Genomic DNA, 140,546 nt, shown 5'->3' with positions numbered 1-140,546 from the left:
TGCCTCGACCAGCACATTGATACGATCTGCATACAACACTGTGTGGTTCAGTGGTTGCACCCGACGGTGGCTGTGCAGAATCTATGCATCTTATGGCTTCCATTTCGACATTTGCCGGAAGCTACTGAGGGCTGTTTGCTTTGAGGGAGGACTAAAGTTTGATTCCTATCACATCAATTTTATACTAATAAGAAGTATTAAATATAGATTAATTACAAAACTAATTGTGTAAATAAAGGCTAATTCGCAAGATAAATCTATTAAACCTAATTAGTCTATGATTTGACATGTGACGCAATTAGATTAATTAAACTTAATAGATTCGTCTTGTGAATTAATCTTTATTTATGCAATTAGTTTTTTTATCTAAACATTCGATGTGATGAGAACCTGATAGCACCGCTCGCTGGCAGCCACATTTGCAAGCTTAGCGCCAGCCCCGCCTTCCTTTCTGAAACAGAAGCTGGTAGATTAGGGTTAACAAGTTCTCAAGGCTCGGAGACCTGAGCTCTGCTGCAATGTGGAGAGCAGTAAACGCGACAGGCGATGGAAATATTCTTTTCCCCGGTGAACAGGGCCACGCGGCGCGAACTGGCCCGTCAATCAATCCCGGGGGCGGCGAGCGTGACGTGCCCTCTGGCGTCGCAAGCCCCTCGCTCCTCTCCTTCTCTCTCCAATCCAATCGCCCTATCGCCGATCCTTTGCCTCGCGTGTCGTTGTCGCCCCCATCCTCGTCGTCCGGCATCCGCCCCCCCTCACCCGCACTCTCCTACCACGCGACGTCCTTTTACGCACTACGGCTACAGAGTCTGCTACGTTGTCATGCTCCGCAGCCTCCGCGGCGTATCCTCTCGCCGTTCCCTCGGACTCACGGAGGCAGGTCGTGTCGTGGCACGTAGGGCAGCAGGTGACGGCGTGGGGCCTGCTAGCGGCGTGGTGCGGGGATGAGGATGACTGGCGAGGCCGGCGGTGCATGTGTTCCCCCCTTGCCGGTGTTGCTACAGTGCGCAATTTCATTGTCCGTACTAGTGTTATGGGATGAAACTACTCTCTCAGGGCACGTTCAACAGTTTAGACGGCTGCCGTCTCTAAGTCATGTATAAACAGTGAAACCGACAGCTTGTACAATGATTTGTCTTTTAAATTATGTGTAAGTTATTTAATTCATTCAAATCAAGGTGATTAGGTATAAATATGATCTATGCATGCCATTTTGTTGCTTGTTCACTCCATGCAATGCATGGTGCCTCATATTATGGACACATGAATTTGACATAGAAGCATCAATATAATATATATTTATAATAATTGATCTTTACAATATATAATATGATAATATAATAAAGACTCAATATATTAGTTATAAAGACTCAATAGATTACTCATGTAGGTCTAGTTTTCCTTGCGGTCATAACGCTGCCAAATATGCTCAACCAAATCGTTCTTGAGCTGCTTATAGTAGAGCGAGCACGAATAACCTTGTTTCTTCGAAGTACCTCTACGAAGCATGGGTTAGGATCATCACTTGTCCTCACTTCCGGTGGTAGCACAATTGTTGCACTCGGATTGTTGTTCAAATCTAATGGCATTTTGACCAACTTCTTCTCATCTTCGACTATCATATTATGGAGGATAATACAAGCTTGCATGATATTAACAACATCATCCCGTTTCCATAACCGTGCCAGACGTTTAATAATATCAAAACAAGACTGTAAGACACCAAATGCGCACTCAACATCCTTCCTTGCCGCTTTTTGATGTTGTGCATATAATTTGTGCTTCTCTGTTTGAGGTTTTGATATTGTCTTCACGAAAGCAGCCTACTCTGAATAAATCCCGTCAGCAAGATAGTATCATGTGTCATATTGCATTCCATTTACAATATATTGTACTCTAGGGGCTTCTCCTTTTATCGCCTCAATGAATAGCGGTGACTTATTTAGCACATTGATATCATTATAGGCCCCAACAGTACCAAAAAAATGCATGCCATATGTGAAGATCTCGTGATGCAACAGCTTCAAGGATCATAGTAGGAACACGTTTGTCACCACGAGTAAACATGCCGACCCAACCTTTAGGGCAATTCTTCCACGTCCAATGCATACATTCAATGCTTATTATCATACCCGGAAAACCATGGGACTCATTATCTTGTAGATTTTTTTCTAGTTCATCACTTCTCAGAGGCCGCATATACTCCGCACCAAAGCACTCTATCACTCCTTGGGCAAATTTTCCTAAGCATAGTAAAGATGTGCTCGCTGCAATCTTTAATACCTCATCAAGTTGGTCAGCCGGGGAGCCATATGCTAGCATTCGAATAGTTGCAGTACACTTTTGAAGGGGTGAGTGTCCATCTCTACCGGTTGCATCCACTCTTCGGGTGAAAAGAGGATCCCAATTACTGAGCGTTGACACAATTCGGAGGAATAAAGGTTTCGACATCTGGAATCTCCTACAGAACATTTCATCGGTGTAGATAGGATTTGCAGAGAAATAATTTACAACAAGATCATCGTGACCAGCTTCTCGATTACGTGGTATGTACCTTCTTGGCCCACTTTGACGACGGCGACGGCGAGGTGGTTCAGATGATTCCCCTTGACACTTAGCCTTAATCTTGTCGCCGATTTTCCTCCGAAATTCTTCTAATCTTGCATCCTCAACAATGAAATCTTCAAGTGTGTATACCTCCGCTGGATCAAAATCTTCATGTTCAGCGGACAGGCCCTCATCATCTTCTTTGATGGCTGCATCAGGTGCTTCATCACCGGATAGGGCTTTAGGTACCAGTTCTTCATCAGTGGATTCAGTCGACATTGACAGGAATGTGGAGAAAACAAGCATCTATGCACAGTGCCACCGATGGCCATGTATTTATACTGGAATATGTCACAATAAGCACATGTTCACACCTCAAGCACAAGTTCACACCTCAAGCACAGGTTCACATCTAACGTTACAAATTTCACACAGCAAAGCACAACCTAGGCAGCCCGGTGGCCTCTGTCTTTGGTGCATATCGCCATAGGCAGGTAATGCAGATGACATGATCACAATCGTCAGGTTTCCATGATGCTTCCAGCGATGGGATCACCAATTTGCAAATAGCGCAGAACCTTTCTAGGTGAGTTGAGAACTGGAGAACCTCTTCAGCCTGCGGATGCTCGACCAGGACCAAATCGTGATGCCTAAATCAGAGAACAAACAATGCAATTAGGCGTGGGAAGACAACAGAAAGAGGGGACTGAAAACTCTTTGTAGGCATATCATCAAGCACCTGGTGTGCGCTGCATCAGCGCACCTACGTATTCGCAACAAGAATGTGTTTACATTCAGCAACAACCAGGGAAGACGAGGTTCCTTGAACCGAATTTCCATCAGAACCACGCCATAGAGCCAGTAGAGAGGGGAAGCCAGAAGATCATAGAGCGAGCGCACTAGCTCCTTGCGCGATGTGCGGCGGCAGTGCCTCGTGCCCGATCAACAGCCTGCAGCCCCAGCTTGGCCATGGCGCACGAGAGGGGGCCGATTCGGCAGCGGCAGAGGTCAATTTAATGCCTGCGGAGGTCGATTCGGCGCTTGTGGAGCTCGAATCGACAGCGGCGGAGGTCGATTCGGCGGCTGCGAAGCTTGATTCAGCACATACAGAGGTCGAATTGGCGGCGGCGGAGCTCCTCTTGGTGGCCCGCGTGAGCATGCGAGGAGCTTGCTCGACGCAGGAAAGTAGCCTGGCGGCTAGCTGGGCAAGCTTGGCGAGCAAAGAGGCGAGGCGAGCAGTACCAAGCGCGCGCCCAAATCAGTTGTTGTCCGCGCGGGATCCGAGTGTGCGGTCGATGGAGACGAGGGCCTTACAACGGTGCTGCGGCGTCTATTCCCGCCTCGGAGCATGGGACGTCGCCGTCGTCTCGCGAGGTGACGGCGCACCCGTCGCCTGGGAGAGAGGAGGTCGTTTTTGTAAAAGTGACAGCTCGTAGTTGCCCTTTGTACGTGCCCTCATACGATGAAATTCTCTCTATTAATTAGCGTGCCAAGTCAACAATTTTCTGATGTGGCATTGAATTTAATGCCATAAAACTCTTCTGAAACTTCCCGGTGAGACCGGCCTAACCCTGATCATCATCTACTCGTGACAGCGGGCTTACTCGTCACTCATGAGGCCGGCTGAGGAGACATCTAATCAGGCTGGGTTTTTTGCCTGTTCGTGTCGGAAGGAGCAAGCGTCCTAAAGGCCTTTAGGGGGTGTTTGGATACACCCTCCAAAACTTTAGTACCGGTCACATCGGATGTTTGATACTAATTATGAGTATTAAATATAGTCTAATTACAAAACTAGTTGCACAGATGGAGTCTAATTCGTGAGACAAATCTATTAAACCTAATTAATCTATGATTTGATAGTGTGGTGCTACAGTAACCATTTGCTAATGATGGATTAATTAATCTTAATAGATTCGTCTCGCGAATTAGTATAGGGGTTCTGCAGTTAATTTTATAATTAGCTTATATTTAATCCTCCTAATTAGCGTCCAAATATCCGATGCGACCCTTCTAAAGTTTACGAGCTCCTATCAAACACCCCCTAATCCCCTGATACGGGTACAGGAGCTGAGCTCCGACAATGAAAAACTAAAAAAAGGCGGGGATATTATAATGAGCTGCCCGCCCGTATTATGATTCGCCCTGATAGTGACGCAGCCTTTTCTCCAGGGGGCCATTATTAGCAATTTAGCATGTGGATCGCGAGGAAAGCGAGCTAGCTAACCTAGCCGGCGGGAGCAAATCCGTCACGCGACGGAGTTTTAAAAGACTCGCCGGCCGGGGGATCGCATCCCGCGAGCTAATCATGCCGCTTTCGCATGCAAAGCCTAGCCTAGCCGCGAGGGTGTTTGATACCCGTGCTAAACTTTAGTATCTGTGACATAGGATGCTTATACTAATTAGAAATATTAAATATAGTCTAATTATAAAAATAATTGCACAGTTTGAGTATAATTCGTGAGATGAATCTATTAAGTCTAATTAGTCCGTGATTTGATAATGTGGTGCTACAGTAACCATTTGCTAATGATGAATTAATTAACTTTAATAGATTCTTCTCACGAATTAGACTCCATTTGTGCAATTAAATTTATAATTAGTTTATATTTAATTCTTTTAATTAGCATCCGAATATCTCGTACGAAAGTTTAACGTGTTTGTATCCCAACACCCGTGCTCGGATCGATTGGACGCCACCGGCGCCTGCAGCAGGCAGGGGGAGCTCAGGAGATTCGGTCCCCCGTATTTGGCCGCGCAAATCCGCCGGTCACTGCTCGATTTCGCTCGGACCTCGAACTCTTCGTGTGTGTTTTCTTTCGCGAGCCCAAAGCCAAAAGGCAGGTGCGCTTTGGGGCGACGGAGACGTGTCATGTACTGTAGCTGCTACCACGGGCGCGGCCGCGGGAGTATATCGCAGTAGAAAAGGTCGCGTCCAGATAGATGCTCGGCAGACGACGACTCGTACTGTCACTCACTCGCGGCGCTCGGGCATCCGGCCAGGCAGGCACGCGCCCGGCCGAGGTGTGAGCAGTGATCTCCTCTCAACTGTCCATCCGTTTCCACTCCAGTTCGGCGCGGTTCCTCGCTCTCTCGCCTCGCCTTGGTACTTGCAATCCATGGTGGCACTGCTGGCGCATGCATGCACGAGCAGGGAAGCCTGAAAACCCTGCGCTGCTAGCGCAGGGAGGAGTCAACTCACAGCTTCAGCTGCTCCACTTTGCGCGCGCGCGCCCGTCCGCAGATTCGCAGTCCAGCACTCCAGCAGCGTAGGTGTAGTGCCAACTGCCATAGCGCCCTGCCGTGCAGCGTGCAGTGGCCGGATGGCGCTGCTTGGTCCGTGCGTCACATCAGAGACTGAAGGCGAGAAGCGCGCTACAGATTACAGACTAGTAGGTGCTGGGTGTACCGGTGCGGTAGAGAGCGGGAGTATTTCTCATCATTTCCATGCCTTAGGAAACGTAAAATACAAGGAAACACCATGCATTTTGTCGGTACAAGCCAGCCACTCAATAATACGTCGGCTCCATCAGTCCAGAGTGGACAGTGGTGTCGGTACCGCACTACCGCTACCAAGCGTCCAAGCCCAAGCTAGCATACGGTCGTGTCCCGGGAAGAAGGACGACTGGGCGCATAGGCTGTACTACGCCTGTACATAGAGGCACGTAGGAGAACCGGCAAACAATGTACCGCAATAACGCCGCATGATTAGGTTTTTTTCGCACATGCACGCCCTGCCCGTGACAAGATTCCGGTCAAGATCCGCGACCAAAAATTACTATCGCCACGTACACAGAGGTACTGAGGTACCCTAGAGTCCACAACGCCCGCTCGCCGTAGTAGAACAGGACGCGAGAGATGCGAATGCGAGGCCGGGGTCTGTAGCCGAAACGAAGCCCCGGCCCATACGGCTGGTGGAGCAATGCATGGCTCTCAGCCTCAGAGGCTTCTCGTGCCGCCGTGAATTATTGGGGGCGGAGGGTCGGAGGAGCACAAATGGCACGTCTCATAAATGCGCTGCCCAGTAGCGTACGTACTGTGCGCCTTTCTTTCATTTTTTTTTTGCAATCCGTTCGGGCAAAAAGGGGAAGACACTACCGGTCGCGGCAGTTAATGGTAGCAGTGGTAGGGGTGCGCGGGAGAGCGGTTAAACTTTAGTCTCTATCGTATCGGATGTTTGATACTAATTAGAAGTATTAAATATAAGTTAATTACAAAACTAATTGCATAACTCCTAGACTAAATCGCGATACGAATCTATTAAGCCTAATTAGTCTATGATTTGACAACGTGGTGCTACAGTAGCCATTCGCTAATAATGGATTAATTAGGTTTAATAGATTCGTCTCGCGATTTAGCTTAGGGGTTTTGCTATTAGTTTTATAATTAGCTCATATTTAGTTCTTTTAATTAACATCCGAATATCTAATGCAAACAAGACCGTAGTCTAGTAGAGCTAGCCTACCACAGTGAGGAGCCAGTCAGCCATGCGAGGGCTTTACTCCGATCCTCTACGTATACAGAGTACGTACGTATAGCCTGTGGCTGTGGCGATGCACAGGTACAGTGGAACGGACTGTTCGTACGCTCTAGCAGACCAGCACTGCTCGATTGATCAGCGTAGGGTAGAAGTGTATGTAGAGAGCGGGCCGCAGTAGTGTACGTACACCCGATCGAGCCCAGGCAGCCGCATTTGCTCCGCCCTCCTCGGCCACGCGCCCATGCCGGCCTTCACCGCTCCACCCCCGGCTCGCGTTGCAGCTGCACGGTTACGATCGGGGCAGTAATGTAGCGCCTGGCACGGCGCAGGCACCCCGGTTCCGGCTCGGAAGCAGTGTCGCACTAGCCAGCCACTGTGCGTCCCGTGCTCGGCGGCAGGCATGGGCTCCAGGTGGGCGAGCTGCGCCTCCCACAACAACAGTTGGGTTCCGTGACGGCAGACAGCGGGCCGGGGCGGAGGGTGGTTCCGAGCGTGCGAATTGCGAGAGGGTGCCGTGCGTTTTGTGGTCGGATCTCGTGGCGCCGCGCACCTGCACGGGGGCACGAACGAACGGTGGTCACTGGCCAGTCCGGGTCGCCCCAGGAGCTGGAGGCTTCTTCTCCGGCGTACTACCCCGCGAGGCTTCTTCTCCGGCGTACTACCCCGCGAAAATTAAGGGAAAGGAGAAACGGCAATGAACCAGGGACCGACGATCGACAACAGTACCGCACGTACCACAGCACCAGGCCGTCGAACGGTTTTTTTAGCAAGCTCTGCTGCGCAACCGCAGCCGCGGTAACTATCGTGGCAGTAAAGCCCCCAGTAAAAAAATAAAAAGACGAGCCGTTGAGCGTCCCCTGGCCGGCGGCCGGTTTGTAATTGTCAACGTCTCCCGCCTCCCGCAGCAGCAAGTGGCCGGGGCCCGGGCCCGGTGCCGGCAACGAGACGCCGGGCGCCAAAAGGCGTCGCACCAGCGCCACGGCCTGGCCCCGTGCCGCGGGTCCCGCGCGTCGGTGGCGGCACACGCAAAGCCCTGCCACTGCCACCCCCCATCCATCTCTCACTCACCCGTCGCTCTCACATCTTTTGGCCCCTCCCCTCCTCCCCTCCCCGTCGGCAAAAGACACGAGCCGAGCCGGCCGGTGGCGGCCGGCCGTACGCGCGCCACGGACCCGAGGGCTTTTGCTCGCGTGCGACACGGTAACTTTGCGCCGGGGCCTCTCTCTCTCTCTCTCTCTCTCTCTCTCTCTCTCTCTCTCTCTCTCTCTCTCTCTCCCCTGTGCGCGCGCACAGAGACACCGACGACATGCCGCGCGCCGTGAGCGCTGCTCGGGCCCCGCCGGCGACGACACGTCGTGGCCTCTTTACCGTTTGCGGCGAGCTGAAAGGGAGTAGGGGGAGGCGAGGGCTTTTTTCTGATGATGAGGCTCGATGGGCAGCGAGGGGCAGCAGCCAGCAGGGTCACCACTCGCCGGCCTCGGGAAGGCCCGCCCGTGCCCACCCAGATCTGTGGCTGCCACAAACGGACGCCCGTAGCCTTTGTGGCAAAGGAACCCCATTTCTGGTAGCCACTGCCCGACGTGCTCCCCGAAGCTGTACCATTCATTCATGCATTAGCGCGCTACATGTTTGGCCTGGAATAATGCGAGCTCAATACATCCGAAGAAAACCCTGATTTTCCCTCTTTTTTTTCACGATATTGCACGTGGTATGGAACATCAAAGGTTTCCGGAGGATTTGTGCTGATGGCGGCGGAGCATGATTTTATGGAATCGTGCATGGATCCTGGATGGGGACGCATTGGAAGCTTGCATCATTTCGCGCTGCCAAGATGATCGGCGTACGAACAAGGACACGCCTTATATCAGAAAAACAAGTACACGGCGGTATGGGGTGTTGCGCCTTTTACGCAAGGAGGGGATGAGGAACTCGTGTAGTCCTACTGCTAATTTCCTTATTTCCAAAGGCAGCGCCGCACCTGTCGTCCACGACGACTCCACACTCCACTACTAGTCTGCTAGTACTACCCCTCGCCGGAGTGCTCCCTGATCCACCGGCCCCCTGCGCATCCAGAAAGCGCCGCATCATTGCTGCCGCGGATACGCCGCCATCGAGCGCGTCCGTCCTTCCAAGCCCTCTCCTTTTTGCGAGCCAAACCCATCGCTGTTTCCGTTTCACCGCGAATCATTTGGTTCGTGCCTGGTTGGTATGGGCGCGCGGGAAGCCGACGCGACGCCGGGGCGGAGGAGGGGCCGGGCCGGCGTGCGGCTCCGGGAGAAGCCGCCGACGTCGCTTTTTGTCACGGTCACTCTTTTCCTGGTGGTCGAGCATCCGCATCGCCGTTGAGATTTATCATGTCTCGCTGTTGTTTTTGTGCTTTTCGAATGCGAAGGGAATTGGTTGAGGGCCCTTTTGAAATGGAGGAATTCCAAATGTAGGAATAGGAAAAACATAGGAATAGAATTGCATGGCATTTGCAATCCTATAGGAATTGAGAATTGAGAATGTAGAAAAGTTTGTAATAGAGTGTTTGGATACAACATAGGAAAAAAGATAGTCACAAAGGAAAATTTTTAAGAGGTTGGACCTCATGTCAGATTTTCTTCAAAATTCCTATGGATTGAGCCATTCCATAGGAATTTTGAAGGATCGAAGGATAGCCAATCCTTTGTTCCAAAGGGCTGTATAAAAAAAATTCCTATAGGATTCAAACCCTACAAAATTTCTATACGAATCTTATGTTCCAAAGGAGACCTGAAAACTTGAAGCCTCCTTTGGTTTGTAGGAAAAATGGAGGAAAAACGTAGGATTGGGAATCCTATAGGAATTGCTACTGTTTATGCATTTGGCTCACAGGAATGGAGCATAGGAATGGTATAGGAAATTTTCCTTTGCTTACCATTTTAGAGGAAAAGTACAGGAAACTTAACATCCACTCACACCTCTTTTTTCTCGTTCACACGCGTAGGATCGAGGTAAAGCACTTCGTCAATTATTTCCTGTGCCATTGCTACCCCACCATCCAAGAGTAATTTAGAGCAATTAAAGCTAATGTAATCAACACTCATGAATTTCCTATGCCATTCCTGCAACTCATCCGAAGGGTTGTGTATACAACTTTCCTACATTTTGCAATCCTCTGTTTTTCATATGCATTCCTATCCTATTATTTTCCTATTCCTACGTTTTCCAATCCTACATCCCAAAGGGGGAAATGTGCTCCGTATCGCTAAGCTGGTAAACTCCACTAAATATCTGGCCATCTTTTTTACAGAGGCCAGATGACAGGCCGCTAAGAGCCCGTGAGGCGAGTGGGAGATACCCAGCGAAAACTTAAACCGGAACCCAAGCCCGGCCGTTTTGTTTCTTCCTCGAAGTAACGGCCCACACTACCGAAAAGAGGCCGTCGACTGCTAATCAGAAAAGCCGGGAGATGCCTTGGGCCGCAGGCTTTGGCATACTCCCTGCCATCCATCACGACGAAGCTAAAGGAACAGTCAGAAACAGTCAAACAGTAGTAGCAGATGGGCAACCATGCTTTAAGCACAGATAAACTGAGAAAAACCGAAGCCAATCGCCTGCTACTATCAATTTCTCCAAGCATGATTTTAATTTTCCAACACTATTTGCGTCCCTTCGTCATATCTTCTAAGGGCCCTCTTACTACCATACATCCATAACCCCATAATGTACATTACAGTGTCACTGTCAAATGACCAAGATAACTACGCATTGCAATCCCTATATTTCTCAGAACAACCAGCAGGTGATTGTGGCATTTCCAGGGGCACACTTCCAGCGTTCATGGTGATGAATTGTTGCTACGTACTAGCATTTGTTAACTAATATATCCAGAACGCAAGAAATTCAAGCCTCCTTCCTCGTTATCCTGTCAGCAGGGAAAAGAAGTGGTTAAGAGTTAAGCACAACAGTTTTCTGAATAGTAGGGTAAAACATAGGTTTCCATACCTGAAGCAATAGATTCCAAGAGCATCCTTGATTTCATGCACAACCGAAACGGCGAGGTGTAGGTAAAGGCCCACTGTCAGAAAAATGAAACACTGATATGTAAATGATGATTGTGACCAGATAAGCAGGCAGAAGGATCGAAATAAAAGGTGACCATAACTGCAGAAGGTAGAACCTAACATACTGCATAGGATGTGTTTCCAAACTTTGCAAACTTTGTGAGATGCACAATTACATGATATGAACATGAGAATGCCACATGCATGCATGTGGATCCCTGGCCATACCCAGTATAACAGGGATAACAGAAAAGGTAGGACAGTTTTATCATGTCTGTGACCAATCGTTAGGAAATGAAGCAAGATTTGACTAAACATTAGCCACTATCTCGGTATAAGTCAATCAGAAAACAAAATCTGGACACACTTGTATTGTATATTTCTATTGCATATTTCTATCTGAAACAGTACCTTATAAATCTACCCATGCCCTTTCTGTCCCACAAGGTGTGATACTATTGAATGGAATGGACAAACAGAATACTAGTGCCTACTCCCTAGGAAGACATTGGGTTCCTTCAAAATGACCACGCAGTGTAATTGTGAAACTGAAAATGCTCAAGTTCACCTGTATATGCACAATACAGAACAAGCAGCACAAGCTCATCAACTAAAGGTGTCCTGCAAGTAAGAAAAATGAAACGTTTACTGTAGTTATAATAAAAGAGTTGACTTCGGATGTTATGGGTACTAGGTGGAATAAATGTAGAGAGTTTACCCATCATTGATCTTTGCAATAAGAGCATTTGCAATCGGAAAACAGAGAAACACCAAAGACTGCAATAAAAGATTTTTAGTTAGTGCTTAAAGTGACCTGCACTTGGCATGTGAAGATGAGAAGACTTGACTTAAATAGAGTCATATACCATGAACATCCCAGATTTTAGACCTTTGGGCTCGTCACACAAATGGGCAAGTATCATTCTTCCCTGTCCATGCATGATTATTCACATTATGAGATGGTGAACAGTAATTCGAGAGAGAAATAAAAAGAGTTGACCATGGCTTAATATTTTGTGCTGGTTTTGCCCCTCAATGAAACCACACAATGACACAATAATAAAGAACATCATGCAACTGCTGAAAATTACATCCGATTATGATCCATAGTTCATTCAGTCATCAGTTGCTTTGCTGGACTTACATTCCATATCCAGAAGAGCAGTCTAATGGTAGCATGGGATTATCAAGTAAGACTAAAGTACTAATCAAACTGAGATAACAGATAACACGTAACATGGATAGTGGTTTCGCAGGCTGCTATGTCGAATCAAACCCACTTTATAATAGTTGGTCACAAGGAACTTTTGCAAATAAAGTTGGAAATTTAAATTAGATATAAATCTCTGTTGCATTGAACGATTTACAGGGTCTAACAACAAAAGCAAAGCAATGAAACTTACCACCAAATATCCAAAATTAAAGCCAGTTCCAATTACAAGCAAATGTGGCTGGTTCCTCATAATACTCGAAGGAGAAAGATAACACCTGCATAACACATAACAGGGACCTGATTATATCATCCAGATTTCAGAAGAAGCTGGATCCTATGCAATAAACAAGAATAAGTTATCTGATAGCCATACCAGATAGAAACTCCAGCTAACAGCGCAATAAAAGGAAGGATCTGCAGCCAAGTACACAAACATAGAAATAATGAACACTAATGGCGTGTGGTATCTGTAGTGATAAGTTTGTTCCTAGTTCTCATAATATGACTTGAATACGTTATATAAACTAAAAGAACACTAACAACTAAGCTTGACAAAATTTAGACGCTCTAAGGAGCTAAATGCACCAGAGGGAACTAGATGTTCCTAGTTCTCATAATATTGTGTCTATTGCTTTTTCAGCACTTGCAGTGTGAACATATATGAACGTAATGAAATAAAAAGTTATACTACTCAATACTAAAAAATACATGTTTCCTAAAAAGGCAAACAATTCCATGCTTACTTGCTTAGGGCTTAAAATTTTCAGGTGGATGATTGCTTACTATATCCAAAAGCAATGTAGAAAACCCAATGTAAAATTTCAAACATTAACAAAATATATTCGTCTACTTATGAGAAATGTCAAAAGTTTACCATCGCTAATGCCAGTGCCATGCTTCCTTTGCGCGCCTCAACTACCTCTTGGACATTACTGACACTGGACAACAGGAGAAACACTTATAAGCAAAGGTTAATTAAGACGTTCAACACATTTATGTTTATTTACTATTACTCTTCCTTCATCTTGTGGAAAATGTCACACAAATCACTTGCAGAAGGTAATGGAAGTGGACAAATCAATATTTGCAAGCAGTTTTTGGTACTGAATACAAAGGACAGTATCACAGTAACATATTTGTATAATCAATCATCTATACCAAATATGAGACACATAGCACTGTTATGTTATCAATTATCATTATTGCTATGTCCTGTGGCTAATATCCCAAAGTCACTTGCAAAGAGTGCATGATTCATGAAAATAGAAGGATCAATATTTGCATGCAGTTCCAAATTGGGAGGGATTGGGTGGGGTAACATAATAGGAGAATCAATCATTTGCAACAATAAGATCATAGACACAATGTTAGCAGATCCCACTTCATGTTATGGAACTATCACAAAGTCACCTGGGGAAAAAAGAGAGGAAGGAATACAGGCTTACTTGGATCTAACAGTAGGTATAACAGCACCCATGATCATAAGAATCAGCACAATAACATATAAGGGGATTTCGATTTCTGAAACAAACAAAAGAAAGAAGTTTAGAGACAATTACAGTAATTGTTACTTGAGCGCTTGCACTTGCTGGCAAACAGATCCAGTTGATTAAAAGAAACAGATATCATACTGCAGCAAAGAGTATAACAATACCTATATGCTTGCAGTCAAACAACATAGGAATAAGGCATAAAGGAAAATGTAATGCTGTGTTCACAGGAAACAGTGAAGACATCTGATAGTTCCTACAGTACATACCAGAAAGAAATGGAAGTGGAATCCAACCAAAAATGGGTAGCGATTTCCGAAAATCCTGTGCCCACCATTCAGCGCCTAGATTGAGAGAACAAACATAAGTTAAGTGCAAGTTCTTATTCGAGAACAATATATAATAGAATTTTCAAGAAGAAAATTAATTGCTCAATGAGATTTGGGGGTTGGGGGGTTACCAGTAAGAAATGTAAACAAATGGGACACATAGATCAACATCAGGCCCTCAGTTGGTCCATTTATTGTAGGAAGTATGAGTGTATTTGTAAAGAAGCTGTTGACACAAGTGCAAGTATTTATAAACAACATTCCAGACCTTAGGTTATAATATACTAATATCAATGGGTAGCAGAAGCTATGAAAAATTAAACATTAACAACCTCAGTCCAACAATACATTAAGCACTGATTGGAACAAGTAGATTTTCTTAATGTTGCCAATATAGAAAAATGATTTTTTTCCTCAAAAATACCAGATTCCATAGAGTACAATGACATGCAAAAGAAATTCAGTGACATGCACACTAGATAACGCTAAAGATAACTTAATACCACAGTAGGTACAAAGCTTATAAGCCTAGTAATGAACATTGCAAATATAATCATTTGATCGAACAATCAGAAAGCATAGTAAGATTTTTGGGGAAAAAAGAGAGCAAATCTTACTCAAATATAGAGTATGTACACACTAATTGAGTAGCAAGGATCTTACTGTTCCCAGGTTGCAAGATAGAACGGGACAGCAGCAACCACCCAGAAACAGAATGTCCATCCTCCACACATCAAGGTGCTTCCAAGAGCCAAGGCTTCAAACTAACAACAAATCAGAGAAATATATCAAAAGTCAAAGGAGGAGGGCAAGGTGAAAGAGCTTAGAAAATCCTTACAGCACAGGCAAGTGCATCACATCCTGTAAAATAACAATCCAGAGATATTAAGGTGCCATACTAATAGAGAGAGAAGAAAGAGAATGAGGGCTAGAAAAAGGTACCATGATCAAAAAGTTCTCCAAGAGGACTTGATGAGCTAGTACGCCTTGCTTGTTTACCATCAACAGCATCAAAAGTCTAGCATGGAGGCAATATTATACCATTAAAGCAGATGCTGTAAGGCAAAATATTATACCATACCACTCTCTAAAAATTGAAGAAGCTCATATTCTTCACTTTATTTAGACAACTTGTGAACTGCTGTGCATACCAGCAGACAAGAAAGCAAGTTCTGAACTTCTTTTTAATGTCCATAAGGAAATACATGTAAAATACATTCAACAAATAATATGAATATGAATGGGCTAGAATTTGCCAAGTAAAACTGTCCATATCTCAAGAACATAAGATATTACGCCACAATTGTTTATTAAGGGATTTGGATGTTGTGAGCATGATAGTATGAGCCCAACAAACCAGTTTAGCAATCACGTCTTAAAAGTTCAGAAAATCTTATGTTTATATCAGACACCTTCATAGCAATACAAAACCACCAGAAAGGGCACAGGTTAAGTGCTAATCAGTATCAAGCCAAAAAGAGTAGTTTGCTCTCATTTCACTACATGAAACACATTTTGTTTCCTTTTCTGTAAATGACTACTAATTTTGACTGCTCTAAAGCATGTTTAAATTGGAATTGGACCTGCAACAAAGCTACAAAAATTGTTCTGTGAAAGCTGACATGGAAATCAAAATTCAACCACAAACAATCACATTTCTATCCCTAGGCAGCTATGCTATTTACTCATTAGTCACCCACTAATACTAAACTCACATTAACACTGACACAATACCCTTGGCTTCCCAGGCCCTTGTCCCTCTTGGTAGGAAATTAAATCCTAATATAGGAAAAGCAGGGTCATTGCAAAGCTTTCAAATTAAATACTTTTGCATAAGCAGTGCATTAATATTTGGTAATCAAATGAGGGGGAAAAAAGAATCAGAACGAAGACTTGATTGCCCATTTAGACTTATGATTGGTCACAAACCTGGTACAAGAAGAGAAGTAATCCATGGGCAAGATGGACCCACCTAGGGGGAGCAGTGTCAAGACGAGGTGAATATATCTGCAGATTTGATTACCATTAAAACGAGTAAGAAAATGAAGGGCACTATCATGAAATATTGAACGCTTCAAAAGCTGCACAGGTTGGGATCTTAGTAGCTTTGTTAACAGCAAAACAAGACAGACTAGTTCAAGCAGGGAAGACACTTACATAACCAAGCAGCGCTGATAGAACCAGAAATGTAAATCCTGTAAGTGTGATCTGAAATGTCGGAAAGCATAACCATTTGCTGCACCAGGTGAGATGAATCCAACGAAGAATTGACAATGTGGTCATCAATCTCTTACCATGTTTGGTCTATTTGTGAATCCATGCATACAAATTTAGAAAATTATAAGTTAGTGCACAACTTTTGGTGAGGAAAGAACAAAGTGCAATATGAAAATTAATGTTTGCACAGGGCTAAAGCTTAATTTACTAATAATTAGATGTCTGCAACATGGGGCTTAAGAGCCCTTTGCTGTCCAGGCTACAATTGCTTGGTTGCACAAGAAAATCGTGCAGTCAAAACATACAGCTCATATATGGAAGCAGTAAAAACTCAAAACATAGTGCTCAAATATGGAAGTATGCTTACACCAGGAAGGCGAACATTTTGGAAAGTTATTACTTCCATCGGCCCCACAAGGGAGTGACCAAACAAAATGTAGTTTACAGGTAAAGATGTGTCTACACTAGGCAGGTAGGCGAGAACTTGCTGATCATTGCCCAGATATATGAAGGAAAATTTGTGCATCAGCTCACCCCCATATATTTCATCTATGAACAACAGTAGTTACACCACATGTGCATAACTCTCAGAGGCTGTTCAGCGCATGCAATTTATTCTTGCTCTGTTTAGAGCAATTAGCATAGAATCCACTGGCAACTGAAAAATGGCAACAGTATGCCACCTGGACATGACACACATACACAAAAAAACTTACTTGTCTCAGCTATACAATTTTAGATAGCAAGCAGAAGTCAGTCACATCAGTCCCCTACTGCTTGTGTATGCTTAACTTCTGAACATTCCCTCTCAAAAGTGATTCTGTGTGGAACACCGCATACGGCGTCCTGTGCATTTCCAAATTCGCAAGTTCCACAACAACACTAAACACAAACATCTCCTATTCGGCATACCGTACTAACCAGCACTCGTTCCAAGTTACAAGCTAGGGAGACGCAGCAATCCAGCAGCAACTACTGGACCAGTAACAACCCACGCAGCAGGGAACACCTTCCGAACAGCGGAATCGTAACTATGAACGCAATGAACAGCCTATCCCCGCGGATCGCAGGCGCGCGCGGTTTTAACCATTCAACCAATTGGTCGCGCGTTGGCGCGCACGCGGCGCGCCAGGGAGCGAGGAGGAGGGGGGAAGGGGAGCGGCTACTCACGGCATCCAGAGCGGGAAGAGGGTGACGCATCGGCTCCAGAAGGGCTGGAGCACGTACTTGGCCACCACCGAGCGGTCCTCTCCGCTGTACTTGTACCGCTTCAGCGTCTCCACGCCGTGCGCGCCGATGAAACCCATCCCTGCTCGGTCGGGCTCGCGGCCGGCCGGTCGGCGGCGGGAGCGGGGGTGGTCGGAGGTGGAGGGGGCGCCTGGGGGCCTGGAAGCTCCTGGAAGGGCCGAGAAGGGGGCGCGGTTGCGGCGGTGCTGGACTGGAGTGGTGGGGTGGCGGCGCTGGTTCCGCAAGATCGCGAGGAGGCGGGGTGCGGATCGAAGGCGTGGGTATATTCGGCGTCACGCGTCCGTGAGGGTGTGGGGACCGCATCTGTTGAGTACGGGATTCGGCAATTTTTTGGTTCGCGGGGGCTCGACACCTGTCCGGCTGTCCATGTAGTCTTCAAACTAGAATCAACCAAGCTTTGTTTTTTCCTGCCTAACCTGAGCAAAATGAGGCCGGCCCGGCCCGGCTATGCAAAGATTATGGTCCTGCCCGGCACAGCAGCTGCAGCTGCAGCAGCCACAACAGAAGCCAGCATTCCCTACAGCACAGCAGCAGCTTCTTCAACAACTGCTCCCAGCCAGCTAGCCGGACTGCAAGCAGCTGTGCTGCTATTTTGGCATGCAGTCGAATGGCTAGGCTGCACAGGTAGCATAGCTACAGCAGTAGCCGCTCAAATGAGATGCAACGAGCAGGAAAAAAAGTTAGTAGCTAGAGATTTTTTAAAAATAAAGTAAAACGAAATTAGCGTATCAAGGTCACGAGGAAATGAGGATGAACTCACCTTAAGCTAAAACGACTCTTTACCGTGGCTTAATATCATAGTTCAGCCGGTGCAATGCAGATATATGCTTTCTTTTCTACTGATGAGTAGAACTACAACTTGAAGCATGATAATACCGTAGATTTTTTAAATCTCCCACCAAAGTGGTAACCGGTGAGAATGAGACCATGACTATCCATCGCGTAAACTTTAGTACTTTATTACTAAGGTTGCAATTTTAAACAATTGATGAATCCAAATATCTTTTCTATCCGTGATAAGGAATAGCTTTTGTGGATCTCGCGGTATACCTACCACTAACATTATTAATACCACACTTCAACAAGCACACCTTAAAGTATCTTCAAGAGTCTCTAATATTTTCACTCCCAACAATCAAAGATTGGGCACTTCCAAACAAAGATTTGGGAAAAAAAACACCCATTACTCCAATAGTTGCCCTATTTTTGTTCAAAAAGGTTTGAAATATGTTATGTATCCCAGGTATTACTTTTGCAATATCGCATCTAATAATTGAATCAATTGATCATAAAATAATATCCAAAAATGTTTAATTTGTGGCAAAAGCATGTAATTTCAGCATTACAAAAATGTTGGGCATCGACATCACTCTACTAGAAAAATAATCTTCAGAGAACAGCTTTGCACACAGAAACAACATTACACAGGGAATTGACAAGGTTTTTAGTTACTTATTAAAAATTATCATGTCACTCGCACACAGGTCAGAGCACCCAAACATATAGAGAAAGAATCAACAAATATATTTTACTTAGTTTCTATTATTTAATCCATGCCACGATAGGCTACCAAAGAGCATCAACAAGTACCAATCATACTTGGGCAAAACCTTCTGATCAACCACATAGAGTTTTATTATGTAATATCGAAGAAGCTTAAATTGTTGCTTTCATTTGAGGTAAAGATTAAATGCTAGTAGATGTTTTGGACCATCTGACTCCAAAGTAGTAGAAAACATATGATGAACCTTTATAAGACTTGAGTAGCTGAAGTGATTGAACATGTCCATAGACTTGGAGTAGCTGAAGTGATTCAACATGTCTATTTGTTGACTACAAAGATAGCACAATAAAAGTTGAGAAAAACTAATTGTTAAGGATATGGATCGAATCAAAAGAAAAATACATGCAGTTGCTTGAGGTTCAATTGGACACCATCAGAACTTATATCTCTTCTAGTCAAGAGCAATTGCATGTATTATTTACCCGTCAACAACAATCACAACTTGAACATTTAAAATTAGGATAGAAATTTAAGAATGCTGAACAACATGGATCTCAAACTAACAAGAACAAAGCCATATCACCATTGGAGAGTTTATGCATGAAAGAGCCCTCACTAGAAAGTTATGTATCCTTAAACTAACATTGAATGAAAATTATTGTTATTTACTTTCATTATTTGTTTAGTACTTGTTCCCTCAAAGGATATGATGTTATACAACCCTTTTTTTAATTGTTTGTATGGATGATTTATGTTTAACTTTTGTTTTGCAAATCAAATTGTGCTCATGGTTGAATAGAGTTTTGCGGCAGTTTTCTATTAATAGTTAAGTAGAATAAATCCATAATCCATATTGATATATTCAATCAATATGTTAAAGTAAATGGATGTTAGTTGGTATTGATTGGACATATATATTATCATAAAAATGCTTACACGACGTGATCTATCGAATTAACCATCTCAAACACAAGTAAGATATAAACACACAAAAACCACTTATTAATACAAGAAGAAAAACCTCTCTCTCTCTAAACCAAAAAACAATCTAGAGAAGCAAAACTATCCGCCCATCAATTCCGTCCTTGTGTAACTAAATAAAGACATACGTTTTTTGATGTCCCTACTTATATAATTACATCCATTGTTCTCCCCATCTCACCTAATTGAAAAATTCTAGAAGAAAAAAATATCTAGCCATTAGTTTTATCCTCATATAATTGAAGAATACACTTGCCTTTGATATCCCTCCTCAATAAAAATCCGATATAAGATGGCACGATGGCTTTGGTAAAGAACTATATTTTGTAAAACAACTCATAGTTGTTGCATTATGCCATAATAGAAATGGCGCACTAATTATTGTAGGACAAGATTTCATACTTTTCATTTGCAGGAGGAGGCGGTAGTAGGCCGTTAGCTATATTCTACCTATTTCAATCCTAAATTTTGGTTGTTATAGTTTTATAGTTTTTAATATTCAAATATTTAGACTTTTACATTAATACATAAAGTGTTATTTATATTGACAATGTAAGCCCATGTTTACTTGGCAAAATTGGGAGGTGACAAATTACTGTTACAGCACTGTAGCACACTGTAGGGTTTCGTTTGTATTTGTGAATTATTATCCAAATATTGACTAATTAGGCTCAAAAGATTCGTCTCACAAAGTACAACAAAACTGTGCAATTAGTTTTTAATTTCGTCTACATTTAGTACTCCATGCATGTACCGCAAGTTTGATGTGATGGGGAATCTTCTTTTTGCATAGTGTCAAAGTTGGGAGTTGGGGGTGAAGTAAACAAGGGGAGATTGAAATTTGTATATTGATTTATTATGAAAATAAATTTCATAAGATTTAGTCATTTCACTTTAGTATTGATACATTCCATAGAAGTTGCTAGTAGAAGTTACATTATACCAATTTATCCCTTCTTTGAGTTTAAGAGTTCATTTATTTTGATATTTGATCATCCTTATAGCGAGAAATAAACAAAATGCTAAGTTGCACATTTGCAAGGTGGATGGGAGGAATTCCCTCAAAATAAGCAAAATTGGATTAAATTTGAAGTGAAATTGGTCTGTTTTTCCACGAAGGGTATGGTAGGGTTGGATAACTAATAATTGCGAACCAGTTCGTTCTGGACTCCGCACTCGTCACCAGTCATCATCGCGATATATTCAACCCGACTCTACAATCTCTCATCCGTTTTTTTATTGAACCGATCTCTCGTCCGTTTTCGGTTCCCCTAAGGCAGCCGGTTAGCCGCCATCCGACCACCGCCCTCGTGCGCGGCGAACCAAGAGCGATCGAATCCGTGGCCATGCAGGCGAGGCTGCGCACCATGTCGGCGGTGGCGCACGGGACCGAGGCTAACATGCGCCGCCGCCGCTACGAAGACGCCGCCGCCGCGGATCGCGTCATCGTTTACAGCTACGATCTGCCCGGCCCCGGCGTCGCCGGCGGCCTGCTGCGCCTCGGCTACGGGGTGGAGCGCGTCGGTAGCGCGCTGAGGCGCATCAAGGAAGCTCGCGAGGGCCTGGGCGAGGATGAGTCGATGCCTCTGGGCGACAAGGTCGTCATCGCCACCGACACCGTGGTCGGCGTCACCCACATCGTGGTCGGCGTCACCCACATCGTGGTCGGCGCCTGCGACTTCGCCCAGTACGCTCGCGGCGCCCTAGCCCGCTTCCGCAGCAAATCTTCGAGCGGAGGCTCCGGTCGCACTACAACTAGGTATATATACCTTTGAACCAAATCATCCACACGTATGCTTTGATTGAGTGTTTAAATGTCTGCATTGCCACTAGATTGGGATAATGTGATGTGTAACAAAAGATGCCTCGACTTTCGTACGATACTCCCGTGATTTTCCAACTAGCATCTAGTGTTAACTTATGATCAGGATTTTGGGTGTTTAGAATATACAAAAGTGCAACAGCATTTAGGGTACGTTCATCAAAGAAGTTGAAATTGAACTAAAGGGAAACAATGAATGCATGCTATGGTGTTCAACAACTGTCGTCCACACATTGTTAGGGAAACTTGACAGTTGGCAATGTCTAATGTAGCACCGGAACAAAAGAACAATGTAGCAAGGGGCAGTCTAATGGGTATACCAGGTGGGCCATGGCTTACCCTTAGTTTTGTCAGCTCATGTAACCCCACAAAGTGCAGCCTAATAGGCCTGTGCAAATGCAATAGCTGGAACATCATTTAGGGTACGTTCATCAAAGAATTTCCTCACGCCAAGAATTGCAGGTAACCAGTTTGCTGAACCACCATATACTCTTCTAAATATGCAGGCATTACCTAGTAGCAATTCTTAAATGTCGCTACTATTGGATTAACCATATCTTCTTCACTATTAGGTATTGGCTCGCCGAACTCTGGGAACCAACCAACTTGTATAATCTTCTATCAGTGGGTTCAGATTTTGGATAGTGTCAGCATCCTTAGTTTTTGCTGTTGCACGCTTGCATTAAGTAGAACCATGCTGTTCAAACTGATTATCAAAGGATTTGTACCAGTGATTGGTCTAATTGTGACTTGCAAAAAAACTATCCAGAATGGAAGAATTTATCCTCTTTCTACACCTGCATTATGCCACGCTCAGGTGATCACTGATCAGGTCCCTCAACTATCAGCGCCTGCAACAAAAAAAAAATGATCCACTCAGTGGAAATTAAACTAAAGGGAAACAATGCACATTGTAGGGAAACTTGACAGTTAGCAATGTCTAATGTAGCATCGGAACAAAGAACAATGTAAGGGGCAGTCTAATGGGTATAGCAGGTGGGCCCTGGCTTTCCCTAAGTTTTTGTCAGCTCATGTAACCCCACAAAGTGCAGCCTAATAGGCCTGTGCATATGCAATAGCTGGCCAATGTACAAAGCTTCTGTTAAGGCAAATTTTAAATTATCCGTATTGTGCTTTTAGTAAATTATATACTTGTATGTTGGCATGTTATTTTTGTGGTATTTTTTTTAAATTGGACCACCCTAACCCAAAATCCTGGCAGAGGAAAGAGATCATATCTTTGGTTCCGCAAACGAATCTGCGAAAAGGGAAAATATGATGTTCAGTTTGAAGACCTTCCAGAGGTGTGTCCAATTTCTCCTTTTCAGACTGGTGTTTGAGTATAAGATTAAATTTGCAAACATGATAATTTGCTTTACTTTGCTGCAGGATGTGCAGTGCATTATATTTTCAAAATTGGAGCTCAAAGAGGCTGTAAGGTCTAGCGTTCTTTCAAGCAAATGGGCAAACAAAGGGATGATTCACTCAAAACTAAGGTTTGATGGCAGTAAAATGTATGGAAAATACATGTCAGGGAAGTATCGTACTCTGAAGTTCATTGACAATGTAAATCGAGTCTTAAAACTGCACCATGGCAAGGTGGTTGAAACCCTCGAGATCAAAGTCGAGTTCGACAGAATTCTACCTGTTCATCTGGACAATTGGGTCAGTTTTGCAGCAGCATCGTGGACAAAGAATCTAGCTCTTGATTTAGTGCCAGAAAATTATTTGGAGCACACTGAACGATATATATTCCCCTTTGAACTTCTTGATGGGGAAACCATGTCCCGTCTGCAGCAAATTCAACTAAGCTTTGTATCTTTCAAGTTACCATCCCAGTTCAGTGGTTTTCCAAAGCTCAAAAGGCTTGACCTGTACTTGCTGCATGTCAATAGAAAGGACCTTCAAGATATGCTGTCAGGTTGTTCTAACCTCGAGTGGCTGAGTATAGCTAGATGTGATTTGGAAGATGAGTTAATAGTTGATCGTCCGTTGTCCCACCTACTATACTTGCGTGTTGCACACTGCAAGATGACGAAGATCGAACTACATGCCGCAAAGCTCAGGACTTTTATCCACAATGGAACGCAGCTTCCTGTTCATACCATTCAAGCACAGGAACTGAAAGATGCTGAAATTGCTGTTACTAATTTTACAACTTTTGAGCATGCTCTCAATGTTCTTCCCAAAATGCTTGCAAGGGTACAAAATCTAACTCTGCAAGTTCCTCTTCGACTAAAGGTTTGTTCTAGCAATGCTTTGTAAGCCATGACCTCGGTCATTATACAAACAATTTTTGTTGAAGCCATTATACTCACATTTTTCTGTTGGCACGACTTGTGGTTTCTTATATTTCAGTCATCTTTTTGAAATTTATATTTCAGTCATCTTCGTTGCTGGAAAAATCATCCAAGTTCCCTCAGCTGAGGCATTTAAAGTTGCTGTTGCGTCACTCCCCTGAAGATTTGGACAATATTCTCTCTTTGGCCTCTTTCCTGAGGGCTGCTCCGCTAATCGAAGAGCTGGAGATCCATGTAAGTACTCTTCTAGTTTTGGCTTTCTCCATTAGAGATGCTAAGGTGTCTGTACCTTTGATTGTCTGCATATGCATCGCCACTGCCTTTGTTCCCTTTCATTGTCTGCATATCCATCGCCACTGCCATTGTTGCATGTGATTGTTGTTATGGTGACCTGCTATCCACCTTCTTTGTTTATTATCAGGGATATTTTACACATGTATTAGTTTTTTTTCCATCACGGAGTGCAAGCATTGATCACACCATCCTTTTATTGCAACCTTTGCAGTTCGACATTACGGGCCGCGGGAATGCAGAAGTAGGGCGTCTTAGGAACCTCCCGAAGTGTCCATACAAGCACCTGAGGAATATTTGCATCTCTGGTTTCATAGGGACACAAGGGCAAGCTGAGCTCCTAGTCCATGCGGTGGAGAATGCCCCTGCTCTAGAGGTCGTAACCATAGACACAGCTAACAAAAGCGGTAACAGTTTGTTCCAAGATGTTGACCGTCGAGGTGCCTATATCGCTAGAAGCTGCCTTGAAGGGAAAATCTCTCCCAAGACCAAGCTTCATATCAACAATTGCAGCTGCGAAGGTCTTCATCAGGAATGGGTACTGATTTAATCATGGAATATATGTCTAGGCCTATTGTCAGTTCTTTTGTGAACTGCTTTAGTTTGTCAAGAGCATTGTAACCTATTTTGATCTCTGGCTTCCATTCCTTTTTAATTATAGACCTGCCATCTTCAATGTTCAATCTTGAAATCAAATGAACTGTATGCCCTTAGCAACAGACTAAGCACTCATTGATCCTTGCTGAAACTCTGTCCCTCTTGGGGGCTATGGCCTACAGGAAGAGGAAAGCGTGCTCAAATGGGAAAAGAGGGTCAAAGCCCCTCAACTCATGTAACAGTCTCCGCGACAGGTGACTGTTGGTGAACACGGCGTGCCAAGGTAGCCGCGAGGGAGCAAAGCGTTAGGTGTTTGGGAGGAGGGGGTTAAATTTTAGACCCCGTCACATCGAATGTTTGGATACTAATTACGAGTATTAAATCTAGACTAATTACAAAACTAATTACATAACCTCTAGGCTAAATCGCGAGACGAATCTATTAAACCTATACAGTAACCATTCGCTAATGATGGATTAATTAGGCTTAATAGACTTAATAGATTCGTCTCGCAATTTAACCTAGGATTCTGCAATTAGTTTTGTAATTAGCTTATGTTTAGTCCTCCTGTGACATGGCTAAATCCCTCCTATCCAAACACCCCCGTACGCCTACGAGCTAGCCCAGGCGGCCCAGGCACAGCTCGCCGCCGTCCGCCGAATCCTCACCCTTTGCCAGCCGAGCCAAGCCATCCGCCACCTCGTCACGCTGACCGACCAGCCCAAGGTCACTGTTGTGCGCTTGGAGACCGGTCTCCTCTCCTCCCCCTCCGTTTCAAAGGCTCGAGCAGACGAGTACAGTCCTCCCGGCCCGGGGTGCGCAGCGCACTGTGCGCCCTGGCGCAGCAGGCCGAGCCCACCGGAGCGCGGAGCGCCTCCCTCCGCACTCACCCACGCGCGCAGCGGCAGGTGCCAGCCGGCCTGACCCTGCCCCGAGCGCCTGCGCAGCTGCTGCCTGCTGCTCCCGCTGCTGGCGATGCCGCTGCAGGGCGCGGCAGCGGCTGCCGAGCCCTGCAGCGCACGCAGATTCTGCAGCGCGCACTCTGCCCTGCCCTGTCCTGCGCCGCGCCTGACGCGAACACTGGCCGAAGTGACCCATCCTCTGCGCCACCACCTCAGCAGCAGGGCGGCAGGCGGCAGCAGCTCACCTTGAATCCCAGCCAAATCGCACGCCTGCCCCCCCTCTGCCAGCCTGCGCTGACACCCGCCATATGCATCATGGCGGATGATGATACGGGCACGTCTTCCCGTTCCCGAGCCCGCACCCGGCTCCCCCTCGCCCTTGACTGACACCACACCACAAACCTGGAGGAGACTAGTATTAAACTCCCTCCGTTTCGTCTCCATCGTCGCTGAGTGAGCTCCCTCCCGGCGCCGCTGTCCTCTGTCCTCAGCAGCGCTGCTCGGTTCCGTTGCGAGCTACGCCTCGTACGTGTTTGAGGGAGATGATGCTGAGCGGGCACGGCGGCGGCGGGAGGCGGCTGTTCACGGCGTCGCAGTGGCAGGAGCTGGAGCACCAGGCGCTCATCTACAAGTACATGGCGTCCGGCGCGCCCGTGCCGCACGACCTCGTCCTGCCGCTCCGCCTCGCCACGGGCGTCGACACGGCGCCGTCCCTCGCCTTCCCGCCCCAGACCTCGCCTACCCGTATGTCTCTTCTCTTGTCGAGTTCTCGTTCCACGTTTCGCTTTGCGCTAATGCGCGCGTTCATACGCAGTGGGGTACTGGGGCTGCTACGGCGCCGGGGCGCCGTTCGGGCGGAAGGCGGAGGACCCGGAGCCCGGGCGGTGCCGGCGGACGGACGGCAAGAAGTGGCGCTGCTCCAGGGAGGCCCACGGCGAGTCCAAGTACTGCGAGAAGCACATCCACCGCGGCAAGAGCCGTTCAAGAAAGCCTGTGGAAGCAGTCGCCTCCTCCGCCGCTACCTCCCCCGCCGCCGGCGCCTACCGCCCCTCCGCGCTCTCCATCTCGCCGCCCCGCGCGCCCGACGCCGCGCCAACCACCTTCGGCCACCAGCAGCAGCATCATCTTCATTACGGCGCCTCCTCCGGCCGCGCCCCCGCCGGCCCTCTCCAGCTCCACCTCGACGCCGCCAGCCTCCACGCGGCGTCGCCGCCGCCGTCCTACCACAGGTACTCCCACGCCCACGCGCACGCCCACTACGCGACGCCTCCGTCACTCTTCCCGGGCAGCTACAGCCATGGGCAGTCCAAGGAGCTCCAGGACGCGGAGCTCAGGCGGCGGCACTACCTTGCGCTCGGCGCCGACCTGAGCCTCGACAAGCCGCCGGCCGCCGCCGCCGCCACGGAGGAGAAACCGCTGCGGCGCTTCTTCGACGAGTGGCCGCGGGAGGGCGGCGACGCGAGGCCGTGGGCGATGGGGGCGGAGGACGCGACGCAGCTCTCCATCTCCATCCCCGCGGCCTCCCCCTCGGACCTCGCCGCCGCCGCCGCCGCTCGATACCACAACGGTGAGAGCAAAAGACTCGGCCTTTAATCCCTTCCGTACAATGATCATCTGCTGATTGGCTTTGCCATCGTCGCGGCTTGATCCTGTCACGCAGGGGAGTGATCGGTGCCTTTCGAAGCTGCAATCCTGCCCCAACAACGGCGAGGAGTGATCGCTTGATCGGTGCATTTCGTAGCATGGAGGGCATGCTGTGCAGCATGGTCTGAATCTGAAGTCTGAACCAAGTCGAGTAGTAGACTAGTGGTACTAGGAATCTAGCTAGCCCTATGTTTTGATCTTCCTTGTTCTTTCACGTGTTTAGTTGTTTGTATTTGTATTCTTGTAGTGTCAAATGCTAGTGCTTGTTGTATGTGTAACGTTTTCGTTAAGGACCAAAGCAATCTGAGACTGAGAGAGCTGAGGTGACGTGGGAGAGGCTGCTCCTATTTCTAAACCTTTGTGTGTGCTTTTTTCCCCCTCTCCGGCCGGTCTGTGATGCAAGCCTTGTCAGCACTTGCTTTTCTGCGAGCCCACGCCTTTGATTCCTTTGCCTGGTTCCTCTGCGGGCTCTGCCTTTGATCGTTTGTCACATCCGTGGGTTCTTATCAAACCTCCTGACTCCCCGTACCATGCTTCACGTCCCCATTCATTCACCTCTCAAGTCTCACCCGGTGATCTCCGCCTGAAGGCCCAGGGCTCAGCAAAACACGCCCGCTTCAGCGCCTAATCTCGCAGCTCGAGCTGATCCTAGCAGCAAAGCTTCTCATCAGCTTGCCGCGAGCAGCGAGCTCGCATCGCACGTGAGGAGTGACCGAGTGAGGACGGAGGGGGTGAACTGGTGAAGTCACGGCGGGCTGGCGCTTGTCGGGGCGCGGTTCGGTGGCGTCTGCGCCGGGGAAAGCAAGCGGACGAGACGAGTAGCTAGCGGTGCCCTGTCCTCCTCCCTGCCTCGCGCAGGTGAGGCATTATTCTACTGACAGGTGCGATGCAGGCGGTCGGTCAGGGGGCTCAGGGTCAGGGGTGACCCCGCCGCGCTGCTCCCTGCCCGTGTTGACTGTACTCGCCGCGGCAAAATGCAGTACTGGGCCTGTGGCCATCGGCCATCTGCCAGTCGTTGCTGCACAACCGCAGCGGGGGTGTGAAAGTGAATGACTGAATCCAGGATTCCAGGTAGCGTTTGAGGCTACGAAAGATGTGAGGCGCGCGTCAGGAGTTCAGGACTTCGTACGTAAAACAGACAGGCTCATGTCTCGCTCATTTGGAAATTTATCTATTGGGGGGTTCATCAGTTCATGTCACTGGAGCTCTGACGCCGTTTAGTCAAACCCTTTGACTTTGCTGAATGGCCACGGATGCCGAGTCACGACGCGCAGCGGGGCCAGGGAAAAGGCCAACGCGCTCAACTCACGCACGTACTATCAAGGATGAGGTAGCAAAAATGACACTCAAGAGGATTGAAATGGAAGAAACCAAATTTCTTTAGGTAGGATTCTCTGAAAGTTACTAGCATTAAAAATGTTGGGAGTGTCTACCCGTCGCAAGGGTGTTTTAGACCTCCCCTCACCTGATTTTTCTGCCCTCTCTGCCGTGCTTCTTCTGCCCGCCATCCCCGCGTGCCTCCACCCGTCCGATGCGAAGCTCTGGTGGGACCCTAGCTCGTCCATGCCGGATGCCTTCCTACCCCTCCTGCCACCGCCGTCGTTCCCCCCACCCTAGCACTGGCCAACCGCCGTCCACCACCGCCTGGCCGGTGGCGCCCCTGCCGCCGCGCCTCATCGCCCCCGCGCCCACCACCTCCGCCAAGTTGGCTTACCACCATCGGCCTTCCCTCTAGCGCCGCCGGCGAGCACCCACCTCGGAAACTCCGAATCCCTATCCTCGGAAATCCCAAACCCTTAACCCCGACGCCCTAATCTCGCCGGAATTTAGTCGGAATTGGAGAAGAGCGTGTAGATGGGGAGGAAGAGAAATTCGGATGATGAGGGGCTCTAAAACACCCGAGTGACGGTGAGCTTTTTCCCAAAATTTTATATCATTTTATCATCGTGATTTTTCTTTCTCTTTGGTTCATGTGAACTCTATTAGATTTCATAATTAACCATCTCCGTAATTTTATTGGCTTTTATTTGCTACTATGCTTCTCCATGCTCCCAAGCTCCCTGGGGCATGTGAATCGAATGATTGGACTTTTTTTGTACATTAGAATAATTTGTTCATCCACTGGAAAATGTTTGGTTTATTTTAGAACACTTTTTTTTCAGGGCTGGATTTCCGTGGACGAGCTCACCAATGTTAAAAATGGCACAAAAGAGCGGTCAATAGAATTCGTAGGGTTTTCGAAAAAAAAGAATTCGTAGGGATGAATGAAGGGTGCGTGAGTGTACGTGAGTATCTGTGCTTCTTTTATGATTTATAAAAAAATATATAATGCATTGCCCACAAGGGGAAAGCTCAGTAGGCCACGCGCGAAAGATGGGAGAGTTGTGTTTTCTTGGCCCGCGAGTGGAAGTAAACGCCGCCGCGGAACCCACAACCAGACCCTTTATCAGAAAAAAAAAACCCACAGCAAGACCGAGAGAAGTTCGAATATTTTGCGTCTTCTTTTACTTCTCGTCCACTCCGCACCGACTGCTCTTCCTCTCTCGACCATCTTGGCATGGTTGCAAAATCGCTGTCGTCGTCTTAAATCCGGCCGGCCGGCCAGGCCAATAAGTTCAAGGTGCGGGCTTTCTTGTCCTCTTTTCTCGTCACTGCTCCCTGTAAAAGATTCATCTGCACCCGATTATTTTCCATTCATTCTCGCGAAAAGACACACGTTTTTTTCCTGCTCGAAGTGTGAGTGGCTGGATTCGGTAGATCAATGGATCCGCAGGCTGGCCCGCAACGACGAAACTTGCAGCCGCGTGCAGCCACAAATTGAAGGACCAATAATTTTAGGAAGATAACTCTAGGGTGCTGTTTGCTTCAAGAAGTGGTAGCGGTAATGGAAATAGAATCAATTTACAGGGAATCAAGAAAGGGATGGGTGATTGCAAGCTTTGTTTGGTTGCACAATGTAGTTACCGGTTCCAATTAAAAATTGCAGTGATAAGCAAGGTTTGTGTAGAGTCCCTGCTCCAAGAGAGAGATGGTAGTTTGATCTCGTCCAACTCGGTCCAACGACCGAGTCGGAGTCCTTGATCGCGCCCTGATCGGGGTGCCCAACCGTACATGATAGGCGTGTTCCCGTCACGCAGCGCTATAAAAGAAGAGGTGGGGGCTGGGGGCATGCACGCCAAGGATCGCCATGCCCACTAGACCCAACGACAGACCCTAGAACCCGATCTAAACCTAGCGCTGAAGTGGCGGGAAGCACTGCCGCCACCTCACCACCGCCGTCTCCGCCCTCGCCGTCAACACCGTTGTCACCGCCATGGCGAGCTCGTCGTCCAAGCCCGATGGTGGTGCCCCTACTACTTCTCTCTCTCTCTCCCCCTCGATCTCTCTGGTTTAGATCTAAGGTAATGTTGTTTTACTCTGAGAATCAAGTCTATCAATGGTACCAAGATCCTAACTAGCGTATAGATCTAGTCGGGGAAGTGTTTTTCACACGAATCAGAAGTTACGAAGCAATTAGGAAGGGATTTTCAATCTCAAGTTAAAAACCGAAAGAAAACATTGCAGAATCTTGTTTTCTAAAGCGGCGGCCGCCGGATCCACCAACAACCGCCGACGGCGCTCCGTCGCAAGACCGAAAAGATGACGGCCGCCGGATCTTGAACCAACGGCCGCGGTAGTGAAACCCTAACCCTAAGAAGGGGAAGAACCAGAAGAGAAAGAGAAAGGGGTCCGTGACTTACCTTGAGTCCATCCCTCACCGGATCTGCTCCGGGAAGAAGCCATCGGGGGGCCGCGCGCGCGCCGCCGCCTCGACCGCTTCACTCGGCGCCGCTGCAGTGCGTGTGGGTGCCTAGGGCACCACCACTAGACCGCTTGACGGCGACGCGCTCACCCTAGGGCACACGCACACGCCGGTGATAAGCAAGGTTTGTGTAGAGTCCCTGCTCCAAGAGAGAGATGGTAGTTTGATCTCGTCCAACTCGGTCCAACGACCGAGTCGGAGTCCTTGATCGCGCCCTGATCGGGGCGCCCAACCGTACATGATAGGCGTGTTCCCGTCACGCAGCGCTATAAAAGAAGAGGTAGGGGCTGGGGGCACGCACGCCAAGGATCGCCATGCCCACTAGACCCAACGACAGACCCTAGAACCCGATCTAAACCTAGCGTTGAAGTGGCGGGAAGCACCGCCGCCACCTCACCGCCACCGTCTCCGCCCTCGCCGTCAACACCGTTGTCACCGCCATGGCGAGCTCGTCGTCCAAGCCCGATGGTGTGCCCTACTACTTCTCTCTCTCTCTCTCCCCCTCGATCTCTCTGGTTTAGATCTAAGGTAATGTTGTTTTACTCTGAGAATCAAGTCTATCAATGGTACCAAGATCCTAACTAGCATATAGATCTAGTCGGGGAAGTGTTTTTCACACGAATCAGAAGTTACGAAGCAATTAGGAAGGGATTTTCAATCTCAAGTTAAAAACCGAAAGAAAACATTGCAAAATCTTGTTTTCTAAAGCGGCGGCCGCCGGATCCACCAACAACCGCCGACGGCGCTCCGTCGCAAGACCAAAAAGACGAATAACCGCTGACGGCGCTCCGTCGCAAGACCGAAAAGACGACGGCCGCCGGATCTTGAACCAACGGCCGCGGTAGTGAAACCCTAACCCTAAGAAGGGGAAGAACCAGAAGAGAAAGAGAAAGGGGTCCGTGACTTACCTTGAGTCCGTCCCTCACCGGATCTGCTCCGGGAAGAAGCCATCGGGGGGCCGCGCGCGCGCCGCCGCCTCGACCGCTTCACTCGGCGCCGCTGCAGTGCGTGTGGGTGCCTAGGGCACCACCACTAGACCGCTTGACGGCGACGCGCTCACCCTAGGGCACACGCGCACGCCGGCGAGGGGACCGGCGGCGCCGCCGCCACATCTTTCTGCCAGCCACGGGCGGCCACTGCTCCTTCGTTCGCTCGGACAGCGCTGAGAGAGAGAGAAGGGGAAGGAGAAGAATGACGCTAGGGTTTCGAGGAGATGGTGCAGAGCGCATTTTTGATCGCGTGAAATCGCCGGACAACCGTTGGATCAAGATTGACGGCGGACAAATGCCGGGCTAGCTTTCAGCCCAGGCGTGTAACACCCGTAAAATGTACCAACTCAAATCACCCGCTAAAAATTGTGTTCAAAATCTTTTTACCGTTGAGCTCCCGAAAATCTAATCTTCCTGGCGATATCGCCGTCCCAGCTCCTAAAGCCGACAACCATCCTTTTATCCTCTTCGTAAATTCCACCACGTGCCGGTCGACAAACCGCCGTGCGTGCTCCGATTTTATTCCGCAATTACCGCCGACTCTCCCTTTCTCTTTCTCTCTTTCTCCTATTTTTCTCTCTCTCTCTCTCTCTCTCCTTTTTTCTTCTCTCTCTTTCCTTCTTTCTTCTTCTTCTTCCTTCCTCCTCCTTCTTTCTTCCTCCTCCTTCCAGGTTGGCCGCACGCTAGGCCCCCCTTCCCTCTGGCGCCCGGCCACCCCGGCCCCTCTCCCTCTAGCGCTCGGCCACCCCGGCCCCTCTTCCTCTGGCGCGCCCCGGGCCCCCCTTCTACCACGCCTGCCGCCCCCTGCCGCTCCTGCGCCGGCCCCAGCCCCGGCTCCCGCGCCGCATCGGTGAGCCGCGCTGCACGCACCGGTCCCGCCCCCGCGCTGCACGCCGGCGCTGTCTGGCGCACTACCGCGCCTGCCCAATCCCTCCCACGCCGCATGCCGCCGGCCCCTCCCCCCGCGTCGCACCTCGGCCCCTACCGTGCCGGATGCTGGTGCCTCACCAACACCGCCTGTGCGCCGGTTGGAGCCCCACCGCCACTGTTTCCTCCACTCCTCCCGCTGCCTATAAAAGGGGAGGCGACGCCCGGCCTCCTTCACCACCCAGCTCATCGCCCCTGCCTCCCGTGCGCCGCCCCTCGCCAAACACCGCCACCACCAGAGCATCGTGCGCCACCGCCAAAAGCCACCGCCGGCCGCCCCTTCCCATCACCAAGTGCCCAAGGTAAGGGGCAAAACGGGACCCCCTCACCTTCCTCTACCTCTCCCGCCCCTCAGCTCGCCGCCGGCGAGGCTCGGCCGGCCGGTCGCTGCCGGCTATCTCCTCCTCCCCAGCCCTCTGTCTCGGTACAGAGAAAGAAGAAGAGGAAAACACCCCCAATTTTTATCTAACCCCCTACTTCTCTCTATTCACGAAATAACCCTCCCACCTCTCTCATACTCTTCTCACAGATATGCCCTTCCACCTCCTAGAAGTATTTACAAATAGGTCCCTGGTTTCTCACAGATTAGTCCAAAGCCTTGTTTAAACCCCTAAATACACGGTTATCTTGTCATTTCATGTGCCAAACTTCCTCCAATTAATCCCAAATTCGACCACGTCATCCTCCAATATACTTCTGCTAAATCATATCCAAATTTCATGAAAATACTCCTTCCTTCTATTTTTCGTTCGCGTTCTCTGTTCGAAGCTCAACGGGTAAAATCTTATTTTCTCTTATTTATCGTGTGCTTGATTGTGTGTGCCGTAGGTCACGGAGTACCCAAGGAGGAGCCCGAGGAAGAGTTTGACCGTGAGCCTAAGCCAGAGAACCAGCACCGCAAGCAGGAACTCCCGGAAGGTTTTGAAGATGGCAAGTCCAATCTTATCCTTTGATGTATATTCATTCCTAGTTTTTCAAACACCACCTATTGGCCTGTTTTATAAAAATTTGCATATTGTTGTACTGCTGAAACATGGTTGGATAGCCACCCCTTGATTGTTATGAACATTCCTTGGTTGTCCTATAATTATCTCTAAATATGATTTGCTCTGTTTGGATGATAATTACTGCTATAATGCTTAGGACCTTGTACTCAATTCAATCATGACTATAATGGTTTATTTAAAGGATAAATGTGTGAGTAGTTTTCAAATGAGAAAATGGGTTTTCGGAAATAGAGGAAAGAAATGCTTAGATGAGATGGATGGGTGTTTCTTGTGTGAAATGCCAATGAGTTGGGCTCGTACCTTTGTGGTTGAGCAAAGTTGGGAGATATCCATCTTGTCATGGTTAAGGATCGAGTTGATGTGTCATCTTGCCTAACCCAACCATCGTGCAACCACTCGACCATTGTATGCGGCAACAGCTTAGCATAAATCCCACTGGTTAGTCTGATAGTCATCAGGTGAGCTGGTGAGCAATGGGAGACCATGGAGAAAGAGTAAGATCTTTGTGACTTAGGTCCTGGTTAAGACCTCGTTGGTAGGTCGTTAACCCCTTGATTGCTCCCGTGTTGGCTAGTCAGTCTTAGCTAAGGTGGGTAATAGCTTTGTTAGGATCTGCACCGACACTAAGGTGTTCGGGCTGTGGTACCCTACTTGTGGGAAAAGTGTACAACCTCTGCAGAGTTAAAACCTATCCGGGTAGCCGTGTCCATGGCATTGGATGAATTATGGCTTGGTCACATAACTAGTTCTTGGAGTTGGGTAATTTTCATGGCGTGTGTTGGATTTTGGAAGTGTCCGACTGTTGTGCCGTGAGCTACTGCGGACAGGGAGTCCGGTAGCATTAAAACTTAGATCCTTTGTGTAGGATCAACCCCACTTAATGAACCCTTGCATGTGTTGAAAAACCTAGCTTTATGGCAAATAAACCTTAACCTTATCCTTGCTATATCCTGTGCATATTCTTGTTTGTATCCCCCTCCGTGGATGGGGTTGGACTTGTTGAGTACTTTTGTACTCATCCTTATTTTGTTGCTACAGAGGACGTCCCGGACTTCGCCACCGAGGATTTTGAGTAGGAGGTCGCTTCCACACCCAACGTTGCATGTGGTATTGACCTTTGCAGAATGCTTCCGCTGCCGTGTAGTCCCGAGTGCTGTCTCTTGATAGTAGCTTGGCTCGTTGCGGTTATTTATTTGCTTATCATTTCGGCATGGCTTTCACGCCCACTCCCTCGGGAGTTGTACAGTATTTGAACTATCTGTTGAATAAATGTGTGATCAGCCTTCTGGGACTGATATTTGTATCACATTTAGTCTCCGTTGATGTAGGGACGCTTCAAGGCAGGAGGCGACTTTCCTGGCCCAGGCCCAGGTTGTGCCCTGCTAAGCCACGCGGGGTGAGCACGCGTGGTAGGTCGGGCCGCATTCACACGTGGGCCCGCAACATAGTGGACTTTAGGTCCAGGTGGGAGAAAGGGCCAGCTGGTTCGTGGATTTGCGCCTATGCGCGCTAGGCCGCCTTCCAGACATGGGCCAAGATGAGCCGCCACTGTGCGAGTTGAGCCAGGGAAAGTAGAAGATTGAGCCTTTTTCGTTTTCCAACGGTTTTCGCAATTTTCTGGAAATTGATAAATGGCTCAAATAAAATTAGTTTTGAGGAGTTTTTCCTGTGGGTAAAATCAATAAATTAAGTTTAAGGCTCAGTAAGCTTCCACTATGTTAAGTTGAATTTTTGGCTTTATTTTGCCAACTTATGCATTAATTTTAAAATTTTTAGTTTATTTTTCTAATTGAATTGGAACCAACGGGAAAATTTAATTAGAAGATAAGTAATTTTTCTGAGTATGATAATTTTATCTACTGACCAATTATTATGCTGATAAGTTTTCTTTTATCATTATTAATTTTATTTCTACTCAACAGTGATATAGAATTAATATTGAGAAGTTTTATGTTTTAATTTGACCAACGTTGAATTAACTCAAAATTTTTCTAATTTTTTTATTTTCAGGCAATCCTTTGAGTTATATCTCATCCATAGAGCCCCTCAATGGAGGGAATTATAGCTCATGGTGAGAGAAGATTGAGATAGCGCTTGCGCTGTCAGATATTGATCTAGCACTGACTGATCCTTATCCCATTGCTCCTGAGGACCCCGTGAGGGGTGAGGATGAGAGCGAAGAAGATTTCAATGCTCGAGTGTGTAATCATGCGCTAATTAGAATGAAGTACGATCTTGATCGTGCGCAGTGGGATCAGTCGAACTGAAAGTGCATGATGGTGATTAAGAGCTCCATTGTGGAGGTAACAAGGGGAGCAATAACAGAATGTAGCACCGCTAGGGAGTACCTAAGGAAGGTGGAGAGTCAATTTACTGGCTCTTCAAAGGCTTATGCAAGCACCCTTCTTAAGAGGCTTGTTACTGAGAAGTATACTGGTGGTGGAATAAGGGAGCACATATTGAGGATGGGTAACATGGCATCCAAGCTCAACCCTGTGGACATGGAGCTCAAAGATGAGTTTGTGGTCCATTTGATCTTTGCCTCCCTACCCAAGGAGTTTGAGGCTTTTGTTGTTAATTACAACTCACAGCTAGATAAGTGGGGTATTGAAAAGCTAATTGCCATGTGTGTGCAAGAAGAGGAAAGAATTAAGGGCTCACGTGGTGATTCTATCAACTACGTGAGGCAAAATAAGAAGAGAAATTATCATAACAATAATTCTAAGCCACAAGAGAAACCTCAGTGGGACAATACCTCTTCTTCTAAGGCACATAGAAAGGCTCCACTAAATGATCACCATCAGAGATCAAACCATGAAGAGGTGGTTGACAAGGACACTTGCAAGTGGTGCAAGGAGAAAAGACACTACCAGACGGATTGTGTGGAGTTCCTGAAACATCTGTGTAAGAAAGGTGAGGACCTTATTACATTCGTAGATGAGTTCTTGTATTTAAGTTATGCAAAAGCTACTTAGTGGATTGATTCAGGTGCAACTGTTAATGTTGCAAATTCATTATAGGGATTCCATACGTGGAGGACCCTGCAAAGTGGATAAAGAAGCATTAAAGTAGCCAATGGCGTCAAAACTAAAGTTGAAGCCATTGAAGAACTCCAATTAGAATTAGTTGATGGTTTTGTACTTTATCTAAGAGATGTTATCTATGTATCCTCTTTGCGTAGAAATTTAATAAGTGTATCATGTGTAGACAGTGATGGTTTTGCTTGTCACTTTGGTGATGGACAATGTAAGACTAAGTTTAATAACAAGTGTGTTGGTCTTGCCTTCAGACAAAACGAGCTTTATTTGCTATCACTTTGTGAGAATGTGAATGTTGTAAGCGCTGAGAATGTGAATGCCTCCTCGTCTATGAATGTGAGAAACAAGCGGAAAAGAATTGATGACGTATCTTCGAAATTATGGCAGTGTCATTTATACCATATTTCGAGGGGGGAGGGGATTGAACGGTTAATTAATAAATCAATTCTTCCGCCTTTAGAATTTTCAGATTTAGAGCAATGCATCCATTGCATTAAGGGAAAGTATGTTAAGGAAATTAAGAAAGATGCCAAACGAAGCACATGAATTTTAGAAATAATTTACACAGACATCTGTGGTTCGTTTCCTGTGACTTTTGTGGATGATTATGATTCATTTATAACATTAACAGATGATTATTCACGTTATGGCTATATTTATCCAATTAAGGAACAATCAGAAGCGTTGGATAAATTTAAGATATTTAAGGCTGAAGTAGAAAATTAGCATAATTTAAAGTTAAGATAGTAAGATCCGACCATGGGGGGAGTACTACGGTCGACATACCCCATATGGCCAAGTTCTTGGACCTTTTGCAAGGTTTCTACAGGAAAATGACATAGTTGCCCGGTACTCCACACAAGGTGAGCCTGAGCAGAATGGAGTAGCTGAAAGACGCAACCGTACCTTAATGGATACGGTGAGAAGTATGATAAGTTACTCCACTTTACCGATTAATTTGTGGATGCAGTTGGAGATGGACGCGGTTGAGGAGAACCGCACCTGGGAGCTTGCTGATGTCCCTCGAGGTCACCGCGCGATCACCCTTAAGTGGGTGTTCAAGCTGAAGAGGGATGAAGCCAGTGCCATCGTCAAGCACAAGGCTTGCTTGGTGGCACGCGGGTTTGTGCAGCAGGAGGGGATCGACTTCGACAATGCCTTTGCCCCCGCGGCACGGATGGAGTCCGTGCGACTCCTCCTTGCGCTGGCCGCCCAGGAAGGCTGGCACGTTCATCACATGGACGTCAAGTCGGCGTTTCTTAATGGTGACTTGAAAGAGGAGGTCTACGTGCACCAGCCGCCAGGTTTTGCGATCCCCAGCAAGGAAGGCAAGGTGTTGCGCTTGCGCAAGTCCCTCTATGGCTTGCGGCAGGCACCCAGGGCATGGAATGTCAAGTTGGATTCCACACTCAAAGGGATGGGCTTCGAGCAAAGCCCGCACAAGGTGGCCATCTACCAGCGGGGCAATGGAGGAAATGCCCTGCTGGTGGGTGTCTACGTCGACGACTTGGTGATCACCGGCACCAAGGATGCGGAGGTGGCGGTGTTCAAGGAAGAGATGAAGGCCACCTTCCAGATGAGTGACCTGGGGCCTCTCTCCTTCTACCTGGGGATCAAGGTGCACCAGGACGACTTCGGGATCACGCTTCGACTGATCGCCTACGCTAAGCGCGTCGTAGAGCTAGCCGGGCTCACTGACTGCAACCCAGCTCTCACTCCGATGGAGGAGAGGCTGAAGCTGAGCCGCGACAGCTCGACAGAGGAGGTAGACGCTATGCAGTATCAGCGTCTTGTGTGGAGCCTTCACTACCTCGCCCACACACGGCCGGACTTGGCATTCTCCGTCGGCTACGTCAGTCGGTTCATGCAGCGACCGACGACAGAGCACCAGCAGGCCATGAAGAGGATCATCCGCTACGTTGCGGGGACTCTTGACCACGGTCTCTTCTACCCGAGGTGTCCCGGGACGGCACGCTTCGTCGGGTATAGCGACAGTAACCACGCCGGCGACATCGACACCAGCAAGGGCACGAGCGGGATTCTCTTCTTCCTCGGCAAGTGCCTCGTTAGCTAGCAGTCGGTCAAGCAGCAGGTGGTGGCCTTGTCCAGCTGCGAGGCTGAGTACATAGCGGCTTCCACCACTTCAACTCAGGCGCTCTGGCTCGCTCGGCTGCTTAGTGATCTCCTTAGCAGAGACGCTGAAGCAGTGGAGCTCAGGGTGGATAGCAAGTTCGCTCTGGCCCTGGCAAAGAATCCCATTTTCCATGAATGGAGCAAGCACATCCGGGTGAGGTACCACTTCATCCGAGGCTGCTTGGAGGAAGGGAGCATCAAGGCGAGCTACATCAACACCAAGGATCAGCTTGCGGACCTACTCACCAAGCCCCTTGGGAGGATCAAGTTCCTTGAGCTCTGCTCCAGGATTGAAATGATCCAACTTTCCCACAAGACGACGCACAAGACTTAGGGGAGAATGATGGATAAGTCTTGTTTGGTCTTTGTGGGGCTGCAGCTTGTGGGGCTGCAGCACTTGGTTTGTACTTTGTACTGTTTGGTCTTGGTCTTTGTGGGGCTGCAGCATATGCTTTGTTGCAGCACTAGGATAACATCTAGGCATCTAGGACAACATCTAGGACAACACTGGGACAACATCTTAGACTAGCTTTTAGAATAGCATCTTAGACTAGCATCTAGCATATGCTTGGCTGCCCACCAGCCTATATATATGTATCCCCAACCCCTTGGTTGGTCATGGCATTGTGTGAGAAGAAAACCAGAAAATTGCCCCAACTCCTAGTGTCATCCTCTTGATGAGAGTAACAGTTCAGCTACTAACATATTCACAGTTCATGTCATTCTTTTATTTACAATCATGATAGGGCTCCAAGCAAGTAAATTAGATGAACTTTGAATAAGCTTCCATGTACATTTGTCCAAATAGTGAAGTAGAACACAAAAGGCATGCAGGTGGGAATGTGGGATGCATGCTGAAGCTTCGGGAGACGGAGGCTTTGAGCTCAAAGGGTGTTTGAAGAAATGCCAGCGGTTTCTGTGGTGAGGGCACTGGTGCTTGATGATTATACATACATATAAGTATGGCTAACAAGGTGAGACCAGTCTGTTGGTTTTTCTTGAACTTATTAGGCCATAATGATGCTGTAGTTTTTGCCTATTTGGTAAATTTATCATGAATGTGAGAACTAAACAAGTCTTTTTCTGTTTGGATATTTCAGCTGCCTGCTCAGCTATCAGATATGATAACAAACCGAATTTTTTTTATAAAGGGTAACAAACCGAATTGAAGATGGTTTCTCATGGCGCTTTAGTCTGTTAGTAAAGAAAAAACCATTGCATTAGTTTAGTAGAAAACAGAAGTACGAGATCAGCTCAAACAGTTCCTAACTGTTGTTTCAATTATTTAAGCAGAAAATCGTAATACGAATCGGCTCTGAGATTTTGGGTAATTGAGTGGTTGGCTTGAATTATATTGACATATCAATGTGAAACTAATTCCTAAGCAAATTGTTCTCAAAGTTATATTTTTTAAGGTGAGAATGGTAACTGCTTCCTGTAATGTTGTTTCGTGTGGAGGCTATGTGATTCAATACAGATTGATGCCTATGGAGGGAATTTAATTTGCCTGTAGCAACGCACGGGCATGATCCTAGTGTTTAACAGAAGAGATTACTATTTTGATTGCTAGTTGTAGCATCATCATATTGCACTGTGACAGGTGGACACACTAACCATGTGTTTGGTTCTGGGGTCAAAGTGGGTTGGGTTGGAGCCAACCCACTTTGACCCATGTTTGGTTGGAGAGGGTGGGGGTTGGGTCCAACCCAGTAGAGGAATATTCCTCATAGATCCGGGTTGAGATGGTCCCTCCAAATCGAGCGGACCATCCCAACCCAGTTGAACGGCGTCGGTCTCCATCATGTCGCGCGTCTGGACGTCGCCGCTCGAGCTCTGGACGCCACCGGTCGAGCTCGGTGGGGGAGGAGGAGGCCAGTGCGGGGAGGAGCCGGCATCGCGAGGGTAGCCGTGGAGGAGCTGGGGACGGGGGCATGCGGGGCTTACCGGCGGCCGGTCCGGGAAGGAGGTGGCGTGGGGGCAGCCGGGTCGGGGAGGTGGGGGCCGGCGGCGCGGGGCTCGTTTGTGGCCGTGGAGGAGCAAGGGGCGGTGAGCGTGTGGGGCTTGCCTGCGGCCGGGGAGGAATCGGGGGTGAGGGCCGCCGGGGAGGAACTGGGGACGGGGGCAGCGGGGAGGAGCCGGTGGCGGTCGGAGAGGAGCGTCGTCAGGCCGGGGAGGAGCGCTGCCAGGCGGGAGGAGGTGGCCAGCGGCGTCGGGGAGAGAGGGGGCGTGTGGGAGGAGCCAGCGGCGCCGGGTAGAAGAGGGGAAGGGGGAAAAAATAGAGGATGACAGTTGGGTCCCGCAGCTAATAGTGGGGCTCACAACTAATGGTGTTAAAAGGACATCCATCATAACCCTCTCAACCTCCTCAACCAAACACAGAACTGGGTCCAACCCATCCCTCTCCACCCCTTCCATCCAAACACAAGATGGATCGGCTCCAACCCACAAAAGTAGGTCGGCTCCAACCCAACCCACATCGTTCCAAAACCAAACACATGCTAACATACCCTTTGGGGAAGTTGAGAGTGCACTACATATCTTCTCTATCTCTTCTCTACAGCTAAAAAAACCAAAACCAAGATGAAAACGTTGTACGTCGAGCGCCCCCGACCCATCATCCCGCGCTCCGTGCGATTACAGCCGTGCAATCCTTCCTCTGCCCTCCGCGTCGTCCTCGGCCATCCGCTCCCTCCTCCGCAACCCTCCGCTCCCTCCCCAAAGCTGCACGACGCACCCAGCTCACCACCGTCCTGGCGCCTCCTCCCCATCCTCACCATCCTGCGCCGCCTCCCCTGGTCCCCCATCCTCTAGGCACCGGCCCTTCCCCTCCTCCCCTTGCTAACCTCCCATTCCCATCTCGCACACCTTCGTCTCCCCACCAAGCGAGATCACCCGCCGCTGCCCTCACACACCGCGGGCCGAGCACCCGCAAGGCTAGGGGTCGAGGGAGGCCTCAGAGACCACGCCAGATCGGATCCGGGCAGTGTGACGTGGATCCAGCAAATGCACGGGTGTGGGGGCGGCCATGGCGTCCTCACTGGTCAAGTTCTTCTCAGTTTTCCTCACCGTCTCCGTCGTCGTATGGATCATTTTTAGGTAAGCCCCTCTGCCCCCTCCCTCTCTGCCGGCGCGGCCTGGAGCTGGAGGATGGGTTTGGCCATTGCCCTCGCCATCCGCTAGTCGGCCCAGCCGTCACCGCACTCCTCCGCTCCGGGCGCTGGGCGCCGTCTGTAGTGGAGGACCACCCCACCGCCCGATGTCCACGAAGGAGATGACATCGAGATCCACTGGCCATCCCGGGCTAGGAGAAAATGCAGCCGTGCTTCTTGCGGGGGCTCCATCATAGCAGTGGTGGCGGGATCTCTCTCGATGATTCTCCCCACCGAGGACGTGTTCTTCTCCTCCAAGTACAACAACCATCCCCGCCGGACTCGATCTGGTGAGCTAAGATTCTGGTCGATTCATTGGTCTTAGGTTGCCATCAATCTCCTAGCAATCCACCATTTGTCATACAACCTTGATTCCAATGCTTAGCTGATGATTCAGATCGCAAGATGAGCAGGTGTGTGTAGCGGCAGTTGCATATGATTAACTAGCTCCTGACGTACCCCACTTGTGACACATGCTAGGCGCTCGATTAAATTACCACTATACATATGTTGTCTGAATGCTTGTGTCTATATGTTTTTCGCTAGCCTTTTTGATTAACAACATGCTGAATCGGCAAGAATCATATCTCCTTTAGTGTTGATATTATCTTGTTTATAAAATTGATTTAATAAATTGGCTGGACACCAAACAGTATAAAAGGGTGCTGCAATGGAAGGGGGCACACGGTCGAGGATAAAGTATATGGAATAGATTCACCCACCAGCGTGCAGGAATGTACATGCAACACAACTAGATCCATTCTAGATAGTGTAATGGGTATTGCAATGAGCCCTGATCCACATTGGTGCTATCAAGCTTTTACTACTTCCCCATCGATGTATATCTAGTTTTGGTTTAAGATGATACTTATAGATATGCAAGACCAGTTCTGATGTAACTCCAAATGAAGGTTAGTCTACACCATTTGATCTTCCTGGTTTTTGAAAAAATGTTGTTTAAGAGAAAATGAAAGAGAAGTCATTTGTTCATCAATGCTTGTAAAGTATCCATAGTAGAATACCTTATGCTGATTTTCAGGCTTTATGATGATTTGATGTTCACGATAACATGCTAATGTCGTCATGTTCGGTCTGTCGTAAAGCTTTCATAGGAATTATAGAGCTGAAGTGTGAACTTTAGAGAGGTGGAGCGAATGTGCCAGCATCATAGAATTTACTTATTATATTTGAGAACTGGTGGTGTAGAGCTTCTTGAATCTGTTTGACATAGCAGCTACCTTTTTGTAAATACACCTGTTCTTGTTAGGCAGGGTAGTGAAATCGCTAAATGAATGCCTTGCCAAATGTGTTGAGTGATCACAATGGTGATAAAAAAGCTATTGAAACTTAAAAGTACCAAGTTTTTCTGATACAGAAGCATGTATCTAGCTTAATGGTGCCTACATGAATAACTGCTATAATTTGTTACTTATACTAATGGAGTGGTACGCCAAATCTTTTTCTTTATTAATTGACTATTTTCAATTCTCAAGTTGCTACAACAGGATATTAGGTGTCGAGGTGTTGTTTGTTGTGCTACGAGGAGTGCACTTCAATTAGTTTCGCCAGTCAACTTAAGATGATGAATCTGTACTTATCTAACACTCACTCACTATGAGGTGATGTTCTGACATTATGCTTGTTGCTGTTATTTTTTACCTTATGTTCTCAAGTGGTACCACTAGTAGAAATGTTTTCATCAATGACGATTAGGTAGTGACGGTTGCAAATTTCATCACAGAATGGTAGCATTCTATGACGAAAGTTGTAGGATCGTCACTAGTCAGTGGTGACGGAGCTTTGCCGCGAAGAATAATGACGAAACTGGAATAATCGTCATATAATAACAAAAGTAAATCGTCATTGATTTGTTGGGTCGTGTACCACCCGAAGGACATGGCTCAATGGAGCCAGCAGCGAGTTCCACCTGGAGGACGTGGCGAAGCAGACCCACTAGTGGGTCCCAACTTTGAGGATGTGGCATTGTGGTCCCACCAGCGGGTCCCACATGGAGGAGTGGCCATGTGGTCCCACCAGCGGGCCGTGGCGGTGTACACGTGGCGCCGTAGGCCCACGCCCTTGGTCCACTAGCAGTCTGCCCCCTCCCTTGCAAAAAAATGACTCAAGGGGCCAAGGGGGATCGAACCCGAGACCTGATGCTAGAAAGGGAGGAGCCTTACCGCTGGAGCTCTCGACACTTTGTGTCCCTGATGTACACGTTTTTCCTTTTGTAGGTATAAAAAGTTATTTTGGAATATTTTTTATCGATGGGCCTGATGGGCCCTGTACACGATCGTGTATACGTCCGTGGCTACTGGGCGATCATACGTCCGTGACGTCTGATCGCGACGACGTCCGTAGGGCGCAGCAGCGGCGGTGCCCGTGGGATAGAGCAGCGGCGACGCCGGCGATTGTTGGTTGGGTGGAGGAGCACCTAGTAGCTGCTGCGCCTGTTGGACAGAGCAGGTCTGGCCGGCGACTTTGTGCGAGCAGAGGAGCTCCGATCAGCGGCGCCACGCCTGGAACAGAGCTGCGGCGGCGTGAGTGCCACGAGTACAGTACAAGGTTTGATTTTTTTTTAGTTTTTTTTACATGTATGTATGTCTTTGATGTGTTTTAGAATTTCATTGAATATATTATTGGGATTTAAGGACTTTGCACAATGTTTATTGTATTGTCACAACAGATGGATAGAAGCTGGATTTTTGGGGCACCGTTCACACCTGCATATGTGAAAGGAGTCGAAGAGTTCATGCAATTTGTTAGTGAAAGATACCCCAAAGACAGCCAGATACTTTGCCCGTGCAGCAGATGTCTAAATCAAAAAATGCAGTCTCAGCATGAGGCAAGTGACCATATACACATTTATGGAATGTCAGCTACTTACACGAGGTGGATTCATCATGGGGAGTCGGCGGATACTGAAGTGGTTGAGAATTTGGAGCAGCATGTCGAAGGAAGGGATCATGACTTTGGGACACATGCGGATGTGGCCGATGATGACTATGATGAGGATCACGGAGTACCAGAGATGATTGGTGAGTTGTATGCTGCAGCAGAGGCAGAGGGAGAACAACCAATGTTTGCAAGAGTCCTTGAAGATGCGAAGAAGTCACTTAGCCCAGGATCTAGGCACTCAAAATTCTCTTTTTTGGTGAGGATGTTGTATATCAAGTCTCATTATCGAATTGGCAATACAGCATTTTCTGCGATGATCAAGTTGATGTCAGAAGGATACCCTCAGAGTGAGTTGCCAAAATCATATGATGAGGCCAAGAAATATCTTAGAGAATTGGGTCTTGGCTATGAAAACATCCATGTGTGCCCGAACAATTGTGTGTTGTTTCGGAAGAGGTATGATGAATACAATGTGTGTCCAGTATGCAAGGCATCTAGATGGCAAGATGAAACTGGGACCAAGAAGGTTCCACAGAAAGTGTTGAGGCATTTTCCACTTGTGGCAAGGTTGAAAAGAATTTTTGCTTCAAAGCGAACTTCTGAAGAAACACAATGGCACCAGAAAAAGAGGACGCCAGTCAACAATGTAATGAGCCATCCAGCTGATGGGGAAGCATGGAAGGACTTTGACAGGAAATTTCCAGATTTTGCACGAGACCCGAGGAACTTGAGGCTTGCCTTAGCTACCGATGGATTCAATCCATTTGGCAACATGAGTACCCAGTACAGTATGTGGCCAGTGCTTCTAACACCGCTGAATCTCCCACCATGGGAATGTGTGAATCCAGCAAACTGCTTTATGGCATTACTCATCCCAGGTCCAAAATCTCCAGGAAAGGATTTTGACGTGTTCCTTGAGCCCCTAATTGAAGACCTGATTGATCTATGGAAAGGTGTCAACACTTTTGATGCTTGTACTGGTAAGAAGTTTGACCTTCGTGCTGTCGTGCTATGGTGTATACATGATTATCCAGCGCTGAGCACGTTATCCGGGCGAACAACAAAAGGGTATTATGCATGTATTCATTGCGACAAGGATCCGTTGTCTCTGGCAATAAGGAATAAGATATGTTACATTGGACACCGTCGTTACCTATTTCGGGGACATGCATGGCGGAGAAGTTTGGCTTCAATGGTAAGCGTGAAAACAAAGATGAGCCAGGCAAGTTCACTTTGGAGGAGGTCCTAGAGGAGCTAGAGAAGGTGAAAGATGTCAGGCCAGGGAAGCATCCTAACATTACTGGAAATAAAAGGAAGCGCAATGAGGGTCCAAGGATTTATAGCCGCAAAGTTGGGTTGTGGAGATTGCCATACTGGCAACATCTAAAGCTTCCACATAATCTTGATGTGATGCACATAGAGAAAAACATATGTGAAAACATTCTTGGCACATTACTCAATGTACAGGGCAAGACCAAGGACACAACCAATGCTAGGCTAGATTTGTATGATATGGGCATAAGACCTGAATTTCACTTGCAGCAGCATGGCAACTCAGTCATTGCTCCACCTGCTCCGTATGTCTTGGGGAAGGATCAAAAAATTGCATTCTGCAAGTTTCTCAAAGGTATCAAGTTTCCTGATGGATATGCGGCCAACCTAGGAAGATACATAAGTGAAGATGGTTCGAAGGTCCAGGGAAAGCTGAAAACACATTCTTGCCACATACTCCTGCAAAGAATCATACCTGCTGGCCTAAGAGGACTGGTGAGGAAGGATGTATATGAAGCAGTTGCAGAGCTCGGGACCTTCTTCAGGGAACTATGCAGTAGAAATCTAAGGATTGATGTTGTGAAACGGCTGAAACAAGAGATTCCATTGATCCTATGCAAGCTTGAGAAAATATTTCCACCTGCCTTCTTTGATGTCATGGTGCACTTGGCCGTCCATCTTCCTGATGAGGCACTGCTTAGAGGACCTGTTCAGTACGGATGGATGTATCCTATAGAAAGGCGGCTAGGCACTTTGAAGAATTTTGTAAGCAACAGGGGTAGACCGGAAGGATCAATTGCTAACGCATATATGGCAAGTGACACCTTGACTTTTTGTTCTAGGTATATGGAGGATATTGACACTAGATTTAACCGTGATGATGGTAGTGATAGACAGGTGCCATTGCCTAATGACATATCTGTTTTTAAGCATGGTGTTACTCTTGTTGGATCTAATAGGAGGCAGTACATTGATGATGTTGTCCTAAATAAGTTAGTTTGGTATGTGCTAAATAATTGTGCCGAAGTTGAGGAATATGTGGAGTAAGTATCATTTAGGTGTTTGAGTTTTTGTTTTTTTTAATTTTAAAATTATTCTTATGACTAAACTTTTCCCTGCAGCTTGTACAGAGACGATCTAAAAAAGCAAGGTGCACGTGATGTTGAGAGAATGGTTGAAAAAGGATTTGCAAAGTGGTTTAAGTGCCATGTAAGTCAGTACATATTGTGTTTGTAGGTTCATTATATGAACTAGTATCCAACCTTGACTGATAAACTGTTTACTTTTGTTGTAACAGATTGCAAAGAAAAGCAAGGACAATCCAGAATCGGTTAGCGAAGGACTGTGGGCACTCTCATGTGGCCCAGATCTGTGAGTTAAGACTTGTGCAGCTTGCAAGGTCAATGGGGTGCGGTATAGCACTGTGGATCGTGAGAAGTTCCTTCTGACACAAAATAGTGGTGTAATGACTGAAGGTTCACATAATGGGAAAGACGTTGATTTTTATGGAGTCCTTAAAGAGGTAATTGAGTTGGAATATAACTCTAATCTGCAAGTCCGTCGGACGGTGGTTCTATTTCGATGCGATTGGTTCAATCTAGAAGGCAAGACGAGAGGCCTTCGAGATGACGAACATTTCAAATCCATCAATGTACAGTCATTATGGTACAAGAATGATCCTTTCATCTTAGCGATTCAAGCGAAAAAGATATTTTACATGCAAGACACATCTTTAGGTAAGGATTGGCGAGTTGTGCAGAAATTTGAACATAGAAATATTTATGATGTGTCTGAAAAAAATGAGGCCAGTCATGATGTGCATCAGGATGACTATGGTTCTGATACTGAACATGTAGTGCAAACAGGTGGTGAAAATGAGGTCTTGCAGAATATTGAAGGTGGAGAAGCCATTATAATTGAAGGAAATTTAGAATGCCTTATAAAAAGCAAGAAGCAACCTAGTATTCCTTTAGATAGTGAGGATGAGGAGGAAGATGAGACAGCAGAGCAGTACTGTAGTGATGGTGGCGATGAGAACAATGGTTACATGTCCCTAGACGATGAAGATTCTGATTGAAGATAATGATTTCTACTGTTTTGGTTTTCCCAACATTTTTGTATTTATTCTTTTTTTGGTATCTCTATTTTCATTTGCAAGACAACATACTCACTGAAATCTGCTTCCAGAAATGCATTGAATTGTGTGCCTGCATATTTCATTTATCATAAGTTATTCAACTGTGCTTGAACTCAGAGACATCTTTCCAAGTGACTGAACTATAGTTCATTTACATGTCAATTTAGCTCACTGAAATCTGCTTCCAGAAATGCAGAGTACAGTTTAGTAGAAGACAATTAACTAAATATTAAACAATGGTTGATGCTGACTAATTGTAACAAAGAAGGGGACAACAATGGCTGATTCTGACTAATTAGTTTCATATTAAACAATTTCCAATAGGCCAGTGGAATTAACTAAATAATGGAAAGACATGTACTATGGCATAACTGGAGCAGAACAAATGTATTACAACAGTAGTACACACTGAAAGCTTGTTTTAGTTGAAATGGCATTGTTGTTTTAGTATGGACCAGTCACACTGAAAGCTTGTTTTAGCTGAAATGGCCAGGTTGACATAGTATGGATCAGTATCATGTCCCACTGTTTACTTGGTTCTCCCAACATGATTATCCTAAATTCTAGTATGGATCACTTCTCTATTTTCATTTACATATGCACTGACTAATCAGAACATGCTTGCCAACATGCTTCATGGGTGGTACAGAGCTTAGTCTGTTCCTTGCAACCAAACAAGCCACAGTGGGAACTGACTAACCAACCCATCATAAAAGCCACAGAGGTTGACATAGTAACACATTCAAACTCAGATTCAAACTCAAACACACATTCAGATTTGGGCTCACATTCAGAGTCATGATCAAACGCAGATGCATTCACATTTGGACTGGGAACTCAATTCCATTGATCAGTTACAATGTACATAAATTACAACAGTGGGAACTCTATTTACATTGATAAGGTTGCTCAATAAGCACACCACAACATTTGAATGAACGGATCCTATCTGGAACTAATTGGAACTCATAGCAAATTATCTAAATTTTTCATGGTTGCCGGCCTCCTCGGTCTCCAACTCCGCGTCCTCGGGCACGCCGGTGTGGATCCGGGCACGGGCGCGGACGCCGAGCTCCTCCCGGACGGCGCGCGCCGCGGGGGACGCGGGGGACTCGCGTGGGCTGCATCTTGTCGGACAGCGGCCGCGGGGCGCGCTGCCGAACCGTGCCGTCGGGAGCTCGTGGCGGATTGAGGGGATTGGACGGAGGTTGTGGCTGGGGAGCACGAGAAGGAATGAGGGGATTGGACGGAGGAACTGGGGAGCAGAGAAGGAATGAGGGGATTGAGGAAAGAACACAGGGCACGCCATCGACCACGTCGGTGTGGATCCGGGCACGGGCGCGGACGCCGAGCTCCTCCCGGACGGCGCGCGCCGCGGGGGACTCGCGTGGGCTGCATCTTGTCGGACAGCGGCCGCGGGGCGCGCTGCCGAACCGTGCCGTCGGGAGCTCGTGGCGGATTGAGGGGATTGGACGGAGGTTGTGGCTGGGGAGCACGAGAAGGAAGGAGGGGATTGGACGGAGGAACTGGGGAGCAGAGAAGGAATGAGGGGATTGAGGAAAGAACACAGGGATGGAGGGGGTATAGAAAAGAACGTTAACTAAATTTGGTTTAATTAAAATTGTGCTCGAGTACAGCCGAACACACTTGAGTAGCGCAACGGTAAGGCTCATGTTATTCACCCTGAGCTCCCAGGTTCGAACCCTGTTGGAGCCAATTTTTTGTTATATTTTTTTCTTTATGCTCCATTTTTTTGGTACATGTTTAATTTGTCTAATATTGCTTCTACTAAAACAAAATTTGAAATGATTATATTTTTTCTTTATGCTCCATTTTTTTGGTAGATGATTAATTTGTCTAATATTGCTTCTACTAAAACAAAGTTTGAAATGATTTTTTATGGGATGTTTATAGAGCCAAACTATGATGCTTTGTGCATCTGTGCGATTTTCTGACCAATGTTTCCTATTATTGAAATTTTTGTTGGATTAGTGAAGCATAATTGTTAAAATATGCTAAGATAGCTAAAAAACTAAGTGAGGGTTGTGCATAATGTTGACAATAAAGTTTCAACTAATACCTAAGTGAGAGTTGTTCATGCTTTTACAAGTTGTATAGTACCACCTTGTCAAAACAATTTGAAATTTTAATGGGATGTTTGTGGAATCAAACTATGATGTTGTGTGTCTATGATGTGATTTTTGGACCAATTTACCCTATTATTGTAACTTTTTGTTGGATTAGTGAAGGAATAAATTTTAAAATAAACTAAGCTAGCTAAAAAATCTAAAGCTTTGCATGGACACCTCACTTTGGACTATAATGATTATAACAAAATTTTATTTCAATCTAAGATAGTTTTCTTGCACATTATCACAAAGCCAAATTTATAGATGGGCATAAAGCCCGAGCCCATGAGCCCGGCACGATAGAATGAAAATCTATGAATAATGAATGAAAATCCGAGGTTAATCATTATAAGATTATTTTATCCATCTTAAGATATTCTAGATTTTATCCTTTATGTATTCACAAAATAACTACAATAAAAGAAAAATCATGTAATAAGAATTCTCAAATAATTGAGGTTAATCATTAAGCATTATTATACTAATGTAATATATAAAGCATCGACTAGGGGGTGTTTGGATAGCAGTGCTAAACTTTAGCAGTGTCACATCGAATGTTCGAATGCTAATTAGGAGGACTAAACATGAGCTAATTAGAATTCACTCCTGAAAAAAAATACCGCCAAAAGCCCAAAACACCGATTTATTTATCCATATCCCCCACTACGCCCCTAAAAGAGGCGAGCGCAACCGCCCTCGGCGGCAAAAGAATTTCACTCCTGAAAAAATAAAAGCCCAAAACACCGATTTATTTATCCAAATCCCCCACTACTCGTCAACCCATCCTCCAGTCATCCACTCCCCCCACCCCGATCCATTTCTCCGGCGGCACACCGCCATCGACGACCTCCTCACGAGCTGCGTCCACCAGTGGTCCTCTGTATCCCTCCCCCTTTCTGGAACCCTAGCCGCCGCAGGTGGCTCACTTCCGCCAGCGACCTACTTCCTCTCCCACGAGCTGCGTCGCCGCCGCCATCAATCACCGCCGGTGGATCTGCTTCCCCGTCGACTAGGCTTCACCGCACCACGTCTTCTTCCACTTTGATGACTATAGCCGCCAAGAAACTTGTCTACATCCGCAACTAAGGCACAACCGCAATGGTGACAACAAGAGGTCAAGGTAGGAAGAGGTCTGCAGAAGAAGATCAAGGTAAGCCACAACATGTTCTGTTATTTGTTCAAGTAGTACTACAATTTTGTTGGTGCTCTGGTTTAGGTGCACAATACATGAGATATAATGCAACAACACAGTACAATGCAACAACACTTTGATGAATTTTTGTGGCTGTTATCCACTTATCCTTTCCTGTTTTAGTTATCTGAAATCAATTGCACTGCGCAGTAAAGTAAAACCTAGATCTTTTAAAATGGGTGCAGTAGCAGTTGAATAAGAGGCTGAATCATAATAGTGGTTGTGTATTTATGATGTTCCAAAATCATGATAATGGTATGCCTCTTGAGATAATTAACTTAGGCATTTTGAAAGGATTGACAATCCTAATTTCTGGCACTCCTAGTATTTCTTATTGTTTTGAGCCCAAACTTTTACAGTAGCAAGATGGCTATTTTATTTATACATGTCCTGTACTTTTTCTGATTCCATATCTTACTGTGTGGTAGGTCGAGTGGATTTCAGTGCCATATTGTATATGTGCTGATCCTTAGAAGTTGTATTGCAATCATACTGATTGTACTCTGATAGTTGTGATGCTAGCCCTTATGATTTTTTTAATACTTCTTGTGTCCATATAATCTTGATCCTTAGTATTACTACCCTACAACCTGTTGGTGATAAACACCTAGATAAGACAGCCTGTTAGTAGACTATAAGAACTGAACTTTACTACTTCTAAATCAATTGCACTGCATAGTAAAGTAAAACCTAGATCTTTTAAATGGGTGCAGTAGCAGTTGAATAAGAGGCTGAATCATAATAGTGGTTGTGTATTGATGATGTTCCAAAATCATCATAATGGTATGCCTCTTGTGATAATTAACTTAGGCATTTCGAAAGGATTGACAATCTTAATTTTTGGCACTGCTAGTATTCCTTATTGTTTTGAGCCCTTATGATTGTGTTAATACTTCTTGTGTCCATATAAGCATGATCCTTAGTATTAATACCTTACAACCCGTTGGTGAGAAACACCTAGATTAGACAGCATGGGAATAGACTTTCAGAACTGAACATAACTACTTCTTGTGTCACTGATCTGAATGTGTCACCTTTCTTATAGTTGCATTGGTAATGAAATTTCTTACTGCCTAAAATTTCCAACATGGACTGGTAGTAGCAAGTTAACGTCAATCACTGTTTCACTGCTGTACTTTCTTATTGTAATAGATACAAGGGTAAATGAAAGTAAAGAACCTCGAAAAACTGATTATGAGAGAAGGCGGGATGCACAAATAGCGGAGAATGCTAAGGTGTTTGAAGCACTTGGACTGCTAAATCTATCTACTGAATTTAATAATTCTGTACCTGAACCTGCAACAAAGAAGGGGAAAAAATCAGCAAACCAGAAAACAAATAGTGAAGATTCGGATTCATCGGAATTTCTCCTTGAGGACAATGATCAAGGAGATAGTGATGATGATGACACTGAATCTGATGAGCAGCCACAACCCACTAAGGTGCTTCTTCTATCTTCAAAATACTGGCTAGGAAAAATTTGCATTGCATTAGATTGTTTTTAAACTGTTCTTTAATATATGCCCTTGCTTTGTAGATACCTATTCTTTCTTTCTTACATGATCTTTAATATATGCTCTTGTTTATTAATGCACATGACTTACTACATTTTTCCCACAGTGTCCTGCAGGCTATAGGCGAAAAGTCCTCGCTTCAAAGAAGAAGATAGTTTCCAACATGGCTCCGGGAGTTAGGGCTACTAAGAGAGTGAGGGCACCTCAAGGTTCGCAGGTGCAACCTACTAGGGCCGAATTAAGAACATCAAAAAGGCTTCAACTGTCAGCAAGAGATGGGCAGAGTGAACATGCTCCTACAGATGGTCAAGATGAAATACCACCAAGTTCTTTTACAGATGCAGAGCAGGGCAATGGAACTGGTGTTGAGGACATTATAGCCACAGAGGAAGATAGTGGAGCTGGTGCTCAAGACATGATACATGCTGATGTAGACACTGAAGGCAAGTTATTGTTTCTTTATCATTGAAATAGATCAACTCTTTTGCTGATTTCCATGAAACTAAATCATTTAACTGCAAATTATATTTTGTAGCTCCTGCACAGAGAGCCCCAAGGAGACCCAGGCCACCCACCAAGGGAACACAGCTGGACAGGATGACAAAAGCTATGGGAAGGAGAATGCCCGTAGCTGTTGCTGAAGGGAAAAAAAGGCCTCATGAACCTGTTCAAGCAGCCAAGTTTGCATCTGAGGCTGGTGTCATCATTCGGGATAACGTTCCTGTGCTACCACATTGGAAATTATATAAGAAGGATGATCAACATTACAAAAATTTTGTGGGAAAGCTCTCTGTAAGTGCAATATTGTTTTCTTGGTAAACTTGTAGACCTGCTAAACCTAAATTAACTAACTTATGGAATTGTCAAATGACTAGGGCGCTTGGCGATTAACACTAACGACAAGCCGACACACGATGCTTGCACCGATGTGATGCGCTCTGGGGTGCAACAAAGGCGTTATCGGCTCAAGCAGAAATACTTCAATGGTGTAAGTGCTAATGAGATTAGCAAAACTTCTCCAGTTAACTGCATGTCTGATGAACAGTGGAGGGCACTAGTTGCAAAGTGGTCTGATCCAAAGAACATGGTATATTTTATTCTTGTCAATTATCATTTCTCAGTCAGTTTCCAAATTATCTTCTCAATGTTAACCAATGATCTCATCTGACATTTAATTCTCTTATAGGAAACAAGTGAAAAGTACAAGCTGAATCGTGGTAAAGTCAAGTATCATCAGACTACGGGTTCTCGCAGCTATGTGGCACACTTACATGCATATGTAAGTATTTGATTATCTACATAAGACTGACTTTGTATCATAAGACTGATGACACTTTGTTGCAATTGATTCTCTATGAAACAGAAGCATCAGAGGAACAATGCAGAACCTAGCACAGATACCCATGAAGAACTTGATGTGGTGGAGGCCTTCACTTCCTGCCATACCAGCTCCAAACATGGTCTTAGTGAACCAGCAAGAGAAGCAGTTGTAAGTCTCTGCATCTGTATCCATGCATGTTAGTTGATGATTACAAAAATAAAGTTGTAAAATCACCTTTAGCTCCATCACTAGACCCACCCTGCTAGGATTATTGATTACAAAAATATAGTTGAGATGGTCATGTACAAGTAAAAACAAGTATCCATGCATGTTAGTTGATGATAATAAGAGAGAATGGCTGCAATTGGTTATCCAGATTGATTATATGTAGTTTGAAACTGTATCTAGATTGATTAGAGAATGAATTGTTCAAAAGTTTGACAACACTAGAGTAATCCACATTGATACTTCTCTGATGTCACAATCAATTTGGCTTGTATTATTCATAGATGCCACAATCTTCAGATTTACACTGCAAGTACAAGCATATGCATATACCAGGTTACAATTTTTAGATTTTTACTGCAAGGGTTCTGACTTTAATACTACATGCTACATTGCTATCTGAATTTCCAAATGAAATTAGCACTGCTATCTAAATCTTAAGGATGTCTAGTCTACGTCATCACTTTGAATTTTACACTAAAATATTTAAGCTTAGTGATGCTGCAGCCTTAGCAATTGGAAACAAGCATGCTGATCAGGCTGATCATGTTCTGGTAACAGTACAATAGAATCATTGCATTTCATTGGATTGGCTTGTGGTGCTGATCTGCTACTGAAATAGAGACATATTTTTGTCCTTTATGCTATATTTTATTCTACCTCTAGTACACATCTTGCTGTTTTTATTTTATAAAATACATCTTGACTTATATTTCCTCCTCAGATTAATGCAATAATTATCAACTAATGATGGATCATTGTTGTTTTAGACTAATATGGAAGCTTTGAGGGCACAACCTGTGGCTGAAGGTGAGACAAGAGTATCAAGTGTGCAGGTTGTGTCCCAGGTGCTCCCCAAGAACAGCTCAAACAGTTTCCTGAAGAGTGTTGGCATCAAACCAGTGGGAACCTCCCAAGCATCATCATCATCAAATGAAATCGAGCTACGGGAACAACTAGCAGCTGAAGCTAAGGCTGTTGTACAAGATGAACTCGAGGATCTCAAGAAGAGAAGTGAAGAAGCTGAGGAGAAGCTGGCGAGGATAGAAAGAGAGCTGGAGGAGATGAAGAAGCTGACTGAGATTAACACCAAGGCAATGGAGGAGAACAATGCGCTGCTCAAGCGTATCTTGTCCCTCAACAATGCTTCTTCGACATGAGCGCTGCTGGTGGTTGCCAAGACCACAAACTGTAGCTTCTAGTTGTTGGCAAGCTGGTGCTCCTGATGGATATGCAATCCTTATGTGCTGGTGGTGAAATAAGTTTGGTGAACTGAGTTGTTGGCAAGCTGGTGCTTCTAGTTTCCTGCTGGTGGTTGGTCATTTTGTTTAGCACTTAAGTTGGTAGTGATGAAATCCATGGTATGTGATATGTTTGTACTGTTGGTGAACTAAGTTTGGTGAACTGAGTTTGTTGAATTGAGTTTAGTTGCTGATGAACTGAGTTTAGTAGTCTTGATTAAGTTGTATGGTAATTGGAATACTGGATCTGTTAGCTGCTGTTGATGTCTATATTATTTGTATTTTCTAATGAAATCAGACTGACCATCTGAGCAGAAATGTTGTCTTTGTGACGATTGTATATTTTGTTCTGTGATGACTTCATATGCTGTTCTGTGACGAAAATGAGAAGCTACAACAGCGCGACACGTTGAATAATCACAGGATGCCACGTGGCCCCCACAACAAGTGACACGTGGACATTCTATCCACTGGCCACGTCATCCACCACGTGACAACCGCGTCAGCTGCCACGGCAAGCGACACGTGCCAGTAGACTCAGCAACACGTGTCAGTCCAGTCATCAGCCACGTCACTGCCACGTGGTGGGACACGTCAGCTGCCAGCGTAGCAAACGCCGTTTGGCAGCCTAACAGAGCGGTATGTTATGACGAAAACAGGGAACATCGGCGACGAAAACCTTTCGTCATAGAATGAAATCCTTTCTGTGACGATGCACGTTTCATCATTGATTGAAAATACATCTGTGACGAAAAATGGACGTTTCGTCACCATACGTAATCAATGACGCTCATTCCATGACGAAACTGTTTTCGTCACCACTTCGTCACAGAAAGTAGTCGGTGACGATTGTGTAGTCTTCGGTGACGAAAGGGGAGCGTCATTGATGACCACTTCCCTAGTAGTGTACTGATCAAGTGAGCTGCATACATTGCTTGTCTGATAAAAAAAGCAGCAATCTATTCATATAGAATATTTTTGAGAATAGTCAATTTTTAGGTTGTATAGAAACAGCTCTAAAGAAACCTTCTCTGCAATACCTTCTTTGACCTAAGCTAGGTCAGGGTTGGGCACTTCAAATATTTGTTTTCAGAAAGTACATATTGTCTTGGAAGCTCTGTCCTTTCTTAGGTAGAGATATATTTTTCTTTTTCCTTGTTCCGTCATGCATACTATTGGAAAAGCTATTAACTGTTCATCCAAAGAATCATCCAACTGCAGAAGAGGTAATCCTTTGGTGCTCTCTTACCTTAATTTTTCTGACGCATCGATTTCATATATGAGAGATGTTCCATATTCACTGATTATATGCCTTTCTAAGGTCTCGGTCAGAATTTCTTTCTTTACTAAGTTCCTATGGAATGAGCAGAATAGTATCTTCCTATGATCTAGCATTAGGCCATCAACCAGTTAATGTTCAGCTATTTTTAGAAAAGTGTTATGTAAAATGACTACTCTAAGTTTTCTGATATGATATTGAATAGTAGGCATGGATTTTGCTGATGTGGCCAAGTCTATGGATGCTGCAATTGCTCCAGCCGTTGACATGAAACTTTCTTGGGCTGCTGTGATTGGGAACCATGACCAAGGGCGTACGTTGTCACGGAGGGTGACCGCACAAAGCGCGTTGAGAATTGCGTCGCAACATTCTGCATAAACATTCAATAGCAATGGTGAACCCTTTTTATAATCCAATGGATAACTCCCCGTGAAGTTCGATTTGTTGTGGACTGCCATATATTAGTAACATAATAAAGTGTAATTAAAATTATATACCGAATTTGTTTCTTTCCAGTAAGATAAAATGTGAATTGCCCGTAGCAACGCACGGGTACGATCCTAGTGTATATAGTAAATTACTAAGTGAAGAACAAAGGTCATGTTGATTACACCCTAAGTTTTGGAGTACACCTTTATTCATCTTAAATTCGCACAATTTTGGAGTAACTAATAATTTTCACAAAGCTACACAAAACGGATCACAAAACTGCATGCTTTAGGTAACATGGTTAGTTTGGACAGGCGCTTGCATCTCTCACCTCGTATGCAAAAACGTTTGCCACCGGAACGAACGACAATGACACCCATTTGCAGAATCGCCCAACTTTCGCCGCAACGTGTGCTCCATTCCGAAGCCGGAGGAAGCAACTTGCCACCACCAAAATTCAATGCAACGTATCAGCTTCACTACGGATACTTGGACTTCAAATCAAAATCTGAACTATATGGTTCTTACGGCCCATTGGATCGATGAGAGGTGGCAGCTTCGGAGAAGAGTCATAAACTTTTGCCTGGTCGATGATCACAAAGGAGAGACCATTGGTCGGAAGATTGAAGAATGCTTGCTTCAGTGGGGCGTGGATCGCATTTTCACTATCACGGTCGACAATGCCAGCTCCAATAATGGTGCAATTAACTACATTAAAGATCTGAGTAAAGCATGGGAGGAAACTATACTGCAGCATGAATTTATACGCATGAGATGTTGTGCACATATAGTCAATCTGATTGTCAAGAGTGGATTGGAAGTGACCAATGAGTCAATTGAGAAAATCAGAATTGCAGTCAGGTTTGTGAGATCATCACCAGCTCGACTAGATCAATTCAAGAAATGTGCTGAGTAGCAAAAAATCTTAGGGCCCGTTTGTTTCGATGGAATTGAATTCCATCCTAATAATCATAATTTAGACACAAATTAATTAAGCTAATATAATTGTATGTGGAATATAGTTGTATATTATAGTTGGTGATATGGGAGAGATACTTGTATGCTACACTTCTATTATAGAGAAGCGAGTCTAAGAGCGTGCTATAAGAATTGAATTCCATCTAATAACCATAATCTATAGAATCAATTTCCATCTCCCACCCCATGAATTTAAGATAGGCTTATATCTAAACTTTGGAAAGTTGTGGAATGCCACATTCCAACATAAATTAGCCTACTCCATTAAATAGATTCCAATTCCTTGGACCCAAACGGGGCCTTAAGGAAAAGCTATTGTCATTAGATGTGGATACAAGGTGGAACGCTACTTATATCATGTTGGATAATGCAGTTATATTTAGGAAGGCATTTGCAAGGTTAAGCAAGGAGAACAAACAATTTGAAACATACTTTGAGGGCCATGTTCCTCCATATGCGTCTGATTGGCGTAATGCTAGGCGTGTTATTCATTTTTTGAAGATATTCCACAAAGTTACAGTGCGTCTGTCCGGTTCTCTTCATGTGACATCAAGTGGTTTCTTTCATGAGTTTGTTCTGATGCAATCAAAACTGAAAGAACTTGCTGGACATAGTGATCCCAATATAGCCACAATGTCTGAACTAATGAAGAAGAAGTTCAGTAAATTTTGGAAGGATAAAGAGGATCTGAACTACTTACTATCTATCGCTCTGATCTTGGATCCTTGTAACAGATCCTCGTTACAAGGTGAAGTTTCTTAGCTTTTTCTTCTTGGGGATATATGGTCCAGAGAAGTAAAAAGAACTTGTTGGTAAAATAGAAAGTGATCTTCGCCACTTATTTGATTGCTATGTTGAGTTTGCTGCACAAGCCAGCTTCAATAGTAATTACAATCACCCTCCACCACTTATTAATGTCGATGAGCATGAGAAGAATTCTGCTATGTTGCTAGCATCTCAATGCAGTATGCAACTAGAAGAAATTGAGAGCAGAGAAAGTAATTCTGAATTATCCAGATATCTTGCAGAAAATTGTGAAAAGATCACGGATGATTTTGATTTACTATTGTGGTGGAGATGTAACTCAAGCAAGTACTCCATACTCTAAGTTGACAAAAGATATTTTAGCAGTTCTGGTATCCACACTAGCTTCAGAATCTACATTCAGTACAGGAGGAAGAATTCTAGATTCATTTCGAACATCACTATCAGCTACCACAGTAGAAGCTTTAATTTGTACACAAAGTTGGTTGCGCTCACCTTCAGGCCCTGTCGACATTATAAAAACTATGGAGGAAATTGAAGCTTGCGAGGAAATTCAAGAAGGTATAGTTATTTAATGTTACTTTGGAAAAATGCCTAAAAGTAGCCGCTAACATCTCTTTTTACTTACTGCGGAACTTTTGGCAAACAACTCCATGGACAAGTGATAAAATATGGTACTATGGTAAGTTACTGTACTGTCACTTTTCATCTGATGTTTGGGTGTAGATAGCAAATTGTAAATGCAGATGCCATTTATCAGATTAGGACATAGCTTACTTCTGAATTTTGTTGGTATGTATAGTGGCTAACACTGTGCTATTTTACTTTCAAACTTTCAGGTTCTACGAAAGCTCTGCCATCTTCATCCTAGAAAACATGGAGCAAGCTATGATGCCTGATACTGACAATGCCTTGCAACTCCCTCAGTTTTTGAATTGTCCACAAAATGAAGACATAAGCTTCTGTAATTGTAACTAAGTGCAGTTCGTCAGGTTTAGGAGGCCATGACATATAACTGAAAAATTTTGCTCTTCTTATTTCTGAATCGGTGTCTAGTCCTGGGAGTGATGGTTTACAGAGATGTCTAGTTTCCCGGCTGGGTCATATGCATACCAGAAAACAGAAAAAGATTGTTCATATCTTGTGCTGGAGAAGCTGCCTGTATGTGTGTGAACTGAACAGCTAAACGTGAATCTTTTTCTCTTACTCTTCTGTTTGATTGGAGCTGCACTGCAAGATGGATCATTGATGTTGCATTGCTTATTTAATTTTGTGAGGCAAAGATATCATGTTTGAATTGGTGAATGGTTATGCCAATTCCTTGCACGAGATGTTCCTGGTTCCCTGACTTGCTTGTTTGTTACCCATTTAACCCATCAAATTCACCCAGCCAACCCATTAAACAATCACCCTCTTGACCCATCTAACCCACCCAGATTACACAATGATCCAATTAGCCGGTGGCTGCAATTCAACCCATATAACCCACCCAAATCCGTCATAATCCACCCATAAACAGGCCTTGCATGCCGCACGAGCAGCGGCTATGTTTGGAGCCGCTCGCTGCAGCTAACCTAAAGGCTCAAACCGTCGCTCTATTCCAATCCAGCAGTGCATGGCGCCTCCATGCAGGGCCTCAACTCGGCCACGTAGCGCCACGCCGCTACTGCTACAGACTGCAGACAGAGCGATCGCGCGCATAAATACGCCGACGGAGCTAGACGAGAACATACGCCCTGCTGTTGCAGTTGCACTACACTGATCGCAGATCAGGGAAAGGAGAGATGGGGAGGAGGGCGTGCTGTGCCAAGGAAGGGTTGAAGAGAGGGGCGTGGACGAGCAAGGAAGACGACATCCTGGCCGCCTACGTCAAGGCCCATGGCGAAGGCAAATGGAGGGAGGTCCCCCAGAAAGCCGGTAAAGATCTAGCAATAATCTGTATGGAGAATTGGCGATAGCTTGGGTTCTCTTGATTCTACTGAATCGTGTGTGCCGATCTCGGCTGATGGAGTGTCTATATGCGTGTGCAGGTTTGCGCCGGTGCGGCAAGAGCTGCCGGCTGCGGTGGCTCAACTACCTCCGGCCGAACATCAAGCGCGGCAACATCTCCGACGAGGAGGAGGACCTCATCATCCGGCTCCACAAGCTCCTCGGCAACAGGTGGGTTGGCTACTTGGCTGAGTGGCTCGGTCACATCACTGCCGATGAGCATGAACGACCTGCGCACCGCGTGCTATCCGTTTCAGACTTTCATTTCACTGTCTGTCGTGCAAAGTGGTTTCCCATTTCTCTTCGATAAGTTCTCATCGGAGCCTGATGTCTCCGTTTCTGGCGTGGCTGGCAGGTGGTCGCTGATCGCAGCCAGGCTGCCGGGCCGAACAGACAATGAAATCAAGAACTACTGGAACAGCACGCTCGGCCGGAGGGCCGGCGCCGGCGGAGGCGGCAGCAGGGTCGTCGTCTTCGGGACACCCGACACCGGCTCACACTCACACGCCACACCGGCGGCGTCGGGCAGCTGCGAGAACGGCGCCGCCGCTCATCGCACGGACCCCGATTCAGCTGGCTCCGCCGCCGGGACGGCCTCGGCAGCGGCGGCCGTGTGGGCGCCCAAGGCCGTGCGGTGCACGGGCCGCCTCTTCTTCCACCGGGACCTGCTGGAGGCGCCGCCCGCGAGCGAGACGCCGACGGCCGGGGGAGTGTAAGAAAAGGAGGAAACGTGGTTGCCTATCTTGGCTCACCACGGGTGCATGTTTATATAGGAGCAACTGCTCAAGAGATATACAAGGTATTGTCATCGTATGGAACTCGGATACCTTTTACAAAAGACTTATCTCTAATCTATCTCTAAGTATCCGAATCAACTAAGCATGTCAGAGTTTGATCTGTTTACACAAGATATTCTATTCTAACATCCTCCCTCAATCTAAACTCCTTTTGCGCTTGAGATTTAGATTGCTCTTGAATTCTTGAAGTTTTCCAACTGGCAAAGCTTTAGTGAAACCATCAGCAATCTGGTCATTAGTAGAAATAAACCTGACCTGCAATTGCTTCTTTATTACTCGTTCTCTCACAAAATGAAAATCAATTTCTATATGCTTCGTTCTAGCATGGAACACTGGATTTGCAGATAAGTAGGTTGCTCCCAAATTATCACACCATAAGACAGGTGGTTGCGCCAACTTGATTCCAAGTTCACCGAGCAAAGACTCCATCCAGATTAATTCAGCCGTGGCATTGGCCATGGATTTGTACTCTGCCTCAGTACTCGATCTTGAAACAGTAGGTTGCTTTCGAGCACTCCAAGATATGAGATTAGAACCCAAAAATACTGCAAAGCCACCAGTAGACCTTCTATCATCAACACTACCAGCCCAATCCGCATCAGAGAAAGCACTCAAGACCAATGACGCAGATTTTTCAATGTTCAAACCAATGTCCATAGTATTACGAACGTACCGGAGGATCCTTTTAACAGCTGTCCAGTGAACGCTAGTAGGTGCATGCAAAAATTGACATACCTTATTAACCGAAAAAGCCAAGTCAGGTCTAGTAAGTGTGAGATACTGCAATGCTCCAACTACGCTCCTGTATCGTGTGCTATCTTCAGTATTTAACAATTCTCCTTCATAGCTTGAAAGCTTTTCTGAAACTGATAATGGTGTGGGCGCCACCTTGCAGTTCATCATACCCACTCTAGTCAAGATTTCTTGGGCATATTTTTCTTGAGACAACAACAAACCGTGACTATCTCGTTTCACTTCTATTCCCAAAAAGTAATGCAAATCTCCAAGGTCTTTTAACGCAAAGTCCTTCTTTAAATCAAGTAATAATGCTGCCACGGCTTCGTCAGATGAACTAGTAACAATAATGTCATCCACATATATAAGCATATAAATAGTGATTCCAGACTTCTGATAAATAAATAAAGAAGTGTCTGATTTTGAAGCTCTAAAGCCGAGATGAATTAACTGAGAGCTGAGTCTAGAGTACCAGGCCCTTGGCGCTTGCTTCAAACCATATATAGCTTTATCAAGCTTGCATACCAAGTGAGGATCATGAGCACTCTCAAAACCTGGAGGCTGCTTCATATAGACCTCCTCTTCCAGAACGCCATGTAGAAACGCATTCTGAACATCCAATTGCTTTAAACACCAATTCCTGGACATGGCAATGGATAGAACAAGTCGCACTGTAGCAATTTTGACAACTGGACTAAACGTATCTTCATAATCAATGCCATAGCGTTGTTTGAATCCTTTTGCCACCAACCGTGCTTTATATCTATCAATTGTTCCATCTGCCTTCCTTTTAATTTTGTAAACCCACTTACAATCGATTAGATTGCTTCCTTGCTTTGCTTCAACAAGATGCCAAGTCTGATTTCTCATTAACGCTGAATACTCCTCTTGCATTGCCTTTTTCCACTTGGGATCACATAAAGCTTCTTGCAAATTTTCTGGTTCACCGGTAGCACAGAAATTAAGCCATCTAATTGTTCCATCAGTGAAAGACTTGGGTTTCACAATGCCATGTTGGAACCGTGTGCGCCGGCGCGGAGCAGAAGCTTCAGCTGGCGCGGCCAGAGACAACTGCACGGAAGATTCAGGGACTCCAGGCGCTGATGCGTGAGACTGTGATGCTGACACGGACGGGCGAGACGTGGGCGCTGCTGCTGACGCGTGAGGCTCTGGTGCGGACGCTGCTGGCGAAGATGGACTGGTGCATACAGACGCTAAGTTGGGTGCAGTTGCGGACGCAGGAGCTGCCCCCCCACAGACCTTGCTGCCGTTGGCTGGAGCCATAGGACACGTCGTGACGCCTGGGACTGCATGCGCCTGGGAGTTGTGGCTGTCCAAGCCATGCACCGTACCAGCCTGGGAGGTGTGTCCGTCCAAGGTTCCTGTTGGATGTACTGTTTCTTCACAATTAGCGTCAGAAGCTAATGGGGGTATTGTTTCAGAAGCTGTTGGGGGTACTGTTTCTTCACCATTTTGCACCACATTTTCTGGACCTGTGTCTTGCTCATGATCAAAATCATCACTAGAGGTATTAGTAGCATTAGTAAAACAACTTACACCCCCTGGATTTAAGAGATAACTAGGAAGAAGCACAATTTCTTTGCGAAGCTGCACCCCGGCATTTGGATGAAGCTGGGCAAACGGAAAGACGTCCTCATCGAAAACCACATCCCTAGAGATGTATATCCGACCAGAAGACACATCGAGGCACTTGAACCCCTTATGTATGAAGCTGTAACCCAGGAAAACACATCGTATAGATCGGAAAGCTAATTTGTGGCGATTGTAGGGGCGAAGATTCGGCCAGCAGGCGCAGCCAAAAGTGCGAAGGGATGTGTAGGAAGGTTTCTCTTGAAGAAGACGCTCATGAGGTGTTTGGAAACTAATGACTTTGCTAGGGAGTAGATTTATGAGATACGTGGCAGTTAGGAAAGCATTATCCCAATATTTCAATGGCATAGATGCATTAGCAAGAAGAGCAAGACCAACCTCAACTATGTGACGATGCTTTCTTTCAGCGGCACCGTTTTGTTGGTGTGCATGGGGACAAGAAACTTGATGAGAAATACCAATGCGTTGGAAGAAAGAATTTAATTTTTCATATTCTCCCCCCCAATCTGATTGCATGGCTTTAATTTTTCTACTGAATTTCCTCTCAACAAGCTGTTGAAAATCCTGAAAGACTTGAAACACATCAGATTTTTTCTTGATGAGATATATCCAAGTATATTTGCTAAAATCATCGATGAAACTAACGTAATATGTGTGCCGTCCTATAGACAAGGGCGCCGGGCCCCACACGTCTGAAAAGATCAAATCAAGAGGAAATTTGGAGGTACTGCGCGAAATAGGGTATGGCAATTGATGGCTCTTGGCCAATTGACAAGAATTACAGATGGAATATGAATTTTTATTGCTATCAAAAGGCAGATTATTTGAACTAAGAATTTTTTCTACAATCGAGAATGCTGGATGACCAAGCCGACTATGCCATCTAGAAGTGGATGGCTTGCTAACTCCAAGGACTTGTTTATTGCAACTTCCATGGGACAGCCATGACTGTAGAGGATAGAGACCGCCCCGACATCTACCTTGATGCAGAATTTTCTTTGTTTCCTGATCCTTAATAAAAAAGAAATTTGGATGAAATTCGAGAAAGGCATCATTATCTTTAGCAAGTTTGTGGACGGAAACTAGACTTTTGCTGGCGCTAGGAACATGAAGAATATTTTTAAGGTGTAGATCTTTGCTAGGGGTATGTAAAGTTGTATGACCAATGTTACTAATTCTCATACCTGAACCGTTTGCAGCATGAACTTGATCACGTCCATTGTACTTGTCGTGGATCGTCATCTTCTCAAGTGCACCAGTAACATGATCAGAGGCTCCACTGTCGACATACCAATTTGTGTCGTAACCGTAACCAGTGGTAGCCGCCCCCGCAATTTTGTAGTCTTGCTGTTGTTCTTCATCTTCATCATATCTATACCAACACCTTGATGCTTCATGTCCTCCCTTCTTGCAGATCTGACATACGATCTTGGTGTTGTAGCTTCCTTGCTTTGGTGCGTTGCTTGGACCATAATTGCCACGATTTTGATTTCCACCGCGGCCTCTATTGCTCCTACCTCGGCCACGGCCAGAACCACGACCGCGACCTCGCCCTCTCCCAGCCATGTTAGCAGATGACTGATATTGTCCACCTTCATGATACATCTCCAGGCGCATATCATAGGCTAAGAGCTGAGAGTATAATTCACTCAAAGAAACAGATCCAACGCGACCAAGCATAGATGACACAAACGGATTATACTCAAAATCAAGACCGTTTAGAATAAAGTGAGCCATCTCGTCGTCGTCGATCACCTTGCCAACTGCAGCTAGTTCATCCTTGAAAGCACACATCTTGGTGTAGTATTGTGACGAGGTCATGTTGCCCTTCTTAGTTGTAGAGAGCATCATGAGTAGATTGGAGATTCTCGCCTTGGAGTGTGCCGAGAACATAGCTTCAAGCGCCTCCCATGCTTCTGCCGAGGTCGTCACCGTTGCCACTGACGCCAACGCCTCCTTCGTAAGGGAATTCAGCAGATAGCTCAGAATTTGTTGATCTTTTGCAACCCACAAATCATAGTCGGGGTTGTGGACACTCTCCTTCGTCTTGTCCGCCGTAGTCACCTCCACGGTCTTGGGTGGCTCAGGAATAGATCCATCTAGGATTCCCATGAGTTGAGCTCCTCGAATTGCAGGAAGAAATTGAGCCTTCCATAGCAGGTAGTTGTCACGAGTTAGTTTCTCTGTGACAACTCCTGGCGCCGGCATAGCTGTTGATGTTGATGCCATGGATGATGTTGAGATGTTTCTGGCGCAGGGGGCAGATTGCTAGTGCAAGCAGCAGGTTAACTGGCGCAAGCAGTAGGCAAGCAGCAGCAGGTTACTGACGCAGGGGATCTAGCACAGGGGCAGATTGACGCACGAAGCAGCTTGGCGCAGGAATTTTGAGGCAAGGATTTTGTGGATGTTTAGGAAGAGGATGCTCTGATTACCATGTAAGAAAAGGAGGAAACGTGGTTGCCTATCTTGGCTCACCACGGGTGCATGTTTATATAGGAGCAACTGCTCAAGAGATATACAAGGTATTGTCATCGTATGGAACTCGGATACCTTTTACAAAAGACTTATCTCTAATCTATCTCTAAGTATCCGAATCAACTAAGCATGTCAGAGTTTGATCTGTTTACACAAGATATTCTATTCTAACAGGGAGAAGTAGGGGGGTCGGGAGAAGGGTCGTCGGACGACTGCAGCTCGGCGGCGTCGACCTTCGCGGGCGTCGTCGACGAGCCGTGCTTCTCCGGCGGCGGCTGGATGGACGACGTGAGGGCCCTGGCGTCGTTCCTCGAGTCCGACGAGGAATGGGTCGTCCGGTGTCAGATGTCCGAGCAGCCGGCTTAGACTGAGGGGGCGTTTGTATCTTTAGTCCTGATTAAAATTTATGTTACATCGAATATTCGGAGGCTAGTTTGTATCTTTAATCCTGATTAAAATTTATGTCACATCGAATATTCGGAGGCTAATTAGGAGGGTTAAATATGAGCTAATTATAAAACTAATTACATAGATGGAGGCTAATTCAGAAGACGAATCTATTAAGCCTAATTAATCTATCATTAACACATGTTTACTGTAGCATCACATTGTCAAATCATGGACTAATTAGACTTAATAGATTCATCTCGCAAATTAGTCTCCATCTGTGCAATTAGTTCTGTGCAATTAGTTTTGTAGTTAGTTTATATTTAATACTCCTAATTAGTATCTAAACATTCGATGTGATAGGAATTTTAGGAGGTGCTAAAGAAACAAACACCCCTAACTACACAGCAAAGCAAGTAATACGTGTATATCTACTACATATGCCTATATATGCTTCCAAAAGATATATACGTGTATATGTGCACGATGCTTCCAAAAGAAATATACAGTACGTATTCGCATGAAGTACTTGTCGGTGCGTGTGTGATCGTGGCAGGTGTGTAAGCGTGGCCATGCTGCGGTGCCCTTTTTTCTTCTTCAAAGAACGTGCCGTGTTGTGGCGGTTTCATTCCACGCACACTCTAACAGTCACCATCACACACATATTCTGCCGTTGTGAATGCTAGAGATGAGCTAGAACAATGTGTATTTGTTGAGTACCACTCTCAGTGTAGCGTGCTCCTATCTAGAACTAGTTGTGTAGACTACGGTAGAGTACATGCTAAAGGGTTGTAATACGTAGCCTTGTACTTTCTCACATAATTTCCCCGCTCGATCCGAATTATATCTATCAAAAAGGCAAAATAGGTATTTTAGTCCTAAACTTTAAGTTTAAGTTCATCCCTCAACTTTCAGATAGGTCAATTTAGTCCCTCAACTCTTATTTTCGGGTCAAACTCATCCTTGTACTGGTGTTGTGCTATATTTTAGTATGAGACTAATGTGAAAAGTCAATTTTACCCTTGACTCATGTAGGTCAAACATGTATATGCTTATACTTCCTTGATACATACGCACAGCAATATATTTTTTACCTAATATAAAATATAGTTCTAAAAAAAGTACGTACTTGTGCTCGTTAAAATCATGCGTGTACTCATACAAATTAAATTTCAATATGCAAAATGTAGGTATTCATATTTTTTCATGATATACACAAGTACACATACTCTAAAGTTGACATGTGCCCATATACTCGTGGTACGGTATACATTCTCTATGTATGTATTCATACTCTCTTGGTAAATATATATATGCTCATACTTATTTTGGTACAATATAAATTAAGGAGGGGAAGAAAGAGCCAAGGGTAAAAATGACTTTTCGTATTAGTTTTATGTTAATATAGAGCCTCAGATCAGCACAAGGACATGTTTGATAAAAACAAAAATAGAGGAAACTAAATTGGTCATTGAGGGACGAACGTGACCCTCGGTGTAAAGGTGATAGATCAAAATAGCTATTTTGCTATAGGAAAATCCACATGCATGGAACAGGGAGGGAGTTATTGCTCCCCATGATTCAAGAAGCTTTAGGGCCCGTTTGGCACGGCTTTGGCTCATGAAAAAACAACTTTGGCTCTAGCTCATCTGGAAAAGCAGCTTTTTCTGGCTCTGGCTTATTTTGAAGGAAAACGTTTGGCAAAACGGCTTCTCCTAGCTTTTTAGATTGGAAAGAAGGTGTCAAATGTCCAAAATACCCTTATATTTTTCTCTTCTCTTTTCTTTTTTTTCTCCTCATTTTCCTTTTCTTTTTCTTTCTTTCTCTTTCCTTCTCCCCTTCTTTTCTTTTCCCCTCCTCTCTCCTTATCCATCCGCTCCTCCCTCCCGACCTTATCCGCACCCGACCGCCTGGCCCTCCTCCGGCCCTCCAGCGCCACCCCACCGGCCCCGGCTCCGTCCGCCGCCAAGGCGCCGCCTCGGTCCTCCGCCGCCACAGCGCCGCCCCGGCACTCCTCCGCCCCTCCGCCGCCACAGCGCCACCCTGCCGGCCTCGGCTCCTTCCGCCGCCACGGCGCCACCCCGGTCCTCCTCCGCCCCTCCGCCGCCCTGCCGACCTCGGCTCCGTCCGCCGCCACGGCGCCGCCCCGATCCTCCTCCGCCCCTCCGCCGCCACGGCGCCGCCCCGGCACTCCTCCACCCCTCCGCCGCCCCGGGGATAAGGATGGAAAGTGACGAGGAGGAGCCGGAATAAGCCACTTTTTTTGGCTTCTGGTGGGTGGAGAAACGTAGAGACCGCATTTTGCGGGGCTTCTACTAGCTTTCGCGGGTGAGCCGTTTTGCCTTCTCCCGTTTGGCACGGCTTCATCAAAAGCCACCCTAGAAGCCGCTCGATGAGCCGTGCCAAAGGGACCCTTAGACAAGAAGTTGAAGCATTGGCTCTCGGCTCTCCTATCGGGTGCTGAGCAACCAGAGCAAACAATGTGCAATTTCAAGGAGCTCTCACGCAATTTGCTCGACGAAAGCAATGAAAAAACAGTGCTCATATTAGCATGTGATCGATGCATCTGCCTGTGGAAAACAGTGAGGATCCACCTGAAAACAAACTGCCCCCGCCATCGCCGGTGGCCACCGGTTTACATCTCCTCCCCCAGTTCTTTAATCCCTCCAAAAATTCCTATCATGTTTAGATACTAATTATGAGTAATAAATATAGACTAATTACAAAACCAATTGCATAGATGGAGGTTAATTTCGAGACGAATCTATTAAGCCTAATTAGTCCATGATTTAACAATGTGATGCTAATGATGAATTAATTAGGCTTAATAGATTCGTCTCGTGAATTTAGCCTCCATCTATACAATTGGTTTTGTAATTAGTCAATGTTTAATACTTCTGATTAGTAATTCGATATGACATGAATTTTAATCCGGACTTAAGAACCAAATACCTCCTAATTTGCATAGCACGAGATGCCACGGCAACTACCGATGGGCGCTGTCAGTCGCAGGTCCAGCTCAACATCAGCAATTTAACTCCTAATTTGCGTAGTACGGGATGCCACGGCAACTCCCGATGGGCGCTGTCAGTTGCAGGTCCAGCTCAACATCAGCAATTACCTCTTCCGGTCCATCAGGACAGCTGCAAGGCAACGTGCTTACGTGCAAGCAGCTTAGCCGCGCAACATTGGTCCGATCAGGCGGTGCCCACGTCTCACAAGAGCGTCAACGTCAAACGTGACGACACAGTAGCAAGGGACCGTCGTCTGCGTTACGTAATTTGATCCGGAAATTTCAGGCCTAGCTTGCTAAGGGAAAAAAACAAAAATATAATAGAAAAGAAAAGAACAGGAGAGCATAGAATGATCCGAGAAAACCAGTATAAGCAATCTATTGACCATTTTTGACTCGGGTAAATATAAACAAAATCCATGCCAGCCTTTAATTTGATGATACCAGCAAAAGCCATGCCAATCTTATCCGAGCGACTGAATTTTGGTAATCATTCCATCTTGGAGAGTATGCTCTGCAAAGTGACATTTTCCATTAGCTAACCATTCCATCTACATCCACCAAGACGCATCAAAAAGCAAGAACCATGGTCCAGGACAGCAAAGCATTCCAAGTCTTAGAGGAAAAGGTCAGTTCTTGTCGCGCGTCACCGTCCCGTACAAGCACGCATGCAGCTATACACGAAGACAATTGCACTGTCCGCGGCGATTGTTCACATTCTCTGCACTGCAGCCCAGAAAAACCGTGGGCCGAATCCAGACGGTTTCAGGCTTTCTGCATCCCACTTCACAAGATCAACTTCAATCTCACAGTTTTGTGGCTGGGTGATCACTATTTCTACACAGTTTCACCTGTACCGCACTGGATGGTGTAACACATCCTAATGGGGTCAAAGCCAAGCCCAAATCATCGATCACCAGTACCACACAGAGTCGCAGCTTACAGATTCATTATCTAGCACAAATTATTGTATGATCTGTCCAGCATGCACATAGTTTGAAGAACTTGAGTACAGACTACAGCTAGTCATCAGTTGTCAGACCCATAGTCACCAGGGAAAATGGAACCAATGAACCATGCCGCATCCCCTCGCCCCGCTGGCAATTTCATCCTTGCCTTGTCAGAACTTTCACGAGTAACATACTGCGTTCCTTGATTCTGTTCCTTGACCTCATCGGCTGAGAACTTGGTGGCCATTGTCAGACCCCACCATGAAATCTGTCATAGGTTGTCAGTATAACAGCTCCCCATCTTCTATCTTGCCTGAGCAACAGCCATGGGCAACGGGTTTGGGCCGACATAGGTGAGCTCAACTTTCTGGGGCAGAAGGTGGTACCGGATGGACATCTCCTCGAACATTTTCTTTAGCTCCATGACAAGCTCAGACCTCCTGATGTTCTTCTCCCTGATGTTTTGGAAGTTCATTGTGTGCTGTACAGATAGAGACATGTTGATCTTGTTCACATCCAGGATGTCCTTCAGGTTTACCGTGTGGACAGGGTGCCAATGTGTTGGTTTGCTTTCCAGATACCTGAAAGTAGAAGAAACCAGTCACATTTGATAGCATGGATACACAACCTGCTCACATGAGCATGCCACCACATTCAGATTCTTTGTACACATCATATGCAGATTTGAATATCTATTATGATGAACTACAACCTCTGAAGTTAAAATATGAACTGTGACAGTTCAGATTAAGTGACAGAATTTACCCTTTGATTTTGGACCTCAAAGCTCCAATGCTCTCAACTGAAGTTGAAACATGAATAGCAAAATCAATAGTGTCGTACATGTTAGGGCTTCGGTAAAAGTTGCTGATTGGCTTTGTGGACAGTACAGAGTTTGGATAATATACTTTCTCGTTGTCATTCTTCAAGAGAACAGTAGTCAATATATTCATTTCTTCAACAGTCATCTGTCATCAGATAGTAGATTCATGTCAGCAACATAACATAACATAACATGGGAAATCAATGGAACCAGAAAGGGTGGCATAGAACTTACCTGTGTTCCATCGATAACACAGCGGTCACCAACATCAAATGGATGCATGATGAATACAAATATAAGGGCCTCAAATACAGTTTTGCAGGCATTCCCAAATATGAATACCACAACCAGAAGCTGGGACGAGATGACAACAAGGATTTTGGTTGTTGCAATGCCCATCAACAGTAGTGTGATGATGATGATTATAATGACAACTATAACACTGATGAGGTTGTGAAGTTGCATAACCGCAGTCTTTGTGTCATTCAGAGAATGTGCTAGTGATTTGCGATCGAGGTATGCTTTGACCTGGTAATAAAACAGGATCAGGAACACAAACAGACATCCTTCCAGTATGAATCAACTCGATGTCTATATCTATGATGATATTTGCAGAAAAAAACATATTTTGCCATTTTTCATCAGCTGGTATTGTTTTCTGATTCAAGGAATCAAATAATTTGCAAGGACTAAATAATGGAATATGACTGGTAATATACAAAACTAAGGCAGATGATCAAAATGCAGAGATCATGATCCTCAAATTATGCAACTTAGGCTATGTTTGCATACTCAATTACAGGTTTCAGGTACCACACAGGACTCAAAACCCACAATGACTGCATCAGTGCGCAAAACTAAAATTCAAGACATGAGATATTCGAACCAACATATATATGTCCGTATAAATTCTGAAATAGAAGGGAAATGAAGATGGCAAGTGCATTAAAATTTTCCATTACCACCCAATTCTTCAGAGCAGACTTTTTGATCTTTCCCGTCTCTGATGCTCCCTCAAACAGTGGAATCACCAGGTCCACTTCCTCTTTGGTGAGAAATCTCAGCAGATCTACCTCCTCAATATGCCTATGCAAACAATTGAAAACAATTACACATGTTGAGGCACACACATATATAAGAAATGGATACTGAAAAAAATAATTGAAGTCGTCCTCACTTATAGCCGGGCCTTGCAACATTCTTGAATATGGCATATGCTGCCGCCTTCGCCTCCCACTCGCTATTTATCTCTCTATCCTTCTGTTCCATGCCATCAACATCATTGAAGCTCTCGATAGTATTAGATATGGTTGAGAGCCTAGAACTTCGGATTGCTGTGATGAGCCCTCTCATCGTCCATGCTGACACCTTCTCCTGGCTCATCCTCCTGAGCTTGACGACATCAATCACCTCCGGCACACCTTTCCCTTTCTCCTCCTTGGCCCTGCTGAAACTGACCCGGCCAAGCCCACTTCCCTCCCGGCCCACATTCTCCGCCAGCTCCATCAGTGGCGGGCCCGACAGCGTCTGCAGCACGTACTGGTGGAACACACTCTCCTGGATCCGATCGAAGAAGGTCTTCCGGTGGAACGTGGACGCCACCAACTTCATGAGGAAGGTCTTGACGAGCCAGATGACGGAGCCGATGAGCCCGGATGCGAGGAACCTGGAAACGTAGTTGAGGATCCTGGCGGTCTTCTGCGAGCGGCCGGCCCCTCCCTGGTCGAAGAGCTGCGACCACGCGATGAGCACGAGGGCCAGCCAGAGGCAGACCTGGAAGCTCTTCTTGAGCCCGAAGACGAAGTAGAGCACCTTGGTGCGCAGCAGGAAGTTGCGCTCGACGGCGAAGACGATGAGCGTGACGAGCCACCGGCTGAGGAGGTGGCCGGAGAAGACGGCGGTGACCATGACGCACCACTTCCAGATCTCCAGCCCCCAGAGGACGCGCCCCCGCAGGGGCCGCACGACGACGCTGACGACGAGCAGCGCGAGGACGAGGACGAGCACGGAGAGCTCGAGGCCGAGGCGCGCCCGGCGGCGGCACCGCGCCGCGGAGGCGGGGCTCCGGGAGCCGTCCCTGTTGCGGAAGAGGTCCTCCTCGTCGTCGGCTTCCGCGGGGGTGTGCGGCGTGGAGACGCCCGCGGCGCCGCGGTGGGTCGGGGTGGCGGCGGCGGGGTGGACGGGGGAGGGGTGGGCGGAGTCCGGGTGCGGCGGCGTGGGCGGCAGCGGCTCGACGAAGCGGGACTTGGGCTTGGAGATGGAGGAGCGGCGGCGGAGGAGCGCGGGCGGCAGCGGCGGGCGCGAGGGGCTCGAGACCACCGGCGGCTTCTCGGGGTTCTGCGAGGGTTTGGGGGCCTCCGAGGCCGCGGCGCTCGGCGGCTGCTGGTTGATGTTGCCCGCGTGCGGCGGCGCGGGCTGCGGGGGGTGGTCGGGCGGGATGAGGAGGACGTGGTCCGCCGCATTACCGGAGGGCGGCGCGGCCGGCGCCCTCTTGGCCGCGGACGGCTCCATGGGCGCGCGCCACGGACAACCGCGCGCGGCGGTGGGGTCGGGAAACTCGGGTTTGGGTGCGGCCGCGGCGGAGTGGGAACCACTGGAGGGTGAAGCGCGGCGGTGGCAGCGCGGCGGTGGCGGCGCGGAGCGGGCGGGAGTGAATGAATGGTATGGTATGATGGGGGCAGCGCAGGTGCACAGGTGCCGTGGTGGAAACGGCCGAAGCCGAACGGGGGAGATGGGCGGACGGGGTCACTGGGGGCGGCGAGCCGGTGACCCGTTTTTCGAAGTTTGGAGCGAGAGGCCCCACCGCCCCCGGAGGGCCCAGGCTGGTTATAAAACCGGAAAGGGCAGCGGCTCGGCTGGTGCGCACGCGTCCCATGACCGTCCGGCACGCTGCCGGGCCGTGCCGTTTGTCGGCCTGGGTTCGCTCGTCTCGTCGCCGTTCTCATCTCGGCTTCGCGCGGTCGCGCCGGGTTCCACGCTTCGCGGGCTCGTGTTCCTTTTTCTTCCCCGGGTGGGAAGCAAAAATCACCCCAGCATCTTTAGGGCACGTGCAAAGGCAATCAATGAACCGTCTGTATAATGCCAGCTAGGCTTGACAGAGAAAGAAGAGAGAGAGGGACCGAGCCTCGTCTCGCCGGCAGCACACCGCCGCACCCCTCCTTGACAGCCTCGTCGGGGCCGCGCCGGCATCCACATCACCGCACCCCGAGCGCCAAGCGCGGCCGAGAGAGCGGGAGAGTGAGCGAGGGGCCGCGCCTTGAGGTCCCTGGCCTCGACCCCTGCTTCGAGCGGGAGCCTGTGGCTCAACTGCATGAGGGGAAGCAGAGCAGAGCTTGCTCGCGAGCATGACGGGTGGCCTTGGGCTCATGTGAAAGGATTAGATAGAAAGGTAAAGGTAGAGTAAACAAACCTGCTTTGCTAGTGCTAGCTGAACGCCGTGACAAGTGAGAGTAAGCGTGCCCTTGAGGTCACAATTCTGAATGTCGGCCAGTCGAATGTCAGCCTTTGAATCCACAAACATACGTTTCATATTGTGTATTTTGTATTTTAGTAAATCATATTGCCATTCTATCTATTATTATATATTATATTATATTTATATCTCATAAAGAAATTTAAGATCAAAACAAGCAACAAAATAGCTACAAAGATGAAATGTGTACTTCATCACCATAGGTTATATGCCCTTGTATGAAATAAATAATCTACAGACAATCTAATACATAAATTATTGTATAAGATGTCTGCTATGCTATCTGTGTACGATTTTCAAAACGTTGATAGACACCTTTGAACTTGCCTTGTAAAAAAAATCACTGCATTGGCGCTTTGCTTCTGTTCTGATCCTCCCAATTAAAAGGGGAGTAAATATAAAATCCAAGGACCGTTGACATTGTGCAGCCTGTGGTTGGTGGAGTCAGTGACCCTAGTTATTGCAGGCGAAATCAAATGTCTCCTGACTCAGCCAGTGATACCGACCAAATCCTTTTCTTTTTCGCTTGCTTTAGTCAACAGTAAGCTCATCCCGTTATTGTAAGGGAAAAAAACGTAATTCTCATCCCAACGTTCTTTCCGGAGTAAAAATGCATAGGCAGCCTTTAATATTGCCACAGTCTCATATAGTACATGAATTTTTAATTTTTAGATTGAGATCTCCAGTATTGTAAATATGCCATGCATATAGGGTTAAGGCTTTCAAAATAATACCCCTACAATCACTGTTGTGACATGCCAATATTGTGAACCTTTACACATTTACACACTACGCTTTTGCTCGGCCATCAAGTCCCTGGCTCGATGCCTGATTGCCTGGAGCTACCGGAGATGAGAGGAAGGTGAGACAAAGGGCGCGCTTGGTTTTATTGCCGGCTTGCCTAGCCTCGCCTCGCCGAGCAAGGCAAGCTTCGCCAGCAGCGGAGAGCTGTTTCGGCTCGGCTGAGCAAGCAAGGGAAAAACTTGCTTTCGCGGACACCGAGGCAGGCAGCTACTCATCCAAACCAGCCAGCTAGGCAAGGCAAGCACGGTCAAGGGATCCAAACGTGCCAAAAAAAACATGAGTCGGTGATTAGTCCTGGTTTGAGCTTCTATAGGTGGAGCTTTTTCAAATGCAGGCCTTTGTCCTTATAAAAAAAGGTTTTTTAGAAAAAAAAAACCATCTAGACCGGCTTCTAATTAAGGGGGGTGTTGGATATCCCATGCTAAAGTTTAGCACGTGTCACATCGGATGTTTGGATGCTAATTAGGAGTATTAAACATAGACTAATTACAAAACTAATTGCACAGATGGAGTCTAATTCGCGAGACGAATCTATTAAGCCTAATTAGTCCATGATTTGATAATGTAGTGCTACGGTAACCATTTGCTAATGATGGATTAATTAGGCTTAATAGATTCGTCTCGCGAAATAGCATAGGGGTTCTGCAATTAGTTTTATAATTAGCTCATGTTTAGTCCTCCTAATTAACATACGAACATCCGACGAACCACTGCTAAAGTTTATCACCTAGTATCCAAACACCCCCCTAAACCTCAGCTTTCCTACAAAGTAACACCAGCTTCTGCAAGCACGTTGGCATTTTTAGAAGCTTCATAAAAACTGTTTGTTTGTTTCGACTTCTTCTGGCTTTAGAGCGGAAACTTTTTTTAAAAAAAAAGATTTAGAGCCGAAACTTACAAACATGTCTAAGCCAGAAACTTCTGGCTTTTTCAGAAGAAGATAAGAGAAAGAAACAGCTAGAGCTGTTATCACGTACCGGCGAAAAAGACGTAGTGTTTCGACTATCGAGCATCACTAGACACCCTTTGCCAGCATTTTGAGTGCTATTAGCCCGTAACTCTCAAGTAAAGAGACTTTTAACCCGTCAGCCATCATCTATAAGCGCATTTTCCACCTTGATGCTAATCTCATGGTTCAAAGTACCGGTGCTACTGTTTTTGCTAGCTGATCGAAGAAAAACTGCGCAAGTTCAGGGCCCTACTTGTTGGAATCGTAACTTTTAGTCACGCATCAGAACCATCCCCATCAAAACACCCATTTGGCCGTAGCACTAAGCGCAAACGGTTAGTCAGCTTTTGTTATAGGGTGCCCACCAGCCACCAAATGCTGGCCCTTTGAAGGGCACGATGGATGCAGGTTCAGCGACCAAAATATCTCCGTATCACAACAGCTCGGTTCGTCAGAGTTAAAAGCGGTGAAGCAAGCGCTGCAATTACAACTAATGATCGGTGATGCCGTGACGGAGTATATGGTGTGTGGACAATGTGGCTTGTGAAAAAGCAATGTCACATTCAGCAGCACTTGAAATGTGTAGGCAAACGGAATGCCACGGCCAATGCCAAGCACTGAGCGCTTGAAGGCAAGCTTGGCACCAAATGTTGTTACTAGTACAATGTCACATTCGTCGCTAGTCATGATGTGCGATCGCGAGTAATTGGAAACGGAGTGGCGTCTAAGGGTATTAAAATGGACTCCTTATTCCGATCAGGATCTGAATATTTGAACGGAATGGACTCACATTTTGCATGGCGCATTCAGGTACACGTGGCTGAAAAGGGCACCAGTCCAGCTTTCAAAGAAGTAATCGTAGATTGCAAAAGTGCTCTGAAGTCACTGATCACACTTTTGACCAAATCGACGCGCATCGATAGCAAGAGATTGTATACAGTAACGATTAGCTAATCCAAACCAGGTGGGAAGTGATTATGCCGCGCTATAATATATATAGATTTTTTGATAGGGCTTATCGAGCGGCTTCTTCACCAGCAGAAGCTGAAGCCCAGAGAAACGGGTGGCAACGAATGGCTCTCCACCCGAAGCCTCGTGTTTTGCGCTGAGAGGAGCCAATGGAAGGAGGGGAAGAAAAAACCGGCTCCCCGCAGCTTCATCTCCTCCGTGGGGCTAAGTCCTCAACTTGCCTCTGGGTGTAGGGCCGGAGGACCCCGGCGGGGTGCGGGCGCGGGGAGGCCGGAGAGACCCCAGCAGTGTGGGTGTAGGGAGGCGGAGGGCATGGGTGCGAGCGAGCGGAGGATGGTGGCGGGGTGGTCGCGCAGGGGCAGAGTACGCCACCGGAGGACATAGGGGAGGTCAGGCTCGGTGGTCGAAGGATGCAACCTGCGCGGCCAGGCGGCTGGAGGGTGCAAGGGAGGCCGAGCCTGGTGGCTGTAGTGAGGGAGGGCGGGGGACGACGGGGAAGAGGATGGGAAGAGCGGAGAGCCGGAGAGAATGGATAAGGCAGGGGCGTTTGTGTGAGTACGACGGGAAATAGAGAGAGAAAAAGAACGGGGAGGGGAAAAGGAAAAAAGAAAAGAAGAAAAAAGAAAAAAAATAAAGAAGGGTATTATGAACATTTCATATTTTACCCATTTTAAACGAGAGAGAAGCTATTTTACCAAACATTTTTCTAACAAAAAGCCGGAGTCAAAAAAAACTACTCCACCCACAGATGAAATCGTTTTAGCCACAACCACAGCCCTACCCATATAACTCCACAAGCTTAGGCTATCCGCACTCGTGGACCTCTATTCCTATTTGTTAAAAGAAATATTCTATCCTAGTCATCGAGATTCTCTACTCAATAACCATTTCTCCCGTACTTGTGTTATCTCTATCTCATACTCTATATCCACTATTCCATATTTTATTCTGCTTCCTCCCCTTTCTCTCTCCCCAACTCTCTCTCTTTCCACTACGGTCTTTACCGTTCGCTACAAGTAGCGTGTTTACAGGCCGGTTTCCAGGCGCGCGGTGCGGTTAGTCTTAAACCACGGCCCTCATGCTACCTGACTGAACGATGGATCCCGATCCCGTCGTCCTCCCAGCAGAAAAGCCCCCTGGGGCGCGTGGCCGCGTGGGTGGGACCGTGGGAGCCTGCGACCGCCTTCAGCGTACGGAGAAGCGCAAGATGACCGTCTTCGAGCAGAGCTAACGGACGTTCGGTCCAGGACGCCACGCCGTGTCCGCCACGTTCGGATACACAGCACTTGCACCTGCAACTGCACCGTGGCCATCTTTTGCGTCAGCAAAGTAGCGTAGCAAAACTGATTTATCGCACTTCGTACACATGCTTTTATATAAAAACGCAATATCCTTTCTCTCTAAAAACAAAAGGTATAACTTCATAATTTTTCATATAACACTTAACTAGCATTCCAAAAGCGTGTTATTTTGAAAGTAGCTACTCCCTCCATTTAAAATTATAGCACGTGTTTTGTATTATCAGGTTATATGCAAGATTACTTTCTTAATATTTTAGTTATGTGGTACAAAAGTATATGCTAAAAGAAAATGTTTTTTTGACGAATCTGAAGGCATCAACTTTATGTCACCAAAACTATGTATTAATAGAGTAATTGTAGGTCAAATGCTTGTCCTAGTGAAACGAAACAAGCCTTGTAATTTCAAAATAGATGGAATATGTATGTTATGAAAGTAATTTTTATAGTGAATGCACTTGCGTAGCCAATCTATATAAATTTCTGGATATCAACAGATTTATATAGACTTGTATTAAAAATAAGAGAAGAGATATGGCCCACATCCTTAGAATGATAATCATGTATTTAGAGTATCTCTGTATCAACTTCACTCAAATATCCAACGGCATCTCGTCCTTGTTTACTTCCCAAGTTGGGAGGTGCCAAATTGGCATTTTGCCATAAATGTGATACTGTAGCGTTTCGTTTGTATTTGTGAATTATTATCCAAATATTGACTAATTAGGCTCAAAAGATTCGTCTCGCAAAGTACAACAAAACTGTGCAATTAGTTTTTGATTTCGTCTACATTTAGTACTCCATGCATGTACCGCAAGTTTGATGTGATGGAGAATCTTCTTTTTGCATAGTGTCAAAGTTGGGAGTTTGGAGGCAAGTAAACAAAGGGTTAGTTATATTGCTTTGTAGTGGAACTTGCTCTCTCGGAAAGGAGTCTATGACTTGTGATTGTTCACATTTTTTTCTTGTCTAATTATTCTTCCGGTTGCAGGTGGTGCGTTTGTCAATAGCTAGGCACCTGTCACCTAATTATTCTTCCAGTTGCAGGTGGTGTGTGTTTGTCAATAGATAGGTACCTGTGGTGACATTGTCAATTTCAGGATATTTTGGGTTAATCTTTCAAGAGAGTTACTATCACATTTGTGTGCTTGAAAAGGTGATGTCCATGCCACGCTAATGTTGTGTATCGGAAAAACATTAGCCAAAAGTTACTATCACACATGGAATAAGTTTACATCATCAATGATAATTTTGATGTCATAAAGGTATATTTACAGACAAATCTAGTCTTGTGATGTTCTTACAGCAAATGTTGGTACTACCTTTAACACAATTTTTTTAGAAAAACCTTTGATGGAGAACTCCGAGACTTCCTAAAGAAATACACGAGTGCCAACTTGTTATGCTAACTATGAACACAGTGCATATTCAGAACAGGTGCTACCAGGTATAAACAAAAAAAAAATGTAGTGAAGAAGTGGCATGGAATCGCCTGACATATGCAGGTGTTGCACAACAGCAGAACAAGTCAACAGTCCCAGGCTCCCAGCCTTATCCCTCTTCAGATCCCCGATCGCCCTGCCTCCCAGCCGAGCATCGAACTCACCATGGCTCCCACCTCGGTCTCGCCGCCGCCGCTCCGTCCTCCCAAAGCCAACACGCAGAAGGTATAGAGCACACCGATCTCGGTTCTCAAACCCCAATTCGCGCAGAACATGTTCATGGAATCATGGTAGCTGCAAATTCAGGCTCACTCTTTTTAGTTGCTCACCTTCCTTTTTTGTTCGACTTTCTTCATGGTCTGTTGGCACGCATCTCTAGTACAATATCGCGTTGTGCCAGCTCTTGGTCTCACCGGATAAGGAAGAGAACATCGCCCGTGCGCGCGCCCGCGTCGAGGCCGCCGCGGACGCCGGCGCCATGCTCATCGTCATGCCGGCAAGTCCTCCCCTCACTCTTTCTTTCTTTTCTTTTCTTTTTCAGAACGAACAGGTCGTCCCTCACTCTGTTACTGACAGTTTTTACCGTGCCTCTAAAATAGGCAAACTGTTAACTACTGAACTGACTGAAAATCTTAGTACTGAACAGAAGTTATAATCATTTGCTCTGCTTTGTGCCTTTGTTACAGGAAATATGGAGCTGTCCCTACTCAATGGAGACCCTGCCAAGCTACGCCGAAGACATAGACGGCGGAGGATCACCGTCGATCTCGATGCTGTCCGAGGTCGCTGCTGCCAGAAAGATCACCATTGTAGGCGGATCGATACCAGAGAAGGCGTCTGGGAAGGTGTTCAACACCTGCTGTGTCGTCGGACCAGATGGACAGATATTGGCCAAACATCGAAAAGTGAGTAATCGGACAGTCTGTTCTTTGCGTCCAAAAATTTAATGTGGAATTTGCATCTAGTAATTTGGATTGATCCGTGTGGAAAATGCTGAGAAATTTGGACGGTTTCAGCTGCATTTGTTTGAGATTAACATCCCAGGAGACATCAGGCTCAAGGAGTCTGATACATTCACAGGTGGACAGGAACCTACAGTAGTTGACACAGGTGTGTCTTAACTGCTAAATGCTAATTGCTTATAAGTATGTTATCATAAAGTATCATCTGTCACAACATCATGTCTGAAAATAGCCTCTTACATGCTAAGCTCCTGCAATATTCTTTTAAGATTTCTGTACAGGTGGAAGTACATGTGCTGTGCACTGTGCTCACACTTTTTCCTTCTACTTCTATTTTTGTGAAAACTCTTGACAATGTGTTACAGATGTCGGACGGATTGGCATAGGGATATGTCATGACATTCGGTTCCCAGAACTAGCGATGCTGTACAGATCAAGAGGTACGCCTCTCCATTTCAGTAGGATCTTGCTACATTGGTTTCAAGCAGTGCTAGATCCTCTCCAATTTCCATGAACGGCTCAACATGCGTCAGCCTTTCTTCCTGTGACTTGCCAAACCAGGCGCGCATCTGATATGTTATCCTTCTGCATTCAACATGAGCACTGGGGAGCTCCTGTGGGACCTCATGCAAAAATCCAGGTTCCACTACCTCTTTTCCTTTTTCCAGCCACTGCTCTTCAGTTCTGCTCTCTGTGCGACGATGCCATCAGAAATAGTAAATTGCCACTGTTAGTTTCACCTGTACTTTTGTTCAAGTCAGGATTAGAACATCCATCTCTCCATGTACTTTCTGACTGACCTTGTTTTCTCTTCTACCCTTTCACTCCATCAGGGCTGTTGACAATCAGGTAGGAGTACTAATTAAATAATCTCCCTTCTGACATTGTACTGAAACTGTATGCAAAACCAAGATAATCCTGAATTTTCTTGTGTTTTCAGCTGTTTGTAGCAACCTGCTCGCCGGCGCGAGACCCTAACTCGAAGTCGGATTTCATGATCTGGGGCCATTCGAGCCTCATTGGACCGGTACAAACACCGCAAAAGCTAAGCAGTTGCATACTTGTCCCCCTTGACAGTTTGGATTCAACCGGGTGAGGCTGATTTGTTTTGCAAATTTTGCAGTTTGGGGAAGTGCTCGCAGCAGCTGGGCACGAGGAAGCGACCGCCATCGGCGAGATCGACCTCTCCATGATACAATCTACAAGGCACGATAAGATATTATACATTTAAGATTCACACTTCAATTTTGGTTGATCTGTGACCATGTGTTTGTGGTCTGAATCTGATCAAGGAAGAACATGTGCAGGGAGAACCTCCCGTTGGAGATGCAGAGCAGAGGAGACCTGTACCGATTGGTGGATGTGCAGAGGCAGAGAGAGCCTGCAACTGCAAGCAACGGCGCTGGGCGATTGGAGGGCGAAGACGCTCTGGTCAATGACACCGTGCTCTGAGCTGTGCTGCAAGCAAGATGCCTTCCTAGTCCCTGGTGTAACACGGACGTACGACCGTCACAACCAAACATGTCGGTGTCTATAGAATCTGATCTCCGATGCCAAAAACATGTTTTTGAGGCTGCGCTGTATCAAAATCTCTAAACTGAACTCTGTTGCATACTTGACAGATGTGCCAAGTGCCATGTCCCAGCAGACCTCACCTGCGCTTGTCAATGCATAGCCACTGGGCCCAACGATAGATCGCATGATAATTTGTTGGTCCAGCATAAAGACAAGAACAATGATATTGAAGCCAATGCATAATCTGCTATTCTGCTGCTGCATCCGAAATGTTCCGTACCTTTGCATGTTTGACTGCAACAAAAGGGCCGTTCAAACTCTTCAGGTTTAAACGGATAGAATATTTCTAGAAACAAAAGGAACAAGCAAAGCCAAAAAGATAAAGAAAAACCTTTTATACCTTTCGGTCCAGCTCAGCCAGCAGCAAGGCGATGCCAGCCGGAAAGCCCAAATCACAATTACCCCGAACGCAGGCCCGGCCCACGGAATCAACCCGGATGAAATACGAGTACAAACAAGACCCTCCAAAACAAATCGAATTTAACCCTACCTCCATTCAAAACGACGCTTCCACCCCTCTACCCCCTACCAAACGCGGAAACCCCACGCTTGCTGCTCTCCTATGTAGGGGCCTATCCGTAATTTAACTACCTATACCGCCTCCCCGCATTCACGCACACTCGCCACCCCAGCCGTAAAACTCGTGCACAGCGCCCACCACCCTCGCAAGTCGCGCAACCTTTTCAATTCCCATCTATTTTTTTCCTCCTTCCCTTCTTCCCTTGGAAAACCACGCACCCACCGAGCCCAGCCGGCCCCAACCACTCCAACCAAAACCCAGACCCACCCCCGAAACCCAGGGCCTCGCGTCGTTTGATGCGATTCCGGCGGCGATCGCGAGCGCCTCCACCACCACCCGCTCCCCCGTCCTAGCGTGCGTGCGTTCGGGCGATCTCCCCTCTCGCGGCGGGCATGGCTGGCGGCGGGGCGCGCGGGGGCTCGGACAGGGCGGCGGGGGCGGCGCGCTCGCCCACCACCACCACGGCGATCCAGTCCACCATCCAGTCGATCAAGGAGGTCGTCGGCGGCCACTCGGACGCCGACATCCTGGACACCCTCCGCGAGTCCAACATGGACCCCAACGAGACGGCGCAGAAGCTGCTCAACCAAGGTCTCCCCTCTCTCTGCCCTGTTACCCCCGATCTGGGTCGCCTCGATCGATCTCGTGCCGCACCGGGACCTAGGGTTTTGGAGGCGCGCGCCGAGCCGCATTGGGTCGGCTCTGCCGCTGCACGCGTGGTATTGGGGGTTGCGTGGGATTGCGATGTACGGTCTAGGGTTTTCGAGCTGTAGCAATTTGGGGAGGCTCTGCAGGTGATTTGCTCTCGATTTGAGGTGATTAGTGTGGTATTCGCAGGGTTGGTCAGCGTTTTATAGAATAATAATACTATTAGTCATGAGGGTATTGTTGTAGCCTGTGATCTTGATTATTTAAGGATGTAGATATGCCAATGGCCTTTACACAGGGTCAGATTGTTAGTTTTAGTTGTTGACTACTCGTATTTTTGGCTTTTATGCTGGTTATTAAGGTAAAATTTTCAGGTAGCCCATACTTGCATCCACTTAAGTATTAGATATTGATTGATTATCTCCGTGAATTGTTTTGGAGAAGTAGCTTTGAAATTTTTATATGGTGCTGGTATGTGGAGTGTCTGTTGTTGGCAAACATGTGGCATCCAACTTATTTATGAACTTAGTTGATGGGTGAGAGTCTGAGAGATACCATTATTTGTAATCCATTGCCACTGGTAGTAATTCTTCTCATGCTCTCTTTGTGGTAGTAATTCTTCTTGTGTTTGCACTTGCAGATCCATTTCACGAAGTTAAAAGAAAAAGGGACAAGAAGAAAGAGGTATACATTAGCAGTTTAGATTTTTTTAATGCAATGGCAAAGTGTAAGATTATAAGATATAAAGTTGTTTACCTTTTGGATTACTCTTTTTTTGTTTTTAGCGTACTAGATACGTGTTTTTGTCATAATGTTAGGCTTGGTAACCAAATTTTCAGACAGTCTAAAGCAGAAAGGCACAGCTGGGGTTCTATGCCCTTAAATAGTGAGGTGCAGGCATGCATAGTGCCCACAGAAGAAAACCTGTCCTAGGAAACACTAGACGCCACACACACACACGCACGCACGCACGATATGCATACCTCAGCAGCCTATTTGCTCTTATGTCTCTCTCTTTTTTTGTTAACTAATTTTTAGCTTACATATGAATGAACACTAGTCCTGGAGAGTTATAGTACTCTTGATAATAGTGGAACTGACCTGCAACAGCTTAGGTATAAAGCTAGCTTCACAGGTTGGATTTTGTGGTAACGAAAGTTAGGCACACCAAAATTATGGTAATAATCACTAGGGAAGTTAGCCTGAGACACACCTAACATATGTGTAGTTGTGTGGCCAAGTTAGTTATTTGACAAACAGGTGCTAACGCTTATTAATCCTGTACATTGTGCAATATTTCATATGGCAATCTAAGTTTTCACTATTTGTTACGAGTACTGCATTTGAACTTCGAAGGTGGGTCTGGTGCAGCATCCAGGTCCTGAGTGGCCTAGAAATTCACTTCTCTAGGCCCACCTTATGTGCAAGCTTTCAGCATTGGCTATGAATGATTTGCACAGATATGCAATTATTAATGAGTTTTCTATGAATTGAATAGACATGTCAGGTTTGTTGCTTCTGTATATTGTTGTCCAAGTGTGTTATATGAGGCTTTACTAGTGCTCTCGCCTGGTTGATCTGTAATAAAAAGCATCTTATTAAATTCACTGCTTATACATTCTCTTATGCTGAAAATGAATTATTGCTTTGTTAGAGTTCTGGTCAGAAGAGCTTTGCTGATAGTACTGCACCAGTTGAGCAGAACCCACAATGGATGAAGCCGCACACACAAAGGATTGAGAATAATGATCAAAGAAGAATTCCTAATCAGGGTCAGATGTCAGGTAGCATAATTGAACTCCTACACAAGTTAAGCCTTCTGTAGTTTGTCGTTTGGTTTGAAAATGCGTAAGGTTGTTTTCCTTTTATCAAAGCTTGTTGCAACACCTCTTTGTAGGATCCTGTAAAACCATTTGATTAATATCATTATGCCTCATATGATGTGTGCTTTTCTGAGTCCCTCTCCATAGAGTTGTATTTTGTAATCTCTCTCTCAAATAACACTTTAGATAAGGTTTTGCATTTCAGCCTTTTAAGCAGACAACTAACAAATTTGGTTGACTGTTCTCAGTTAGAATTAGCAAAATGACCCTTTTTTTTTAAAAAAAAAACTGATCTGTTGAGCCATCTCTTTCTGAGTGGTGTTTATCTTAGATGAAATAGACTTGTAGAATAGTTTAATTAGGACAAGTTATATATTATTCAGTTCTTGAAATGACATAATTTGCTTTTAACTTTTTTGACACATTCTTGTACTCACGAAATTTGGTTTATGTATAATATTTTTGTTTCCTCAAATTGGATTTGTGGTTTCCATACTGAATATCTTTTAACATCTGAAAATTTTAGATATTGAACGTTTTCTTATTATAAACCCCTTGGGTTCTGCAGGTTATATGTGCTGGCTTATTATGAAGTATATAATTTTCCTTTTTCCAGATTGTGATATGCTTTGTAGTCTGTTGTTCTCATATCAGAAGTTTTTTTTCCAATTTAACCTAGCATGTTTGCGAGCTCGCACCTGATTTGTAACTCATTGCTTGATGCAGGCCCTAGTAGGGAATTTCGGGTTGTGAGGGATAATAGATTTCAACATGGTGCGGTGGAGAACAGACCAGAACTAGGACACAAAGGTCCACCAAATGTACAAATGTCTGATAGGAGGTATTATTTGTTTGACAATATCTGCTGCTGTGTACTCTTTTGTGTGCTCGTCTGTTTGTCAAACAATCTTGTCATCATTTTGTGTAGTTCAGGCTAAGTTGTATAATGATTGTAGTCCAACAAGTACTCTCACCATTTCATGATGTTTTCCTCTATAGCTAAAGGTTTTTTCTCGTCCATTGTTAGCTGTTAAAGAAAATCAAGTGTAGATATTGCATCACCTCCACTATCAACCGTAACTTAATACTGTGAAATGAAAAAGTGAGGTTTGATGTTTCTTTGTTCTGTGCCCTACTGTACTTGAACAAATCTTGTGAAAAGGAGGTGTTACATATCTTGAGGTAAATAGAACACGTTGACAAGTAGCTGCCTTGACTGAATGCGTATAACTAGTTTTACATTTTAGCTACGGTCATTTTTCGGTTTATTTTACAACTAGATTGTTGAGCCATACTACATGACCACATAGACCAAAATATAAATTTGGAGAGTGCTCTCTTCCTTTAAATTTTTATGGCAGTTGTTTTGCATATGCACATTTTGTAATCAGACTAAAACTTTCTTGTTGGACGTCTTTGTTCAGTGTGGTTCAGTCTGGTCGAAACCGTTCACCTGCTACGACCTCAGATGTCCAGATCACACATCAAAATTTTAAGCACAACCCCCACTCTGAGACACTTCAAGGGAAGAGGGATGCTCAGGGTGCTACGCAGAAGCATGTAAAGCCATATTTGAAGAACTCTCAGAATGAGCAGCACTTTCCAGGTTCTGACCCAACCCATGTGCCATCCAATGCCAGAAATGCTGGTGGAACTGTTGGACCTGCTAGACGTCAAGTTGGAGTTATTAATTCCACTAGGCAACCTGCTGGCCGTTTGGGTTCTCAGATGCATGCACCAGGTGGTTCTTATGCTAATACTCAGAGGGGGAGTTTTTCCTCTGTTGGGACATCTGGGCGTCACTCCGCTTTTATGTCTAGAAACATTCAACAAAACCAGAGACCTGACGCAATATTTCGTGGAAGGCCTACTGGTAGATCTTTTGTTGCCCAAAATGTCAACAGGTATCACCAGGGTCCTACTAGTAACCAAAAAGGTAACATTCTCCAGTGATGGTTATGCTGTAATTTAGTTCAGCAGAAGGGTTGATATCGAAATGTTAGTTCTTTCACCAGCAACTGTAAGGATTTTGTGAAAAAAACTTAGATTAGTGGTGCACTCTTTGAAGTTTGAAAGCAAACGTATTACAAGTTATTTTACAGACAATAATTTGTTTAACAGGTATTAATCAGTTTCATTACTGAGTACTGTTTGTAGTGTTTTTATTTTTTTATTTTTTCTTTCGCTTCCGTGTGGAGATCTACTCGAGTGAGTTCTTATTTAAGATGCTCTTTCTGGATATGTTCCATGTTGCCAGAAAATTGCTAAATTGAACACAAATTGACTTTGTCCCTCAATGTTTAGCTTCTCAAGTTTTCTCTGGCCATCTTGTATGGGAAATAATCTGATTAAATGATAACTGCAGCTTTTCAGCCTATTAAGGAGTGGAAGCCAAAATCAACAAAGAAGTCAGCCACCACTGATGCAGATAACAGTGTAGCTGATGCTGTTTCTCCTTCAGCTAGCAACACTGAAAATGCTAATGCACCAGATGTGAACGGCTTGTCTGATAAACTTTCACAAGCTAACTTGCACGAGGTAGAGCATGTTATCATCCCGGAACACCTTCGTGTGCCTGAATATGAGCAGACAAAGTTAAGGTTTGGCAGTTTTACATCTGGTTTCGATTCGGAACAAGTACTGGCCTCAACCTCTCCGGACTCTGAAGTACCAGAACAGTTAGGTGAACCTTTTCCAATTCTTTTTATCAGTTATTATGCCAGAACTCAACAATATTGTTGCATGAAGCTGATCACTTGGAAGTTGTTTATATTATCAAATAATACTAAATTAGATCTTGCAGTTTAGATATTTTTCTATATTTAAAAGTACTTTATTATTCAATAAAACTGGATTCCGTAGTTTACATCATGTTTATATTTTATGTACAATTTGCTAACATCTGTTCTTTTACATGGTGAATGGTTTGGACCTGCCGTTTCATTGGCATAGTCATTTGGGTGTTTAGATATTTATAACTTATTAAATGATATTTGACAAATCCTAATGATATTTTCATTTGTTTTTCCTTTAAATATTCTAGCATATCATTTCTGAATGCTATGCACTCCAAGTTGTGTGGGTGTGGGTAATTTAGAGAATATAATATGGCATTCTGTGATAATCCTTTTGTTATATGTAGTGTACAAGATCCGGTTCAACAAGTTAGCGAAGACGATAGTATGGGTGCTGGACATGATGACGTGGATGAGCAAACTAGATCTTCACAGCACCTCTCCACATCAACGGCTGAGATTTCCTTACCACCATCCGAGGATAGTGACAGAATGAGTGGACAAGTAGAGAATGATGATGGTCTGGGCTTAGTTCAGAGCGACACTCCAATTGGTGCAGCAGATGGAGAAAGCACCCAAATCACCACAACTTTGACTGCCTTTTCTGTAAGTTAACAGGGAATTTGTATAATACGCTTGTCAGTGCATATTTTTCGATGCTTGGCATGGTTGTTTTTTTGTTTGGCCTTCTATTTGTTATTAGATTATTTATTAGATAGAAAGCCAATTTGTTTTTCAGAGAGTTTTTTCTTCTTCTTATCTTCAATGACATGTAGAACTTAAATTTTACAGACATACGGTCATGAAGATCCTAATATGCATTCAAATAATGAGGCACAGTTATATGGACTGGTGGAACCTAATGTACATCAGCAAGTACTGACTTCCACTTCTCAGGTATATTTACTGCTGTAATTTTTCTGGAATTAGTTTGCAATTTCGAAATGCAACTTAAAATACTAATTCCTATTATACTGTGTACTATTAATGTTTTAATATATTGAAACCAACATTATCTCCATACATTCAATTTAAAATTATTCGAAATATACATTGGTGGAGAATATTACAGAGGTTGACTGCTTATTCCAAATCAACAATTGTTTTTACTATAGTAATTTGGATGAAATGTGTGATTTCTCTGCTTACTATCTTACTCTCATCAGGGGTACACTTCAGAAAATCCGGAACCAGATAATGCTGTGCAGGTGTTCAGGATGCCAGAATCTAATGTTCACTCACAAGTACTTCCTTCCACGTCTGAGGTAGTTACTGTTTTTCACCTTGTCTCTCCTATAGTTCCTTTTGTGTTACTCGTAATCTTTTTGTCATATTCTGTAGGCGAATTATTTTATAGCACTTTCACCTCATAGTCTTGGCCCATAATCACCTCATAGACCAGGGGTGCAAATGAGTCCAGTTTTGTGACCCTTCACCTGGTTTCCATGTTTAATGTACCTAGTTCTCATTTATTACTCATTTTTCTGTGGAAAACATTCTAGGGTCTGGGCTGACAGCTTAAGCACAATGGGGAGCTCAGCTATGTTAAACACTGATGCTCAGCTGGTTTATAATTGAGCAAACTAGTCTGTGCGTACTGTACCATAAAATTCGAGAAGCCAGTCTTAGTTTTAGTGTTCTGTCTCAGGCTGAACAATGATAATAACATTTGGACTGTTGCCACATTTCGTCTTTTTTGTTTTCCTTAAATGGTCTTCCGTTAATTGTTGATCTTAATAAAAACATAATATTGCTGTTCAAGGAAAAAGATAATTTTACAACATCTTTTGCGTCTTTGTAGATTTCATGATTATGTAGTGACATGTGCTGACCTTTGTAGGCCCTAAATCCTCAGATTGTGAACAACAGCCCTGTTGCTATCTCTTCACAGCAGCAACATATGTCTCAGCAACAAGCCGCAGCACAGATGTACCCTCAAATGCATGTGCAACATTTTCCAAATTTCATGCCATACCGACAAGTCTATTCTCCAGTTTATCCGATGCCTTTGCCAAACTATTCGCCAAATGTTCCGTATCCATCAAATGGAAATAATTATCTTCAGATGCCTGGTGGAGGTTCACATTTAGCTGCAGGAGGCATGAAGTATGGAGTTTCACAGTATAAACCAGTCCCAGCTGGTAACCCTTCTGCTTATGGAAACTACACTCCAGCTGGTTTTACAATGGGTTCTCCTGGTGTTATTGGAGCTGCAGTTGGTGTTGATGATGTCAATAGGATGAAGTACAAGGACAACAACATTTATGCCTCAACTCAACAGGTACAGTTTACAATTTTGTGGATATTTTGGATATTGGGGCTATGGTTTTGTAACGCATTAATAGGACAGTTGCCTTACTTTGTTATTTGATCATGTACTTTAGGTAGTGCCCCATATTTTGCCTTAGAAATGTAAATGATGGAGAGGTGGCATTCTATCCCAACAAGAAACTATGATAATGATAATAGCTTTAGGCTCATAGTTTTCATTTTGGTGTATTTGAGGTACGCATTCTTGTTTTTTGAGCTCGTTGGCAACTTTACTAATATGAGTATCTTCCACAGGTTGAGACATCTGACATATGGATCCAGGCAGGTAGAGAGATTCCAACTATGCAGGTTCCTCCATACTACAACATATCAGGTCAAGCAACACCTGGTGCTTTTGTGCCAAATCCAGCGAATGCATCTTTCAATGCTACGGCCCAATCCTCTCATGCTCAGTTCCCAGGCTTGTACCATCCCCAGCAGCCTCCCTCTATTGTAAGTCCACACCCCATGGTGCATCAACAGGTGCCATCAGCGATTGGTCCCAATGTTGGGGTCGGGGTGGCGGCTCCTGGTCCCCAAGTTGGGACTTATCAGCAGCCACAGCTCGGTCATATGAATTGGAGACCCAGCTTTTGAAGGTTTCTTAATTATCTGTAATTAGGGGGGTCACAAGAGCCTTTATGTAACAACAGTAGGCTCCTTTTAACAGGAAGCACCTTTGTTTTTAGTGCAGCTCTTTCTGATCTATTTAAGCTATAACAAGGTTTTTGTTAGCTTTTCCTTCCCCCAGGTGAATTCAGTATCCCATCTGAACTGGTATGATGTAGATTGTGAGTTAAACATTGGGCAAGTTCTCGCACGAGCACCAAGGTTGAGTGCTTTCCATCTTGTTATGTCGTGTCCTATTCTAATTTATTCATACATTGGGTGGGGCAGTGGCAAGCGGGCATTGTAGTGTGTTGTTCTGCTATGGAATGCAATGTGATAACTTGGTTGGAGTTCTTTGTACTGTAGTTGAGGGCTTCCACGTCATGAATCATCGGGCGATTTGGTAACTTGGTTGGCTCCTTTTGAAAACTACGATTTACCATTTAAATGATCGTGGTGATATATTTATGTATTGCTGATGTAGTCTGCCTTCCTAGAGGAGCATTGAAATGTTTTTTTGCTGTGGTACCTGAAGTTCTGTTAATCGTCCTTTTAATCTGTATAGTTGACTATTGTCTAACTACACTGATTCTGTGCCTCTAGGGGTTAGATGTTTGATGTACAAACGGGCATTATGCATTTATGCACCTTTTTTGGGGTACAAACGGGCTGCTGAGCAGTTGGTCAGCAGGTTTCAGTAGCACCGGGCCCTTCAATGGGAGGTCATGGGATCGATCCCTAGTGGGGATGAATTCCAGTGGATGTCAGTGGTACTGTGCGTTTTCCGCGCAACGAGGGTCTATGTATGTACCCTCTCTCTAAAAAAACATTGTATGAGTTGCTGTTCTGCTTGAGGTTTCCGTTTGCCCTTCAACGTTTCCCTAAATGCATGAGTTGCTTCTTGCATGGTGGATAAGCGAGGATGTGCTAAGAAATGGCATATAATGGGTGATGTTTTTTAGGGATATAATGGATGATGTTTATGCCTTTGGTTGGACACAATTCTTCGCATTTTGGAAAAGCATTGTCCATTTACACGATGCTTACTTTTTTGCTGCGCTGGTGGTAACTCGTTGGAATGACTTGCACATGTATTGAATATTGTTTTGACAAACTAATGATACGAAACTGTTGTCGAATCGAACAATATTGAGCTACTTTCTGTTTTTCCTGTATCAGCGTCCACTGTTAGTGGAAAAACAAGAGTTGGAAGGCAATTGATATCTGACTAAACAAGGTTGCGCAATACGGGCATGGTAGTTTCTACATCGAGTTTGGTTCGGCATTTCCAGTATATGTTCCAGCTTTAATTGTCTTAAACAAGTTAAGGTAGTTTGTTTTCTTTGAATCACACACTACGCTAACGCTCACATACACGCACGCACATTCGCCCTTATGAACACACGCACGTACATTCGTCCTTACGAACACACGCACGCTACCTCAAAAGATTGAGCCGGCAAATTCTCGTAATTGACGAAGTTGCCTATCACTAAAAGAAATAGCATGGTTAATCCTAAAATAAATCTAGTAAAATACCCGCACAGTTCCAAGTCGAGGATTCCAACATGGTACGTTTCTTCCTAAGGAACTTTATCAGCCGCTCAGTTCGCAGTTAATTAAGCAAATCTACGTTCTACGAGGATGTCGCGTCTTTAGCAGCACGGACCATCCAATATTCCAATCAATCACCAAAGACTCCAAATGAAACAGGAAGATAGCAAGTGCAGCGTGCACTGTTTCTTTGTTTTTACCTAGAGTTGTGTGATAGTGTGATACGCTCGCGGCCGGTGTGGGTCAGTGAGGGCACCACCTATGTGTAAACGAAAAATAGAGCTCCTACATGGTTATGCTGTCTGCAGGTAACCTTTACTATGAAAATCACTCCATCCATTCCAAATCGTAGATCGTTTTGACTTTTCTAAATTCATAGATATTATTATACATTTAGATATACACTACTATATCTAAGTGCATAGCAAAACAATACATCTTAGTTAAAATGACCTGCAATTTGAAACGGAGGAAGTAGTTACTTTTGTTGTATCTGTCATACTCCCTCCATCCTACGAAAAGTGCATTCCTAATTTTTGAAAAAAAATCCCACAAAAGAATGCAATTAGATCTAACTACTTGCCTAATTAAGTGGTTTGCATGCCAAATTTTACTGCATGTGACCAACAAATGAGGGTATTAGAGTTTTTTCACGCCACCACTAATCTGTCCTAGAAAATTAGTCTCTTCATGGACGGAGGGAGTATGCAGAAAGAAATGTTGAATGTATTGCACGTATTATGTGTTTTTATAGGGAAAACCGGTGGCGGATGCAAAATGAACACATTACAATTTACTAATTACTTCCCGCAAAAAAATTACTAATTACTACCAGCTAATTTATCTATTATATTTTCCTTGCAGATACGTAGGTATTATTTTTTAAGAAATGCCAGTATAATTTAATTTTCCTGATGAATTGCTAGGAAATATTTATTTTTGATGATCGAGAAATACGTGCAAAGGAAGGAAAAGGGAGTAAAGGACCGAGAAAAAAACTAGAAATGGAAGGGAGGAATGAACTGGGCCACCGGCCACGCCTTCCATCCTCTAGCGCTGGGCTTTGACTCAGATTTTGTGGCCCAAGTACACAAGGGCAGAGGCTGCGGCTGAGAATTGAGAACGGCACAATGAGTTGAATCATCCGGGCGGGAAGAGGAGACTTATACTCTCCTCCACCAAACTACCCTGCGTCTGTTTCTCGCCGGCGGCAGCGGCGCTGGGCGAGCGGCGGCGACTGGGAGAGGGATTCATCTGCGCTTCGCCGGCGACGATCATCCTCTAGGTGCGCCGCCCTTTTCCTTCGCTCCCTGCAGTGCGGAACCGAGCACCCTAAGCTATGTGCATTCGGATCTGACCCACTTACTAGGATGTCAATGTATCATACCCACTAACTTCGATTTTTGTAAAAAAATATTACTAGGCCCTCCCCTGATCCGGCTGCCCCTGATTGCAAGAAGGGTTTCGCGAGATGGGGATAGAGGATTACCATGTCATCGACCTTGTCGGGGAGGGCTCCTTTGGCAAGGTTTACAAGGGCAGGCGCAAGTACACTCGCCAGGTCAGCATCATTCAGACTAGCACCCTTCATCAGTATCCTGAGTTCCTGACCCATCTGTATTTGGGCCTATATGATGATTAGATGAATTGGATTGTTTGGCTTTATAATTGATAGGTTTTTTTTCTGTGTTTTGAGTTCGATTCAGACGGTTGCGATGAAGTTCATTCTTAAGCATGGGAAGACTGATAAGGATATACACAACCTTAGGCAGGAGATTGAGGTAACTACAGATGTTTTTCTAATTTCTACATGGACTTCAAATTTGGGCAATTTGCTGTAAAACACAGAATTAGGAGTGTGTAAGAAAACCAGAATTCAAGTGTAATATTTGCAGCAGTTCATCTCTCCTTGCAACTGCAGCGTGTAGCAATATGTTTTACACTAGTTGCCCACCCACTTGTCTAGCTTACTGTGGGTTTTTCTTATCTTACTATACCATCTCATCTTTTGCTGTTGTCCACAATTATGTAGATCCTCAGGAAACTCAAACATGAGAACATAATTGAAATGATCGATGCTTTTGAAACCCCTCAGGAGTTTTGCGTTGTCACAGAGTTTGCCCAGGTACACAAAAGCTCAGGTTGATTACTGTTTGCTTTCTCGTTTTTGATTGGTTTCAATATATTTGGGCTGACTAGCTTCACTGAAAATGCTTGGGTCAGGGAGAATTGTTTGAGGTGCTTGAGGATGATAAATGCCTTCCCGAAGAACAAGTTCAGGCGATTGCTAAGCAGCTGGTATGCACTTCACTCTTTTGTGTTCTACTGCTCCTTGCTTGCGCACCATAGCAGTCCAGAGTTCTTTCTGTTGCCTTAAATTTTTCAACACATCTCATTTCAGGTAAAAGCATTGTATTATTTGCATTCCAATCGTATTATTCACCGGGATATGAAACCTCAGAACATCCTTATCGGGAAAGGATCTATTGTAAAGGTAGTTTCTGTTTCATGTTGGCATGCACAATTTGACAATGCCTGGTAATCCCTTTTACATTTGCTGAAGTTTCTATTAGATGAGCAGCATAAAGTTTCTTTGCTGTACACTGTACAGAAGTAGATGCCGCAAAACACATATTCAAGATGCTGTTCTTGCTACACTACTATCAAATTATGAATTAGTTGCTACATCCATGCAATTTTACACATATAAAGTGCACACAATCCTGTATTCCGTGGTTCAGCGCAGTTTACCCGTCCATCCGATGTGCTCTAGTTCATGATGTTGACTGGATGTGGCTAATCATGTTACTCAAATGAGCTTTCATCCCAGAAGCCATGATTCTTTCCTTGAATGTTCAGTTCAACAACTGGTGTTTATGGCACGTTATTTACTGTTCCTGTTCTAGTTGTAATTCTCATCCAATACACTACAATGTTTGAAATTATATTTTTTTTCTTTGTTGCCTATTTACAGCTTTGTGACTTTGGGTTTGCTCGTGCCATGTCAGCTAACACTGTTGTATTACGCTCCATAAAAGGTATTATTTTTCATCTTCTCATGCTAGCTGACTTTTTAAAAAAAAAAAACCATTTCCTGTCTTGTAGCCTGTAGGTAAAGTCTACATGTGCCAGTTTGGTATGTTTCATTTCATAATCGATCACATATCTCTGAATCTTGGAAATCCTTCTTCTAGCCATATGGTGACTATTGGCAGATATATTAACATTTTGATTTCCTAAACTAAATGTAACAGCGATTGATGAATTTAAAAGAGATCATGCGATTCAGCTGTACTGTTGTCTTCTTCATCTCTCTTAATAAAGCTGTAATACTTCAGTACATAGGTCATTTATGAATTGTTCGTGTTTCCTTAAAATTTTGGACTGGTCTTTTCACTGGACACAAATGATCCCAAACTTGTGGCTCTGCACTACAATTTATCATATGAAGTTGTCTCCTTTGAATTGAACCAGTCCTTAGTGGTTCTTTATAGCTTATTCAGGCATATGCCATAGTGATATTGGTTGATCTTATAGATAGCCATAAGTTCCTTTTGCCAACCTCTCATTTCACTAGGTTTCCTTTTCCTCCGCAGGAACACCTTTATATATGGCTCCAGAACTGGTGAGGGAACAGCCATATAACCACACAGCAGATTTATGGTCGCTTGGGGTTATCTTGTATGTACACCTACGTTTTTCCTATTTAGACCTTGTAACTTTGTAATCTTCTATCGCTAGTACATTCTAGATGTCGAGGTATCGTGTTTCCTTTTGTGTCACTTGGAAACTTAATATATTGCTGGCTTTTGGCACAAAGTTCAACTCCGTGCCATCTTCTTGCTTTTTGTTTCTTATCCTTTCTACTTTCGTCAAGTTAAATTTACTGTTTGGTTGGCCAGGTATGAATTGTTTGTTGGACAGCCCCCCTTTTATACAAATTCGGTCTATGCACTTATACGGCACATTGTCAAGGTTAGCATGCTTATTTAGTTATTCTCTTTGTGACCTTTTGCTATTTTTAAATTTGATTTGTATCCTTGATTCAATGTGGCAGGATCCTGTGAAATATCCAGATAACATGAGTTCAAACTTTAAGAGCTTCCTGAAGGGTTTACTAAACAAGGTCATAAATGAGATTTTGTCCGCAAATCACATCTAATGAGTTCATACATTCCTCCTTTTCTTTTCTAAAGCTTGTGTATGATGGAATAGGTGCCTCAAAGTAGATTAACCTGGCCAGCATTGTTGGAGCACCCATTTGTCAAAGATGATTCAATGGAGTCATCAATTGTAAGTATCTTCAGTTATGTGCTAAGATTAATAAAGAAATTTTAGTATATAAAGAAAATTAGTACTTAAAGTATCAAAAAAATTACATGCTAAAAGCAAATCATTATTTACACTTTTTATCCAGGACACTCGAACTGCACCTTTTGAAGTTAAAGGATCGGAGGATACTCGGAAAAAAGAAGAAATCCAAACACCAACGAACCAATCTTCCCAAGCTGACCCAGAAAGTAAACAATTTCAAATACTAAACCTGTTTCCTTTTGCTTAGGTATTTTTTGTTCAAGTTCTTAAACTGATCTAATGTTTGGCAGGTAGAATTACTGTTACCAATAGGGAAAATGCCTCTGATAAACCAAAAGGCAACAGAAAACTAGATGTACCTATGCAAGCTACCGAGGACCATTACGGTTCATCTACTGGTGCTGATCCTGAAAATTGCTCTCCATCTCCCTCAGGCAAGTCATTGTCCAAACACATATCCAAATTCTGACTTCTAATTAGTATTTGTCAGTAGTGTTGATGATTCAGCATGTTTCTTTTCTGGATGTATGCAATTTCTAAATACTTCATTGCAGAGTGTACTACTTTGGATAAGCTGGAAAAAGCTTCACAAACAGTAAAAGGTGCAAACAGCATTCTTGAAGATAGTGAAGCACTGTCAACCATTGTCAGCCCTATCAAAATTTGGTTGACTAATCCTCCAAGTTCACCCAGGTATGTAGCTTTTCCATTCCTCACATACTGTTTTAGAAGTTCTTCTCTCTTCTGGAAACTTAAAGAAAGAAAATGGTTAATGTTAAGGGCTAGTGGTCAAGGCTAATAGAGTCTTTTCCTAGTATGTGGTTCCTTTATCACTTTTCATGTTTGCCCTCTACTAATTTTACATCAGTTCAGTGGTAATTTCTTATCAACATTTGGGCTGTCTAAAGGTGTGAGAACCTGTTTTGTATGGGGTCTAGGAATCCTAGGCTCTTTTGCAGTTGTTTATCTAGCTTGAATCAGGTTAGAAAGCTGCTGCTTCTGCCTATATCTCTTGTCCTTTGGGCTAGGCGCTCTTTCTGTAACAGACTCCTTGTATTTCCGTTTCTCTTGAAATGGGAATGGGGCAGAGCCTCGCGTCGAGAGAAAAAGATAGAATATTTTGATGAGAATATTGTATTCCCTCAGCAGAAGTCTTCTCCTGGTTTCATCATGCGAAGTCTCTAATTTCAAGCTATGCTTGGTTCAACTTTTACAGGGAACTGAATATTGATGGAGCAAATCAGTCACTCAGAATTATTAAAAATTTAATTGATGCCAGTTCATGTCAATCTTATGCAGCAATAGACATCTGTATGCTTCTTGAGTTTACAAATCTCATTATCAGAACTAAGCTTTCAGATGCTTATGGCCTTGTGATGAAGGTACTTTCATCAGTCAGACTCTGGTTTTTGTTCACTATAAATTAGACACATCTCAGTAAAGTAGTAAATCAAATGAAAGTAATCTTTTGACATACTATATCACATGAATAGGTTCTGCAATTCTCATTTCCAAAGCAATTCTTACTTTATTAGGGGTGTCTTTGATGGTACAACGTGCCGTGTATAACCATTTTTTTATTTGTATAGTGCCTGGCAATTGCTAGAAAACTACTGGATACAAATGATGAACTTATTTTAAGTTCTTATGACAGATACTGGTCCTCCCTTTATGAGCTTTATTCACAGGTAACGCTTGGCTACCCACTTCAGGTTTTATTGTCAGCTACGTTTCACCCTCTGTATATTGATTATGAGAGTTTTGATCTGCAGATCCTGGTTTCTACAGTGGATCCATCTGGAAGAATTCCTCGTGAGTCAACTGCCTGCCTTGCTCTGATGTTATCCCGGGTTATCTCTGGGTTGAAAGCTAGTATGTCATCCGAAGGACCAAAGCCAGTTGACAAAACTCTCCTCAAGATTATTGATCAGTCAAGGAGGTCGCAATTGTTGGAACTCTTGTGTGAATGTTTGATAGCTTCAGGTTCAGACATAATATCAGGTTCTACGAACATGGTACCTGCTGCTTGTGAGGCATGCAAGGCTATTTGGTATCTAGCTCATGCTGTTGAAATTATGTCCATCAGTGCACAGAATTTTTCATTTCCCTTCTCTAACTCATGGCGACATATTCACTCAATTCAAGAGCAAGGTTCAATGGCAGATTCAAACTCAACCAATCTGATAAACATATTTGTTAAATCGTTTCTGGGCTCACGACCAATGCAAGTTGCAGTTTACCACTGCTTGCATAATGGTCTGGAATCAGCCATTCATGCTTGTCTTCAGGTATCTCTCAGATGCTGTATGACTACAAATCAATGCGTTTTCTCGTAACACCTTTCTTCCCCATGTTGTAGATCTTTTTTGTAGCCCTTGTGAAAAGTTTAAGAAAATACATAGCTGTGTGCTTATAACTTATTTTATATTCAGTACATTGCATTGGCATGGTGGAAATATCATCTTGTGTTTTTCCATCACAGAATTGATCAAATTTAAGTTTTAGTTTTCTATAAAACCAATAGAGATTAGAAATGTATGCGGCGTTGATTGAACATCCTTTTTCACCAAGAACTGTTAGGAAAAAAAATCTTTATTTATTTTTTTACATTCAAACTGCAACTGTTGCATTCACAGTTAGATATGTAACAAACTAAGTATGGAATCAATAATCAACCCGATTAGATTTCACGAGGGGTAGCACAGGGAACTTGCTGAAGTAACTCCTTGGAATGAGGTCAATATTTTGGTAGCCTTAACCTCAGGATTATAAAGCATAATAGTTGCATTGTCAGCAGCAACGTTGTAAAAAATCCCATTTCAGAATTTCTTTTGAGTTTTGACAGATCATTTGGCAACCAAATTAATTACATTGCACATGTTACACTCTTCGGTTCACATGCCACATTACTGCAATCCATTTTCTATTGCGATAAATTAATACAATACAGTTTTTTTGACTGATTCTGCATCGATTGTATTTATTCTTAATGCATTTAAATTTTGCTTTTCAGCTTATCTCAAGGGCCTGTCTGCAGAATATGTCTTTCTGTGCCATTATTTGTCGTCCATGGAATTTGCCATCTGATGTTGATGCAGTAGAATATGGTGGAGATGGAACAATTGTGTCTGACATGTTTTCATTATTGTCGCTGTGTGGATCAATTTTGAATAAGGAATCCAAGCAGAACAACAATCAGAAATGCAAGCTATCCAACCCTCATGCCCTGGTAGTGCACTGCTGCCTTGCATTAGCAACAATAGCTGCATGTCTGAAGTCAGGGGGGGAATCGTCAGCATCTGTTATCCTAACTAGTTCCCAGAAAAAACAGCGGTCCCGGCTCTCAGTTCTCGCACACCTCTCATCAGTTGATGATACCGTCAAGAGTTGCCTGCAGCCACACTGCGCATCTGCAATGCTTGCGCTCTCAGCACTTGTTTCGCTTGAAAATGGAGGTCAAACTAGATCTTCTCTTTGTGAAACCGCACTTGCTTTGTTTCCACGTATGGCAACACTGCACACTTTGCTGAAGCTTTGGTTATCTGATGGAAGTGAGGCACTTTGTCGATATAATGCTGGCCTTCTGAATCTTTTTGGACTCCGTGATGGAAGTATTGGGCTGTTAGAGACAAGACTGAAATGGGGCGGGCCATTGGCCATCGAACAAGCCTGCTCAGTTGGCATCCCACAGCTCCTAATCCGCTTGCTTACTGATGGTTTCTCAAAGGAGACATCTGATGGGAAAGATGGTTCAGCGAGCCGCAGTGGGTTGTCTCCATTGGGAGTTGTCTGGACTCTTTCTACTTTATCTCAATGCCTTCCTGGTGGAATTTTCCGTGAGGTTCTGTATAGAAGGGAACAGTTAAAGCTCTTAACTGACTTGTTGTCTGATGTACACCTCAAGGCATTGGCAGCCTGGACAGGTCTTGGTGGTGGAAAGAGGGGAGTCCGGGAACTGATAAACTCAGTTGTTGATATCTTGGCATTTCCATTTGTTGCTGTGCAGAGTTCTCCAAACATGCCGTCGGCATCTGCATCCATCAATAGTGGCTTCCTGCTTAACGTTGCATCACCTGGTGTACGAATTGGTACAGAGAATAAGGAAATGCTGAAAACTATCGAGCAAAACATGCCGCAATACATTCAAGTTCTGCTAGAGGTCTGATTAGTTGGCTCTACTTTTTCCTGTTTATTAGTGAGCATTTCCATGATCTTCTCTTTCTACAGGTTGGTATTCCTGGATGTATGCTTCGCTGTCTTGACTATGTCGACATGGAAGATCTAGCTAGGCCCCTGGCCATTGTGGCCAAAATGGCAGGTTACCGGCCATTGGCTTTGCAGCTTCTTAAAGAAGGCCTTCTAGATCCAAGAAGAGTAGCAGGATTACTCGAGGGTCCTATTGCGAAGGAGACTTTGCTTGATTTCCTTATGATTGTTTCTGACCTTGCTCGGATGTCAAAGGTTTGTCATTTCTTTGCAGCTCTGCACTTGTCTAGGAAAGATGTTATATTGTGATGCTTTAGCTTTGTTGGATATACAAACTGATGATATATCGTGCTTGTGCCTAGGACTTTTATGTACCAATTGATAAAGCTGGCCTTGTTGGATTTCTGAAGAACTTCTTGTCTAATGAAGATCCTGATATAAGAGCAAAAGCTTGCAGTGCCATCGGCAATATGTGTCGCCACAGCTCCTACTTTTATAGTCCACTTGTAAGGAAATATGCATGTATATTGTCTTTTAATTTCTTCGCAGAATGAAATCGCACGTTAGTAGTATTAATTTTGCTGATGTCTGGTGGCAGGCAGCAAATAAGGTGATCCAGCTCGTGGTTGACAGATGTTCTGATCCCGACAAGCGCACACGGAAGTTTGCATGTTTTGCTGTAAGTTTGTAAAATGCCTTTAAAAGAGTTGAACTTCTGGTTATCCAGTGCCAAGAGGAGGGTTGGACTGAGCTACTTGTTTAATTCTTACCATGCCAGGTTGGCAACGCTGCTTATCATAATGACATGCTGTATGAAGAACTAAGACGGTCCATACCTCAACTCACTACGTTACTTCTTGGTCCTGAGGAGGATAAAACCAAAGGCAACGCTGCAGGCGCGCTCAGTAATCTAGTGAGGAACTCTGATATACTTTGCGAAGACATCGTCTCCCAGGGCGCAATTCAGGTTTGACAAGTCTCGCCTATTTCTCATCGTCATGTTCTGTTGTCTGCATTGAGTGGCTTCTAGTCCCACTGCGGCTCGATAAAACTGTTGAGAAAAGCTTTCAGTTTCATCTCCTGTTCTATGAAAAAAAAATGGACAGACGACCTTAATTCTGATTAAAGAACTTCGTCAAGTCTTTGTTACATAACTCTCATACCCCTGTTGTGCAGGCGCTGCTGAAGATGGTCGGCAGTTACTCTACTGTTGCCCTGAGCCCCAGCAGGCGGGATGCTCTTACCGAATCGCCGCTGAGGATCGTGCTCTTTGCCCTGCGCAAGATGTGCGACCACGCCATCTGCAGGAACTTCCTCCGATCTTCAGAGCTGCTCCCAGTCATCGTCCACCTGCGGCAGTCACCAGATCCAACAATCTCCGAGTACGCTTCGGCCATCGCGAGTAGAGCGTGCCAGGCCTGACGTTTCTCCAGGCAGAACTCAGTTCAAGTCTTGTGCCCAGGCAGGCATGATCATGCCACCGCGTCCCAAATCTAAAGTCCAGCTGCAGCTGGAGCTGTAATGTAGTATATACGGAATACGGATCAAGCAAACTACCAGATTGTGCATATGTATAAGCCAAGTAAGGCCTGGTTTGGTTACATGTGCTTATTTAGCACCCGTCACATCGAATGTTTAGATACTAATTAGGAGTATTAAACGTAGACTATTTACAAAACCCATTACATAAGTGAAGGCTAAACGGCGAGATGAATCTATTAAACCTAATTAGTCCATGATTTGACAATATGTTGCTACAGTAAACATTTGCTAATGATGAATTAATTAGGCTTAATAGATTTGTCTCGCCGTTTAGCCTCCACTTATGTAATGGGTTTTGTAAATAGTCTACGTTTAATACTCCTAATTAGTATCTAAACATTTGATGTGACACGTGTTAAAAATAAGTAAAGGGAACCAAACGCCCCCTAATTATCCTTAAATCCTAATCCACTGTCAATTAGGCGTTTTGAACTGTCTGTGTGCTGCTGAGTCTAGAGAGATCAGGGCGTGAACTGATTTGGTCATCATCACTGCGTAAAGTTGCCGAATCGTAGATTATGAGCCTGCTTGCTTCTCAGCCCCCGCATGTCACGCTCGTGTAGTCGTGTGCAGCGCGGCCGCAGGAAAAATATTGCGTTGGAATGGCCCCCACAGTCCTCCGCGCGAGGACCTCCTCGTGATTTCTGCCACGTGAAGACTCCAGCGGATCAACCCTTGCGGTTCCCGCTCGCGCGCCGTGCTCGTTCCGTAGAGGCAAGCTCGCTCGCTCGGCTCGCTCCTGTCGCCCGTGGAGGTTTCTCCAGTCGCAGAGGCCCTCTCGGCTTGAAGAAATAGAAACAGAAACCAGCGCCTGTCGTCAAAACCTCCGCTAGCGCCTCTCGTCAGAACCTTCACGTGAGAATCCGTTCGTTGTCGCCTCCGTCCTCCGCTGCCGCATCCTCCGTCGTCCGCCACCGCATCCCTTACGTGCCGCCGACGCTGCCACCATTTTCTGATGCTGTAGCCTAGGTCAGGAGAAGACGTTCTTGTGCGATGCTAGATCGTTGCAAAGAAGGAGAGCTCCATAGAAATCTTCGACGAGTATTGCAGCCGTAGCAGCCGTCACATGAGAATGAGGTCAGGAGGATAGCAGTCTGCACTCCACGGCAGGAGAAACCTCCTCACGTATCGCAGTTGTGATGGTGGTAGGAAGCCAGGAGAAGGACAACGTTCTCGACTCGTTGCCTATGGTGTCGTCTATGCCTGCCCTAACACACAACGGAATGCAGCTAATGCAGGTACATATTTTTTTTCACATTCTTTGATCATCATGAGTTTTCACGTGTGTGTTTGACTGTGTTACATAACTTCCACCTCCACTGATTTGTGACCATATACATGCTAGATTGCAAAGAACTACTCTGGCAATAACATCAGAGTTTGTTGCATGATACCTGAAGAAATAGTAGATGACGTACAAGATAAGATAACTAAATTACAAATAATTTATTTAACTAAGAGCATAATTTATTTCGTATCGTATTATTTCGTATCGTAGAGGTAAGTCATATTAATTCTACCAATTCTCGACTTAATGTACAACACATGGCTGATGAAGTTGTGCAACCTATGATCGTTCTTGGAATGGCTTTCGAATAAGAGGATAAAGCTTATGAGATGTACAACACCTATGCTGGCAAGATTGAGTTTAGTATTAAAAAGAGCCATACAAAACAACGAGGAGATGGGACTCTACATCAGAAATATTTGGTTTGCAGTAACGAAGGTCATCGAGAAACTATGTCATCAAGGCACGCTACAAGGACGGATTGCGATGCTCGTATTCAGTTTAGTGTTAGTAAAGAGCGGATTTGGACGGTGCAAAAGGTTATACTTGATCATAACCATTACCTTGCTACACCAAATAAAAGAGACAAGCTGAGGTCCCAACAAAGTATTCAAGAAGCGGATAGGAAGCTAATTGGGCAGATGAGGGAATCCGGGATGAAGCTAGCCCAGGTTTTGAGTTTATGAAGGAGTTTTATGGAGGAGCTGACAAAGTGCCATTCTCACGGATGGATTGCAACAATGAGATTGGCCGTGAGCGCAAGAAGTACTTGGAATCCAATGACACAAACACTACTGGAATACTTGAAGCGTAAGCAGATAGAGGATCCAACATTTTTTTATGCTATGCAAATAGACAAGAAAGATGGTCGGATAGCTAATTTCTTCTGGGCAGATGGTAATCTATCATGGATTACACATGCTTCGATGATGCTGTGTCATTTGACACAACGTTTGAAACTAATAAGTTTGAAATGCCTTTTGCTCCATTCCTTGGAACCACCCATCACATGCAGACTATCATTTTTGGGGCTGCATTGTTATTTGACAGACCATACCATCATTTGTTTGGCTCTTTGAAACCTTTCTGTTGGTGCTAAAAAGTCAGCCGATTGATCCTTGGTGTCGGATACACGATCCAGGAGAATCTGCTTAACTCCTGTTCGGGTGATCGCCCTGGTGCGGTTCGCGCGGCGTGCCAGCCAATCTGACCTATTGATTGGCAAGGAGTAAAACGTGTCAAATTCCAGGAGTTGCGGTCGGCTAAAGTTCCGATCTCGAGGAGCGTATCGGTGAATCGGCCGATTTGCTATAAAAAGATAATCGGCTATGATACAGCCGACAACCACGTAGCAATTATGAAGAAAACTACTAGAGTAAACTAGATAACGCTACAAGAGCAACACTTGAAATAGATCTAATCGGCTATATATAAAAATAATAAATAAAGAATAACAATAATAAAGCCGATAGCTCAAACCTCAAGCTGGATAACTGGTGATAAAACTAGAACTACAGGTAAAACCTATAATCTAGTAAATATCGATAACTGGTGAATAAATCTAAACGAAACGACAGTGATGCGCCCGAAGTTAAAGCTTAGATATTACTCGATAAATGGAACTTACAGAATCAGCCGGAGATCGTGTCGATGCAGCCCTGCCAACCCGTATGAACTCGTGAAAGAAGAAAAGTATTGGTGAAGTCGCCGACTTGAAAGTAAAGTACGAGGAAATAGTAGATTGTTGTATTGATTGATGTGTTTTTTTACAGATCTCTAAAGATAGATATTTATAGCATGTTACAACCAATTTCCTAACCGACTAGGATCTATCTCTAATTTTAAACGAAAATGAATATCTACAAGTACAACTCGTATCAGAGTTGGTTATTGTATTTCTGCGGGCCAATCCTCCTTCATCTTCTCTTTCTAATCCACTTTAAGCCCATATTGACCCAATTGCTCCAGTCTTTCAATCGGCCAATCTCTACCAACTCCGTCCGCCAAAACACTGCAGCGCCAATCGGCCGATCTCCAACTGTAGCACCAATCGGCCGATTCCCAATTGTTACCTTTCAACTCGCCGCATCGGCCAGTCCTTTCTCCTCTTTGACGCCGATTCCATACGTGTCAAAATCTGGTGTCAACACATGCCCCCCAGTTTCGGAGTAAAACATAATTTTTACTTCGAAATTCCTTTCAACTTCTTCTCCGAAACAAACGCATTAAAAATATCCTTCCGTTTCGCGGTCTCCTACCTGATGATTGCAACCGTTTCGAAACGGGCGCCTAAGACAACCACTCCCCCGAAATTCGTGTAGACGGCGCGGTAAAAATCCCGCCTTTACCCCTTCTCGAACCGTCCTTAAATACTGGCACGTTTCGCACTTCTTTTTCACAAGCCAGTAACTTCCTTTCTTGGCGCACTAGTTTCCATCTTCCTCCAGCGCCTCCTTAGCTTCCAATCACATCCTCCAGCGACCCCCTTTTCATCCACATTCCACACCATCTCCCCAATGGCGGCGCCGTCAGGAACTTCACCAGCACCAGAGATCCCGGCGGCGGCTCCAGTGGCGGCGGCAGCAGCTCCATCGGCGGTGACAGCAGCTTCATCGGCGATAGAGGTCCCACCGACGGCTTCGGCGGCGGTAGCTCCACCAGCGGTCCCGCCAGCCACGATGACCTTCATCCCGGAGGTATTTACCAGAACTTTTCTTTTTACTTTTACCGCCCAGGCATTAGCTTTTAGATCCATTCTTAGTTCTTCCCTTATTACCTTTTTAGGCGGTTAGGCACCAAATCACCATTCGCCTCTCCGATGCTCCCGGTCTCATTTGCTTAGGCCCCATGGGGAGTCCAGACCCAACCAATCTGATAAACTTAGAAACTCATAGAATACCATTCAAACAATCCCCAATGGAATTGGATCAGTGGTCAGGCACCTTTAGATCTTGGCCGAATGAAACCCTGGGTTGGAAAGAATGGTACCAAAGGATAGCCAACTCCAAGAGGGTTCAATGGGACGACCAAAAAATCGGCCAGTGTATCAATCTTTCTATGTCTCAGATGGAGAGGAATGAGCCATTGGTGATGGCAGCCTCCTACTTCTGGTCCGATGCCCTCAATGCCTTCCTTTTCGGCCATGGGCCTATGACCCCCACTCTGGTCGATGAAGTAATGTTGACCAGTCTCGATATTTCCTCTCCCGATACCCCCTTCCATTATCTGGCCAAGCTGTCCTACCGGCTGGAGACAAAAGCAATCGGCGGGTGGAAGGGGTACATCAAGAACAACATGAAGACCAGGGCTGTTTCAGAGAGAGAGTACGCGACCTTTCTGATGATGTGGTTGGAGAAACATCTTTTCTGTGGCAGAGCAGTCGGTCCGTCTTCCAACACACAAGCTTTGGCCGAAGCATTATCGAGAGGAGCCTCCGTCCCCCTTGGGAAACACCTGCTGGGATCGGCCTACCACATGCTGCATCAAATTGGCGTCAAACTATCCAAAGGAGAGCCGATTGGAAACCCAATTGGCCCCTGGTGGTTTATTAATCTCTGGCTCAACTTGTATATGGGCAAGATCTCCCAGCACCGGGTGGAGCACATGACCTTCCCCAACATTGAATCGGAAGAAAACCCCACTGTACGGCGCCGATGCACTTCTTTCGGCGAGGCAGCATCAGTCTTCCCCGGTTGCCAGCCTACTGCTACCAAAGTAGTCGAATATTTCAGATGTTTTTATAACGGCTTTATTGAAGAAACCATCAGTTGTTACCCGTATTAGAGGGCAGAGCCACTGTTTGAACTCCCTTTCTGTTATGATTCGACGACCAACACCTTTGAGAATGACCTCATGGACGTCTTGATTAAACCGGGGATCTTGCCGGCAAACTTTTTCTCGGGGAAGGATGCCCCTACTTATGAATTTATAACCCATCAGTCGCGGCACGACAATTTGGCCTGGGTCAGCTGCCGATTCGAGTCTACTTTGCCGGTCGCGTGCAATTCCAAGGCGGGCTCACCAAGGGCCTTGACCACAATCAGCTGTGCGACCGAGTGCCTGACTCCAGCACCATTGATTTGAACGACTGGATAGTAGCTCCTTTTGCTGTCCAACCGTTTAAACTATGGTGGGTAGAATGGAAACAACATCTATTTTGTGCATCCCCCACGACATATTGCAATGACCTGGATCCTGAGAACATCGACCCAAGTGCAGAGGTATTGCTCATTCTTCAGCCGATTCTGATGTTATTTTCTTTCTTATGCCACAAATTTGTCACTAACTCTTGCCTTCTTTTACAGTCCGGGAGTCAACTTCCTCCGAAACGCAGCCGGAGTGGCAAGCCGATAGAGAACTGCCATCCATACATGGAATTCCCACTCATCGGCCACCGCGCCTCGACGATTGACGACATCACCACCGGCCGATCGAAGCAAACACCAAGGAAAACTGTAAAGAAGACAAGCCGCTGAGTGCGCGCCCGTATGGAATCGTCCGATCCATCTACGGCGGCGTCGGCGGAATCTTTGGCTGCGCCGATTCTCCCGATCATCAAGGAGGTTGACCCCCAAGCTGCTACAGAAGCTGGAGCGACCGCTGCATCCCTGCTACTAGAAGCCATTCAGGTAACCTCATGTTCACGCCCTTCTGAGTATTCTCCCAATACTGACTTCTTCGTTATGTTAGGCCGCACAAGTTGCCCCGGTGCCTCCGTAGCAATCGGCGACGCCCCAAGCAGAAATCGGAGCACCGGTGCTTCCTCCCACTGAGGTATAGAACCCCTTAACTCAATTCTTTGATACTTAATCAACAGCTTCACCGATCCTGATGCAGGCTCTTGGTATGTCAACTGTACTTTCTCAACAGCCATCGGCCAGGAAAACTTTCCAAGAGGCCGGTCCGAGCAAGATGCCAATAATCGTCGAATCCTCCTCTTCTGATGAGCTAGCCGCACCAGCTCCTGAACCAAGGGCAGCACTCCCGCAGGCACAAGTAGAAGAAATTCATCTCAAAGAAGTAAGAGATTTGTCACCCGAATCGGCCAATTTCATATTACCGTCGGCTAATCCATTTTTTTATTTTGTTTCTTCTGCAGGAATAGGATACTCCCAATAACAGTCTCTTCTCCTTTGCGGTCGCGCTTTCTGATGATGAGGAGGTTGCCTCACGTCAGGTCACCTTGAGCTCAATCCTTGATGACATCCGTGCCAAACTTGAGAGCATACGGACCCTCCTCCAAGAAGACATCGGCCGATTGGTGGAGGATGCCTCGCCGATTCGGCAGCTCTTCAGCGACGTCAGCGGCCGAGGCCCGGAAGAGGCGGAAGAAGCCCTGGAGCTAGCCGGGTACATTAAATCAATGTGGATCCCAGTGTTCAGGGCTTTGCGCCATATGGCCGATCGCGCTAAGCTGGCTAAAACTCATGAGGAGGAAGACTCCTACAAGCACCGAGCCCAAGAGGTACATCACCGGATCCACTTCCTTGAAAATTCTCGTCCAGGTATCGTCGGTGCTATAGATCGCCTCAAGCACCGGAGGGCGGAACTTGCCAAGGAGATGGAGCAGGTGACCAAAGACTTAGCCATTGAAGCGAAGAAACTCCAAGACCTCCCCTCTGTCATCGCCGATCTAAAGCAAGAGAGGCAACACCTGGCCCACGAAGCAATCAGACTTCATCGCCACATGCCAGAAGTCCCAGGATCGGCGGATGATGACCAGCGAGTTTTAGACTCGGCCGATCAAGTTAGGCAGCGAGCGATTGCGGCCATTAATGCCCTTCTGGGATGAACTGTAAAAGTGCTGGCGCATCTGTAAAACATTAAAGTTTTCGACCGTTTGACGTATGAATCCAATTCTGATCCGTCCTTTGTGGCGGCCTTTAATTTATTACTCCATTTACTCCGACGAGACTCATCTTACCAAACTCTTGCCTGTTTTCTTCCTATAAGTATGAGACCCCGTATTGTTTCCAAGGGCACTTGCCTCGCTCGCCCTCTTCCCTTCTAGCAGTTTATACCACCTGTCTATTACCAGGATGTCCTCTCCATCTTCTTCCTTCTCCTTCTCCTTCTTTAACCAGGTATGATATCTTTCCTTTATCCTCTATTTCCTGACTTGACATTTTGATCAGCCTGACGTCGAGAGGCTATCTGTCAATTTTCAGTCGAGACGTCTTAGCCCTGAATTGGAAGGAGCAATCGAGATCATGCATTTCTGACGAACCCTTGTCTCAGGAGGATAGAGATTTGATCAGAGCCCACCGCGAAGAACTCAGGGACCACATCCCTGCTGAAGTTCAGAGGATCTGGGATCACATCGACGCCAACTGCTCCAGGCGGCCGCCAATCAAAAGGAGTAATCCACTTCCTCGTCCAGTTGCCCTTGAAGATGCCGTGGTGAGAACGTCTTGACCACCGCTGGATCGGAGCCACCCTCTTCCACGCCTGATTGAGGTTGAAGCCGCGATGAAGGATGTGGAGGAAAGGAGCACCGCCTCCTGATAGAATTAGATTGGGTAGAGAAGGATCTTAAGAAAAGACGCGGTTAACAGAAGTGTTGGTATTTTTTATTCTAAGGGCGACCTGTACCGTGTCGGCCGTGTACCCTATCGTTCGTACCGAATAATAAATCGGCCGATTTGAACGAATATTTTTTTCTCGAGGTGATTTTGTTTTTGCATCGGCTACACAATTTACCAGGAGCTGGCCGTGTCATCTTGATATGCTCCAAAACCACTTATGCATCGACCCATATACTAGGGTAGTATCTTTTCAGGTACCTCCCGTTCAAGGCTCTTGTGAATTATTCTCCTTCGATCGTCTCCAGTATGTACGCGTTTTCGGAAGCGCATCGGCTGATTCTATACGGCCCTTCCCAAGTGGGCGACCATTTACCGAACTTAGGATCTTTAGCCCCAATCGGCAACACCAATTTCCATACTAGATCTCCTCGGGAGAATTGCTTGACTTTAACCTTCTTGTAGTACCACCTGGCCACTCTCTTTTTATTTTCCTCAATGCTGATCAGGGCCCTCAGTCGTTGACCTGCCAAATCGTCGAGTTCCTCTTTCATGAGTGAGAAGTAGTCGTCGGTTGTCAACTGATCCTGAAGCGATGTACATCTTGACCCCGTTCTTAACTCCCAAGGCAATACTGCTTCGTGACCATACACCAATTGATAAGGGGATATCTTAGTAGTCCCGTGGCAGGCCATCCTGTAAGCCCATAAAGCTTCGGTCAAACACAAATGCCACTTTTTAGGCTGTTCCTCAATTTTCCTTTTGATCAACTTTATTATCCCCTTATTGGACGATTCAGCTTGGCCGTTAGCCTGAGCATAATATGGAGAAGAATTTAGCAATTTGATTCCCATATCGGCAGTGAATTCCTTGAACTCTCCCGAAGTGAACATCGTTCCTTGATCGGTCGTGATAGTTTGAGGGATACCGAAACGATAGACAATGTGGTCTCTTACAAAATCGACCATAGCGGCCGATGTCACAGCCTTTAGTGGGATCGCCTCCACCCATTTGGTAAAATAGTTAGTAGCTACTAATATGAACTTATGTCCCTTGCTTGATGGAGGATAAATTTGACCGATGAGGTCTATTCCCCAACCTCTGAACGACCATATCTTGATTATCGTATTCATGGCCGATGCGAGCGCACGTTGTACATTTCCAAATTTCTGACAATCCTGACACCCTTTATAATATTTGAAGTAGTCTTCAAGGATCGTCGGCCAATAATATCTGTTATTCCTAATCCTCCACTTCATTTTATGAGCCGATTGGTGAGCTCCGCACACGCCTTCGTGGATTTCTCCCATCAGGATCTTTGCTTCCTCCGTCCCCAGGCATTTGAGCAGAACCCCATCAATCGTTCGGTAGAACAAATCATCTTCTAGCAGTACATACTTTGTGGCTTGAAAACGCACTCGCCGATCCACTTTCTTAGATGGATCCTTTAAGTAATCGGCAATCTCTTTTCGCTAATCGTCGGCCGCAAGTTCCAGAGCCATGGTGCCTTGAATCGGCCGATACCCGGATGCATGTTGGGCAAGTCTGTTAGCCTCCTCATTATAGCTTCTGGGAATATGCTCAATAACTGCGGACTTGAATTCCTTCAAAAGTTGGAGGCAATCTTTGTAGTAAATTCTCAAAACATCATCTTTACATTCAGACCTCCCTATCAATTGGTCTACGATGAGCATGGAATCCCCAAAAATTTCCACAGCGTCGGCCTTGATCTCTCTCAATAATTGTATCCCTTTCAGGACGGCTCGGTATTCCGCCTGATTATTGGTCGTTGATGCTTCTATTGGTAGAGAGAAATCATAACTTGCCCCCGAGGCGATATGAGAACGATCCTGATTCCTAACCCGGCCCCACATGAAGAACCATCAAAGTATAGAGTCCATGGAACAGGCTCAACGACAGCAATTTCTGGTCCGCAGTGGTGGGCGATGAAATTGGCCATGACTTGACCTTTGACAGCTTTGGCCGATTCATATCTTAGGTCAAACTCTGACAAAGCCAAGATCCACTTTCAATTCCACCCTTTCAAAATCGGCAACGACAGCACGTCATCCTTGCATACGACTATGCATTCTGCCGATAATAGGTAGTGCCTGAGTTTGGTACATGAGAAATAAAGACACAGGTACAATCGTTCTACCAGGGAATATCTCGTCTCGGCGTCCAGAAGTCTTCTGCTAACAGAATATATCACCCGTTCCTTTCCTTCGAACTCCTGTATCAGCGCCGATCCGATAGCCCGTTCATCAGCCAATAGGTATAGCTTGAACGGCTTGTCAGCTTGTGGTGGGACCAGTACAAGTGGTGAGATTAGGTATTGCTTGATGTCTTCCAGTGCCTTTCGTTGTTCTTCTCCCCATACGAACTCTTGGTCGGGTTTCAACCTTAATAACGGCGTGAAGGCTTGAATACGTCCGGACAGGTTGGATATGAATCTCCTGATAAAGTTAAACCTTGCCGATTAGGGACTGCAACTCAGTCTTGTTCTGTGGGGCCATGACTTTTTTGATAGCCGCTATGATCTTTCGATTGACCTCTATCCTGCGCTCATGAACCATGAATCCTAAAAATTGCCCGGCCGACACGCCGAATGCGCACTTGTTCGGGTTCATTTTGAAACCATGCTTCCTTGTGCATTCCAACACCTCTCGCAAATCGGCCAGATGTTCCTGGTGTCCTTTTGACTTGACCACGATGTCGTCGATGTAGATCTCCACCAGTACGCCGATAAGCTTATGAAATATATAATTCATGGCCCGTTGATATGTAGCGCCGGCGTTCTTCAATCCAAAGGTCATTACTACCCACTCGAATAAACCAAGGTGGCCCGGACACCTGAAAGCTGTTTTTAAAATATCTTCTTCGGCCATTAATATTTGATTGTACCCGGCATTTCCGTCCATGAAACTGATGACTTTATGTCCTGCGGCGGCATCTATTAACACATCGGCTGTCGGCATTGGATATCCATCCATCGGTGTAGCCTGATTAAGGTTCCTGAAGTCAATGTACACATGCAGCTTTCCTTTTTTCTTGTATACGGGTACAATATTGGAGATCCACTCGGCATAACGGCACTGCCGAATAAATTTCGCTTCAATTAGCCTTGTAATTTCGGCCTTTATATCGGGTAGAATTTTAGGATTACATCATCATGCGGGTTGCTGATATGGCTGATACCCCAACTTTATGGGTAACCGGTGTTCAACAATGGACCGGTCTAAACCAGGCATCTCATGATATTCTCAGGCAAAATAATCCTTAAATTCTTTCAATAAATCTGTCAATTTACATTTATATTCTGGATCCAAGTTAGCACTAATGTACGTCGGGTTAGCACTAATGTACGTCGGCCTTGGTTTGGTGCCATCACCTAGATCTATCATCTCTAATGAATCGGCCGACGTAAACCCGTGCCCCAGCTTCCCATCTTCTCGGACGAACTGATCCATCTAATCTGAATCCTCGAAGCCGACTGCTCGGATCGGTTGTAGGCCAAAATCGAACACTTTCAGAAAATCAGTGTCCCAAGTTCTTCCGGATATGCACTTGACGTGTTCGCAGCTCCACTGTTGCATGTAAGCTGCAGCAACGCTGTAGGCGGAATCGGCGGTGACTATCTCGATGTTGTCACCGACCCATTGTACGAGGCATTGATGCATTGTAGATGGGACGCAACAATTTGCGTGTATCCAATCGCGACCGAGCAACATATTGTAGGACTCTTTGCCATTAATAATAAAGAAAAGTAGTGGGAAACGTCTTACTGCCGATGGTGAGGTCGACGCAAAGTGCCCCGCGGGCGGGAGACACATTGCCTTCAAAGTCCTTGAGCATCATGTCCGTTTTGGTCAGATCCTTGTCGCTTTTACCCAATTTCCAGAACATGGCGTACGGCATGATGTTGACTGTAGCGCCTCCACCTACTAGTAGCCTGGTGACAGGTCGTCCATTGACGTGCCCTTTGAGGAACAACGCCTTAAGGTGTTGTCGTTTTTTGTCTTCGGGTTTCTCAAAGGTGGCTGCCATTGGCTCCAAAGCCAATTGTGCCATCTGTCCCTCCATCTCCGACGTGTCATACCGATCGGCGAGAGTCATGAACTCCATTGGCAAGATGAACACCATGCTGACATCAACGGCCGATTCCTGGTTGACGTCTTTTTCCTTGTCGTTTCTTTTGGGGCGCCAAACCCGAGGTCTATCATTTTTCTTATCCACCTTCTGTTGCTGCTCTTCTTCTTGTTGTTCCCATTGGCGCAGACGTTGGATCCTTTATTTTTGGGATTTGGTCAATCCATCAGGGCACCACCTGGGGTTCACCGGTTTGGCCGGCGGTCTGGCGCGCTCCCATTCTGGCTCCCGTCCCAGGGGATTTTCGTCTGACACGCGAGCATCGGCCATCTCTTCTAGCCGATCATGTGCGCCGACTCTGCCCCCTGGTCGGTCGTGCTGGTCGGTCCTGCCCCTCGGCTCATCGTATCACTCGCGTGTGTCCTTTGGCCGATCATATTGGTCACTTCTGCCCCCCAGCCGATCACGCACTGAAAGGCGCCGGTCCTCTTGCTCGCGCCAGTTTCTGCTGATTGGCTCTAATCCTCTATCCTTGGAGCGAGACCTTCTGAACGGGCGATTATTGCGATATGGACCGCTGCACTCTGGGCAATTATTGGCCGATGTCAACCTGAGGTTATTTTCCCAGCAATGGATGAAGAACGGGCATCGCCAATGATCTTCATGTCATCGCATCATTTCTTCGCGAAATCTTGAACTCTCCTGTTGCCACTGGTATTTGTTGAGCAAGAATTGGGAAGTGATGGGTCTGCGCGGGCCTTCCGATCCTTCATCATCCATCCGTCTCTTCCCCTTGACGTCTTCGGCTGTAGCTTGATTCCTGAGGTCCACAGCGCCGCTCTTTCTAGCCGATTCCGACGTCAGCACTTTGTTTGAAGCGCGTTTCTTCCCGTGTCAACCATGTTGGTGGGGAAAGGATGCTGATCAATCTTCATTGGTTTTGCTAGCTTTATCGGGATTTCGAACTTGAGCCTGCCTTGCTCGATGGCTGATTGTATTTGCTGACGGATGATCTTGCACTCGTTTGTGTCGTGGGACGTGGCGTTGTGCCATTTGCAATACTTCATCTTTTTCAGCTGCTCGGCCGATGGGATCGTATGATAGGGTGAAAGCTTGATCTACCCTTCTTGGAGGAGTAGGTCGAAAATTTTGTCAGCCTTTGACGTGTCAAAACCGAACGCTTCTGGTTCCTTTTTCCCGAAAGGACACGATATCGGCTTCTTCCCCTTAACCCACTCTGCTAGGCCGATTTCCGCCTCCTCTTCGGATTCAGATCCCTCCAGATATGCCACCTTCTTCTGAAAATTTCTTCGCTGATCAAAGGGGCGTACTTCCTGACCGGACAATTGGTGAACGATTTGATGCAGGCTTTCGAACTCCTGGGAAGCGTACTTCTCTTTGATGTGCAGCAGGAGACCTTGGAAGGCAATATCGGCCAGCTGCGCATTGGTCAGGACTAGGGTGTAGCACTTGTTTCGGACTTCTCTAAACCTCTGCACATAAGTGGACACTGGCTCATCGCTGCTTTGCTTGAGGCTGGTCAGATTTGAGAGCTTCATCTCATGTACTCCCGCGTAGAAGTACTTATGGAACTGCTTCTCCAAGTCGGCCCAAGTAACTATGGAGTTGGGTGGCAGTATAGTGAACCACTGAAAAGCCGACCCGGACAGGGACGATGAGAACAGCCGCACGCGCAGAGCATCCTGTGTAGCCGCTTCTCCACATTGGATGATGAATCTGTTCACGTGTTCCACAGTGGAGGTGTCATCGAGCCCCGAAAACTTAGTGAAGTCGGGAACTTTGTACCGATGGGAAAACGGCAGTAGATCATAGGCGGGCGGGTATGGCGTTCTGTACGTGTAAGTCTGTACTTTTGGCCTTAAACCGAACTGTTCTTGGATCACCTCTGCTATCCTTGCCATCCAGTCTACTTGCTGCTGATGAATTAGCGGTTGGGGAGCCGGTATATGTTGGTGGATCGGTGGCGGTATGACCGGGTGATGAACAAAAGCGTGCGGTGGATTCTGCGGTAACGTGGCCGGCTGAGCGATCGGCATCTGGTGGCGTAGCGAACCGGCCGGCTCATCGTATAGTATTATCGGCGCCGCACCCCGGAGCGCCTTAGCAATATCTGCCCCCCCTGCCAATTTCTGACATGGCAGGCTGATACTGTGGAACCGTCGGCCGGATGGCCGATTGGAATGGTGCCTGGATTGGGGGGCTTCCGTAGCCGGCCGATTGATCTAGCACGGCTGCTATCGACGGTGCCCCCCAAGGCACTGAGTTTGATGGCAATGATTGCGCAGATGAAATCTGAGGAGGCTGAGGTGGCGCTTGTGACTGGAAGCATGGCGTGCCGTTGTATCCTGGGTGCACTGGCAGCAAAGAAACGCTGGGTCCTCCATGTTGGGTTTGCATCGGCTAAGGAGCCGAGTGAGATGTGCTTGGAAAACTCCTGACTGGGGCCGTAATGGGTGGGGCGTATGCTGGCCCCTGATATCCTTGAGATATGCCATTGGCCAGGGAGCTGATGACGACATTGTATACCGTGTTGGTTATCACCGGGGATTGGTCGATGAAAGCCTGATAGACGGACTGCTGAACCATATTGGACATTTTGTCCGAATCCTCAGTGATGGTGATCTGACGGGGAGTTGGGAAAGGAGCTTTCTTGATGGTTTCCCCGCTCCTGGTACGACTGAAAGATTGTAGGCATGTTTTTTTGTATTGTTCCACTTGCTTTGCCAACTCTTCTTTCTGGTCGTCCTTGAGGTCTGCTTCCGTCACTTCGATGACGTTGTCTTCGGAGATTTCGGCAGCTTTCGACATGGTAGAGGTTGAAAGTGGTCCCACCGGGCGTGCCAAAAGTGTGTTGGCGCTAAAAAGTCAGCCGATTGACCCTTAGCGTCGGACACACGACCCGGGAGAATCTGCTTAACTCCTGTTCGGGTGATCGCCCTGGTGCGGTTTGCGCGGCGTGCCAGCCAATCTGACCTGTTGATTGGCAAGGAGTAAAACGTGTCAAATTCCAGGAGTTGCGATCGGCTAAAGTTCCGATCTCGAGGAGCGTATCGGTGAATCGGCCGATTTGCTATAAAAAAGATAATCGGCTATGATACAGCCGACAACCATGTAGCAATTATGAAGAAAACTACTAGAATAAACTAGATAACGCTACAAGAGCAACACTTGAAATAGATCTAATCGGCTATATATGAAAATAATAAATAAATAATAACAATAATAAAGCCGATAGCTCAAACCTCAAGCTGGATAACTGGTGATAAAATTAGAACTACAGGTAAAACCTATAATCTAGTAAATATCGATAACTGGTGAATAAATCTAAACGAAACGACAGCGATGCGCCCGAAGTTAAAGCTTAGATATTACTCGATAAATGGAACTTACAGAATCAGCCGGAGATCGTGTCGATGCAACCCTGCCAACCCGTACGAACTCGTGAAAGAAGAAAAGTATTGGCGAAGTCGCCGACTTGAAAGTAAAGTACGATATTTTCATTTTTCCTTCACAATATATACTGCACAGATGGACAAAATATGCAAAGAGATGATTTTATATTCAGAAACAAGGATCTGAGAAGGAAAGTTTAAAAACCCATGCCGCACGTATCTCACGGAAGGCAACATCTATTGCATTGAAGAGTTCAAAGTCAAAATAACTTTTTGATCTTTGGGAGAAAGCCATGGATAAGATGGATTTGGATGCAGATAAAAGATGGAAGAAAAATTCAATGAGGCTCCTCTTGTTTCAGCTGACTTCACAACAGATACATTTAAAGGCACAATATTGTTTAGAGTTCCTGAGGTGGTAAAAGGTGCAAAGAGTAAACGAGGGACCATCTCCCTTGAAAAGAATACAGGCAAGAAGAAAAAAAGTGCTAAAAAGAAAGCCACTGATTGTACCAATTCTAGCATTATTGTTTTATTCTATGCTTGTATTATTAACTATATGTGTTTGACTGTAGGAGAAGAATCAAATAATGTAGTGGAAAATAGTTATGAAGGTGCTGGTCTAGATAAATTTAGATAAATTTATTGTAAGACTTTTGACTTCGACTGCATTTATTTTTCATATTTATTTGCTTACATACTATTTTTATGAACATTTTCATATTCTATGACAGGACCTAAATGATGGTAGCATTAATGCTAACAGTATAATGCCACACTTTAATATGCACGGGAATTCTTCTGTCATGAGTGTTCCATATATTAGAGGAGGATACACAAGTCTCTTACTTAGGGTTGATCAAGCTGCCATAATGCAGCTGCCTACTAGAAAATTGGATTTGATGGACCAACAAATAAAGAAAATATGTAACCTTGTTGTGTTAGAGCAGAAATTTATTTTTACTGATGCTTATTTTTCATCTAAGCTGTGTCGGTTGGGACATGTGAACTTATTTATATTATTTTAGAAGAACCAGCCATTTATAGGATCATATAATTTGTTTTTTCCGATTACCATATTGCACTCTGTTCTGCTGTCATTTTTCTTCTTCTTTTATACCACATAAGAGGATTACTGAACCAGATTCACACATTAAGACAATATATATTTTTTCCAACACATCCAAATAAGGCATGCGTGTTTATATTTTGCAACAAGTCAGAGATAATTTTTTTAACATAACCATCACATTCTAGAATTTGAAACATCCATATATATTTCATATCAAAAGAAAAAGTGATACATTGATCATATCAAGAAAAGGTGATATATTGATCATCTCTGTACATCTGTGATTACTACAAAGTACAAACTACAACATCAAACATTCACACTCCGGACTGCTCCAAGAACTTGACTTCCAACTAGGTGGTAAGCTCGATCTCGTGGAGGACAATATCAATGCAGACTAAGCTAGTCCAGGAGCTCTGATGGTACCAGAATCGATCAGAGCATCAGTTTGTTCAGGGGGCGTGCTGACATCAGGTTCTATATATGTGTGCATTTTGGCACATCTCTTCTAATTCTGTCCTCCTTTTCTTGACAATTTCCTTCAGTATGCTGGTTTTTAGTTTTGGTAACCTCTCAACTTCAGCTTCCATCTGCATGACAAATTAAAATCTGAATGATTACAGTAGGCTGTGAACAACGTTTAAAGACCAGAATAGTGAACACCAACAAAGAGGTTAAACCTTCTCAATTTTTTCCTAGGAGAGAACGCCAGGTGATGTGATTCCCTCCTCCGGTAATATGAGTGTAACGACCGACCCCTAATCTCTCCAAGTTAGGTTTGATCTCAGCCCTTAAACCTCCGTCAGTTGTTCTGTCGATCGCACTTAAGTGCTCAGTTTTCCGCCAGTTCCGACCCCTGAGATCCGACCCCTACTGCTTCGTTCCTTTTTCCCGACCCTGGCGAGTTCAGCCATCCGTCGGATCCTGTTAATCTTCCTCACCCGTCCGATCTTTTCCCCGGCGGACCTACGAGATCTTTTTCCAGATCCCCCGCGCCAGCCGCACTCGAGTTGCATGACCGCCTCAGAGCTTTCCTGCCGCGTGGCTCGCCTTCTCCGACGCCACCGCTCAGTTTTGTCTCTGGCAAGCGACCGAGTGGGTTCCCGCACCCTCTTCCCCAATAGCAGCGGAAGCCCTCTGCACCCCTTTCTGCAGATCCTCGCTCCCCGCGCCCATCATCACGATACCAGATCTCGGCCCCGGAGACCGATGTCGCCCGTCTTTTCCGTCCTTTCCAGCAACAGTTGCGCCGCCCGGTCGCCGCTACACGACGATTCCCCCACCGCCAACTCCGACCGCGGCCGCGACAGTTCCTTTCCCCGCCCTGTCAGACGCCGCCCGACAATCTGTTGTTCCGCGCTCTCCCCCGCGCCGCGTCCGCTTGTTCTTCCACCTGTGCGCCCTCGATCCTAGCGCCGTTTAACTGGTCGCTTCTATCACCTCTTCCGCACGGCGACGCCCGCTTTCCGCCAAATCTCAACTACCGGTCTACCCGCGCCTACGCCGCCCGGACGGAGTAGCGCAATGATCGCTGGCGTCACCCCCGGAGTTCTGTTGCACCGCCCGGTTTGCTCAATCGTCGCCACGGCAGAGCACTCCATTGCTTCTCCCCGGCCTTCGCGCCGCTTCCCTTCTCTCTCTCCGCGACGCTTCCGTTCCTCTGCTCCTGCAGCTATAAAAGGAATGCCCCGTCGCCGGAGTCCCCTCCGCTTTTGTTGCCCTTGGTTCCCTCTAGCTCCCTGCTCAAGCTCCTAGCGCCATCCGCCCAATCTTGAGAAGTTCTTCTCCCAGTTCCTCCTCAGTTCATCCAAGTTACCCAGCAGCGTGCTCCCTTGTGCTGCGTAGAGCTCTCTTGTGATCCGCAAGAAGCAGCGCCGCCACCGGAGTATCGCCAACCTTAGTCCCTGCTCAAAGCTTTAGTTCCGTGCCCAAGTCTGCCTCTTCCCAACCCCAAGCTTTCCTTCCAGGAAGAAGGTGAGTGCCGACCCTAAGTCCGCCTCGACCGACCCCTCCTATCCGCCCGACCCCAGTTCCGTCTCGTCCGACCCTGTCTGTTCGCCGACCCTTATCCACCTCGCCCGAGGGTCTGGCTATGATCTTTTCTTCAACTTGAGGGTGTAAGTGTAAAACGTGGGAACCCTTCAGCGCTTTCGTCTGAGGATCCCAGTTATCACATCCTCTAGTTCAAGGATCAGACCACTCGTTCTTTCCTATCCTTACCTCATGATCATCTTCAGCTCTCTCAAACAGCCTTAACCTCCTGCTCTTTGTCGCAAGTTTCTGGGCTCAGGAGAGTCAGTGTTGCTGTCAAGTCAAAACGTTTAAGCTAACCTTTGCATTGCATCCGTGTAGAGCTGCATCTCGCTGACGGCTTCTACGAGCTGCACCCGGCGCCCGAAGAAGAAGCTGTAGCCGAGTTCCCGCCCGCTGAAGTCAAAGCCGCCCCCGAAGTCGAGCAGTTTCCGCCCTCTTTGTTTGCAGGCAAGCCCCGGTTGCATGAACAAACCTATGTGTTTTGCCAGACTTGCGCATGCCTTCTGTAACATGCTTGTGCATTTACGTATAGGAGTTGAGTGAAACCTTAGATGCATGACTTAATTACCCTCATGATCTGAACACTAGCTGTTGGACCGAGTAGCTGCATTGCTTAAATAGGAGACGGTAAAAGCCGAGTGATCTCCTGTCACTCGCGAGTTGTAGGAGTTGCATGTTTACTCTCTGCTACAACTATAAGGACGGTGGACGGGGCAGGGTTTGGGTAACACTTTGGTGGTCGGATGGTCGCCCCGTCTGTCTATAAAATTTGCTAAGGCCCGACAGTGGTGGTGTTCGTGATCAAGTGTTTGAAAGTACTAGCCTCATACTTAGTATGGGATGAGGAAGCCTAGTACCTGATTGAACCTAGACGTGAGCGGTCGCCCCATTGTTCTTGGAACGGAGTTTCCCCTGCTGGTTGTCGCACGTGGTGGCAAAGCGTGGTCACAGGACGGCAGAGGCCGGGTCTGTGGAACCTTGCACCAAAGGAAATGGGCCCGACACGGGTTAGGGGATCGATGGGGAAGGCCGACACAGGAAGCGACCTCCGGGTGCGCGGATGTCGTGGGGCTAGGTTCACCATGCATGGTTAAAGAACTCGAATCGATTCGTCTGCCTCTCACAGTTTGAGACTTCTTGATCGCTATGTCACCCTGAGTAAATAAGGAATCTGATGATGGCAATGTTGTTGTTTTTATCTACACACTTGCTTGGCTCGATGTTTGCTTAGAATAGGTTGCACAACCTAGACTGGTAAGTAAATCTAGAACCGGAGCTAAAACTTGAAAATAGGTTACTTAGTGCTTTTGGCAAACAAACCCTCAGCCAAGAAGCCTTGCATGTCTAGTTGGAAGAGTAGTTGGCTCCTCCCCGGTTAAGTCTTGTTGAGCTTAGTAGCTCAGCCTTGTTGTGGCTCCTGTTTTTCAGGTGAAGTTGCAGTTCCCGACCCCTCTCTGGTTGGTGCTTGGCCGCCCCAGCTCCCGCCAGGCTGGACGGTCGAGTGGGACCCCTCCTCGGACGGCGAGGAGAGGACTCAGTGATGTTCTGGCTGGCCTCGCCCGGACGTCCGACCCCGACGAAGTCTTCCGCTAGTGTTTTCTTTGTTGTCTTTTGTTATAAAACTCTGATGTTAAAATTCTATGACCAAACTCTTGAGTAAGACTGTTTAAACTCAGTGGACTTGTTGTATTCTCTGTAACCGCTCACCTTCGGGTGGGTTTGCTGAACTCGATCCTGTTGAAAGTGGTTAAATCGGATGAAGTCTGACGGCACTTCGTGTTAGCTCGAGTTAATCAGGAGTGTCGCATGTCAGGCGGCTGAACTCTGATTAATCAAGCTAATCCGAGGTGGTTCCGCCACAATGAGACTGCTCATTACTTTGCTAAATTGCCGCTTCTCTTCTTCAGGCGAATCCATAAGCTTCCAGAGTTGGCACAGTGATTCCATGGTTTCTCTCATCTGTCAGCAATGGACCATTTGAAATTTTTATTATAAACAATTGACATCAACTTAAAACCGGGAAGAAAGGATTGTGGATTCGAGGCTTCCGTTCTGCTTTTAGCTTGGATATAGTACTAGCAAGGCCCTCCAGTGCGCTACTGCTGATGTTTCTGGATTGCTCAACACCATTCTGATGTAAACTAGGATGAACTTCATTTACAGTACTTCCAAAATCGATTCCAAGGACTCCACATAAAGAGTGCACTTCATTTATATACTCCAGAACCTTGCGAAGGCGCTGAGACTGAAAAATTTCAAACAAGGATAAGAAGTAAATATAAAGCACCGGCAAACATTGGAAGTTGCTTGCATTCCAAAAGGAGCTAAAAGCGCTCCTAGCTGCAGAGAGTTGGACAAACTTCAACTCTATAGAATGAAATCACTCCTTTTGAAAGTATACACAGAACATTAAAACTATATATTTGTCTAAGTGAAAATATGAAAAAAGTTTAAATGACCAAATATACTTTAGTGTTAGCTCTTTCCTTTTCTAGAACACACAGAAGACGCACCTATGCTAACACTACCTACCAGAAGTCCCACACTAATTAATTGCAAAATCTTCAGAAAAGCAGAGAGGCATATTCAGGATGTAATACAAGACGGCATATTCAGGATGTAATACAGGACGGAGGCCGGCGGGGGCAGCCGGCAGCGGACGATGGAGGAAGACGGCGGCAGACGAGGGAGGTGGCAGGGGCGGCCGTCGGGCTCAAGGGTGGCGGAGGCGGGCGGCGGCGGATGACGGAGGAAGATGGTGGCGGACGAGGGAGGACGGTGGCGGCGAATGACGGAGGATGGAGGATCGAATTTTTTTCCGAGGACGGTGGCGGCGGACGAGTGGATAAGGCGTGGCGGATAGGCAGATGGAGGCGAGCTGAGCCAGCGGCCGTTGGAGACAGCCGAGCGAGCGAGCGAGCCTACGTTGGAGCCCCGAGCGTGCGAGATCGTTCCAGGCAGAGTCCCATGCGCGAGTGTCGATCTGCTGGAGTCTCCACGCGGCAGAAATCGTGAGGAGGTCATCACGCGGAGGACTGTGGAGGCCGTTTCTATGCAATTTTTTTTCCCGACCGCAAGTTAGATAGCAGAACTGGGCGCCACAATGGTGACATGAAATACATAGAAAATGTGCCACGACCTAAACTTAGTCACCATTCAAGCAGTGTTCAAAAATTAGATGGCACGCCACACCTTTATAGCTTGGTAAGATGCATCGAATAGGTAGTCTTCATGTCATAAGAATTAACGCAAGAGTGGAAGGATATTTAGCCGGTTAGGCTAATCCCAGTGGGAGTTTCATAGAGGTTTCATGCACATTAAATACGGTGACACATCAGCATATGTGATGATATGGCATGATAGTTATGAAGTGAGAGAGGGAAGGAGTTTCATCAGGATGAAACTGTGTATACACGGTTTCCAAGACTATGAAACCTATTGAAACTTGCATTGGGGGCTATAGAGTTTCATTTCATCTAATCATATCCAATCACATGCCTCACAATTAAATGTTATGGGCATCCTATGAAATTGTGAAATGAAACTGTGCATTGGGACTCCCTATTTCATTCATGAGAATACACCTCATGGAATGATGTGGCATCCTTGGAAACAGTGCAATGAAACCTTGCACTGGGACTAGCCTTAGAGCACATGAGTAGCATTAGCATGCTAGAGTTTGATTGGGCTACTGACTTGAGTAAAAAAAGAATTAATGCAAAAATCATAGAAACATATATTTATCGAGAATCGCAAAACCCTGATGAAGGTCATAAAAACGTAAAATCGGAGTGCATAATCGTGATTTTATTTAACCCTGGCAACCGACATATATAACCCAGCGGCCCAGCCCCCTGGACCGCCGGCGCGGGTCCATCCAAGCCACGACCAGAGTCCAGAAACCCACCCCGCAGCCCGCAGCCCAGCGCGACTCATCGAGACGACGCCTCCGACTCTCCCCCGAGCAGCAGCGGCGGCGGCGCAAGCCTCTCCTCCGGCATGGGGACGCGGGAGGTGTACGAGGAGAAGCTCCGCAGCGGCGCGCATCTCCACCGCGACCCCACCATCAACCCCGGCCTCGGCTCGCCCCGCTGCCCGCGATGCCTCTCCCTCCTCAACCCCACCGCGGTGCGTCTCACCCCCTTCCCCCCTTCCTCTCCCGATTCCTCCCCGCCTTTCGTTCGCGGCGTTCCTTCTGACCCGTTCTTCTGTTCCGCGGCGCAGGGAGAGGGGGACTGGGCCATCACCTCCGTCCTGCACGACGCCACCGCCGTGGTAACCACGAGATCCCCTTCCCGCTCTCTCGATCGCTGATGCTTAGGTTCGCGGTCACGCGGCTCCGAGATCCGTGTGTCCTTTGGTGTTATTGCCTGGGGGAAATTGTTGCTAACTTGTGTGCGATTTTTGTTGTCCTGGTTATGCTGTTATTGTAGGCTGGTTCCGGCGCCGGCGCATTGCTCAGTGCTGTGCACGGGTTTAACACAGGTATCGCGCGGTACCTTGTTTGATTCTGGGGTTGAATCAGTAGGCAGTCCGGTGTCCAGAAATTTGAGATTATTTTGCTGTTTCCTTTGGAACAGGGATCCCTTTTGTCCAGAAACATGTGAAGGGGCCGAAGTGGCTGCAGTTGCTCGTTGGGGTAAGTTTTCGTTTTTTATTTGCTGAAGTTCATATATTAGTACTTCATACATGCTTTATTGTTATCTATATCTGGTAGCTTTCTTCTTTTCCATGAGATTGATTTAGAAGTCTGGTTCGATATCTAACATGTCTGAAGTCTAAGCTCTGAACACAATTGTATTACTTAGACATGTATAGCAGGAAATTATCCGGTGTTAGGCAATACAAAGATCTTTGGTGAACAATTTATCACCGACAAAACTGTACTTGTTTCTGATTGTGGAATCAACTTTGACAAAGGTAGGTTAGTAGGGAATATGTGCAGTATGACCTGGTTGCTCAAAAAGGTCAATGTGTGCTTTTCTTTTTACTGAAAGTATGTAATGTTTGAGGTGATAGGGTGCTTGATCCAAAGAAAACTAAGAGTATGTTGCTACGCACCCAGACATAAAGCTCAACTGAACTCCAAACTGGGATGTAATATGTTGCTACGCACCCAGACATAAAACTCAACTGAACTCCAAACTGGGATGTAAGCAGCTGCATTTAAAAGTATGAATAGAGCGTTGTAGGATTCTTGAAAAACAGTGTAGCTGAAAGCAAAGAAATAGTCAAAGTCAGATCTTTGATTGCCTACATAGTTTCTTTGATAGAAACTTGGGACTGAGGACCTTGAACAGGGCAATCTACACATTAGGTTTTATATTTGAATCAACCTTCTTAACACAAATTCAGGTTTGGCTATGAGATTATTGGTATTGTGGCATCATGGACTTTGCAACTTGCTTTGAACATTTGCTGTCCTATGTTTCAGTGGCAATCACTAATAAATTCTGTAGACTTTGTGATCTGTATGGCTATAGAAGTTTGAGTAAGGATGCGTTTTTACATTTTATTCACTTTGGAAATTGTTACTTTTGTGCAGGTGCCACCACTGCTGTTGTTCTCAGGTGCCAGTGCTGTGTTTGGTGGTAAGGCTCCAATAAATATACTTGTTTCTAGCTCTCTAGAATTTTTTGCACAGGTTACTTGACCTTTTTGTAATCTAATTATTAAACCAATGCTTCATATATAGAGAGACTGGAGAGCTATGCTTGAAAATATGAACAAAAAAAGTGGATGTGTTTCGGCTACAGGGGTACAGAAACAGAAATTATATATGCAGTAGAAAGGATTGTCTAAGGGTTGGATTAGAAGTGGTCTGCTTTTCCTGTCAAAACACGACTAGAACCTCTCCATAAATATTTTCCTATACATATTATAAATAAACGATGCAAAGTTAGTAGGCACCCATGTCCTATTCTTTCCAGATCCCTCAATCCAGCCATTTGTGCCTAAAAGTATTTCAGTTTAACTAGGACCGGCTGTTCAACAAATACTGGCTTGCAAACGTCATGGTTTATTGTTATATGAGATAAATCAAGTGTTCATATCCAAACAAAGCAAGTTATAACATAGCTTTTGTGTAGTTGTTCAGGTCGAAATACAGTGTGAAGTTCCTTCTACAGTTATTTCAAATCTTGGCCTCCATGAAGTGTTCTATTTAGTGCTTCCATATTCTTGGTTATCCAGTTGAACATGATTTGCTATTCTGAAAGCATGGCAAGAATGTCAGGTGCGATGCCAACGTTTGCTAGCACAACTAGGTTAGCTACCTTGAACAAACGGGGACGATGGAAATTATAAATTTGTATAGTTGACATAGATTTTGTAGAGCTAAAGTATGGATCTGTATGTTAGCCAACCTGATCAGGGTATTTCCTCAAGTAAGGGATGCAAAACTGGAACTGTCCTGGGCTTCCAGCTCTGTGCAGAAGTTCTCTCTCTTCAATGTCTTATACTCCTGTGGCTAAGACATCAGACATGTCATATCCAACGTAGCAAATCTGCCTTCGTATCATCTTTTCTCGAGACATATCATGCATGTGGTTTGACACTTAAAACTCGAAAATGTCTTTACTGCCTAGTCCCTGGTATCTAATGATCTGTTACTTATTGCAGCATATGCACTTCCAAGGTTTGCTCAGCTCACTGTGACTTCTTACTATGCGGCATCAAGCGGCTCTCACTATGCGGTTTCCCAGATCACCCGCCAAATCGAAAGCGCCCATTTCTCAGAATCTGACGAGAAATCTAGATGAGTTGTTGCCTTGTTGGTAGTCAGTGTGTTCCATTGGTGCCATGTTCATGGTATATATGAGTAGTAGAGATTACTGCTGCTGTTGCCTTGTTGCAGTACAGTATTAGTATTGCTGTGTTCCAGACACTGATAAGTAGGATCATATAGTTTTGCTTCTCATGCCACGTTAAAATTAAAGTTGTGTTGGTAAAATCGCATTCAGCTACGAATTGTGATTGAAGAGAACCGAGATGATTATAGTAAGAATACGCAGTGAATTGTAAAAAGCAGTACACTATTTGCAGTCGAGAACAACACCTGTGCGTTACTATGAAACCATTAATTATTCATGAACCATCTATGGATACCACTGACGGGTACGGAGCACATAATTGCAATTTGCATATGGCTAGTTACGGTGGCTGATCTATTTCAATTTGGATAACAAATACAGACCAAACCCTAATTTTTTCTTGATCAAATTAACAAAGTCGACGCCCAGGGCAAGTTGGCTGGAGAAGCTACGCCGGCGGGATCCCGATGTGGTACCACAGCGCCGCCGCCGCCTCCTTATCCCGTATCTTGGGCGCGCAGGTACGACTCCCACCACTGCAGGAACTGCTGCGTCCGCCGCCGCCTCCTGCTGCTGATCGCGAGGACCACCGCCATCACCGGAAGCGGCTGCGGCGGCGGCGGCGGCGTAGTCTCCCCTCCATCGTCTTCTTCGATCGCGAGATCGTCGCCGCCGCCGTCGTGCGTGGCCGTGCCGCCGCCGCCCATTCTCTCCGGCGCCTAGGGCCTAGGTTCAATTACTCAACCAACAACTGCGTCGCCAGACGCGTGTCACGTTTTATAAGGCACGTACGTTCGCGCGCGTGGCTGTGGGTTCGATCCGGAATCGAACCGGCGCCGCCCGGCTCTAGTTTTCCTCGGCTTTAGCGAGTGAGCGAGTCTTGGCCGTTTTGTCCTACTCGACAGGCGACATGCATGACATCACATCATCTCTGGATGTGTGTGCGTCTTTGCACTGAATTCCTCGATCAACCGCTCGACGTCCGTGCGTACGATGCAACCGCGTCTTGTTCTTGGTACGCACGACGGAGCAGGTTTAAGGCCAACCATCAAGATGCCGGCGGTGAAGACGGATCGATCGCACGTATACGAGCGTACTACACCACACCCTCCAACAGTCAATTGAGAACAAAGAAAGCATTAGGTCGGGTAGTGTAAAAGCAAGCACGTACACGCACGTGCACCCTGTACGTCTACGTGTACGCGTCGTCAATATGGCACTACGTACGTAGCACTTGCCTATCCCATCGGCAGTGCATCTCTGACACCGCGTCGAAGCTGAGAGTAGTACTGTAATGACGATGATGATGGTGTCAGTGAGATCTGCGAAGACGACGACAGAGCCACACACAGCACGTGCATCAACTGGCACGTACAAAATTTTCATGCCAGCTGACCTAAGCCCCGGCGTGCAGGGCGTACTATACGTGTATGTACGCGGGCGCAGCATGCATGTGTGGGTGCACGCGCTACACCGCGAGAGAGCGGCGGGCGCCGTGCAGGCCTGCTGGTGACCTGGGGCTGGGTGATGAGGACGTGATCTCGAGGGACACACGCATGTGGTCTGGATGTACGCGTACGTCCGACTCCGATCAGATCCTAGCCGCCCGGGCCCCTTCTCTTGTTGACGTACGTACCAGCGCTAACCCACGATCGACAGCCACCTAGTGAGCCCGGTACTGCACTACTGGGTTCGGTCGGGTCGGAGAGTATGTATATTGGTCCGATCGATGGCGTACTCCCTCCGTTCCAAATTGGGAGTCGTTCCAAATTAGTATTTTAACTTTTCTAGATGCATAATTACCCTCAGCAGCGGTAAAAACTCTGCCACGGTGGCGACGGAGCACCTTGGCGCGGCCGGCGAGGGCGCGAGCGAGACGAGGCGAGGCAGAAAGGGTTGCAGGGGGCTTCCGCTGCGATTGGGGAGGAGGGCACGTTGATCCATCCTGTTGTGGCCAGTGACTGGGCGAGACGGCGGGCGTCGGAGAAGTTGAGCCACGCGGCGGGGAAGCTCTGAAATGGGCGCATGCTGCTCAGGCGCGTTGGTCTCGGGAGAACCGGGGAAAAAGATTGTGGTCCACCATTCAGTCTCGGGTTCTCCACAGCTCCAAAATTGGAAGAACACTGCCTTTGGGACTTAGAAAGAACCGGCGGTTTTGGTTGGGTTTTTAGGGGTCGGGACTGAGAACCGGTCCTTAGGTGCTCAAGCTCAAGAAGCTGAGTCAGCGGGATTAGGGACTCAGCTTAAGATTTGCTTGGTTGATTAACCAAGGTCGTTACACTTTACCCCATGATCTTACACATATTGATAGAATTTTGGGTAAATATCGCCTTGTAGATCAAATGGACCGAAGACAACGACGAACGGGGGCAGGAAAGCCCCCTGGCACCTCCAAGCCGATCGGCTTGGGAGGTTTCTCCCTCGTTTGGTGCTCCGCTTCGCGTGGCTTCTTGTAAATCCAATTTTCTCTCCATTTTTCCTCCTCGTGGCGGCAGTGGATGGTGTTTACATGGTGTGTTCTCCTCTGTATCCAACTCTCCTTCCTTGAAGTCCATGAGGGGGTATTTGTAGTCTCTAATAGGCAGCGGATGTGGGTCGATATCGGTGAAAAAAAAACCTAAAGACCATCGTAGGCTTCACACTGAAGAAATGGGAGGTTGACTGGGCCCAAGAATGGGCCAGGCCGATCAGTCCAGTGGGTCCCAGGCCGATCACCCTTTCTGCTCCTCCTGATCCTCTCCTTCTTTGTGCTGGCTTCCCTCGATGACCCATGTCCAAATATCCATTAAGCTCTTTATGCAAACCCTCTTGATTATGTCGTATTTCCTGTCATAATGCAATACACTCCAAAATAGAACACATATGCAATAATAGGATTATTTCAGGTTCCAAATGGTGGGTTGGTGTAAGATTAAGCATGAAAACACTAGTTAAATAGTACTAAAAGTGTGTCAATAATGAGCGTCAATACTCACGCAGCCACTCTGCCTCACCAGTGACTGTATCTAAAGCAGTAAGTTCTACCTCCATGGTTGACCTCATCAAAATGGTCTGTTTGCAAGACATCCATGATATTGAACCACCTCCAAGGTAAACACATACCCACTCGTGGCATAAAGCTCCTCAGCATTAGAAATCCAGCTCGAGTCACTATATCCCTCAAGCTCAAACACAGTTGGGTGCCTAGAATAGCGAATCCCATAACTCATAGTACCTACCAAGTAACACATTACCCTTTCAAATGCATGCCAATGATCAATATCCGGGTTTGATATGAACCTGCTCAATTTGCTCACAGCAAACGATATGTCGGATCTCTTTGCGCTAGCTAAGTACATGAGTGAACCGATAATCTGAGAGTATCTTAGTTGATCTTTCGTAATTTTCTTATTTTTTCGAAATATCACACTAGGATCATAAGGAGTTAGAGATGGCTTGCTGTCCACGTAGCTAAAATGGCTCAAGATCTTCTCCACAAAATCACTTCTCTCAAAAAATTAGCTCTTATAGAGATTCAGAATTGGGTGGAACTCTACCAAACACGACTTAGATGCTTCTAGAGTACCAACCCCGGTCCTGGTCCTGTCGTCTGTAAGCTGGATTAGCTAGTGTGTCAACGCATTGCCAAGTCACGCTCACTGGAAACCAAGGATCTTATATGGCTTATTACCCCGGCGGCATCCATCTATTGGACAACGTGAGCGTACACACGCTAGGAGTAAACGGGAGCATCAGCAGAGCTGCATGCCTGCATGAGTAGGATGATTATTCTAGACTTCCAGCGGACAAGTGCGTGCCCTCTAATTATATCCGTTTAGGTGTTTTTTTTTACTGTTTTTACGGTACTGCTGGGAGGTACCCAATTCAACCCCAAAATTATACTAGCTGCAAAGTATCCGAATATATTCATTGGAACGTGAAATTGTGTAACAAATAAATTATTTATTAAGCACACCATGGGGCATGCACGTGCGGGATAAAAATTTCGGACGAAATTTTGCGCATTTTATAAAATTATAATCTTTTCGATCACGATTGAAATTACTATTCAATTACACCATTCACCGGAAGAGCCACCTTTTCAAATAAGGCTAAAAAATGAAAACAAAATTTAAAACCCTGTGCACGTACGTGTGTCCTCGATCTTTAGCATTTCTCAAAAGTTTGAGCCTTATTTCAATGCAATGGACTTAATTTCAGATTACGTACTTGCTTTTAGCATGCACCTTTTAAGGAACTTAGAGCTTCACCATCACACAAATAAGCTAGGAATTAACTTATTAGAATACCACTTCTCAAATTATGAATTTAGGTGATTTTTCTTGGATTTTTTTGGAATCCATCTTGAGATAAAATGGCTTTGGTAAAAACTCAAATACAGTGTTTCGGAAAAAATGTCAAAAACGTAAATAAGGCTACGAGTCACCAACAATATAATTGTCGGTGATTCCGCATTTCGGTGACAAGTCGTAATGGTCCTAGGAGCGATGGGAATTTCATTTTAGTGGGGTCAAAAAAAACCAAATTTCATTTTAGTGAGGTCCACAATAAATACAGCGGTGTCCACAATAGTGAGCCACCTTAGCGGGCCATCGGCCATGCCTTCTCCTGCGAGAGAAGGGGAATGAGGTGATATCTTCTCATATCGCTATATTTGTGTTCGCTCAAGCTGTTCACCTTCAAGATGATCATAAAAAATATAGGAAACAAACACAAAATTTTATGGTTTTAAAAGATGTATTTTAGCTAATTAATTCTCAGCATATGTGTTATGGTGAAGTCAGCAAAGTTCTCTGTGAGCACATGCTAAAAATGAAGTACTTAATTTGACATTATGTTCAACGCACATAAATAAGGCACATGCATGCTCCATGCTGTGCTTAATCTTTCCAAACAGTTTCTGAATTATTGGATGGAAAATCCGGAAATGAGCTCAGGGGTTGGACTCGTGGCGTGCGTACGTATAGTATCAACCAGCGCGCGCGCATGACGCATCCATCATCATCAGCTGCGGAGCTGCGAGCGTACGCCCATACCCTGCCATTGCCGAAAACGAGGAGAGGGATCAGGCCGGCAAAACAGAGGACGAGCGTTAGTTACCAAATTGGGAGTGGCAAAATTTTCATTGTGCTATAAATGCCCAACTGTAGCATTTCGTTTGTATTTGTAAATTATTATCCAAAATTGACTAATTAGGTTCAAAAGATTCGTCTCGCAAAGTACAACAAAACTGTGCAATTAGTTTTTGATTTCGTCTACATTTAGTACTCCATGCATGTACCGCAAGTTTGATGTGATGGGAAATCTTCTTTTTGCATAGTGCCAAAGTTGGGAAAGGGGGGAACTAAACAAGGCCTAAGAAGTAAGGGTGTTTGGATACCGAGGGCTAAACTTTAGCAGTGTCATATTGAATGTTCGAATGCTAATTAGGGGGACTAAATATGAGCTAATTATAAAACTAATTGCAGAACCCTGTGCTAATTCGCGAGACGATCTATTAAACATAATTAATCCATCATTAGCAAATGGTTACCGTATCACCGCATTGTCAAATCATGGATTAATTAGGCTTAATAGATTCATCTCGCGAATTAGATTCTATCTGTGCAAATAGTTTTATAATTAACCTATATTTAATACTTCTAATTAGTATAAAAATTCAATATGACAGATGCTAAATTTTAACAGGTCCAAACACCCTTTAACTTTGTTCCCATGCGCGCCCACGACAGTGTCCTGCGTATGTGCGTCGAGCAGCAGCCGCACGATGCCGGCCGTCCGGCTCCGGCCCCCGCGGCTCGTGCTGTATCCCGGAAGCAAGAACGTGCCGGCGGCCGGCCGGCCGGCCGGTGCTCCTCGATCAGACTCTGAATCCCCTGCTGTAACAGGCCAACTGCTCCTTCCGCGCCCGCGAACGGCGGCGATGTAGGTGGCCCGTCGGTCGGCAGACGGCTGTGATCACAAGTTGCACGGCGCGCGTATGAATGATAAGATCACGTTGCCGCTGCGTCGTTGCATGCGTGCTCCGAGTACCGTCGTCCGGCAGAAGTCCGGCTAACCGCCAGCAGGCACGAGCTTCTAGAGTTCACTCGAGAGTCAGGATGACTGTCGCAGAAAGATGGGAACAGAGGAGTTGGCAGGCAGTAACAAAGTCTGAAGTACCTGAATTACCGTCAGTCCTTACCATATGACGTACTGGCGCCGTGTAAATTGTTTCTCAGGATAATGATCTCCTTCAATTCCATTACATTCCAGCGCGAAGAAGTGGTACACGATGAGAATAGTTCACGCGGTTATGAGTAATTGGCGATTTCGGACTGGCCTAACCGATGCTTAGCTAGCTTTGACGACAATGCAGGCAGTTAATTGCTGCAGACCAAATAAAGCCGTCCGTCCGTCTGCGGACGGACGTGAGATGCTGACCGGGAGTACTGTAATTCACTGTGAGGTTTGCTTTGCTGGATCCACAGGATGCAATGCCGTTAGTACCACTGCATGAAAGTTTGGGAGAAATCATTGAGGGCCTTGGAGCATGCAGCTAAAGCGAGAGAGACAATTCAAGCGTGCATCGATCAGACGCGAAACGATGCATGCAACACACGTAGTTTGATCCCACGGAAAGGTTATTAATCCATGGGGCGCAGCACCAAGAATGATATGATGAACACTGATGATGATCAAAGACACGGACGACAAAAGGGAACTAGCAGAGTTCAGAGATTGTCAGAGCAATGTAAAGGCGAGCGAGGCCTTTAACAGCCATGCATACTTCTATGAGCACGTACAGGTACAGTGGCCTACCAAGAAATCATGGAATCATGGGACAAGTTACTGTAATGCTAACCTGTATAGCAGCAAGCAAACAAGCAATGAAGCCGCCAGCGCCCCAGCACCCAGCAACGTCCCCAGCCATCCCCAGCAGGACATGATCGGAGGACCACCTGCGGCGTAGTGATCAGTCAGTCAGTCTCACGCCATGCCCTGAAAACCATGCAATGCAAGCCCAGTCTCCTTACTTCGTGTTAAGAACCCCAACATGGTAGCATGCAGAGAGTGAGAGAGACACAGACAGTGCGGTGAGACGAGATCACAACATGCATGCCGCATTCACATCATACTACTTCAAACTTCATGTCTTCATGCCGCTGCTATCGATACCTGCTCCTCTGCATACTACAGAGCCAGCGAAAAAGCAAAACAAATGCAGCTTTATGTCCTGCTGGGATGCAAAGTGTTTTTGGAGTTTTAGAAAAGATACATGGTTTCGTCAACTACTTTGGCTTATGAAAAGTTAAGGGGGCATTTGGATGCTGCGAACAATGTGTTTAGGGTTTGAAAACTATGAGTTTTAGAAACTCCACTCCAAGCCCTGTTTTTTTTTCTAAACTATAGTTATGCGCATCATCACTTGCATATACTTGAAGCAACAGTTCAAGACTTGCACCATGTTTGCCCTAGTTAATCCACCTTATCATAGGAAATTAGGAATCATCTCTAGTAATACTCCCTCCGTTCCAACGACCTACAATTTGGAACGGAGGGATTAATAGTTATCAAAATTCAAATGTGAGGTACACACAGTTTTACTGTATAAAGGGCCATCTGGGAGGTTCTATATGTGCAAGGTGACACCTTTTATTTCCTCAAATAGGTAAATACCCGTTTGGGATAACTAGTGTAGTACTCCCTCCATCCCATAATATAGTTATGTTTAGACTTGTTCAAAATCAAATATTTTCAATTTTAACTACAAATAGCAAAATAATCATAGAGAATAATAACATAAAAATAATGTTAGTAGATTTATCATGAAACCCACTATTATACCATGTAATCTTTTCTATTTGAAATAAACTATTTGTTGGTTAAAGTTAAAAATGTTTGACTCAATTCACGAATATCAAAAGTTTTGGAAAAAAAAATGGAAACCAACCCCAAGATAACCTACCCACGCGGTGCGGGGTTGTTAGACACAAGTCTAATTCTTTTCGTGTGAAATACATGCGTTCATTTTTCTTGCTCCACACTTTAAATAAGTGATTTCCCTCTCGTGCACTGTTTTCTTATTGCCTCACCTAATTGGAAGTAGGCACTTTTCCCATTTTATTCATTTTTTTCTAAGCTTACATAATTATTGAGTTTTGCTATTTATCTGTTAGAATATTTTTTGAGACAAAATCTGTCAAAAAATTTCATGTTGCAAACATTGTCTTAGCTTATAAATTATGATGTTGCAAACATTATTATGTGATGTTTCAAAAATATTTCATGATTTTTGAGAAGGAAATATAAAAGGATTTTCTAATGTGGCAGATGCTATTTTGCGATGTATCAAACATTATCTCGCATATTGCATAGTACTTCATATTCTAGTAAAATAAAATATGAGTGGATAACTCCTGCAACATTGGAGAACAACGTTCACAATATTATAAAATTTAACAAATTTTACCCCTAAAAATCTACGGATAAATAGACAGTTCCATAATTATTTGGTGCAAAAATAGTATACAAATAGAAAAAAAATTATTTTCAAATATAGGAAGTTTAAGAAAAATCAAACTTTTTTAAAAAAATAAAAAAGTCATTAGCGGACCCCGACTACCGAGTCGCAGTGACAGCCGATAGGACTGACACTAACACCACGGCACGGGCATATGCATGCACAGGTCGGCAGTGCCAGTGCGGTACGCGGCTGCCTTGGTGTAGTATCCGGCTGACTAGATGGTTAGCTTTTAATCAACGACCCGGCTGCTGTCACGTACTGTACTTCGGTCCCCCTCCTCTCATTGCAATGCTGCCAATACAAATGCCCGGTCGCCCCTCTCGTCTCTCGGCCTTAAAACCACACCGGCACTAACCCCCAGCTTCAATTCCTGCACACACACCGTTGCTCACCGCCTCACTTCGCGCGGGCGACAGGATCGGAGCACTGCACCGCCGCCGTCGTCATGGCCGCGCCTCACGACGTGCACGGCGGCGTCGACTCGTTCGCGCAGCTACCGTTCATCCGCGCGCCGGCGACGAGCAGCAGGGACGCCACCATCCGCCTCTTCGGCCGCGACTTCTCCAACGAGCAGCAGGCGGCCGCGGCCCAGCTGCTGCTGCTGCGCAAGCAGCAGGAAGGCGACGCGGCCGGGGACGGCGGCGGCGTCGTCGCCGGCGAGGCGGCGGCGGGGGAGAGGAAGTTCGAGTGCCACTACTGCTGCCGCAACTTCCCGACGTCGCAGGCCCTGGGCGGGCACCAGAACGCGCACAAGCGGGAGCGGCAGCACGCGCGGAGGGCGCACCTCGAGGCCACCTTCGCCGCGCACTGCGGCGCCGCCTACCTGCCGGGGGCGCACCTCTACGGCGCCCTCTTCGGCTACGGCGCCGCTGGCGGCCACACCGCGCTGCCGCCGGCGCACTACCCGGCCGTGTGGGCAGGCGCCGTGCCGGGAATGTATGGTGGCGGCGTGGGGTCCGTGCCGCCGCGGCCGACCGTGTACGGCGGCATGGCCGTGCCGCCGGGGATGTGGAGGCCGCCGCCAGCTGGGAGTGGCGCTTTTGGCGGCGCGGCCGCCCGGCTTGAGGGGCCAGACCCCGTGGGGTACGCGGAGATGGTTGGCAAGGACGACAAGGTGGCGATGAGCGCGGTGACGTCACTGCCGGCGTTGCCGTCATCGTGTTTGTCCGGTCAGTCGCCGGAGATGATTGGGAGACCTGAGTTGGGACACAAGGATGGCGTCTTAAGCTTGGACCTCTGTTTGTAATTCTCCTTCGAGTCGTTCTGCTTGTTTAGGTTGCTTCCCATTTTCTTTTATTTTCCTTTATTTCCATTTTATTCTTCTCCTTGTCCTTTTTTGTTTGTTTCGAGAGAGGTTTTACGTATGTTTCTTCAGCTATAAATTGCGACAGACTTTGATTAGCACTGTCGAATTATCTGTACTTTTCTTTAGGAAAAACCTAGCGCGCTGGGTCGCGCTCGCGCGGAACGCGCGGCCTGCTGCGGCCTTTTGTACTGCGGCGGCTAAGTACTTTTCATTTTCCTTTCCTCTTCTAAAATGTGATAACTTTCTTCTCAAATGTCTGTTTTCGATTCTATTTGCATCGCTGCATTTATTTTGATGACGTCTACAAAACTAGATCCATGATAGATATATTTTAATATATTTTTTATATTCTAGTAACTTATGTTGAATACATAATAGTTAGTTATGCATGAAGTGTGTAGCAACTTATGTATAAATCTATCATAATGTACATAAATTGCTATATTTTTTCACCCAATATAATTACGTATTTGAAGTATTTGTCTAATTTGTCTCTGTATATATGGATACATTAGCTCCAAAGAAGCTGTTACATTGACTCCGTGTGAGTTATAATTAATATAATATATAAGTTATCACATGTTCGCTATATAAATCGATACTAACAAGTGGACAACAATTCAGTTCTACCAGATATACAATACAAGTTACTACTATGTATAATATACATATAAGTTGCTATATTTCTAAATAGTTTGTATATAAGTTGCTGCTATGTATACAACACAAGTTGACACTTGCATAAAACGACTTTAAAATATATTTAATATGGGTCTAGTTTTATAGATCTCATAGCAAGAAACGCGATGCTTTAAACGGATATGAAAATGGACACTCGATGGAAGAATTATGCTCATTAAAAGAAAATACAACGATTTTCCCACGCTGATATCAGCGATGATCTAGGACAACTCTGCC

The 140,546-nt window shown here is 45.7% G+C and overlaps 10 protein-coding genes across 11 annotated transcripts; 8 read left to right on the top strand and 2 right to left on the bottom strand.

Annotated features, from left to right (window-relative positions):
- Positions 1–10,574: 10,574 nt before the first annotated feature.
- On the bottom strand, positions 10,575–17,802 carry LOC101757688 (choline/ethanolaminephosphotransferase 1). Its single transcript, XM_004964883.3, has 18 exons — positions 17,472–17,802; positions 16,379–16,388; positions 16,242–16,292; positions 16,014–16,091; positions 15,027–15,102; positions 14,923–14,945; positions 14,748–14,848; positions 14,216–14,310; positions 14,025–14,099; positions 13,711–13,786; positions 13,140–13,203; positions 12,639–12,679; positions 12,456–12,540; positions 11,919–11,981; positions 11,771–11,829; positions 11,621–11,673; positions 10,994–11,066; positions 10,575–10,913 (listed from the first exon to the last, which is right to left on the bottom strand). Exons 1-18 carry the CDS (start codon positions 17,606–17,608, stop codon positions 10,892–10,894), a joined length of 1,182 nt encoding a protein of 393 aa, XP_004964940.1. The 5' UTR covers positions 17,609–17,802; the 3' UTR covers positions 10,575–10,891.
- Positions 17,803–26,228: 8,426 nt separating this feature from the next.
- LOC101757032 (growth-regulating factor 2) lies at positions 26,229–27,945 on the top strand. The gene is made up of 3 exons (XM_004964882.3): positions 26,229–26,690; positions 26,761–27,513; positions 27,607–27,945. The coding sequence occupies exons 1-3, from the start codon at positions 26,489–26,491 to the stop codon at positions 27,612–27,614; spliced, it is 963 nt and encodes a 320-aa protein (XP_004964939.1). The 5' UTR covers positions 26,229–26,488; the 3' UTR covers positions 27,615–27,945.
- Positions 27,946–52,169: 24,224 nt separating this feature from the next.
- On the top strand, positions 52,170–56,483 carry LOC101773108. Its single transcript, XM_012845197.1, has 9 exons — positions 52,170–52,221; positions 53,416–53,705; positions 53,884–54,220; positions 54,313–54,457; positions 54,732–54,864; positions 54,964–55,056; positions 55,141–55,266; positions 55,815–55,877; positions 56,094–56,483. Exons 1-9 carry the CDS (start codon positions 52,170–52,172, stop codon positions 56,481–56,483), a joined length of 1,629 nt encoding a protein of 542 aa, XP_012700651.1.
- A 5,254-nt stretch (positions 56,484–61,737) lies between these two features.
- Positions 61,738–68,109, top strand: LOC101756616 (anthocyanin regulatory C1 protein). The gene is made up of 4 exons (XM_004964880.2): positions 61,738–61,932; positions 62,046–62,175; positions 62,360–62,714; positions 67,797–68,109. The coding sequence occupies exons 1-4, from the start codon at positions 61,800–61,802 to the stop codon at positions 67,986–67,988; spliced, it is 810 nt and encodes a 269-aa protein (XP_004964937.1). The 5' UTR covers positions 61,738–61,799; the 3' UTR covers positions 67,989–68,109.
- Positions 68,110–71,350: 3,241 nt separating this feature from the next.
- On the bottom strand, positions 71,351–75,559 carry LOC101756213 (mechanosensitive ion channel protein 10). Its single transcript, XM_004964879.3, has 5 exons — positions 73,973–75,559; positions 73,758–73,881; positions 73,030–73,323; positions 72,738–72,940; positions 71,351–72,553 (listed from the first exon to the last, which is right to left on the bottom strand). The coding sequence occupies exons 1-5, from the start codon at positions 75,304–75,306 to the stop codon at positions 72,277–72,279; spliced, it is 2,232 nt and encodes a 743-aa protein (XP_004964936.1). The 5' UTR covers positions 75,307–75,559; the 3' UTR covers positions 71,351–72,276.
- A 6,182-nt stretch (positions 75,560–81,741) lies between these two features.
- Positions 81,742–84,340, top strand: LOC101755813 (omega-amidase, chloroplastic). Its single transcript, XM_004964878.2, has 10 exons — positions 81,742–81,954; positions 82,109–82,225; positions 82,416–82,634; positions 82,746–82,839; positions 83,057–83,131; positions 83,253–83,331; positions 83,525–83,540; positions 83,632–83,718; positions 83,815–83,897; positions 83,999–84,340. The coding sequence occupies exons 1-10, from the start codon at positions 81,787–81,789 to the stop codon at positions 84,141–84,143; spliced, it is 1,083 nt and encodes a 360-aa protein (XP_004964935.1). The 5' UTR covers positions 81,742–81,786; the 3' UTR covers positions 84,144–84,340.
- Positions 84,341–84,962: 622 nt separating this feature from the next.
- Positions 84,963–93,216, top strand: LOC101755132. 2 transcript variants are annotated; one of them, XM_004964877.4, is made up of 11 exons: positions 84,963–85,377; positions 86,075–86,118; positions 87,089–87,218; positions 87,984–88,098; positions 88,682–89,193; positions 89,623–89,935; positions 90,400–90,658; positions 90,845–90,949; positions 91,219–91,317; positions 91,908–92,333; positions 92,618–93,055. In XM_004964877.4, the coding sequence occupies exons 1-11, from the start codon at positions 85,179–85,181 to the stop codon at positions 92,957–92,959; spliced, it is 2,544 nt and encodes an 847-aa protein (XP_004964934.1). In that variant the 5' UTR covers positions 84,963–85,178; the 3' UTR covers positions 92,960–93,055. The 2 variants fall into 2 exon arrangements, with proteins under 2 accessions (XP_004964934.1, XP_004964933.1); XM_004964876.4 differs by having other exon boundaries at positions 84,967–85,377; positions 91,893–92,333; positions 92,618–93,216.
- Positions 93,217–95,659: 2,443 nt separating this feature from the next.
- On the top strand, positions 95,660–104,670 carry LOC101754722 (serine/threonine-protein kinase TIO). The gene is made up of 23 exons (XM_004964875.2): positions 95,660–95,810; positions 95,949–96,086; positions 96,232–96,306; positions 96,558–96,650; positions 96,749–96,823; positions 96,927–97,019; positions 97,500–97,563; positions 98,122–98,206; positions 98,428–98,500; positions 98,583–98,651; positions 98,741–98,818; positions 98,943–99,045; positions 99,130–99,273; positions 99,394–99,532; positions 100,056–100,221; positions 100,429–100,527; positions 100,612–101,127; positions 101,853–102,998; positions 103,067–103,300; positions 103,408–103,551; positions 103,644–103,724; positions 103,824–104,012; positions 104,222–104,670. Exons 2-23 carry the CDS (start codon positions 95,997–95,999, stop codon positions 104,465–104,467), a joined length of 4,002 nt encoding a protein of 1,333 aa, XP_004964932.1. The 5' UTR covers positions 95,660–95,810; positions 95,949–95,996; the 3' UTR covers positions 104,468–104,670.
- A 22,204-nt stretch (positions 104,671–126,874) lies between these two features.
- On the top strand, positions 126,875–130,093 carry LOC101754321. The gene is made up of 6 exons (XM_004964874.3): positions 126,875–127,132; positions 127,229–127,279; positions 127,438–127,489; positions 127,585–127,643; positions 128,550–128,595; positions 129,626–130,093. The coding sequence occupies exons 1-6, from the start codon at positions 127,004–127,006 to the stop codon at positions 129,763–129,765; spliced, it is 477 nt and encodes a 158-aa protein (XP_004964931.1). The 5' UTR covers positions 126,875–127,003; the 3' UTR covers positions 129,766–130,093.
- An 8,580-nt stretch (positions 130,094–138,673) lies between these two features.
- Positions 138,674–139,899, top strand: LOC101753924 (zinc finger protein 8). The gene has a single exon (XM_004964873.2). It carries the CDS (start codon positions 138,768–138,770, stop codon positions 139,566–139,568), a length of 801 nt encoding a protein of 266 aa, XP_004964930.1. The 5' UTR covers positions 138,674–138,767; the 3' UTR covers positions 139,569–139,899.
- The last annotated feature ends 647 nt before the right edge of the window (positions 139,900–140,546 follow it).

The sequence above is a fragment of the Setaria italica genome, chromosome IV, assembly GCF_000263155.2.
Source record: "Setaria italica strain Yugu1 chromosome IV, Setaria_italica_v2.0, whole genome shotgun sequence".
Classification (NCBI taxonomy): Eukaryota; Viridiplantae; Streptophyta; class Magnoliopsida; order Poales; family Poaceae; genus Setaria; species Setaria italica.
The sequence above is the reverse complement of the archived record's forward strand: the minus strand, read 5'-3'. Positions and strand labels throughout refer to the sequence as shown.

What these genes read in the sequence shown, in the direction of transcription:
- LOC101757688 (XM_004964883.3), bottom strand. Translation starts at nt 17,608, where the DNA reads ATGGGTTTCATCGGCGCGCACGGCGTGGAGACGCTGAAGCGGTACAAG. An exon ending in TATCTTGCAACCTGGGAACA is followed by an intron (nt 14,311 to 14,747) that starts GTAAGATCCTTG and finishes TTGTGTCAACAG; the next exon opens with CTTCTTTACAAATACACTCA. An exon ending in TTAGCTGGAGTTTCTATCTG is followed by an intron (nt 12,541 to 12,638) that starts GTATGGCTATCA and finishes TGTGTTATGCAG; the next exon opens with GTGTTATCTTTCTCCTTCGA.
- LOC101757032 (XM_004964882.3), top strand. Translation starts at nt 26,489, where the DNA reads ATGATGCTGAGCGGGCACGGCGGCGGCGGGAGGCGGCTGTTCACGGCG. An exon ending in GCCCCAGACCTCGCCTACCC is followed by an intron (nt 26,691 to 26,760) that starts GTATGTCTCTTC and finishes GTTCATACGCAG; the next exon opens with TGGGGTACTGGGGCTGCTAC.
- LOC101773108 (XM_012845197.1), top strand. Translation starts at nt 52,170, where the DNA reads ATGGTGACAACAAGAGGTCAAGGTAGGAAGAGGTCTGCAGAAGAAGAT. An exon ending in TGCTGATGTAGACACTGAAG is followed by an intron (nt 54,221 to 54,312) that starts GCAAGTTATTGT and finishes TATATTTTGTAG; the next exon opens with CTCCTGCACAGAGAGCCCCA. An exon ending in GGTCTGATCCAAAGAACATG is followed by an intron (nt 54,865 to 54,963) that starts GTATATTTTATT and finishes ATTCTCTTATAG; the next exon opens with GAAACAAGTGAAAAGTACAA.
- LOC101756616 (XM_004964880.2), top strand. Translation starts at nt 61,800, where the DNA reads ATGGGGAGGAGGGCGTGCTGTGCCAAGGAAGGGTTGAAGAGAGGGGCG. An exon ending in GGAGGTCCCCCAGAAAGCCG is followed by an intron (nt 61,933 to 62,045) that starts GTAAAGATCTAG and finishes ATGCGTGTGCAG; the next exon opens with GTTTGCGCCGGTGCGGCAAG. An exon ending in CACAAGCTCCTCGGCAACAG is followed by an intron (nt 62,176 to 62,359) that starts GTGGGTTGGCTA and finishes CGTGGCTGGCAG; the next exon opens with GTGGTCGCTGATCGCAGCCA.
- LOC101756213 (XM_004964879.3), bottom strand. Translation starts at nt 75,306, where the DNA reads ATGGAGCCGTCCGCGGCCAAGAGGGCGCCGGCCGCGCCGCCCTCCGGT. An exon ending in GTTGCAAGGCCCGGCTATAA is followed by an intron (nt 73,882 to 73,972) that starts GTGAGGACGACT and finishes TTGTTTGCATAG; the next exon opens with GCATATTGAGGAGGTAGATC. An exon ending in TTGAGGTCCAAAATCAAAGG is followed by an intron (nt 72,554 to 72,737) that starts GTAAATTCTGTC and finishes TTCTACTTTCAG; the next exon opens with GTATCTGGAAAGCAAACCAA.
- LOC101755813 (XM_004964878.2), top strand. Translation starts at nt 81,787, where the DNA reads ATGCAGGTGTTGCACAACAGCAGAACAAGTCAACAGTCCCAGGCTCCC. An exon ending in CCAAAGCCAACACGCAGAAG is followed by an intron (nt 81,955 to 82,108) that starts GTATAGAGCACA and finishes ACGCATCTCTAG; the next exon opens with TACAATATCGCGTTGTGCCA. An exon ending in TCCATGATACAATCTACAAG is followed by an intron (nt 83,898 to 83,998) that starts GCACGATAAGAT and finishes GAACATGTGCAG; the next exon opens with GGAGAACCTCCCGTTGGAGA.
- LOC101755132 (XM_004964876.4), top strand. Translation starts at nt 85,179, where the DNA reads ATGGCTGGCGGCGGGGCGCGCGGGGGCTCGGACAGGGCGGCGGGGGCG. An exon ending in AAAGGGACAAGAAGAAAGAG is followed by an intron (nt 86,119 to 87,088) that starts GTATACATTAGC and finishes TTGCTTTGTTAG; the next exon opens with AGTTCTGGTCAGAAGAGCTT. An exon ending in CAACTTTGACTGCCTTTTCT is followed by an intron (nt 90,659 to 90,844) that starts GTAAGTTAACAG and finishes TAAATTTTACAG; the next exon opens with ACATACGGTCATGAAGATCC.
- LOC101754722 (XM_004964875.2), top strand. Translation starts at nt 95,997, where the DNA reads ATGGGGATAGAGGATTACCATGTCATCGACCTTGTCGGGGAGGGCTCC. An exon ending in TGGTCGCTTGGGGTTATCTT is followed by an intron (nt 98,207 to 98,427) that starts GTATGTACACCT and finishes TTGGTTGGCCAG; the next exon opens with GTATGAATTGTTTGTTGGAC. An exon ending in TTATACGGCACATTGTCAAG is followed by an intron (nt 98,501 to 98,582) that starts GTTAGCATGCTT and finishes TCAATGTGGCAG; the next exon opens with GATCCTGTGAAATATCCAGA.
- LOC101754321 (XM_004964874.3), top strand. Translation starts at nt 127,004, where the DNA reads ATGGGGACGCGGGAGGTGTACGAGGAGAAGCTCCGCAGCGGCGCGCAT. An exon ending in TGCACGACGCCACCGCCGTG is followed by an intron (nt 127,280 to 127,437) that starts GTAACCACGAGA and finishes CTGTTATTGTAG; the next exon opens with GCTGGTTCCGGCGCCGGCGC. An exon ending in TGTGCACGGGTTTAACACAG is followed by an intron (nt 127,490 to 127,584) that starts GTATCGCGCGGT and finishes CCTTTGGAACAG; the next exon opens with GGATCCCTTTTGTCCAGAAA.
- LOC101753924 (XM_004964873.2), top strand. Translation starts at nt 138,768, where the DNA reads ATGGCCGCGCCTCACGACGTGCACGGCGGCGTCGACTCGTTCGCGCAG.